Source organism: Eublepharis macularius, chromosome 5, assembly GCF_028583425.1.
Source record: "Eublepharis macularius isolate TG4126 chromosome 5, MPM_Emac_v1.0, whole genome shotgun sequence".
Taxonomy (NCBI): domain Eukaryota; kingdom Metazoa; phylum Chordata; class Lepidosauria; order Squamata; family Eublepharidae; genus Eublepharis; species Eublepharis macularius.
The window spans coordinates 109,453,801-109,597,979 of record NC_072794.1 but is presented as its reverse complement, the minus strand read 5'-3'; the positions used below and the strand labels follow the sequence as shown (position 1 = coordinate 109,597,979).

The 144,179-nt window shown below is 43.5% G+C and overlaps 3 protein-coding genes across 7 annotated transcripts; all 3 read right to left on the bottom strand.

Moving 5' to 3' along the window:
• Positions 1–13,401: 13,401 nt before the first annotated feature.
• On the bottom strand, positions 13,402–35,149 carry FANCE (FA complementation group E). Of its 2 annotated transcripts, none has more exons than XM_054981757.1 (11): positions 35,055–35,149; positions 32,285–32,518; positions 28,006–28,678; positions 25,235–25,279; positions 24,915–24,974; positions 24,570–24,713; positions 18,025–18,148; positions 17,322–17,397; positions 16,656–16,722; positions 16,143–16,268; positions 13,402–13,695 (listed from the first exon to the last, which is right to left on the bottom strand). In XM_054981757.1, exons 2-11 carry the CDS (start codon positions 32,506–32,508, stop codon positions 13,591–13,593), a joined length of 1,644 nt encoding a protein of 547 aa, XP_054837732.1. In that variant the 5' UTR covers positions 32,509–32,518; positions 35,055–35,149; the 3' UTR covers positions 13,402–13,590. The 2 variants fall into 2 exon arrangements, with proteins under 2 accessions (XP_054837732.1, XP_054837733.1); XM_054981758.1 differs by lacking the exon at positions 35,055–35,149 and adding an exon at positions 34,367–34,441.
• A 4,268-nt stretch (positions 35,150–39,417) lies between these two features.
• Positions 39,418–51,753, bottom strand: LOC129331008 (probable E3 ubiquitin-protein ligase makorin-1). The gene is made up of 8 exons (XM_054981325.1): positions 51,443–51,753; positions 48,211–48,330; positions 46,525–46,847; positions 45,879–45,982; positions 43,387–43,589; positions 41,088–41,198; positions 40,765–40,909; positions 39,418–40,320 (listed from the first exon to the last, which is right to left on the bottom strand). Exons 1-8 carry the CDS (start codon positions 51,517–51,519, stop codon positions 40,177–40,179), a joined length of 1,227 nt encoding a protein of 408 aa, XP_054837300.1. The 5' UTR covers positions 51,520–51,753; the 3' UTR covers positions 39,418–40,176.
• Positions 51,754–63,712: 11,959 nt separating this feature from the next.
• On the bottom strand, positions 63,713–142,530 carry PPARD (peroxisome proliferator activated receptor delta). 4 transcript variants are annotated; one of them, XM_054980723.1, is made up of 8 exons: positions 142,472–142,500; positions 141,757–141,793; positions 92,956–93,192; positions 90,356–90,507; positions 88,668–88,806; positions 77,257–77,459; positions 71,536–71,986; positions 63,713–68,109 (listed from the first exon to the last, which is right to left on the bottom strand). In XM_054980723.1, the coding sequence occupies exons 3-8, from the start codon at positions 93,086–93,088 to the stop codon at positions 67,862–67,864; spliced, it is 1,326 nt and encodes a 441-aa protein (XP_054836698.1). In that variant the 5' UTR covers positions 93,089–93,192; positions 141,757–141,793; positions 142,472–142,500; the 3' UTR covers positions 63,713–67,861. The 4 variants fall into 4 exon arrangements, with proteins under 4 accessions (XP_054836698.1, XP_054836697.1, XP_054836700.1 ...); XM_054980722.1 differs by lacking the exon at positions 141,757–141,793 and having other exon boundaries at positions 142,472–142,530; XM_054980725.1 differs by lacking the exon at positions 141,757–141,793 and having other exon boundaries at positions 71,674–71,986; positions 142,472–142,530.
• Positions 142,531–144,179: the final 1,649 nt, after the last annotated feature.

The following is a 144,179-nucleotide window of genomic DNA, read 5'->3' as shown; positions in this document are numbered from 1 at the left end:
CATGACCTAGAATCCCAATAGCTGAAAAACCCCAGCACTCACTATAGGCTCACTGTCGTCTTCAGCACCAATTATATTTACCTAATCAGCGCTTTCTCTGCATCATGCCACGGGGATGGCTCAAGCTTGAGGTTTTTCAGTTGCCCAAATTTATAGAATAATTTGCCCGAAGAAGTATAGAGGGCTCTTTCTTTTTTTAACTTTCATAAGGTATAAAAGACAACTTTTTACAGGACTTTCTTATAACTGATTAGCATAGCTTGAGCTGTGTCTGGATTCTATGGTGTTATATTATGATGTATTGTATGCTGTTTTTACCAACATATAGTCAGTCCTTTTTAATAAATACCAGGGTGAAAGCTGGTTTCTCCTTTGCATACTTTATTTAGTTCGGTATTGGAAATGTATGCCTGTGAGAGCTGTCCTCTCCTCCCCTGTTGGGGTTTTGGCCTGCTCATCATCATTTCTTATATTGGCAGGAGGGTTGTATGTATGAGGAGCAGAATGGTTTGGGGAGAATGGGTGCAATAATTCTGAACATATGCAATACTGGAAAAAAGGGCAATGACATTAGAACATGCCACTACAGGGAAGGGCAGTAGAAAAGCTCAGGGCTATCCCTCATCCTGTCTCCTCCCAGCCAAGGATATCCTTGCTGTCATGAGTTCAGCATTCCTCTGGGTCCTACAATGCTGCTTCTGGATGCTAGGGCAGCAAATGATAAGATTTCTACCATCTGACACTTATCCTTAGATAAAGATGCCAACCTGGCTGTACCGTTGTTCAGAATGGGCAGCCATTCGCATTTGCATGACACCACAATATGCCAACATTTTCTTGGCTGACTTGCAACAGCACTTTCTCAGCTCCCACCAACTAACACCTCTCCTATACTTGATATTTATTGATGACATTTTTATCATCTGGACACATGGGGGGAAAGCACTGGAGGAATTCCACCAGGCCTTGAGTAACTTCCACCCCACCTTCAAGCAGAACATGAATCAATCTACACAGGAAGTACATTTTCTAAATGCCACTGTACAAATACATGTCAGAAGCTTAAGAAACACTTTATACAAGAAACCTATTAATCAGCAAATATATCCACACACCTCGTCATCATCCTAAACACACCAAACAATCCATTGTCTACAGCCCAGCTCTACCTTACAGCAGCATCTGTTCTAATCCTTCCAACAGAGATTATCACCAGATTCTCACCTGATGTAGTAAGGAAACAGATCAACAAAGCCAGAATCATAGAATCATAGAGTTGGAAGGGGCCATACAGACCATCTAGTCCAACCCCATACAGGGGCCATACAGACCATCTAGTCCAATAATGCAAAGGGATAACCTGCTACAAAATAGGCCCAAATGTAACAACACCAAAGTGTCACTTGTGTTACGTTAGGGATCCCAGGTCCCCCAGTAGGGGTGGGAGATTCCACATTCCCAGCCCCCCCACTCATCTGTCCAGCAGGGGTGGAGGGAGTGTGGGAACAGGCCTCCAGGTGTGTAACCAGGGCAGTGTGATGAAGTAATATCCTGGGAGTGATGTCATCACACCTCCCCGAGGACGCTTCTGCACTTTGCAGTGGGCCAGTTTAGGCCGTTTGAGGCCCAAATTGGCCCAGTGCAAAACATGCATGCTCTTGCACCTGCGCAATGATGCCACTTCCCGGAGCATAGACAAGGTGAGTACCGCACCTCCCTCCTGCCTGGCAACCTTGCTGTTTTACTGCAATAAGAAAAAGAGCAACATGGTAGGCCCATTGCAGGGACAAGAAAGCAAAATTGTAACAGGTGATGAAGAGAGGGCAGAACTGCTCAATTCCTACTTTTCCTCAGTCTTCTCATGCGAGGGAAATGGTGCTCAACATGGCAATAACAGAACACATGATGAGGGAGGGGAGTTACAGCATAGGGGTAGTACATAAACACCTAGTTTCCTTAAATTAAACTAAGTCCTCAGGGCCAGATTAATTTCATCCAAGGGTACTAAAAGAACTCATGGATGTAATTTCTGAGCCTCTGTCCATTATTTTTGAGAATTGTTAGAGAACAGTTGAGGTGCTGGAAGACTGGAGGTGGGAAAAAGTTATCTCCATCTTCAAGAAGGGGAAAAACAAGGATCTGAGTAACTACTGACCCGTCTACACTTGGAAAAGTTTTAGAACAAATCATTAAATAGTCCTTGGGCATTTAGAAAGGATGGCTGTGATTATTAAGAGCCGGCATGGCTCTTCAAGAACAAAGTCGTATCAGACTAACCTTACCTCTTTTTTAGAAAGATTCTACCTTGTTGGATCAGGTGAATGCTGGATCAGGGCAATGTTGTAGACTGCTGATTCCGCACACGTTGGATAATGCACTTTCAATGCACTTTATCAATCATTTGAGGTGGATTTTTTGTTCCACACACAAAAAAATCCGTTCCAAATGATATATAAAGAGGATTGGAAGTGCATTATCCAATGTGTGCAGAATCACCCATAGTTTATCTCAATAAGGTTCCACATAATATCCTTGTTGACTGTTTCGGCTGTCTCATACAACTTTGTGTCAGGTTCAGTGTGTATATGAGCTGTACTGACTCCATTTTCTAATGCTTCTAGTGTTTAAGTGCTTTCTCCACAGGTGCACCAGTTCCCAAGCAGACTTCTCACCAAAAGAGATTGTTTTGTCTAACAACGTTCCACCCAAGATCGGCCTTGAGAGAGTCCCGCTTCCCATGTCTGAAAGATGTTGTTTTGAGAACTGTGGGGGGAGGCTGGTTCAGCTGGGAACTGTTACTTTGTACCTCATGCTTTGCCCTTCATTGGTAACAATGCTCTTGTACCATCCTGAATCTCCTATTCAGGACAGTGGACTATAATGAACCATTTCTGCAGTAAAGTTTCCTTATTCAAACAATGGACTCTTGTTTGCTTGTAAAGGAGAACCTGTAGGAAGGACATTATCTAGCCACAGTCTGACATTTTGTTACCAATCATGTCTAAGCCGGGCCCATCGGAATCCAAAGCAGTCCCGGACAGGGATCCTTTGTTTGATCCGTATGCTTCTCCCGGCGATCAACAGTTACGACCTCAAGGCCCTGCACTGGCAGGGAACGGAGCTTCAACTACCACCCCTCCTCTCATCGATCTCGGCAGTGAGGGTGAAAAGCCGACGGCCATCACCATCCCGTTGTTCTCGGTACCCACGCCTTCGGAGTGGGGAGCCCGACCCCGAGAAACGAGAGAGCGCAGGGCCAGTGGGGTGCCCCATCCGTTACCCATGGACGGGCGCCGAAGCCTAGAAACAGTACCTGAACTGGACAGCAGCCAACCATGGCTATTTTGGAACAGGACGACCGAACAGATTGAATGGGAAACGTCCCGCCGCGGCGTCCTAAGTTGGGACTATTCGGAACTCACTCCGTGGACGGAGCAACCAGAGATTTCCGAGCAAAGTTGGGTACAGATGCAAAATCGTACCCTGGCTGTGGATTCCGGCATTTCGGCAGTTACAGGACTGGCCAAAGGAATTCTAGCAGCGAGATCGCAAGGCGATCAGGGAGACCCTCCACCTTGGAGGCCGAATACCCCGGTGGCCGCCGCCGCTGGGGACTCTACGACGGACCAACCGGGTCCAAGTAGAATTCAATTGCTAGAAGCTAGGTTAGTCGATATGGAAGAAAGCCTAGCTCATGCCATACATCTACTCTCATTAATGGTGGCGGGAGAGAGACCATCACCCGAAGAAATGGCTGTACAAATAGCTACCCTACAAAGCGTTATTTCTAACCCGAGGGAGCCCGCCCCGTTGCAGCCGCCGCCCACGATCAACCCAGGGACAGGAGGTGAAGGGGATTCCTGCTCTGATAGCCTGTGCCCTGACGATACATCAGAATCGGAGGAAGAGGGGGATCCCTGCCCTGGAGAGATGCCAACGGAGATCCCTAAAACGGACGAAGATCCAGATCCTGGGGATGCTCCAGTAGAGGTCCCAGGAGGGAACGGAGATGAACCGAGCCGCCCGACGGAGTCTCCGGTGATACCCCCTCCAACTTCTCCGATAGCCGTCCAACCGGATCAGCTCGAAGAGCCTCCAGCTCCTCCAAGGGGGGAGACACCACACCAAACGCCTGCAACTACCCCTGTACAACAACCCCCAGGGGGGGGTCAACCATTGCAGATCGTACCCCGAGGACTACTTCCGAGTCCGAGATTGACGACGCCGGGAGGGGCAAGCCCGCGCGGCCCAGCACCTACCAGGCCCTCGCCGCAGCGGCCCCTTCCGCTCCGACCTCAACAAATACCACTACAACAGCCGGTAAGGTTACCTCCAACTCAACCGGTGTTGCCGCCTCCTGATCAACCAGTAAGGCCTCCCCCACTTCGACCACATCGACCCGCACCCCAGCGACCAATTCCGGCCCAACCTGTTCGGCCACCCCCAACCCAACCGGTACGGCCGCCGCCAGCTCAACCGGTGATACCGCCACCAACCCAACCGATAAGACCACCACCAATACAACCGGCCCCGCATCTGCCGCCGCAGCCGGGGGCTCCCGGGCAGCCGTTACCACAGCCACAACCCTGGCCGCAACTACCCCCGCCTCCCCAGCAGCCTCCTATCACACCGCAAACCCAACTAACCATTCCGACGGACTATTACCCCACACCAGCCCCAAGACAGGATCTTCCCATGGGCTGGGTAAAACTGGAAGACACTTTTGACGGAGACCCCTCCAAGTTAGGATTTTTCCTGGTACAAGTGGTGCAGTTCTTCAATCGGTGGGGACACCTATTCGGAAGTGAGGCCAGCCAGATCGAACATCTTGGTTCACGGCTTCAAGGCAGAGCGGCAGACTGGTATGTAGGACTATACAATGTTGGGGCCCCAGAACTCAATACCTTACAAGGGTTGGTGGATGCTATAAGAGCGCAGTATGAGGACCCCTTAGAGGAAACCAGAGCCAGAACAGAGTTGCAAGCTATCAGACAAGGCAGCATGTCGGCCAGGGACTATGTTACAAAATTCCGACAGCTGGCCGCTAAATGCCCTAGGTGTAAGGAGTCCACCAAAATAATACTATTCAAGCAAGGGCTAAACCCGAAACTCCTGGACCGGGCTCTCATGCAAGACAATCCTCCTACGCTGTTAGGATGGATTCAACTAACCTGTGAAGTTGAAAATCGCATATTAGAAGTCCGGTTAGTTGAACAACAACAACAATCGGGGCAAAGACGGCCCCTAACTTTGCAGAGGGGAGGACGAGGCACGGGATATGCTACCCGAGGAGCGAGAGATGCTAGATGGCAACAAGGTTTGTGCTTGCAATGTGGACAAGCTGGTCACTTTGCAGCACAATGTCCATACCGACCTGTGCAAAGACCCCCGCTCCAACTACGGCGTCCAACCCCTGCTCCATTTCCCACATCACAACGCCCAACACCAGCTCCCAGGTCGGGTAGGGGTCGCGGTACTTCCCAACGAAATGCCCCAGACAGAGGATTAGAGGCTGAAGAACTCATGGAATACGACCCTACTGCCTTAAGTGGAGAGGAGAATCCAGAAAGCCCCCAGTCGGGAAACGAAATGGATCTGTCGTGAAGGGGCCCAAGCGGCAGATCCACTCTCGGTCCGTCCCAACAAGGGACCGGCCACAAGGGTCCATATTATTCATACCAGTGACTTTATTAAACCCTGAGAGGAAGATGCATATCCGTGTACAAGCTCTAATTGACTCAGGCTGCTCTCGAGACATTATTGCCCCAGCCCTGGTCAATGGATTAGTATTACCAGTGCAGGAATTACAAAACCCAGTCATTTTCGAACAAATGGATGGCACCAATATGAACCCCGTCACCACAGAAACAATCCCGGTGGTGACGGGCATGGGCCAACACTGGGAAAAAAGATCCTTTGTCATTAGCACCACAGCCAAATACCCATTAATTCTGGGCAGTAAATGGCTATGTGATCACAACCCCTACATAAATTGGGCAGAGGGGAGCATCACCTTCAGCCACACCAACTGCGAAAATCATCGGTGGAATCAAAATTGGGGTACCAATCCGACCCACACCGAAACAGCTCTCCTTACACAGGAGGAAATAAGTCAAATACCCGAACATTATTGGTCTTACTTACTGGCTTTCTCCGAAGAGGAAGCCGATACCCTACCCCCGCACAGACGGACCGATTGTGCAGTGGAGATTTTACCGGGAGCCTCGCTACCAAAAGGCCGACTCTACCCTATGAATTTCAATGAAAGGGAAGAACTCAGAAAATTCATTGACACCAATCTCCAGAGGGGGTTCATCCGTCCAGCCAATAGTCCCCATGCGGCACCAGTAATTTTCGTAAAGAAAAAAGATGGAGGACTCCGGCTATGCACGGACTTTAGGGGGCTGAATGCTGTATCAACCAACAACGCTTACCCCATCCCACTCGTCCGAGATCTTCTCAACGTCGTGGCTCAAGGTAAGATCTTCACGAAATTAGATTTGAAAGATGCTTACTTCCATGTTCGTATCAAAGCTGGGGACGAGTGGAAAACCGTGTTTAATACGCCCCTCGGACAATATGAATACTTAGTTATGCCTTTTGGATTAACTGGAGCCCCATCTGTATTCATGTCCATGATAAATGAAGTACTAGATGAATTTCTGTACAAAGGAGTGGTGGTATATCTAGATGATGTGTTGATTTATTCAGAATCGGAGGAGGACCATGTTCAACTGGTCAAAAAAGTCCTGGCAACTCTAATGAATAACAAATTGCCTATTAAATTATCCAAATGCGAATTCCATAAAACTGAACTCACTTACCTGGGTTATTGTATATCCCAAGATGGCTTAAAAATGGACCCAGCCAAAATACAGGCGATCCAAGAATGGCAAACTCCTACTACCCGTAAAGAACTGCAATCTTTCTTGGGATTTGCCAACTTTTACCGAGAATTCATTGCAAATTTCGCACAGATCACCCTTCCCCTGACGGAACTGTTAAAAACCAAAGATAAAGGGGACCAAGAAAAAAAGCCCTCCTCCAAATTACTGTGGACATCTGATTGCCAAACAGCCTTTGAACGCTTAAAAATGCAGTTCGTAACAGAACCCATTCTCCGCCACCCCGATGAGAATTACCCCTTCATAGTGCAGGTCGACGCCAGCGATACTGCGATTGGAGGAGTGTTATTGCAGAAGGGGGAGGAAGGGAAGCTTCGACCTTGTGCATACCTATCGAGAAAGTTTTCTGAGGCGGAAAGGAATTGGAATGTATGGGAGAAGGAAGCCTTTGCAGTAAAAGCAGCCCTTACGAACTGGCGGCATTGGTTAGAGGGGGCACGCCACCCATTTGAAGTTTGGACAGATCACAAAAATTTGGAGGCCCTCCGAAGTCCCCGTCGCTTAAATGCCAAGCAATTACGGTGGGCAGAATTTTTCTCCAAATTCAATTTCACTTTGAACTACCTCCCGGGCAAAACTAACTTTCTTGCAGACGCCCTATCGCGCATGCCCCAACATAAGAGCAAACAGGAGGAGACTATAGATACAGTCTTCTCACCTACGCAATTGGGAGGCGTGGTAACCACACGCAGCTGCGCAATCCAACCCCTTTCGCACGGCCAAGAATGGAAATCGAAACTTAAGGCTGAGGTGGAAAAGGAGGGGGATAAAGTGCCCAAATCCAAGCTGAATCAGTCTCCGCAGGGGGATTGGTTATCGGGAAATAAATTTTATGTACCCGACAGTCTACGGAGGGAGGTTTTACAGCGGTGTCATGATGCCCCCACCGCAGGACACTATGGGTACTTGAAAACGCTACATTTAATACAACGGCAATTCTGGTGGCTGGGCATGCGCAAGGACATCTCCCAATACGTAGCCTCCTGTCCCATTTGCCTCAGCGCCAAGACCCGCAAGGGAAAACCTCCGGGTCTGCTACAACCCTTGGAAACTCCCAGTAAACCCTGGGAAATGATATCTATGGACTTTATCACTGATTTACCAGTATCCAAGGGACATAATTGCATTTTAGTGGTTGTGGATCTGTTTTCCAAGCAAGCCCATTTCATTCCATGTACCACTATACCCACCGCTCGAAAACTGGCAGATCTATTTTTAAAACACATTGTAAAATTACATTCTTTTCCGTCCAAGGTAATTTCGGATCGCGGCGGACAGTTCGTTGCCAACTTCTGGCGGGAGCTTTTACAGATGTTAAATATTGAGCAAGGAATCAGTTCAAGCCACCACCCACAAACCGACGGGCAGTCGGAAAAAACTAATCAAATCTTAGAACAATTCCTTCGTTGCTACATCAACTTCCAACAAGATAACTGGGTAGACCTCCTCCCTCTAGCAGAGTTCTCATACAACAACAGTGTACATGCCTCTACAGGAGAAGCCCCTTTCAAAGTGGTGTATGGGACCCATTTCAACCCTTTTCCGTTGGACGCTCCCCCTTCCTTTTCCCCGACTTCGCCAGACGTGTCTTCATGGTGGGGGGAGGCAGCCCAACAATGGACTCTCATTAAGAACCATCTAGAGAAAGCCAAACAGGATTACAAAAAATACGCAGATTGCCATCGTGCGGCCGAATGGGATTTACAACCTGGAGACCATGTTTATATATCCACCAAGAATCTAAAACTAGCACAAGTCAGCCGCAAACTGGCCTTAAAATTCCTCGGACCTTTTACAGTGCGCAAAGTAATTAACAAAGTGACTGTTGCTGTAAATTTACCCAAAAATCTACGCCATGTCCATGACACCTTCCATGTCAGCCTGTTGAAGAAGGCTCCAACAGATGATAAATGGCACATCAAAGCTCCACCCATTCCAACCTTGATAGATGACCAAATCCACTACGAGGTACAACAAATATTGGACTCTAAAATCAAACGCAATCAGTTGTTTTACCTCATCAGATGGAAGGACTTTGACTCTGGGTTCGATGAGTGGGTGAATTCTGTACATGTTCATGCTCCTAAATTAACCAAAGCTTTCCATACTCACTATCCATATAAACCTGGGGGGGATTTATTTTAAGGGGGGCAGAATGTCAGGTTCAGTGTGTATATGAGCTGTACTGACTCCATTTTCTAATGCTTCTAGTGTTTAAGTGCTTTCTCCACAGGTGCACCAGTTCCCAAGCAGACTTCTCACCAAAAGAGATTGTTTTGTCTAACAACGTTCCACCCAAGATCGGCCTTGAGAGAGTCCCGCTTCCCATGTCTGAAAGATGTTGTTTTGAGAACTGTGGGGGGAGGCTGGTTCAGCTGGGAACTGTTACTTTGTACCTCATGCTTTGCCCTTCATTGGTAACAATGCTCTTGTACCATCCTGAATCTCCTATTCAGGACAGCGGACTATAATGAACCATTTCTGCAGTAAAGTTTCCTTATTCAAACAATGGACTCTTGTTTGCTTGTAAAGGAGAACCTGTAGGAAGGACATTATCTAGCCACAGTCTGACACTTTGCTCATTTAGACAGGGCCTTCTACAAGAGGCCACCCTACAAATGGGCAAAATCAATAGCTGCCTGTACACACGCATTCTCTGTGGTGATCCCAACCTTACGGAATGACCTGCCTGAAAATATCAGGAAAGGTCCCACTCTTCTGACTTTCCACACTCTATGCAGAACTGAATTATTCAAGAAGGCTTTTTTACACAATAGGACTATACTATAAGGAAATGGTTAAGAGAAATGCATAGGTAAAGGGATAAGTTTGTAGACTGTATTACTGCGTACTCTCTATTGCTGTAAGTATGTTTGTTTAACATTCACCTTTCTCACTGAGACCCAAGGCAGATTACACAATTCAAGTAAAAATGATCAACAGCTAGAACATTCAATGAACAAATACAATAGGGTATGGGTGTGCTCCTATTGGATAGTTCCACATTGTTTAATACGCTGTATCGATTTGCTTGCTTGTTTCAGCATTGTTTTTCAACTCTGTTTTCAGATTCCTGCAATCCTTCTTATTATATGTCCCAGCCATTAATCATATTGACTAATTCTATGTAATCTGTATAGAATCTCAGTGAGAAAGGCAGACTATAAATAAATAAACAAATAAATATTGCAAGTCAGTCCTCCTTTCTTGGTGTCCTATCCAGTCATCATGATTTCAAAGCTATGCCCTGGATGATGGGTCTATGAGACTAGATAGGGATTCTTTTGGTGTACCACCCATCCTGTTGCTTGCTTTACTGTCTGAGCAGATTGAGGTTGTCTTGGGGTGGGAGGGGGGTGAGATTTTGAAAATCCCAAACCTGATGGTTTTAGATTACTTCATTTATGCTGAAGCCCTCCTTGACTAGTACAGCTGTATATAAGCTCAGTTGTTGTTGTTGTTGTTAGTAGTAGTAGTAGTCGTAGTAAAGTTCATGGTCTTTACAGTCATTGGTATTTAATCCCACAAGTTTGGCAGGTAATACCCTATTTTATGAGTCAGGAAAGCATAGATACATAAGTAGTGGGACTTGATAGAGTTCCTTTGTCATGAACAGGTCGTTACATGGGTCACTTGGAACAATCCACTACAGTGGTATGGAAATAATTAAGATATCTACCACCCAGAAATGAATGGATTCAAATGGATTTCTGATACCTTAGGGGAAAGGTTCTAAATACTATGGCCGATTTTGTTGAATCTTGGACAGTCTTTGGAACACTGGACACAATTCTGCTTGTAGGGGCTCAATCAGCTCTTATGGAAACTGGAGCAATGAATGGCAAGGACCACAGCAATGGAGGAAAAACTTGTGAAGACTGTCCGGGTGTCTGAGGTGCAGCCCCTGGACTTGCTGGGAGGAGGAGACAGGAGACAGCCGAGAGACAGCCGCCGAGTCACCCCAGGAGGCTCCCAGGGCCAGAACCCACCTACACAGGAGGGAGGGAAAGAAGCACTCAAGCCTCAGAGGATTAGAAGGTGCAGGTGAAGGCCAGCTAGTCCCACCCTCCAGTGGGAGTCTAGGAGGCCAGGCAGAGAGAATGGGATCAACCCAGAGGGGGCCAGAGCAGAGGGAGAGGGAAAAGGCAGTGGGGACAGCCAGCAGCTATCCAAACAAGAACCATACCAGCCAGGGAGGAGAAGCAGCCACAGCAGCTCAGAGTCAGGCCCCAGCCTGCAGCCCAGCTAGAAGGCTGGCCCAGGGGATGCCAGGAACAAAGCAACTCCAGGTGGAGCTGCCTGAGGCACTCTGTTGGAAAAGCTGGGCAGCCAGCCAAGGAGACACAGCTGGGTCTGCCTTCAGCAATCAGCTTAGCCAGAGAGGCTTGACAGCCAGCCAATGAGACACAGCTGTAGCTGGCCAATGCAGCCACAGTAGCTATCCCAGCTGCAACTGCTTGAGGCAGCCCAGGACAATGCTGGATGGCAAAAGAGGGGTGTGGCCTGGCAGGTGGAGCCTGGGATGAGGGGTAGGATATAAGGAAAGTCCACCCACAGGGCAGGGTGGGTTGATTGAGTAGGAGTGATGGAGGGGGAGGGGATCGGGATCAAGGGGGAGGACTGGATCAGGTTGAGCAGGCCAGCGAGTGGACTGAGAGGGAGTCTGGGCGAAGTATACCACCCCTCTTTCCATAGAACAGGGTCCTGTAGTATCCCTGACACCCCTTTGACATCAGGGCCAGGCATGCCGGCGCCCCGCCCAGTGACAAGAGATATAGTATGAATATATGTCTGATGAGCTGTTGGTTTAAAAAGGCTCAAGACCAGTTCTTCATAACCAGGAAACTGGCTTCCACTGATAGATGCTATTTCAGTATACAAGCCTGTGCTAATTTCCCTGTCTATTTACTGCTCCTAATAAAGGTCTGTATTTATCTCTAAAGAGCAGTATGTCTGTTTAAAGGAGGCAACTGAAGTGGCACTTATTTAAGTTATGTAAAAGCAAAAAGTTCATAATTCTAATTCTGCTAGTTCCAAATTCCAACATATATATTTAAAGTAAACTCTGAATACTGTAGCCAAACTATATCTTTGCTCTTGAATGTATTTTGGCATAAATTAGATAGGACAGGGACTCTCTGCTTCAAGAGACAGAATCAGGCTCCTGTTCTTTCAAAGGGTGGGATGGTTGTACAGTAACTGCTGCTGTCTGCAGCCACAAAGCTTTCAGATCTCCTCAGAGCTCTAGCCTGGTTGCCAGGATCTAATAGCAAAGCTATAGAAACTCTAATTGGTTGAGTAGCACCAAAAAGGTACTATGTTAATACAATCATTGTTACTTCAGATATAAAACTAAGCAGCTTTTCACTATTTTCCAATGCAAAGCTTATTTCATTATTCCACTCTGCATCCATAGGCAGTAAGTCAGTTGCACGTTTCAGTTGAATACCAGAAGTGCAAGTTTGGTGCGATGCTGATTTATTCCTGTGAGCAGTTCTGAACATTTCAGAACATTCCATGGGGCATGTGTGACTTTGAAGGGGGCTGTCCAGCATGTGGTGGACACCACTGTTGGAGGAAGGATTTGAAGAGTCGTAAAAAATTTAAAATCAAAATGGGGTCCTTGGGTTGCTAGTATTCTATGCAGTAAGATGATACTGATAATTCTCTCAAGAAACATCTATAGTCTTGGCTTCTATATCTTATGCAAGTACCATCTTCAGAATCTTTATCAAGTTTGTTTACCTTTTTCATTTGAAACTTGATAGTGGACTTGACCTCATCAACTTTGGCCACCATTAACTCTTATGTTACATCTTGTAAGTAAAGTTACTCTCTTTTTTTGTTTAACCCCAGCCAGCTTGAAGTTGTTGGCTTAGGGAAAATATCTCTCACACAGATCTCAAATGCTCTGGTCACATTAAATGGCCATAGTTTAAGTAAATGGTGGCAGTGTATATAGGGAAAATAAACTCCTATGTATCCCTTTTCCCTATAGCCCTGGGCAGTAGCTGGGTCAGGAGAGGTAAATACTGGGAATGGGCTGCCTGTCTGGTGGAGCCTCTGGAAGAGGAGAGGGGGAACCCAGTGAGGATTTGGGGCAGGGTTCTCTCCCTGCTAAACTGAAGGCCAGACAGGTGTGTGGTGACCAACCCTTACCTGCCTAGGAAGCCCTAATCTTGTAAAGGGAGATTTAGGGTGGTTGGCAGGGTGTGTGAAAGGTTGTGTCTTACCATAAAGGGGGCAGGCAGCTATCTGCTACTTCTCTTCTACACATTTCATCAAGGAAAAAGCATCATCTGACCTATGCTCACCCCCTTCTCACAATCAGTGGATACCAGCACAGTCCTCCTCTGAATACAAATCCATCATTTCAGCACAAGCTGGAGGAAGGCGAACTCAAAATAAAACCATGTTTTTAAAAAACCTAGATTATAGCAATCCAAGAAAATACTGACATCTGATCTGAGCCATAAAAATACCAAAAATCCTCTAGGCAGCACTTTTATTAGGGCACACGGGTCCATGTGGCAAGAGGCTAGGCCCAAAGAATATTGGTCGCTGTTGATTTTTCAGCCACCGAAAGTTTCTTTAGTTGTTTCTGTGTCATGGTTACCAACATTGAAGAAGATTGCTGTCTTCTTTCTTCTTTTTCTCACACAGAAAAATCATTCAAGTCTGGTTTTCATCTGGAAGTCACTCGTTTTAGTGCAATTTGAAGAGATTTCTTTAAGATGGTTTCATTGAGGTCCAGAACACCAGATAAGCGATACTGGTGTGCCGATGTAATCTAAAAAGGAAAATAAATACATTGTAACTCCTGCTTGTACAACTACAATCCTTTTGCCTAATCTGGTTCTGCTACCCTCTCCCATTTTCAGGGCTACAACAGACCTGCATAAAACTTAAAAGACAAAACCTGTTATTGCTTTCCCTATTTGCACATTAAGTGCTCTATTAAATTTTGTCTTCCAGTGCATGGTGCTATTTTGTCAATTCTCATATACTCTTGAGACAGTGGGTTGTTATTGAGAAGTATATTAAAATATTGTTTCCTGAATTTTCAAATTTAAAAAAGTATCTATCAAGCACCACCCCTGGCTACTGAAGATTCATCATGCACTCACATCTGATAAAATTAGCATCATATTCCCTGGAATCCTGGCCAAAAAAAAAAAATCACTAAATTTTATATCACCAACCTAACCTAATTTTTTTTTAAATTACTTTATTTGTAGTCTGACTTTCTGACTGAGGCCCTTAAGCAGATTAAGAGATGGTAGAAGACATGACAGGACACCTGAGTGGCTAGTTGACATTGACAGAGAGGTTGTGGAGAGGCATCTGGCTGCACTGGATGAATACAAATCCCCTGGGCTGGATGGGGTGCACCCAAGAGTGCTCAAAGAACTTTCTAAAGAACTTGCAGAGTCTCTGTCCATCATCTTCAAGGCCTCCTAGAGGACTAGGGATGTGCCACAAGATTAGAGAAGAATGAATGTTATCCCAATCTTTAAGAAAGGGAAGAAGGATGACTGGGGAAACTACAGGCCGGTCAGTCTGACTTCTGTTGCTGGGAAGATATTAGAGCAGATTTTAAAGGGATCAATCTGTAAGCATCTGAAGGACCGCTTAGTGATCCAGGGAAGTCAACATGGTTTTGTCCCCAACAGATCTTGTCAGACCAACCTGGTTTCCTTCTTTGATCGAGTGACGAGCTGGATTGTGGGAACTCTGTCGACGTGATTTACCTGGATTTCAGCAAAGCTTTTGATAAGGTTCCCCATAACATTCTAATGAGCAAACTGAAAGACTGTGGACTGGACTATAGGACAGTTCAGTGGATAGGGAACTGGTTAGAGGACCGCACTCAAAAAGTGGTGGTCAGTGGCGTTTCATCAGATTGGAGGGAGGTGTCCAGTGGGGTGCCGCAGGGCTCGGTTTTGAGCCCAGTACTTTTCAATATTTTTATCAATGATCTGGGTGAAGAGGTAAACGGGCTACTCATTAAATTTGTTGATGATAGCAAATTGGAAAAAGTGGCAGACACCCAAGAAGATAGAGTTAAAATTCAACAAGACCTGAATACTCTGGAGAAGTGAGCGGTTGTGAACAGGATGCAATTCAACATAGATAAGTGCACAGTATTACATCTGGGCCACAAAAATGTGAAGCACAAATACAGGATGGGGGATACACTTCTGGGAAGTAGTGTATGCAAAAGAGATCTTGGGTTAAGAGTGGACTGTAAACTAAATATGAGCAGTCAGTGTGATGCGGTGGCAAAAAAGGCAAACTCAAGTCTTGGGTTGTATCAAAAGGGCCATTGCATCAAAATCACAGGAGGTCATAGTCCCTCTCTATACTGCCTTGGTCAGGCTGCACCTGGAGTACTGTGTGCAGTTCTAGAGGCCTCACTTCAAAAAGGATGTGGACAAAATCGAGAGGGTGCAGAAGAGAGTGAAGAGGATGATCAGGGGTCTGGAGACTGAGCCCTACAAGGAAAGGCTGAGGGCCTTGAGAACATTTAGTTTGGAGATTGAGGGGGGACATGATTGCTCTCTATAAATATTTGAAAGGCTGTCATTTGGAGGAGGGCAAGGAGCTGTTCCAGTTGGCAGCAGAGGATAGGACCTGAAGCAACGGGCTTAAATTACATGCAGAAAGGTACTGGCCAGATATTAGGAAAAACATTTTCACGGTCAGAGTAGTTCAAAGGTGGAACCAGCTGCCTAGGGAGGGGGTGAGCTCCCCTTCACTGGCAGTTTTCAAGAAGAGGCTGGATGAATATTGGTCAGAGATGCTTTAGGCTGATCCTGCACTGGGGGTTGGACTAGATGGTCTGTATGGCCCCTTCCAACTCTGTGATTCTGTAAAGTGGGATAGGGATACTACACAAATACATACACAGCAATATGATAATGTTGTGAAACCAATCGTTGGATAGTGAATGTCCAGGTTTCATATTCAGAGCTGAGAAGCACCTATATCATGCCACAGATATCAGCAGGAACTGAGAATGCTCAGCACTTCCAATGAAAATTAAAGCCTCATGGATATAAAGGGGTTCAGTTTTAAAGATAAATTCTACTTAAGTGTGACAAATGAAGGGAACACCACAGCAGGTTTAAGTGTTTAAACAGCTCAACGAAATAGAATAGATCCATAGAGGTATACAAGGGATTGTTACCAGCTCCCCCCCCACCCCCCATCAGAGGCCCTGTTACAATTACTCACACTGCTTTGGTATTTGGTCAGCAGAGTGAGAACCAGCTTCGCATAATGCATTGATCTGGAAAACTCTTGAGCCATTTGGCAAACATTTGAAACTAACAAGTTGAAGAGCTCAGCAGACAACTCGACCTGAAAAGAGTGAACAAAACAACTTAGGAAGAAAGAATTACCTTAAACACGGATTGCCCCAGTGTTCGTTCCAGTTCAAGCTACACTGGCAAATAGTCAAATTAGCAACAGGTCAAGAAAATGGTACCCAGCCATAGGCATCACTGCACACAACAGAATTATAATTAGTTTTGTACTGTTTTATAAAGATACTGGCCTTGACACATTATACCTTCAGCAAGGGTCCCATCATGCTGTCAGGGGAAGAGACAAAAAAGTGCTGCTTCCAGATGGGATGACCCACAAGTTTTGGGAGAACAAGTTTTAGGGTAGAAGGCTGTCCATCCAACCAATATATTTCATCGATTACTAAAGCAAAGGACTTACGTGCATACATACACTACCCACCTGTCTTTCTAGCAATGAATGCACAACTGCGAGGAGCTCTTCTGACCATGACATCTCTACAGTTTGGCTGTGGAGCACGATAGCAGAAAAGATAACAAAATGACAGAAAGAGGATGAAAACTATGGTACGGACAAACTTCATGCCAGTCACCCAGATGCCACCATAAGTCATAAATACCAATACTGAAAGAACTTCAAGGCCCTTTACTATGGAGGAACGGCTACAGAAGATGCAAAAAACATTATTAACATAGCAATTCAAAGTAAGATGAAATACAGAGCAAGACACCTTTTCAATAAGTATCAACTTTTTAGTACGTTGTCTTGGAACAAAAATTAGAGCAGAAAGGATATGAAAATTATGTGGGTTTTTTTGTAGAGTTCTGATAAAGGTATGATAGCATAAAGTTGACAATAAAAATAAAATATAACTAAACTGGATTATGTGACATTGAGCAGATTAAGGAGATTATTTTATAACTTACATTTATAAAATAGCACAAAAAGCTTCTTACTGTAGTTCAGAATGTCAGAAGGAAGCTACTGAGATTCCAGAAAAGACTGACAATAATTAGGCTATAAGCCTTTCAAAAGTGTTCAGGTTTGTTGGCCAAATGTTTTTAATGCAGTTCTTATATTACACTTAATTTTATACATCAGTATTACCTGAATACTAGTCTCACATATTCAGGCTCTAAGCACTCCTCTATTATCTTACACACTAGTTTCATTTGCTCAAGGCCTGGAGGAGGAAAAAGAAAACATCAAATCTGTATTCAATAAAAGGGCATTACTGCTATAAAAAATAATTTAGAGAAATTCTTAGTTGGTTGAATGACATTCCCTTTAGTGTCTTAATTACTTTCTTTTTAAAAAGAGGTGCTGTAGTTCCAGTTCCCAGAAGCCATACACCCCTGGATCCAGAAACCCTGCCTGCTAGTCCCAAGGTCAAACTAGATGTGACAGCATCCTTCTGGCTGCCACAAGCACACTGCCTCTATTTTAAAGTCATTTAAAGATGTCATTAGGGCCCAATCCTGACCTTGTCCCATCCCCCCACCCCCGGTGCCTTTTCAAGTGTTAAAGCAGCTGTGGAACTTAAGGTGCAGAGGGAGGGGGAACAGGAGTGTCTCAATCTGCCATGCTGTGGGCTGTTCCTCTTGGCATTTTAAAATTACTTTAAAATGACAGTAGTGTCCTCATTGCAGGTATGAGGACACATCATGTCAAGTTTGGCCCACTGATGTAAGCCAATTCTTCTTATTTGGAAAAGGAAAGTTTTCTGCACATCCTCCAAAGCCCTCTATTATTAAAAGAGAGAGAGAGACTACAAGAAGTTGAAGTATATTAGCAGAACTAATGAACTTGCCTTTCCCTGGAGCCTGAACAATTGAAGGAATTAAGGTGCAACAGACTGGGCGAGCATATTTCGAACAGAACATCATCAGGGCCATTGTGAGTGGCCACGAGGCCGGCTCAGACAGTGCAAGAACCTATAGGCCAGGAACAGCAGAAAGAGAAAACTGTGTGATCTGTTCTCAGGTATCTTACATACCAAGTTCTGTGACCCAAGCAAAATCTCTTAAAAATGAACTTTTGACCCTTTTAAGAATATATGAAAGCTGTTTTTTCTTTATCAAGATAGAACTGTGTGAAAAACATCAAACATCAGAAGGCACAACACAGTTATATTACAGCAAGAAGGGTAGGGACTGGCAATCACCACAAGCATTCATCGATTGATCTGAGAGACCATTTATACTGGTTTTATGGCCAATAACAGCCTATTTTCTGCTACTGGCTTCATAATATAATTGTACTTTTCAGTCATGGATATTTAGGCAGCTATCCTACCATACTTTTGAAGGCAGCTATCCTACCAACATTTGAAGCCTTTCTCCAACTTAAGCGGCTCTTCTACCAACAGAAGGAAGGCTTCCAAATTCTGCACAGCAAAGTGGGTAAGACACATGCCACGGTTTTCCATCCCATAGAAAAATATGATGATCCCATTAACAACCACCAGCATTCTGCTGGAGATTTACTTGTCTTATTTACTTGAGATAATGTACTTATCTTTGGGGGAAGGAAGTTTTATGATGACAGGTGAAGAGGCAAAGCACAGAATAAAGGAAAACAGGGTTGCATTTACTTGTAATTGTTGTTCATCTGGTCTCTTCTGTGCAGGCACACATGGGACTGTGCATGCACAGGCTGGGCATGATGAAGAGGTTTCTAGCTGTAGAAAGTTCACCTCCCCTTCCGGTACTTGTGCAGTATGCTTGCCACCCAAACACCACGTGCCTAGAGTGAAGACGCCCACCCATTCCCTCAGTTCTCCTGCACCTCTGGAATCCACCATGGAATTGGTGGCACTCTACCTGATCAAGTGGAGCGCAAGTGAACAGGGAAGAATACACATGAGTCTGTTCACTTGCCAGGCAAGTGTCATTCGTCACTTGTAGCTTGGCCCTTAGTGGGGAAGGAGGGAGGGAATGTGTACCTGCACAGAAGAGACTGGATGAACAACAGTGACAGGTAAGTGCAATCTTGTTTTCATCATCGTCTCTTGCTGTGCAGTCCCACATGGGAGAGTAAAAAGCTACTCACCATTGGTGGCGGGGGTTCTGTCAATTAAACAGAGCATTCAGGACCACTATGCTAACAGCTGACTCTCATCCAGAATCTGTATCCACTAAGTAGTATTTCACAAAGTTGTCCATGGACAAGCAGGCTGATGCTTGACAAATATTATGTAGGGGAACCCCTCTCAGGAAAGCTGCTGATGAGGCTTGGGCCCTAGTGGAATGTGCCACAGCACACATCATGCCTGCCTGCATGTACGCCGGTTTGATGGTAGATATTATCCACCTGGGGAGCATTTGAGTGGATACTAAGTGTGCCTTTCAGGGGCCAGACTAACCAACAAAAAGCCCCTTGGGTTTGCGAAAGTCTTTTGTTCTGTCCAAATGAAATGATACGGCTCTACAAATTTCCAGCTTAGGTAGAGTCCTTTCAGAATCTGAGACTAGTGTAGGAAAAAATACTGGTAGTGTAATAAGACTGAGATAAGTGGAATCTGGAAACAATTTTAGGTAAGAATTCCATATTGGTGTGAAGTACTACCTTTTCTGGGAGGAACTGGATGAATGGAGGGTCCATTCTCAGGGCGGTTAGTTGCCTGACCCTCCTGATGGATGTGATCACCACCAAACCCCCCACTTTCCATGACAGCAGTGCTAAAGAGCATGAGGACATGCATTCAAAAGGTAACAACATTAGTTGTGCTAGCACTAAGGACAGGCTCCATTGAGGTACTGGTATACACCTTGGGGGAAAGGTGTGTATCAACCCTTTAAGGAATTGCTTAGCTATACAGTGGGGAAAAATGTTTTATTCACTACAGGTTCATGGAAAGCTGAGATGGCTACAAGATGGATCTTTATGGAGGAAACCGCCAAACCCTTTTTTGCGAGGGACAAAAGGTGATCAAGAATCGTAGTCAGTTGGCATGAGAAGGGTAATTCTCCCTTATTCTTATCCATGAGGAGAATTTCTCCCACTTGTAACTATAGAAAGTGCTGGTAGAGCCCTTATGTCCATTTAGTATTATTTGGTGCACTTCAGTAGAAAAAGAGGACTTCATGGGTTGATTAACTATGCCATGAGTGTCAGCTTTGTCGCATCATGGTGAAAAAACTGATCTCTGTGGAAATCTGGTTCAGGCAGGGGAGGGGGAGATAAATCTAACGGTCACCCGCCATCCTTAGCAAGGGAAACCACTCCTGAGGGGGCCAAAAGGATGTGATTAGTATACACTGAGTTCCATACTGATGAACTCTGCCTAGTACCTTAGTAATCAGAGGGACAGGAGAGAATGCATGAAACAGGCCACTCATCTGCGGAATCTGAAAGGCATTCCCTCAAGAAGTTGGGGCAATTCCTTGTCAAAGAACAAAACATCTCAGCTTTGATATTCACTGGGGTGGCAAAAGGGTCCACCTCGGGGAAACCCCATTGTTGAAGAATGGGAAGGTTGTATTTCTCTGTAAGAACCCATTCATGATGTAGTAAGAGAATTCCGCTGCGTGTGTCTGCTCTGAGGTTCTCTGTGCTCACCATATGGACAGCCAGGAGGGAAATGTTGTTGTGTATGGCCCAATCCCAAAATGCCATGGCTTCGAAGCAGAGGATAAGAGAGGCATATCCCCCTTGTTTGTTTAAATAATGGAGGACAGTAGTGTTGTTTGTGAGAACCTGAACCCTCCTGTTGCACACAGTATCTGCAAAAGAAGCAAGGGCATGATGAATGGGTCTCAGTTCCAACATACTTATATGTAACTGTGCCTTGTGCAAAGACCACATAACCTATGCTGAAAGATTCCCACAGTGGGCACCCTAACTTTGCAGGGAGGCATCAATTGTGACTGAGATTTCAGGCAAATGTGTTTCAAAAGGGGCACCCTGAATTAGGTTGTCACTATTCTCCCACCAGACCAGGGACCTGATAACTCTTCTAGGTTAGGAAAACTTAAGTTTCTGTGAAGGCAAAGTGAGGTCGTACCTCCTACCAAACCACAGCTGCAACAGTCTTATACAGAGACATGCAAAGTGGAGCACAGTGATCATTGAGGCCATTAATCCAAGAAATTTTTTTATCATAACCACTGGTTGGTAGCATACTCTGGTCAACTGGCGTATCATAGAGCATAAGGCTTCTTTACTTTCCCCCGGGAGAAAAGCCCTATCTATCAAGGAATCTAATTCAGCCCCAATGAAGGAGATGTACTGAGTAGTAACCAAATTGGACTTTTCCCAGTTGATTAAGAGTCCTAGCTGGGAGACCATGTTAATGGTGAACTCTAATTGAGCCAGCAGCTAGGAATGGTCCTGAGCTATTAAAAACCAGTCATCCAGGTAAGGATAGATGGCACAACCCTGAGCAATTACCGTGGCAATACACTTGCTGAAAACCCTTGGGGCCAACGCTAGGCCAAAGGGTAGAGCCATGTACTGGTAACACTCTTCACCACATCTGAAGCATAGATATTTTCTAAATTCTGGATGAATGGATACGTGAAAGTAAGTGTCTTTTAAATCAAAGACAGTAAACCAAACATTTAATTCTAACAATCACAACACCTTAGATGAAGTTAACATTTTGAACTTTTCCATCTTTAAGAACCTACTCAGGTGTTAGAGGTCCAGATGGGCCAGACCCCACCATCCCTCTTGGGGACTAGGAAGTACCTAGAGTAAAACCCCTTTTATGGGTAATCCTCCAGCACCCTCTCCATGGCACCCTTGGCAAGGAATTCATTGATAGCTCCTTTCCGCATGCTTTTCTGCTGATAGCTGCTGCTTAGGTAAAAAGCTTTACCCTGAAGGACTTTGGCCAAAGTTTGGTAATCCTTTGGAAGATGCTGAATGTAAGCAGTGAAACACTCCCATAAGATTGTCTAGTAATTGGCAATGCAGAAACAAATAAACCTTCATTCCTAGGACATTGAGTTTGCAGCCCTCCCTGTCAGCTGGTGCTGACTGGGAGCAGTGTCAATATTTGGCTTGCAACTCCTTAGTCACCCAGGAAAATGGGGGTGGGTGCGTGAATAAGAAGTGACAGTCCTACTACTTCAGTTTATAGAGGTGATTGATCTTCTTTGAAGTGGCCAGGATGGATGTGGGCTTCTCCCACATATATCTGGCTATGTCAAGCAAATCCTCTACTGGAGGAAATACTACAGTGGCTGGGATGTCAGAATACAGGGCCCGTAAGACTTTGCTCTTAGGCTTTGTGTTGAGAATGAAAGCTCTAGCATTCTAGCCATTCTGGTCACTCTAGCCATTCTGGTCATTTGTTCCACAAAGAGGTGAGTCATATGTAGGAGAAGTAGATGTTAGTTCTCCCACTGATTCCTCCAGCGATGGATCGGAGGCTAAGTCAGTCAGATAAGAACAGAAGGTGACATCATCATCCTCAGAATCTGGGAAAACAGCTAGGGCAGGTTGGTTCCAAGGAGTCAGAACTGAAATTGGAACCATAGATGCAGCTCATAGTGTAGGAAAAGCAGTCAACATCGATTATAGCCAACACATGAAATCCTGCCATGAGATCATTTGGTTGGCAGATGGGAGTCATAAAGAGGGGCCATTGAACTAGGGTGGTTGGACCTGGCTTGGTTTGGTCATGCTGCAGGTAAAGGTATCAGCTGGTGTGATTGAGCAGCCAAAGCAAACTAACTCCTGGAACCAGGAGTGGGGCAAACATTGAATTGGGGGGGAACACCCTCAGACGAAATGGGAGCCCAAATGTGGTGAGGGTGTCCAAGGTGGAGAAGGGGTGGTGAGCTCTACAACCTCCTCTCTCCTGCTGCGTAGCCCAAGATCCGAGCTCAGCTCCAAGCTGGAGTGACACTTCTTGTGGTAGGCAAAGGACGATGTCAAGCTAACCAATGTTTGGACTTATCCTTGAACTTCTCAGCAGGAGGTTCTGACGATAAATGGTTGGGAACAGATGGAGCCGGGGATCGGTTCTGAGGTGAGTCCGATGGTGGTGTTGATGGAACCAATCTTGGAGCGGTCTGGTGTAACCAAGGGCGGTCGACCTCCAATCCTGGTTGGGGGTCTCTTGCAGCGGGTGACTCAGCTGCTGAGGTATTGGAGCAAGCTAGGGTATCGGAGCGAGAACTTAGGGATCGGGCAGCCATCTCCCCTCTAGGCATGCAGCATTTTGGCTGGAAGGGGAGGGAACCTTTCTACAGGGTCCTAAAGCTAGAAACCTCTTTGCCATGGCCAGCCTGCGCGTGCGCAGTCTCATGTGGGACTGCACAGCAAGAGACGATGAACAATGGAAAAAATAAAACCTTCTAATGTTAATTCCAACCAGCACCTGTCTACAAAAATCTATCATGGCCACAGGTTTTTAAGAAATACCCTACCTGGGGTCATAAATGTTATTTAAATATATGCAATGTATTACATATCATTTTTAAAAAATAGTAAAGACATGTTACTTTAAAAATAACTTATAGTATACCCTCTGACGTTGCATAAAGGCTTTATTCAGTTATCAATCAATATGTTTTTATAGATATGGTAACCAATTTGTATAACTCCTTTAGGAATTAATTTAAATAATAAATTGAAATTTTTATTAGATTCAGTGATTTAATTAGCCTTTTTCATAGTGATTTAAATCAAGGTGATCTATCCTGCCCAAAGTCACTTAGAGGGTTCATGGCACAGTAGGGATTTGAACCCCAGTCCTACACCAATACTACACCATACCAACTCTTACTGTTTCCTGTCATATGAAAGATACGTGTAACATGTAACACAACAGCTGTTTTAAAAATGAAAACTAGTTATGGAAGGCTGTGACCAGGAGTAGAACAGGTGTAGGGTGAGGAGAGGGCTCCTTATTCTTGTTCCCTCTGACCATTTTCATTAAAAATTACTCCCTCCCTAATACAAGTACTTATATCTTTCCCCCATGAGTATAAAAAGCAAGAGAAGATGGAGAGAGAGGAAAACTGGAAAACATTCAGAAGGGGAAAAGGTTAAGGGGAATATTACATACATCTCCCACTTTATGTCCATTTTGGTTTTCACATCTACAAATAAAAGTTGTCATTCTCTTTCAGTGATATGATTTAATATAAAACAAAATATGTAAACTGCCTATAACAGTAGCTTGAGGAAGTTCGTAGTCCCTGTTAAACCAGGAGATCAAACTGGAAGATTTTTTTTTAAAAAAAAAAACTCTTTCAGGGTAGTAAGCCTGAAAGTCTTCACCACAGAAACAACTGGAGAAAGTTCTGCCATCCATACGGTAACAAAATCATAGGGATTTCAGCCCCAAACAAGGATGTTTGTTTGCTTTTTCCTGGTAAAGTGCAAATGCTCCATACATACCCGAGGTAGAAAAAGCTTTCCAACCAGTATCGTTGCATAACTATAGCTAAGATCGGGTGACAGCGCCACCAGCCAAGTACAGAACTGCAGAAGCTCATTCTCTGGGCATTCTGAGAGCTGAAGTAATGAGCAGAGACCTTCTAGCTAAAGGAAAGAAAATACAACATGTGCCTTATCACCATTATCAAACCAGTTAAAAACAGAAATCCAGATAAGCTGAAGTTGGTTCAATTACGGGCCCAATGACCTTATTTAGGAGTAAGCCCCACAGAATTCAGTGACACTTTCACTTAAACATGGGCTGTAAATTTTCTATATGTAAATAAATGCTTTTCATTTACTAACCTGCCCTGGGGTACATTCATTCAAGACCTGTAGCTCAGGAGGGGCAGTCCCATCAGAATGCTAAAGGAAGAAATCAGAAAAGTTCAGTGACTTTATACAGTGAAAGAGGTGATCACAAAACTGACCAAAGAGTACAGACACTTTAATGGGAATTTCATGCCATTTAAAATGGTGACTATTTTGAATGCTTCTAATAGTAGGGTACAACTATTATTCACTAAAAAGACCCTCCCTGACTAAACAGAATTTCCTTCAAAGTTTTGACACGTACGAGTACAAGGGCATCTGTCCAAAGAACAAAAGCAATAATGAATACTTACATCACACTGCATCGCCAAAAGTTCCTTAAGTTTTGGGACATGTTTCTTAAAAACAAGGGGGGAGGGGAGAACAGTTATATGAGGCTATAAATCTGCAAACCACTTTGAAACAAAAAGTCTGAAGAAAAGCAGTCTGTAAAAAATAAAGTAGTATTTCTCCATCTCAAAATGATACTGAGATAACCTACTCTTAAAATTTGTAGAACAGGAAGAGGGCAGAGGCAGATTTAAAACTTAGCAGAAAAGACTCTGGGTACTTGGAGAATTCACCTGCAAAAATGTATCCACTCTTGGCAAGCTACACAAATTCCAACCAAAGCTAGTGATGGTTCTTCCCCACCAAGGATAGAAGTTGTACCAGTGTGGACTGAACTGCCAGTTTGACTCAATACACTATTGGTTAAGGGCTTGCCCATGCCACATCATGATATTGTATATCTGCCATGTCTGCATACCATTCATCCATGCCGTTCATATATTCTCTGCTCTCTGTATTGATCTGATCAATGTATTGATATCCTGTGTGCTTTCAAGTCATGCTCATATACTGAAACCATTATAATCATGCCATCCTTGGCCTGCCTAAAAACAAAAGTACTAATGTTATTATTATTTATTAAATTTATAGTCCGCCCTCCCCGTGGACGGGTTCAGGGAGGATTACAACATACAGATAAAAACACATTGATTAAACAGTACATTAAATAATGATAAAAGCCAGATTTAACAGCATAAAAACAAACTCTGCACTATGTTCTGACTCTGCACTATGTCCCAGGTTCACTTCACCCTTCCCTGCCAACCACAAGGGAAGAGAGGGATGGGGACGTGAGTTGGTGCGAGATTAGCCACCGTTCCTACATGGGGCAGATGACTCAATATAGCCCCCCACTAATAGGAGACAGGCAGGGAGGCCAATCGGTGGATCTGAGTACTGGCCTCAACCAAATGCCTGGCGGAACTTCTCTGTCTTACAGGCCCGCCGGAAGGACACAAGGTCTTGGCAGGTCCAAGTATCCTCCGACAGAGAGTTCCAGCAGGTTGGGGCCAGGACTGAAAACGCCCTGGCCCTGACTGAGGCCAGTCGAGCCTCCCTAGGGCCAGGGACCACCAGTAGATGCTTTCCTGCTGATCTAAGCGCTCTCTGGGGTACATATGGGGAAAGGCGGTCCCTCAGGTATGCCGGTCCCAGTCCATTTAGGGCTTTATAAGTTAAGATCAAAACCTTGAACCTGATCCGGAACTCCACGGGAAGTCAGTGCAGCTGCTGCAAGGCTGGAGTCACGTGTCCCATACAGTGTACCTGCCAGGACATGTGCAGCAGTATTCTGGACCCGCTGCAACTTCCAGGTCAGATCCAAGGGAAGCCCTGCGTAGAATGAGTTGCAGTAGTCTAATCTGGAGGTGACTATTGCATGGATCACTGTAGTTAGGTCATGGGTTGAAAGATAGGGGGGCAAGTTGCCTGGCCTGCCGAAGGTGAAAAAAGGCAGACTGGGCAACTGCTGTGACCTGGGCCTCCATTGATAAGGAGAAGTCCAGTGTCACACCAAGACTCTTGACTGCCGGTATGGGCACAAGTGGCACCCCACCGAACGCTGGGAGTTGGATCCCCCTATCCACTGCACCATGGCCCAAGTACAGGACCTCCATCTTCGTAGGGTTTAACTTCAGTCTACTCTGGTGCACCCACCCAGACACGGCCTCCAGGGCTCTATTTGGGGCACTAGAGGCGGAGCCAGGCCAGCCAGCCATCAGCAGATACAACTGGGTGGCATCCGCATATTGATGGCAACCCAGTCCGAAACTCCGTACCAGCTGGGCGAGGGGGCACATATAAAGATTGAATAACAGGGGGGAGAGTATCGCCCCGAGGGACACCGCACACCAAAGGTTGGTGTACTGATAGCCTCCCCACAAGCGCCACCCTCTGTCCCCGACTGTGGAAGAAAGAGACGAGCCACTGCAAGGGTCCCTCGAATCCCCACATCGGCGAGGCAGTGGGTCAACAATTCATAGCCGACCTGTTATCTCTGGAGTCTGCTTGTTGACCTTGCAGCTGTACTGTAACTTTTCACAGGAGACAGAGGAAGTTGGATTCCTTGTAATCTTCTACCTTTCTCTGCCCAGACAAAGCTATTGTGTTCTCATGAGACTTTGGGATTTTCGCGCCTAGTTGCTAACTGCTCAAGGGGAGGGGGCAATCATGCTCCTTATATCAAAGTGCATATGCTTGTATCCCTATTCTTGCCAACTTACCCATCTATGGATGTACCCATGAACTTACAGGATCTCTAAAATAAAACCTTTTCATCCAATGCAGTGGAGTGCTTGCTGTGAGTGGTTTGGGGGTCTATCTGCCATGGACTGCAGTCCCTAGAACTGACAATATCTTCTCCCTGAGCTTTCCACATTTTGGACATCTTATTCTGCATAATAAAATAAATGTGTGACCCTAGCTAGAAAGATCTAGGGTGTCTCATCTAAAATGTGAAACCCTTTTTCAACCCTACTACTTATTTCAAGTCAAATTAAAGGTCTCTTTTGATTTCATAATCTGCTCTTCTTACTGCATTGCTAAAATCTATATCCTGCAGATACTTCAGAAGATTTTTTACATCCAAGGGCTCCAATATTGTCTAGTGGCCATTAACAGAGAAGAAATGAAACATGCTGGACTCCACTGGCAAGAAAGACTATATTCCATGTACTTACACTGCCAATTCAGTAAGAAATGAAGGAACTAGGAGAATTCAGAAGTTTGTTAATACCTTGACGTGATCAGGGACCTCTGCTGTAGTGTCCATTTGTGAACCCTGAGTAGTCCCTCTCATTTCTACTCTTTCCTCCTTTTGAGAATTTTGATATATGTTGTTGGTTTCACTGTGAACATCTTCATTTCCAGAAGTCTTCATCATAAGCTCATTTCCTGTTCTAATTGCACCAGATCTCTGCTGCACAACATGTGGTTTGAAAAGTTCTGAATCCGATTCATCTACTTCCAGTCGGGCCCTTTTTCTCTGCCTCTCCTCTTCAGGGCTTATGGGGTCCTCGCTTACTTTCTTGCTTTTCTTAATCTGAGATGTAGAGGCAGGGGCAATTTCATCCATTCCTAAGCAGGGATCTGTCTGTTTAATATACCAGCTTAATTTTCTTTCTAAACCAGGATTGTTGCTACTGGGGGCCATAACCTTCTGACATAGATCTTTCAGTTGCTTCTGGCAAGCATCTGTTAGTAGGACTGGAGTCAAAGAGCTCTTCTCCTGCAGCTCTACCTGTAGTAAATCCTTCAATCGCTGTACCCACAGGTCTGAGCTAGGTTCCTGCTTGGAGGTCTCAAGCAGACGGACAAGTAAGTGTTTTGGCACTACAGACTTTACCATAAGCAGCAGGGAAAAGAGATTTCTTTGGCACAATACTGGAAGAAGCAGCAATAATGGTTTTCTGAAAGGAAAGAACACAGGAATAAGTCTACTCAATACTACCAAAGCAGGGGGCTGACTCTATAACATGATGAACAATGCTTGATATAACTTGTAGGAGAACTACTTATACAAGACTACTGCCCAAAACATTTTTACATCAAGTAGTCACCTTGCTATGACATATAGCAATTTACCCTAGAGTCTGATGGCATGGTCCACCCGCACACTCACATCATTATCTATTATTGAAAGGTAGAGAGTGGTGAGTAAAACATTCACATCATTATGATATCACAATACTAGATTTTATATGACTGCATGGAACTGAGGACTGAACATAAAGCCTTCTGTGTGCAGATGTGTCCTCTAGCACTAACCTATGCCCCTTTTCCCTAATGTTACTATACATTGCAATGGAAAACTCAACATGGTGCTACTATTTCAGCAGCCATCCTGTGTTTTCTATTATGTCTTTGTTCTGTAAGGTCTAGACATGGACACAACCCCCCCCCCCCCCCAAAAATGAACCGGGCAGCAGGAAAAGAGGCTGTCAGTTTCCCAGACCCCGTGCTGGATTCAGCCCATCGGAGGGAGGGACAAGCAGTATTGTGTTTGGGGTCTGTTACTGATCACCTGACCAAGGATGAGAGGTGAATTCTGCCCTCCGTGAGCAGCGTAATACGGTATCCAAGAAACACAATGTTCTACTTACGGGAGATTTCAAATTCCCTGATGTGTGCTGGGAGTCCAATTCTGCTACATGTCCAGTGTCACGCAACTTCCTGACCTGCATGGTTGACAACTTCCTTTCTCAAATGGTGGATGAAGTGATGAGGGGCTTGGCCATTTGGGACTTGATATTAACTAAGAAGAAGGAGTTGGTTGACGGGGTAAAGGTAGTGGGAACCTTAGGGAGAAGTGATCACATCCTCCTAGAATTTTTTTTGCTGCGGGGTAGCGAGGAAGTTTGTAGCCAAACATGCAAGTTAGATCTTACTAGGGCAAACTTTAATAAACTTAAGAGATATTATGAGAGTTATTCCATGGACAAGAATGCTGGAGGGAAAGGAGTGAGTGAAGGGTGGGCTCTTCTAAAAGAGGAGCTGTTGTGGGCTTAAGCTATCATCATTCCAGCAGGACAGAAATATAGATGAGGATCTAAGATGCCAATATGGATGAACAGAGAGCTCTGTGATGAGTTGAGGAAAAAGGAGATGTTCAAGAAATGGAGAGAAGGAAATACATCCAAAGAAGAGTATCTTGGGATAGCTAGGCACTGTAGGGCAGCCATCAGAGAGACCAAAGCTCAGAATGAGCTGAGACTGGTCAGGGAACTCGTCATAACAAAAAGACATTCTTCAGAAATGTGAGGAGCAAATGGAAGGTGAAGGGGGGCAATACCCTAATTGCTGGGTTAAAATGGAGGAACTCTGACAGAGGACAGAGAGAAGGCAGAAGGGCTCAGTAACTACTTTGCCTTAAGTTTTCTCCTTGAAGGGGGGAACAGGCCCACTTAGAGATGGTAGTAGGCAAAACAGGGCTTCAGGGCTGCTGGCTGACATGGACAGAGACATTGTGGAGAAGCACCTTGATGTACTAGATGTGTATAAATTCCCTGGGACAAATGGGGTGCACCAGAAAGTGCTTAATGAACTCTCAAAAGAGCTTGCAGACCCTTTGTCAATCATCTTCTAGGCCTCTGACAGGTGATGTGCCAGAAGACTGGAGGAGGGCAAATGTCATCCCAATTTTCAAGAAAGGGGAAAAGGATGATCAGCCTGACCTCTGTTCCAGGGAAGATACTGGAACAGATATTAAAGGCGTCAGTCTGCAAGCATCCATCACACAACATGGTGACATGGGGAAGTCAACATAGATTTGTCCCCAACAGGTCCTACCAGACCAATCTCCTCATCTTCTGTGATCAAGTGACAAGCTTGCTGGATTGCAGAAATACTGTTGATGTAGTTTATCTGTTTTTCAGTAAAGCTTTTGACAAGATTCTTCATGATGTTCTTATGGGTAAACTGGTAGACTGTGGACTGGACTCAAGGATGGTTGGATGGATAGGGAACTGGCTGGATAACCGCACCCAAACAGTAGTTGTCAATGGCATCACATATGATTGGAGGGAGGTGCCCAGAGGAGTGCCACAGGGCTTGGTCCTGGGCCCAGTGCTTTTCAATATTTTTATAAATGATCTGGATGAGGGTGTGAAGGAATTACTCATTAAATTTGCAGATGACACCAAACTGGGAGGAGTATCAAACACCCTTGAAGACAGGGATAGAATTCAACGAGATCTGAATGCACTGGAAAAGTAGGCAGATTTGAATTAGATGTAATTTAATATGGATATGTGCCAGGTCCTCTGCCTAGGTAACAGAAATGCAAAGCATGCATACTGGATCAGGGATACACTTCCGGGCAGCAGTGTTTAGTTTATTCGGCTCAGGACGGGGTACAACAGTCATAAAATACAATTACATGGCAGATTCTACAATAAAATTCAGCAATTAAAATTATATATATACAAAAACCTGATATAGTGTGCACAAGATCTTGGAATATGGGAGGCTGGGAAGAATATGAGCAGTCAGTGTGATATAGCAGTGTAAAGGCAAATACAATCTTGGGGGTGTATTAACAAAGGCATAACATCCAAATCAGAGGATGTCATTATCCCACTATACTGTGTGGGTATTGTGCGTACTTCTGGAGGCCTCACTTCAAAAAGGATGTGAACAAATTGGAACAGTTGCAGAGGAGAGCAACCAGGATGGTCAGGAGCTTGGAGACCAAGCCCTATGAGGAAAGACAGGGAATGTTCAGTTTGGAGAAGAGGAGGTTGAGGGGAGACAGGATTACTCTCTTTAAGTATTTAAAAGGCTGTTGCTTAGAGGAGGGAAAGAAGCTGTTCATGTTGGCAACAGAGGACAGAACTAAAAACAATGGGTTTAAGCTACAGGAGGGAAGGTACCGGCTGGGCGTTAAGAAAAACTTCTTAACAGCAAGAGTAATCCAGCAGTGGAATCAGCTGCTTGGGGATGTGGTGGATTCCCCTTCATCTAGGAGCACCTGGACGAATACTTGTTGGGGATGCTTTAGGCTGTTCCGGCATTGGGCAGAGGGTTGGGTTAGATGGTCTGTAAGGCCGCTTCCAACTCTATGAGCCTATGAAAATCTTTTACTATCCATTTCCGCACATTAAGCCTCTATTAAAAGGTCAGGACATTTTTCTTCAGGCCAGCCAGCAAGCCTAGTTCAAGCCTAAAAGAGTTTTTTCAGACCAAGTAACAGAAACAAAATTTATGAAAGTGTATTCAGATTACAACTTCCCAATATCCAAAAAGGACACACCTTCTCTGACATGGTTAATATTTTTGTAACAAGACAATTAATACACAAAAACTGCCATCTTGCACAATACCTATTGTCTACTCCAACAAATAGGGAAGGAACACATACCTCGTGGTATTCCTTTGCCAAGTATTCCCTACAGCCCCCTATAATTTCAGCGGTACATGAGTTGCACTGCAGAACCAGGTTCTTAATAACCAAATAGCACCAGCATGTGAAGGAAACGGTGTTCAAAGCTTTTTAAATGGGGATTAGAGCAACTCACAAGAAGAGGGTCTGCTCAGGTCCTTGGAGCACAGGCTCTGGAGCACACAGCTTCTCTGTGAAGTCCTGCCAATCAAAGCCCTGCCTTGGATCTTCCTTAGACTGGGACCGTTGAAGGGTTCGGAAGGCAGCCAGGGCAGCCTCAGGCCCAGTCATCAATGTGCAGAGGAGGAGGCGGGAAGACTTATCAAATCGCTGCAGCCAAGGAATTGAAGGACTATCCATGTTGCTAGCACTGTTGGTCAAGTTCAAATGAAAACATGAATACAAAATAAAGATTGCCAAATAAATTGACTATATAGGTGAAATATACCTGAAAAAGAACATAGACTAACACTATGCTGTAAGAAAAGCATCTCTGTTTCTTGCCCAATATTCCAAAGACAATCCCTGCTCCTATTTCCAGATAGTAATCATGTTTACTTAGTAATGCAGAAATGCACTTTGTACATGCTCAAAATCACTTTGTTCTTATGTATTACACAGTTGAATGCAGATACTGAAATCAACTTCCAACACCAAATCCCATCTCCAGCAAAGCCACAATGTCTCTTCACATGTACTTGCTCTTTGTTAAATGTTCAGCAATAGCTGTTTTTTCTCTAAAAGAAAAATTCATACTGGAGATTTGAGTGTTGACTGAAATATTAAGGTCACAGATCCAGAGGAGTTAGCTGTGTTAGTTGTAGTTGCAAAATAGTAAAGAGTCCAGTGGCACCTTTAAGACCAACCAACTTTATTGTAGCATAAGCTTTCTAGAACCACAGCTCTTGATGAAGAGCATCTGATGAAGAGAGCTGCAGTTCTCGAAAGCTTATGCTACATTAAAGTAGGCTAGTCTTAAAGCTGCTAGTGGACTCTTTACTATTTTGAAATATTATGGAACCTAACAACTTTTTCAAAAGCTATGCTTTACCTATAAAGAATGCATGGGCAATAACAAACAAATCAGAAATTGTTTCCCTCTGCATGTATTTTAATTGTAGGGATATCACTGTAGCAACACTCAAGTCTTTCCAAGTATCATAGCTGTTGTACTGTGGAGATGACAACCATGCTAGCATCACAAGCTCCTATTGGATGGTGCCTGTGGAGAAACACCCTCCAACCAAGAATTCACCCCAAAGTTTCAGTTATTATTGTGGCTCATTTCCATCCACAGACAGGAGCCCTGTTACAGAATGATAGCTGGCAGAAGGGAAGGGGGTTGGAGATAGTAGCCATTAAGCTCCCAGCATAGAGAATTCAAGTTCTTAGTTATATTAACAGTTTACTACCTCATCTCCTGCTAACAGATTACAACAGTCATAAGCTGGGAAGTCTAAAATGACAGAAGGAAAATTCACTCTCTCAGCACTAGCGTACAATAAGAAAATATGTTGCTGGGCTCTCATGTGCTAATATCTCAGCTGTAACTCCTGAGTCCTAAACCTTTAACGCAGGGATAACAAGTATGGATTGTAAGATTCGGGTCAAGCAGAACCAACTAGATTTCCAGGTATGTGCTCTCAAGAGGGAACTTTTACTCTTGAAAGCTCATACCCTGGGAATCTAGTTGGTCTTTAAGGTGCTAGTGGACCTGAATCTTGCTCTTCTACTACAGGAAGACATGGCTACTCACCTTAAACTAAGTATGGATTTTGTTGACATTTGCAGTTAATGTTTTAAATATTAAACAGTATTTTAAAAAAATCTACACCCTTCAGAAGATATAAGACCTGAGTAAGAAAAGGTCTTTATTTCCACTTGGCAGCTAGTGGTATGGAACAAATGCTTGAGTATTTCTCTGTTGTTTTGTACAAGGAGCTATTGCTTTTACCTCACAAGCAGGGGAAAAGACACCAAAAGCAACCAGAAACTTAGATGTTCATACAGTTTATTTTATTTATGATTTTATTTATTTATGTCATTTATAGTCTGCCTTTCTCAGTGAGACTCAAGGTATGTTACACAGTGTGAGATTAGTATAGTCAATATCAGGAACATTTCCATAAACAATGCCATATGGTAAATAAATACAAATTCACAAAGACATAGCATTAGTAAGAATCCAATAGAACATAGTGAAGATTTGTCAACTTACGATTTTTTTTTTACCTCAGTGGGTCAACAGCAACTTCCAACTTTTACCAGAAGTTAGTAATACATGCCATTCTAGAGTTGATTTGTTTTTGCTGTTGTTCTTTCTATTTCTGTGTCATAGTGGTAGTATTGTGAAGAGGCGTGCCTAACCGTGAAATTTAAGAACGCTACAGGTAACAAGAGAGACTAGAGTATTCAGACCAGTTAAGCTACCTACAGGAGAAAAGGTTTGTCAAGCAAACCCTGAGAGGAAGGACAGGAAAAATAAAGACACTAGGCAGCGCAGTAATTGTTCCACAACAGTCACACTGCTGCTTTGTGGTGTCAGGCCTGGATCCGGTCCCGCGGAATCGTCAGTTCGGATGCAAGACTCAGCAGAGGGTTTTCCCCCGGTTGGCGCCTAGCTGGTTTAGGCATTCAATGGAAGGACGAGTACAATGACAATGCCGCAACCGGAAGACACAAAGATCCCTGCACACCTGGGAGTCAGTCCCCTTAAATGCATTGGATTTCTAAGTAAACATGAGTACACAATGCACAATTAAACGGGGGAGGGGGGCGCAGAGAGCATAAGCCCGAATGGGTCTTACTTTTGAGCAAACATGCGGTGGTCGGCTGCAACCCTATGCTGATCGACCTGAATGGGGTTTACTTCTGAAACGGCGGGCTAAAGGTACACAGCCATTTACCTTCTGGGCAAGCGAAGGCCTGTTTCGGAGCCCTCCTCACCCGAGCCGAGCTAACTCGGTAGCATTCTGCAGCAACCCGCGCCAGCCAGCTTCCTCCCTCGCTTAGCTTCCCTTCGGACAACTATCCAATCCGGTAGAAGGGAGGCGGAGCAGCCGACGCCGCACGCCGACCAACGGGCAACGTCCTTTTGGAAAAGTGAAGAATTTGCGTAGCTTCAGCGGGGAAACTGCGGAGAAGCTGGGCTGCCTGGTTTGGGGCGAGGAAAAAGAACAAAAGAAATTCTGGTTCGTGGGTTCGTGCAGCCCAATACTATACATGCGTACTCGGAAGTCTTATCCAGCACTTACTTCCCAGTAAGTGTGTTTAGGATTGCGGCCGTTTTTGAAGAATTGTCTGATCCCTGAAGTATACTTCCCAAGACTGACAGCGGTAAATTATAATTGGTCAAAAGCAGATGGGAGCGAAGCCAGTAAACTTATAGCAATATATCCGGAACGCGTTTACTTAAGAAGAAAACGCTACTTCCAATAAAGTCGCTCAGAATCAGTCCACGTGTCTAACGATGCGACCGTAAGATGTAGGACTGAGCCCACAGCCAGGCTGTAAAGAACAGCGGAAACAGAATGCAACACCAAAAACACTGCAGGGCAGTTTTTCAACGGACAGCATCAAGGTCCGAGGTCCGGACGGCTCGCCCCTTAAGAATGAGGGATTTTTCTTATCCTGAGGGAGTGTAGTACTTGAGAGGCGCTTAAAAATACAAAAGGGTCGAGGCACTCTATGTGTGTTTGTATGCTTACCGACGCTAGAAGCTCTCTCACTAAGATGGAGCTGAAAACAGCGATGTTTTTCTATTTCTATTTTTAAAATGTATATCCTATCTTAGAAATGATATTGACTCAAAGATAGTTTACAATAATTAAAACCTAACAGATTAAGCAACCTTAAGCAAGTCCACTCAGAATCCTACTCAGATCTATTCAGTGGGGATTACGGAATAGCTTGCTGTACCAGTCAGTTTTTCAGCTCAGCCTACCCTCATAGGTTGTTTTAAGGTTAAATAGGAACAGGGAGAGAACTGTCTTGCTTGTGATAAAGCACTACTACTGTACTGCATGCAAGAGAAATTGTTTCACTTGCCAGTCTTTAAATTTTTAAAAAATTGGTACTCTCAGACAATATATAGAAAACCTGCTGGTGCTGCTAAAGTAGTTGAGAGAACTGGCTGTTTTGTGTAGTGGTTAGGAATTACAGGGCTCTAATCTGGAGAACCCAGTCTGATTCCCCACTCCTCCGCTTGAAGCCAGCTGGGTGACCTTGGGTCAGTCAGAGATTCTCAGAGCACCTCTCAGCCCCGCCCCACCTCACAAAGAGATGGTCATGAGTATAATAGCACTTTGTAAACCACTCTGAATGTGGCATTAAGTGGTCCTGAAGGGCAGTATATAAATCAAATGTTGTTGTTTAGACAATGTATTTAGATAACTTTTGTTTAACCTAAAAGGTTTGCCAGAGATTTCGGGCACTTAACCGGCAAATGTTTTTCTCCTCTCACATATTTGTAAATCTTTGATCTAGATGTTTTATTAGAATATACAAATGTATGAGAGGGACACACAAGGACTACCAGGAGGCATCTCATTTTCCTCTCCCCTGCTGTTTTCTATTGCTCTTCCCTGAAATCTACCCTTTCACTTTTTCCAGCCCCTTTCCATCCCATCCACCAACCAATCTACCTGTATCTTCATGGCTTGAGACACAAGCAACTTAAGTTCCCCCTCCATTGGCTGAATCCTGGAGGTAGAAGACTTATCAGTGCCTAGCTACATACTCATTAGTTTTACTTCAATTTATATAATTAAAGTTCATGCACTGCTTTAGAAGAATGCTTTGACTGTGAGGCAGCATCAAAAAAGTAGCATAGCATCTTTTGGGACCCCCAACAACAGTAATAATAACAATCTGTGCTTATATACCACTCTTCTAGACAGGTGAGTGCTCCACTCAGAGCAGTAAACAAGTCAATTTTATTATCCCCACAATATAGCTGGGGAGCTAGGGCTGAGGAGTGGCTTACCCAAGGCCACCTACTAAGCCCGTGGCAGTAGTGGGATTCGAACCAGCAGAGTGCTGATTTGCAAACAACCACTTAACCACGGTCCTACAGCAGCTCTTGTGCCAATATAGCATGAATCAGATCTACAAAAGGGTACTAAGAGTGGATACAGATTAATCTACTAGTATAAAGAAAGGGCTTTGCTATCCTATTCTCCTCCCCCATCCCACACACAAACAGCACATACAGTTTCTGGTCTAAATTCTCAGAACCTTCCAAGAGGGAGTCTGACCCCTGCACTTTTGTTTTTTTACATTCTTTGCATACTTACCTGCTCACCTGGGTAGTTGGTTTTGTAATTCACTGTCACTCATAACTAGGTAGCTTCTCTGAAAACCATTAAGAGGTTGCTACTAAAGAGGTTCTGGGGGAAAGGTTATACATCTACTCACAAGAGATAGCTGGGTACACTGTATAGTGGGTATATACTATAATTACCTATAGATATACTATAATAAGGGAAGTAAAGGGATTGGTTGGTATGTTGACCTTTTATTTAACTGAACAGAGAAACATACAAAGCAGTGAGCTGCAATACTGGAATATAAGCAAAGGAGCTTTTGCAACTTCTACAGGAAGGCAAACCAGGTGTGTTGGAACAACAAAATGCTTTTAAACTGCATAGGCAGTCGTAGATACAACCTAGCCTTGATATTACAAGACCAAGTTGTATCTAAAGCTGCCTCAAGTGATCAAATATAAGCAGACTTCTGAACAGTTGACACTGCCAATGTAGTTCTCTGGCCTGATACAAGCTAATGGTCAAGGTGCAGCAATGTGTCTAAGGTAGGAAAAAACAGAACTACATCCATTATGGACATTTCTGGTATGTACTCTTTTGCAAGCGGACAGGAGCTCTTCGGTTCATTCTTATGCAAATTGTGTTTCAGTGTGTTCCACCCACTGATTAAACTTTGAACAAGAGAATTGCAGGATGATGAAAATGTAGTGGACTGTTGTGAGCTCATCCTATACCCATGTATATATTGCTCAGCAGTGCCATATGAGCAGAACTATTCAGCTTTAAAATCAGTCAAAATGACAGCTTCCCTTACACATCAGCAGGGATGAGTATCAAGTGTTCATCAGTAAAGGAAGCTTCCTTGTCAATAGAAGACTGTAAAGGTTAGGTCCTTTGCCATATTATCCCCATCCACTCTCCTCCACAAAAAATGTTAGCATGAACTAGGGAACCAGTGCCAAAAGCCAGCAAATAGATTTAAGCAATCTGCTCTCTGGAAGAGGAGAATAACCACTTCACCCAGATGATTCTACCAACTAGGACAGGCCTTCCACAATCCTTTCAAACCTATTTGCAGCAATTAATGCAAATTGAAGTTCACACTTTCTGGCTAACATTCAATCTAATTAGAGGACGTTTAATATGGTTACAAAAGGCAGGCATTAGTAGGCTGCATACCAAGGAAAGAAAAGGCCTACATGACTTAGCTGCATGCAGTTAATAACCATGCCAGCCAAACTGGCAAGCAGTGCCTCAGTATTGAAGCATTCTCCTTGGGAGCAGTTTCTGTTAAACCATGGACCAACTAAAGATATTTTACAACTAGTTACACCAGATGTTTATGAGCATAATACAACTGAAAACAACAAGATTTATACTTTGGGTGTCAACATTACACGTTTTATTTATATGTAAATCGTGGGTGAAAGGGGCTTTTCAGCATTTAAAGGAAGTGATTATGTTTAATAACCTGCTATATAAGGTTTTTCAAGTATTCAAAGTATCGATATAAGGACATGTATATTTTCGAAGTTATTACTTATCTTGGTTCATGACCATCCTTAGAGAGGATAGGTTGTGTCAGAACAAGGAGCATAGTTGCATAGGAACATATGAGTATAGATACCCAGCAGACCTAAGTAAGAGCTCCATTAGAGGAAATAAGTGTTTATTCCTTCCCACACACACACAGCTCAAATGCTTTAGAATTATAAATACCTCCTTAGAAGCACTTCAAAAATGCCTCAATATTTTTGTGTTCTACTTTAGAACTCTCCTTACAGCCTTATCCCAAACCACATTTACACTGAAGCAAATGCGTAGCTAGAACTGTCATCAAAGCAGAACTGCCCTGTGGCAGAAGGACAGGCATAAGAATTTCAACACTAGAAAGATACTGCAGAACACAGAGGAAAATGCTCAATACACTTGTGTCCCTGCAGTTACTTAAACAAAACTATTGCATTGCATCACAAGTCATTAGCAAGAAAAGACTTGGCATGGCTACATTTTTAAAGCTCATTTTATTTCATGTTCTCCAGATACTTCTAGAGTTAAAAAATACATATAAGGGTTTGCATATCCCAGGTCCTAAGGATCAGGGATTAATGAGAATTGGAAGTCTCTAATACTAATCACTGCATCAATAAAAAGATCAGATATTACATTTAAACCACCCCATACTACACCCTGGCTTAAGCCTACTATAGACACCTGACAGCACTGCTAATACAACAGCCAGATGTGCTGCCTGCTGTAGACAATAGCACTGCTCAACAAATATGCCTTCCTGAGGAAACAAATAGCAGCAGCATGAACAAAGCTGAACACTTGGCCTCTGAAGAGTACTTCAAGACTGAGTACAGTAACCTGGCAACTTTTCTAGAAGACACAACTGGGAGGCTCTTGATGAATCCCATGATGGGAAATCCAGGATGTGAAATTGTGTAGACAGAGATGTGAAGATCATGACAAGTAAGGGATAGAAAAATGGCAGTGATGTGTAGAAAATCATGTGCCAACAGTGGTAATATTTTTCCCTGTGAATCAGGATGCCTCCCCCTGCATGAAATGGGTCTATGCACTATATGCTCTCAACTTCTGGTTCCCAGCCAAATATTACAAGACCCACCATAAGTTAAGCCTATTAAAAGTCAAAACATCTTCAATCTCTATATACTTCCTCCCCAAGCACCGTTTCTTAGGTCATGGAGATTGTTCCCAGAATCAGCTATGCAGCCTCCAATGATTTGGTTGTCATCACCTAGTCAGAATCACTGGAATCCCAAAACAGAAAGTCTGAAAAATCTGAGTCTCTCTCTAACAGCGCAATGGTAAGAGCCCACTGGACAAGGTATATGTCGTTATCATCCTCATCAGAGCTTTCAGATGGAGATGGGTTGTAGATCTGGAATATGACACAAACACACGAGTTGTAATCACAGTGCAGATTTTCTGTTAAGCAGTTTCATGTCTAAAGTACAGGCGGGTTTTTCAAGACAAGCAAAGGGAACAGTGCATACCAGATGAGAAGAAATAGCTCAGTTGCCACCCACAATTTAAAGAGGGAAATATAGCCTAGGGATCCAGCTGTTGGTAAAGCAATGTTTGTGCATGGGAATGTGAAGTCCAGTCCCACAACCAGATGAGTGGTTTAAGGTGACAATGCCTATTAGCTATTGTGACATTTTTATGTCACACTACAGGACTGCACTGAATCCTAATGTGCAGAACCTTTAAATAATAGAAGGTCTTGAACCATCCCTGAGAATGGGATCTTTGTGGCCAGCTTATATGGTTCATTGGGATACTTGTTGCATCAGGAATTGCAGAAAGAGGTAGTTTTACTTACAACAGGTTGCCGCCTCCGCCGGTCAGGTCTCTGTCGTGGCCGTGGCACAGGGACTTGGCCTCCAGGAAGCTCATGAAGATAAATGCACTCTGATTTAAAGGGGCAGTGACCATTGCCTCTGACAAAGAATTTGCATCTTATTTTGCTAGGGGAATGAACAAAATTATTAGACTATCAAGGAAGCTGGTAGCTGAGTTATTTCTGCAAGATCTATGGAGGCAATTTGAAACTAGTTACAAATGCTTAATGGCAGAGAATTAAGATATATAAATTTTAACAGAAAGAGTGCTTTCAGGTGATTAGCTGAAGTATTGGCTACTTACCCAGTCCGTGCCTTGAATGTCTCAATCAGTTTTTCCTTCTCATCTGTATCAGAGACCCAGTACTTATTAGGAATAAAGTAACTTGAAGTGACTCTGCATTCTGGACAGCCCCTAGGAATAGATACTGGGAATTAGTAAGTCTCATGGCAGAATATGAACAATTTATATGACCCTTGGGGTCACTATGGTCCTTAGCTACCAGCAACCTTCCACCTTCAAGGCTTTAAATCAAGATCATCTGTCTCCAAAGTTGCAAGTTGAAACTAGCTGCCTTATCATATCATGTCAAGAGACTTACAACTTGCAACTCCTGTCACTCATGGCATAGCAAATCAAGGATGTGCATGAATCACTTGTACACAAAGTTGCAAAAGGCCTCTAGAATTTTGTATGCACATATGCAGGACCCGTGAGACCTTGCAAGGGAGTGGAAATCCCATCACCCCCAACCCTCTTTTCCTCCCCCACTTGCTCATCCCCCACCCTTGGATTGCTGCCTCTTCTATGTCACTGCCTCTTTCTCGCCAGATAGAGTCTTGGGACAAGAGCATGCAGGATATGGAGAGAAAAGTATGCGTACTCTGTGCTTCAAGCTGCTCCAGAAATGCGGTGCTAATAGGAATGGGTGATAAGGGTACCTTCTTCCCCAACTTGCTGCCACCTCCCCGCTTGCAGAGTCTCTCACCCTCTCCTCCTTACCCCTTGTTTTGCTACAATGGTCTTATCCCTTCTCTCTTGCTTCTCCCCTGTCTGTTTCCCTCCTCATTTGTCCTGGTACATCCTTGTAGTGTAATGGTGGTTGAGATCTCACAACATTATGTCACAAGATCTCTTATTTAACTTTTATAACCCTTGACTTTGGTTTTAGATTTTTCAGCAAGACTTGGTGTTCTCCTGGATTTGTTAGGAAAATCCCCCTCTGCTGTACCTGGCCCTATTCCATGGATTTTTTGATCCACATGCTATGACCACATTCAGAATCAGATTTACTGATAATGGCAAGCTCTTAAGGTCCCATTATGCTAATGTTATTATGTATTGCATTGCACTTCTTTGGCTTTTTTGACTACCAGTGACAGGGCAAGTTGTCCCAGCAAGCCTGGCAAGAGAAGTCCATTATACCAATCTGTTTATCCTCCATGATTTTGCAAAACTCTTTATAAAATGTTAACTTAGATTAGTTCTTTAGCAGTAATGATCTCATGCATTTGTTTTGGTCAAGTTGCTATAAGTCCATTTAATCCTCATGACAGTATAGTCTATAAACACAAAACAAACGGGGGAACTAAATTTTAAAATACTTCCTTTAGTAATAGCTTTTTTCACATGGAATGTTTATTTCCAGTGTGATCCCATGCAGCTGTGATATGTTCTGGTTTCACAATTATGCCAGCTGAGCTGATCAGTGCTGTCTAAGCATTCTTGCTACCAGTAGGGGGACAGAAGACCATACAATGAACCCTATGACAATGGCATATGTACATGCCAATATGGAATTGCAATACAGAGATGCTGCTCCCATGCAGCTGCAGGTAAAGGAAGAGCTGTGCAAGCTTGTGTACAGGGTACTGTGACTACCAGTGGATTAGATCCTACAGATCCATTTTGCTAACTGTGGTATTCTTCCCTGGTGCAAGGAGCCTTTCACTGCTGATGAAAGAGAGTCACTCTATCATCAGCAGGAAAGCACTGTTGTTAGTGGGATAGATCTGTAGGATCCAACCTATCACGATCGTTCAAGCTTTCTTCCTTTTCACCATCATTTTGCCAACAGCCTTAGCTCCAGCCTTAGGGTGCTTATCTTTGTTGGGTAGGAGGGCTCTTATTCAGAATTAGATGGAAAGGTTCATGGGAAAATTAGAAACATTTAGACAAATACATCCCTCCCCTCTCCATCCCCAAACTTTTTCAATTTTCCCAATGGAAAAAATGAGAAATTTTAGAAAGTGTTAATTAACTCCTAAAAAATATTAACTCTTTTTGAGCAAAAGAAGCCTTGCTTAAAGCATTTCATTCATTGCAATTGTATTCCATGATAAAGGCCAATAAGTTTCTCAAAATTTCCAGTGGAAAAACTGGGAAATTTTAGGGAGTACTGAAAAAAACCTCTTTAATGCGTGAAATGAAGACAAGGTTTTACTCAAAATGTGTAGGATGAAAATGTAAGACAATCTACAGCACCATATGATAATTCCTATATATACACACTGTGTAGGCATTACATTTTCAAGAATATTTTTGTTTAAACAAATAAATGTTGGCAACAATATGCTATAATGTGTTATCATGCCATGCTTACTTTATCACTGCATTTTGAAAGTCCCGGCTTTTCCGCCACTTCCGGATGCAGCCCACACAATAGGCATGGCTGCAGTTAGGAAGAATACCAAATAAACGCTCCTCAGGTAAGGTCTTCTCATAAACTTTGTCCATGCAGATACCACATACCACATCCCCACTCTTCTCTATTGCTGCAGCAACAGCTCCCAAGTCACCAGCTGCCTAAAAACAAAACATTACAGCCATTTAGTCCTTCCCCCAAAGCAGTTCCTTGTCATTGTGTCTATTACTAAAAACCTTGAAAAAAAACTGGAGTCTGGCAGCCATGCAGCAGGATCTATAGCTTGGCACAGAATCATTTTTTAACAAATGTTCAAAAATATATGTGGGCACTCAATTGCCCTTCGACCTGTTCACACACAAGGATCTATTTGGAAAAATTCTAAGAGACTGTGAACAAAGGTGTTTAGTTGTCTAATGTTCCTATCTCCGTTGATTCGATAAAAGACCATTTCAAACCCTTCAAAACACCGTGCACAGAATTTAATCTGTCAGCGATAGCTGGTTGGCAACACATCCAGTTGTCCGACGTCCACTTTAGGTCCCCAGGCTTTTTCAGCTTCAGACCCACCCCCACATACTGCTTTCGCTGTTCCAATCCTCAGAAATTCTCCATAGACGAGAGGAGTTAGCCATAACTGACTTCCTTAACTGACTTCCTTAACAGAAGCAAACTGATCTCCATATCAGAAGCTACTGTTTGCATCTACTCCTCCCTCCCCTCTCCATCTATATATCTGACCAGTTTCTTCTTGCCCTCCATGCATCTGACGAAGAGAACTGTGATTCTCGAAAGCTTATGCTACAATAAAGTTGGTTAGTCTTAAAGGTGCTACTGGACTCTTTTTGATTTTCCATAGACGAGGGATCTCCAGTGTGGTGTCTCTGGGCACTGATGTTTATTTACTCATTCCAACTCTATAACATGAAAACACTTGGAAGTTTCTCTTTTTCCAGAAGAAAAACTGAGAAATTTTAACAAGCACTGAAAAAAAGGCATGATTTTTTTCTTAGTGAATGAAATGAAAGACAAGGTTTTACTCAAAATGTATATAAAAATTTAAGACAATCTATAGCAGGGGTCCCCAACATGGTGCTTGTGAGTGCCATGGCGCATGCCAACACCTTTCCTGGTGCCTTCCAAGTGTAATTAGAAAGTGAGTGGGACCAGGTAGGGTTTTTGCCAGCAAGGCTTCTAACTGGCCATTAGAGATTTGATTGGCTGAACAGATTTTTAAAACATTTTTTGGCATTAGATGCCACCATGCCATAAGAACCTTCACTGTGTGACTGAAGGTAAGCTGCAGCAGCCATTCTGTAGCTGGCTCCACCTCTGCAGCAGCCGTTTTGTGGCTGTGCCCATCATAGTGTGTCAGAATTCTAAAGGAAAAGAGCAAGAGTCCAGTAGCACCTATAAACTAACAAAATTAGTGTTAGAGTATGAGCTTTCAGGAGCCACAGCTCGCTTCTTCAGATACAGCTAGAATGCGAGTCCATCTGTCATATAATGGTCTTGTGTTCATTACCGATGCTAATTTCTCCACACCCACTACCCTTCTGCATACCCCACTCTTCAATCACACCTGTCTTTATCATTCACTAGCTATTATCATTCAGCTTCTGTAATCACTCCACTCTCCAAGATATAAGGACAGATGGACTCATATTCTACCTGTATCTGAAGAAGTGAACTGTGGCTCCTGAAAGCTCATACCCTAACACTAATTTTGTTAAGTCTTATAGGTGCTACTGGATTCTTGCTCTTTTCCACTGCTACAGACAGACAGACAAACAAACACAGCTACCCATCTTGATCTATCTCCACAGAATTCCAAAGGTTGGTGACCCCTACCCAAGACATACTAACATTATATACAATTATTAAAGAAACAAAACAATCTAGATTCTACCCATTCTCAGTGGAAATTGAAAATGAATGCCCCATTCCATTTGTCCCGATAGCAAAATGCACTTAACTCCATTAAATCTACTACCTTGGATTTGATTATTCATCAAAATGCTCTTCTGCAAGTACATCAGTATTCCACTAAATTTAGTTTGAATGATGGTTGTTGGCACTGCCAAACACCTGCAACCAATCTGGTCCATATAGTCTTGGGGTGTCCCAAAGTTGCACATTTCTGGCAAGATGCTACATCTTGGATTAATCTTGCATTATCTACCAAATTATGCCTCAGAGCTAATCTGACCCTAGGCAATATATACCATCTCTATAGACAGTTCCCAAATATCACATGTTATGGACTCAGCCTTGGATGTCAGTCAAATTGTCTTACAGCACCCTCTTTGGACGACTGGGTCAATGATATGTTAGATCTCTGTATAAGGGAGAGAATTACATTAAACAGATGAGAAGCTCCTGAGACCTTCACAATGAAACGAGGATTGTATCAATTCAGCACATATGTATGCTCCAAATGTCGTGCTTACCTTTGACTCCTGTATGACCACAGAAGCAGGAGGTGGCTCCTTAGCAGATGCATCTTCTGTCTGTAGGGATGTGGTATCCGCTTTATGTTCATTGGAATGAGAGCCTCAGCAGAAGAGAGATAGCAGTTATCTAAACCTACAAGCCTATCCAACATAGCACAAAAAAAATAACCCTTATTCTAGACACGCAGAAGCTTCTAACAGAAAAATAGTTCCCATACGACTAGAGGGCTGTCAAATGTGCTTAGGATGGATGGGAGGAAAACTGAATTGACTTCTTAGCTCTATTAGAATACTCTGACAAGTTAAAATCCTATTGTTTTAGCACACCAAGATACTTTCATATGGGGATCGTGTATCAGGATTCAGTCACAGATGAAGCAGAAAAAGTGGGTAGAGGGAGAAAAATCAAAACAAGTCTTTAGGAGAACCAGAATATGGCAGGAGAACCAAAATATATGAACTCAAATAACTACAACTCTAATGTTCCCAAACTAAACGGTAATAGACAGTTTCCATCACACATGATTGGTAAATGCTACCAATCCCCAGCTTTCTTCCACCTCTGAGGGCTAGCACTGGAACTGCAAAAAGAGTGCAACCATCACATACCAGTTTCTCAGCATTAGCACAGCCAAAAACTTACCAGAAGGGGTCTGCTTAGGGACAAATTCTTTGCTGAGAGCCCAGTTAGGTGGATGACAGGTAGTGATAAGTTTTTCCTTGTCTTCATCTTCCTCATCAAGCAACATACTCATATTTCCAAAGTTCCGCTGTAGCTGTGCCACATTCGAGACAGCTGGTTCAGAACCACGCCGGGCTCCCCCCCAGCTCCTTACAGAAGCCTCTGGCAAGACGGATGGCTCTGAGCCTCGGCGGTTCAGTGAAATCACACCTCCCTGTAATCCATGGAAGGCAGACTCTGAACTACATCGGCTCAAGGTTGGTGCATCCAAGATATGCTGGTAGCTGAGAGATTGAATATTGATAAGAGTTTCATTCAAAGCATAGCAAGCAACTATCTCCTCTGCCCTGCAAAAATCTAACTCCATTACCTCACTGCTCCAGATCATCATTGACTAGCTAGTTTTTTGTCTACTGCAGCATTCCCAAGTGAACTTGATAGCCCCAAGCCAATCAGTAGGGCAATGAAATGGATCATCTACACACAAAGAAGGTCCTTGTACTCTAGGAAATTTAAAAGACAAAAACCCCAAACAAGTCAGAGATATTTGTAGTGTAGTGGTTAAAGTGTTGGAATAATGTCTAGAAAAACTAGGTTTGATCCCCTACTCTAGCCTGGAAGCTTGCTGGACAACTGAGAGTCAGTCACACATTCATCCTAACCTACTTCACAGAGTTATTGTGAGGATAAAAATGGAGGAGAAAAAAGTAGAATGCAAACTGTGAGGCAAGCATCCCCTAACCGCAACACACCTGCTAAAAATCATACATAACACAGGGTATAAATCCATGTCCTACACAGCACAACTCAGGTTCAGAGAGAGGTTTCCTACCCGAACCTGAGATCGGTGCTATTGCATAAGACTGTTGATATTCAGAAGCAGATGAGTAAGACATCCTTGATTAAGCCTTGGAGCACAGCAGCCCCATGAACTGCATTATGGGTATTATATTTCCCAATGGCTCCTCTCCTACCTTCTCACTACTTCCCGACCCCACCCAATTATTATAGTCAATAATGTTTTTAAAAATTACTTTGGAGAGGATTAGACCATCTTAGAAACCTAATACTACAGAAGAGGAACCAGAAGAAAGTTTAGCATTTAAGCCTCCAGCACTGTGATTTAAGGGTGGGAAGTCCCTCATTCTCCTCACAAAGCCACTAGGTGTTCTTTATCAAGCCAGTGTTATCACACCCATCATAAGTAATGTGAGGATAATATAGATGTAACACACAGGGCTGTTTCACACGTGTAGGTCTGCAGCCACCACAGCATTGCTGCAGAAGGAATTCCAACAACCGATTCCTACTTCCTTGCCTCTGCCTCACCCCCTGCCACAAAATCCCTCCCCAAACCATATCTCAGGCTGCAGAGGGAAGGGAAAGGTAACAAAATTGCATCCCATAATCAGAAATCCATCCACAGAAATGTTCTGCTGCATCCAAATCAAAGGCATGGTCTATACATTCAGTATAGTGAAAAGATTTGAAGCCAGGCAAAACAGCAATCTAAGAATTACATTCTTATTAAGATTCCTGGAAAGAAAGGAAAACAGGACGAACGACTGATCATATTGTCCAGCTTCCAATTGTGTACCTAGCAAATGAGTGGGTGGAGGAGAAAATGAAAGATCTTTTTTTTTTTACCTGCAGCGGTCTCCATAGCCACAGAACCCATTCTGGAAATACCTACAGATCTGAGTCGTCTTCCTATCATGGGAAAATCGGCAGTTCTGACCCCATCTGCAGGCTCCACGGGCAAAGTTTCTGAACACAAAGCAAAAGCTGGATTTTACTATCCAGTCACCATCATCTCAGAACCGAAATACCATGCTAGTACAGAGACCACTATGATGAATGCAATTAATTGGAACTGAATAATTGGTATTCTAGGCAGGATATAGATGTGTCATTTCCCATAAGAATGAAAGACATTAACATGAGGATCACTTATGGACTACCTGTGTTGTTTCCTACCACTATTATACCACCTTCAGATGAGATTTAACAGCCTATGCTTCATTCCTTACATGGCCAGAAATCATTCAGAGAAATACATTTAGAGCAAGTATCCAGATAAGCCCTTGAAAATATTCCTGGATCACTCCTTGGTTGTTTTCTTCTATAAGCAACTTCAACTTTTAAGGCAAGCGTTGACCTACACCCTAATCCCACATAAGATATAGAAGTAGCACATTTGCAGGTTGTAGTATACATCCTTAACAAGCAATGTCAGCATCACGCTTAGTCCAATTTCACAAAAGTCACTAAAAACCAGAGAGCCAATGTGGTGTAGTGGTTAATGGGACTAGGATCTGGGAGATCCAGGTTCAAATCCTCACTGTGCCATGGAAGCTAGCTTGGCGATAGGAAGCGATAGGATTTTAAGTGACAGAAAGGTGGATTTACTGAAAATCAACCTTCCTGCGGTTTTAGTAATACCTCTGATTAGAGGTATTCTAGCTTTTATTTAGTGCATAGTTCCTCATTTATCACCATTACACAGCATGTTGATGCTCCTTCATCCAATTCCCCTCCCTCCATTGGGGCCTGGTCCCTTCCTTCATCAGTCTTCCTTGACCTCTGGTGAAATTGACAAGACTGAGGGAGATTTGTTTTAACTTTCACTAGAGAGATTCCCCTAAAAGGGCTTGTGTGAACATCCAACTCTCACTGCCACAGTGGATTTTAAAGAGAAGGAACTGGGGAGGTTAATTCTTGTCACTCCCTAAAACATACAAGTGTTGTCAGAGAAGATGGAAAGAAATCGTAAGGAACTCACAGGTAAACAGGAAGTGCAGAAAAGGCTATATGAATGTAATAACCAGGCAGCAATACGACAGCTACCAAGGCAGCATCACTTCATCGCCACAATGCGCAACAGTGATGAGGGGTGACGGAGGATTCTCCGAATCCTACCTCAAAAGGAAAATTAGGAGAAAAGTCTCTGAAAGACTCCAAAAAGTAGGGGGAGGGATGTCTAGGTATGTTTTCATCATCCATTATTATACTATTTAATGTGCAGGTTGAACACAAGAGTTTGTAGACCTGGGTCAGAAGCTTGGAGAGTAAAATTTGCCACTCTGCTTCAGAGCATATGCCAGGGGAGTGGGGACAGAAGCCAAACCAGTTCAATTAAAGAGAAAAATAAGTTTATTCAGGTCCTAAAAGAGAAATAAAGAAAATATATTGGAATGGGCACTTCAGAATACAGTAGGGTTATGCCAATCTTACCCAAAAGGGAAAGAAACTTTAAACCATCTGCCTAGTTAAGTTTCATAGCTCTATACATACCTGCCTCTTTGGAATTTCTCTCCAGGGTCCTACATTCAGCTTGGATCTGCATCATGTGCCTGAACTGACTACACCCTCCAGACACAGGATGTGTCTTGGCGGCAGGGCTTGAAGTAATCTCCTGCACCCCAACTGAGCCCTGCATCTTGAGATTTTATAACCCTGCTTGACCTGGTTTTATACCCCAAGAAACCGTTTTGGGAGGTTTGGCTGGAATATCTTTAGATGGGGATGTGGGCCTCCTCCCACATTAGCTGGAGGGAGGGCTACTACGTGAACATTGGTCATCGCTAACTAAAGAGTCCGAAGAGATTGTTACAGATCTTGAAAATGTTCTTGTGCTTCCAGTCAAATAAGCCTTCCCTAAGATCAGGTCATAACAGCTTGGCCTGAAAAACCTGCTTCCCACACCTCTATCTTTTTTTAAAAAAAAAAATCTGTAACATCCTGTTTGATGTAGGGTTTTAGTGGCAGTTTCGTTAGTCCTCTTAAAACATAATACACAGAATTTGTTCTTGTTCTGGGGATTTCGCATGGGCCCACATGGTCGTTTACAACTTCTTATCAGTTACTGTCATGTATACAGTAAGGACACATTAGCAGCACTGGAGATAATTTACATTTCTTGGAAACATTTGCTTATTTTCCTTGGCTAATGTTACCAGTTAGGCCTACCGTGATAAAACCCAATAGAACTGTGGCCAACATGTTTGTTACACTAGCCTCCCCATCCTCCCTGTTCCCGGCCCAAGCCCAGTCTAAAGGAGTAGCATTTTTTCAGCCGGAGACACTACTAGAAATGCTGTCTCTTTCTGAAGAAAATGCCACAGTGGGAGTTACTTGGGAAGTGGCCCAAAAGTTTGGCCAGGTTCAAGACACTTGTCATTCTGGCTTCATTTAAAAGTGAAGGCACCATTGTTAGCAGCTTTTCCTTGTCGTTTCGCACGCACTGCAAGATGGATGTGGGGGAGGAGAGAAAGACGGCGATCTGGAAGCGCTTGCCTGGAGCTCAACAACTAATCGCCCCGCCCTGCAACGCATCCGAACTCCCGCGTTTCTCGTAAATATACGTGACAAGCTGGGTGAGGAAGCCCCCCTCCCGTCCTCAGCCGCTCACTCCGCGCACAAGGAGCCGTGAGGGTCACGCAGCCGGACTTCGTCCTCTTCACACTTTTGCTCGGGGCTTTCCAGAACTTTTAGCATAACAAAGCAGCTGCTGGCGTGCTCTTAAGTTTTGGGACGAATGAGCCAGCCCAAGAGAACCCGCACAACTTCGCCTGCCACTGGGAAGCCACACGAGGAGCCGAACACGGCCGTTGCTAAATCACCCGCCCCCCCCACCCCCCCCTTTCTAACTCCCAGCCCCAGCGAGTCATTTGGTAGCGCGCAAGTGGGCGGCGGCGGCGGCGGCGGCCGGGGGGGGGGGCGGGTGTGGAGAAGAAAGCAAGCCTCTGCTCCTCTCGAGTTGCGCTGTTATCAGAGCGCACATGGGCCCGACGCAGAGAACGCCTCCGAGCAGGCACAGCCACGGCCCGGCACAAAAACCACGGCCCCTACGACCCTTCCTGGGCTCCAAGCCCCCTACCTGCACGGGATCCTGCTGGAGCCGGACCCCCGGGCTGCCTGGCGGCCGGTTTCTCCTACAAACACTCCGGACTCCATCTCACTCACAGCCAGCCTCGGACCCGAACAAACGTAGTTGGACTTCCCTCCCTCCGGAGATATTTATGGCAAGGGAGTGGTTTGGGACAGGCGAGCCTATTGGCGAGAGGAAGGCGGACACACCCAGCTCGCCATCGGCCTGTCGAATGGAAAGGTCCGAATTTGAACGGAACGGGGCTGTCCTCCCACCCGCTCGCCTCACGGAACCACACGGGGGCGGGGAGGGAAGAGAGAGGCTGCCGAGCAGCGCGACGTTAATGCCTCGGCTTCCGGCGGCCCTCGGCTGGTCACATGGAAGGCCGAATACCCACGGAGGAGGAGCGGAATCGCAGGCCCACGTGCAGCTCCCAACCAACTTCCCAAGTGCGTTGATGCCCAAGGAAGACCAACGAAGGGTTTACGGACTTGTTCCCTCAGAAACATGTTCAGGACAACAACATGAAACAGAGGTCCGTCCAGTGACGCCTTAAAGGCCAGCAAGCTTTCCGCTGTGCTCTTTCGTGAGTTAGAACTCACGCCTTCGGATGCTTGCAAGACGAAATCATGCTGCACATTTTTGCAAGGAAAATGACTGAGGAGCAAAGGGGAGGAGCTGGGGGCAGAGAGAGGCTTGAATCCCTTCATAAATCTTGCAGGTGTCAATCTGTGTTTAAGGGAATGGACTTTAGGGTGTTACAAATAATGAATGATGAGAGATCAGAGATTCCAGCCTCTTTGTCAAAGAGAAAGAGCCAGTTTGGTGTAGTGGTTAAGAGCAGCAGGACACTAATCTGGAGACCTGGGTTTGAATCCTCACTCCTCCACTTGAAGCCAGCTGGGTCAGTCATAGCTTTTCCAGAGCGCTCTCAGTCCCACCCACCTCACAGGGTGATTGTTGTGGGGATAATAACAACATACTTTGTAAACCACTCTGTACTCTCTCAGTCCCACCCACCTCACAGGGTGATTGTTGTGGGAATAATAACAACATACTTTGTAAACCACTCTGAGTGGGTGTTAAATTGTCCTGAAGGGCGGTATATAAATCGGATGTTATTACAGTTATTATGTGGTGCAGATAAAAGTCATTGTGTAAACACTAAACAAGTGAGGATGAAGCCCTCTGGGTAGCAAACTTGATTCAAAAACTGAAATTACAATCAGCCGCTTTGGCTTCTGAAGTGTAAAAAAAAATGTTCTGTGGTAGCTTTTTCTTGGGACCAACCAAACTACCACAAAATAATGTACCATTTCAGAACTTTTTTGCACTCTTCATCTTTCGGCCAGATTAAAAGAACTCAAAAGCTTCACTGGGACTTCCTATGCAAAACTGGCCCTGGAGGAGGAAGGGCAATGACAATCCAGAACAATAATCTCAATTTGCAGAACAATAAAACTGGCCCCTGTGGTTCTCGAAAGCTTATACTACAGTAAAGTTGGTTAGTCTTAAAGGTGCTACTGGACTGTTTACTATTTTGGCCCCTGGTTAGTACCTGATAATTGGACAATGGGCTGAAAGCATCACTGCCTGTCTCTTGGAATCTCATTAGTCCAAATAGGTCAAGGAAGGTGAGAAATGGAAATTCATGTAAGAATACCCAGGCTGCCTCTTTATTTTCTCTTTAAATGAATATCTACATTCTTTAGCAATAAACAGAAAAGGAGATTTGTTGTACCTGAAAGACTAACATATTTATTTAAATTCTTGAGCCCAATGAATTGCTTAGTCTTTAAAATGCCACAAGGCTTTTCCTACAATGGGTACCCCATGGCAATTTAGCAATATAGAAAGCAAGAAATTCTCTCCTGAATATGAGCAGTCCTGTGTGACAGCAGGAGACAGAGCATGGCAGGTTCCTGTGATTGCTGCTGTGATCCTCAGGACAGAACCAAATTAAATTTGTAATCCCCAATCAATGGGTTGCAGATTGCATTCCCTAGGAATAAAAGCCTGTTTCAGCTCTAAAGCTGCAGCCAGGGTGGGGTGGGTGCACTACCATTGCATAAATGCCAATGCTTAATGTTATTTTTCAACAGGCTTCTTAACTAGTGACATGACAGCTTTCTCATTAAAAAAGATTTTACAATAGGAAAACTTAATATAAAAAAACATAGCAGCTGATGGTGCTCCCTAAATGCACAGTGCTCCAAATTCCTCCCACCTGACCCTGCCAGGTCCGCCTATCCACCAGTCCTCTAGTTAGATTTTATCCAGGACCAATGTCACCCTTGTCATGCTTAAAATTTCTTTTATCTGCTAGGTTGCTTAAAGTGAGTAGGTATAACTTTAAGGATCTCCTAATTTAAGATATTCATTCTAAGTAGGTTAATGTTAAAATGACTATTTTTATTCAGCTTGTATGTTTCTACCACTAACCATTCATGGATATTAACATACATACAGATATTTGGGCTTCACCAAAAGATTGTAAATATTTTTGTTGATTCCGAGACAGTCTCTGTTTTTCCAGTCATGTTTTGACATCCACTTTAACATGTGACATCCCTACCTAGCAAGGAAAGCTGATTCGGCCTGTTTTACATCTGTATGTCCTACCCTGAAAACAAAATCAGGCTGAAGTCAACTCATCTCGATTTATCTCTCACCCACAACTGGTGAAATAGAGTTGTGTCTAGCCCTTGGAGAAGGCAAAGAAGTGGACAGATAAACTAGAGTCTGTAGTGCTGGATGTATAACAGAGGCTAATCTAGTGGAAAGCTTATTTCCAGAACTGTAGTCAGAGCAAAAGAACAATGCAATGAAGTAAGAATGAGAGAGGGGCAGGGTTTAGCACCCTACGCCCACACACTTTGGGTTAAATACAGACCCTCACCCTTTTTGGGGTAGCGGTTAAGAGTGTGGAACTCTCATCTGGAGAAGCGGGTTTGATTCCCCACTGCTCCACCTGAAGCCAGCTGGGTGACCTGGGGTTAGTCACAGCTTCTAGGAGCTCTCTTACCTCCACCCACCTCATACCTCATAGGGTGATTGTTGTGAAGATAACATACTCTGTAAACTGCTCTGAGTGGGCGTTAAGTTGTCCTGAAGGGCGGTATATAAATAGAATATTATTATTAATAATGATGCTGTTAATCCTCCTAGTATAGCTAGTGTGGACCTAGTATCCAAACATTTAAATTGCAGGTGCTTTGGGCAGTTTTCCCATGTTGCTTTTTAAAGTCACTGGAGAAAGCCCTTGAAGTGGCACCTCTGTCTGCTTAATTTTTAAACTATGCAACTTTAGAAATACAATATGTATCCTTTTCTCAAAGAGAATGGAAACATTTCGGAAGCAGTTCTGTCTACATTTCAATGCAGAAACAGGTATCACACTACACTTTCAAGCATATCTGGAAGCTGGCATAATTTCCAAGAGAGGATATAAACTTTTCAAAAGCAACATAAGGAGAATCGTCCTAGGAAACAGCTGACACCACTGAGTCTGGTATATTTATGGGAAGAAATCCCTAAGGCTTTTCATTTATGAAACTCTGACGGAGCACTATATATACTGCAACAGTATTTCAGTGTTTTGTTACTGTCCAGTATGGCTCATATCATAGTCTGGAGCAGGTGAAGAGGAGTGGATGGCAGCAGGAGAGGCTGAAAGAAACATGCTCTTGGGAGACGAGCACAAGCTCCATCCTAAAAGAAGGAAGCAGTGATTAAAATTTAATTTTAATCAATCTATCAGTGTTTTCATTTCTGGTTGTGGGATTCATTTGGTGAGGCTTGGCGTGTTGCTTCCATGGCATAGCTGTATGTGGAGGTTCAGGCTACACACCCAGCAGATGCACAACTGGTGCTTATTGATGGAAATGATGCTTGCAGGTGAGAGAAGGTGTTAAGGCCTGGATTACCTGTGTTTTGAAGGCTGCATTGAATGCACTGCTCTTGCTTCTCTACAGAGAACAGTGCAGTGCTCCTTTTCACACCTGGTTGAGGACTACAGAGGCTTCTATCAGTTTGCTTGATTGCTTCGGAAAATGAGTCATCACATATGTTTAAAGTGGTGACTGTTGAGGACACCACAGTGAGGAAGACCTCGCTGGTCCAGCAATATGCTAACAATAGTTTCAACAAGCAATATAAATCTACTGTTGGAGTGCTTTGAAGGTGATGCAATGGTCAGAGTCCAAGACTATGAGGCTACAGTTTTGGGACATCACAGGTCAAGAACAGTTCACACCCATGACTTGGCTGTACAAGCTGGAAGGATGAGAAATTTTACTTTAGATCAATTGATAGGTAATGGTGATGAGTTCTTGTCATTTTTCCAACTGTGGCCTAAATATGATTTTCCAGCTGCTGCTGATTGGCAATATTTGCAATTGCAACGTTTGTTGGTGTCCAAATATTGTCTGGCATCTTTTAGTGCTTCAGAATCTCACACACTTTTGGAGATTCTTATTGAATCAATACAGAAAGTGAAATCTACAATATTTGTATATAAATATTAGAAGTTGGTTAATAACGATCTGGAGTGTCCAATTTTGCTAAAATAATGGGATAAGGCTTTAAGTTATATACCTGTTGCTACTATGGTTCTTAAGTTGCAACGTATTTAAAAAATTATGTCTTGGGTATATTGAATGCCACTGTTTTTACGAAAGGATTAAGAACAGTGTCTAACTTGGCGGTGTAATTCACAAAATGCATCTCTTAAGCATATGCTTTGGACATGTTTAATCATTCAGCCCTCTTGTGAGGAAGTTATTAATCATATTAATTTTATGTTGGAAAACTCATTTATTTTTGAGGCTGTTAATGTACTGCTAAACTATTTGCCTGTATCTTGGAATCTAACCAACGGTCAATGGAAATTGACCCTCCATTGCCCTTACAGGTGCTAAAAGACTTATACTTCAGCACTGGAAAGACAAAAGTGCACTTCTAGGAAATCACTGGATCGAAGACCTTATAAACTTATCAACATTTGAACACATTGCATATAGGTAATTGCACATGGACTTATTAACATCTGACAAACCAAAAATATAAATGAATCTATGAGAGTCCTTATTAAGAAGATGGTGGCAATGTCATTGAGTGAGAGAGACTGTTCTGTTCCAGGCCGTGGAGACTACATCAACCTGAAGGATGCACCCACACCCAATTGGCGATGCTGCTGCAAGCTCAACGGCAACAGATCAAGGAGCAACAATGCCTTTCAAACAAGTATTGGCTTTTTAAGAGAGGTAGTGAATAATCTCCTGGCATGGCTGTGAGCAGCGGCAGGGAAGGAGTTGTTCCACTCAGTAGGGGTGACTGAAACCACTGACTTTGAAGAGGACTTTTACCATTCCATTCATCATTGGCTCTGGAATGAAGACTCTTCCGATGATTACTTTCCACTGCATTGCTTGATTGGCCCCATTACATGAGAAAATAAAGCAACTTTAAGAGTTTAGCTGTCCTACGAAATTATAGAAGCAATTGATGCGGCTAAGATTGGGAAAGCACCAGGACCTGATGGGATCACAGCTAAATTTTATAAAGTAATGAAGGAGGACCTAGTACCGATTTTAAAAAATATAATGAATGAAATGCTTCAAGGAAAAGGCCTCCCAGATACGTGGAATGAAGCAACTATTGCTCTGATCCCGAAAGAAAATCAAGATTTGACAGATGTTAAAAATTACAGACCCATATAGCTTATAAACAATGATTACAAAATAATGGCAAGAATATTAGCAGAAAGACTTAAAATATGGTTAATGGATTTTATAGAAGATGATCAGGCTGGATTCTTACCAAATAGACAATTAAAAGACAACTTGTGGTAATAAATGCCATTGAATATTACGATAAGCGACCTGATAAAGAAGTTGGCCTATTCTTTGCGGATGCAGAGAAGGCCTTTGACAATTTGAACTGGGACTTTATGTTTGCGACTATGGAGAAGATGGACTTAGGCAATGAATTTATAGAAGCAATCAAAACAATTTACAAATTACAAAGAGCAACAATTTGTGTCAATGACGACCTAACAGAGAAATTTGAAATAAGGAAAGGAACTAGATAAGGATGTCCACTATCGCCGCTTTTGTTTGTGATGGTCTTGGAGGTATTATTGAGGAAGATCAGGGAGGATGATATAATAAAAGGGATAAAAATAAAGGGGTCTTCCTACAAACTGAGAGCATTTGCAGACCATGTGATGTTTATAGTGGAAGACCCTCTACAAATCCTGCCAAGATTGTTATATAAAATAAAAGAGTTTGGAGATTTGGCTGGCTTCTACATTAACAAAAAGAAATCAAAAATAATAACAAAAATATGACCAAGAAGCAGCAACAGGAACTGAATGATTTAACAAATTGCGAAGTGGTACATAGAACTAAGTATTTGGGGATAGAGCTGACAGCTAAGAATATAGATTTATTCAAGAATAATTATGAAAAGCTCTGGACTCAAATTGAAAGAGACATGATAAAATGGAATAAATTAAATTTGTCGTGGTTAGGTCGAATTGCCACAATCAAAATGAATGTGCTGCCCAGAATGATGTTTTTAATGCAAAGAATACCAATAGTGAAAGATAAAAAGCAATTTGAAAAATGGCAGAGAAAAATTTCGGAATTTGTCTGGGCACGAAAGAAGCCAAGAGTGAAAATGAAAGTTCTTTGTGATGCGAAGGAAAGAGGAGGTATGCAACTACCTGATCTAAGACTTTATCATGAAGCGATATGTTTGGTGTGGATTAGAGAATGGGTAACCTTGACCAATCATAAGTTACTAATATTGGAAGGACATAATAAAATATTTGGATGGCATGGATATATGTGGTGTGAAAAATATAAAATGGATGCAGTGTTTCAGCACCACTACTTAAGAAGAAATTTACTGTTAACCTGGCTCAAATACAAGAAATATATAGAAGAAAAGAAACCACTTTTGATTGTGCCGGCTGAAGTAGTTAATCCAAATTTGGAATATCAGGGGAAAGAATGGCTTACCCTCAAAGAACTGACAGTACTAGAAGATGATCAATTGAAGCTTAAAAGAAATGAGGATTTGCCATTTAGATATGGTTGGCTACAATACAGACAAATCAAAGACTTATTTGATTCAGAGCAAAGAAAAGTAGGTTTTAGAACTAAAAACTCAGACTTGGAAGAGATACTATTGGGAAATAATATTAAAGTAATATCTAAAATGTACAAGTTGTTATTGAAGTGGTTCACAGAAGATGAGACAGTAAAAGTTCAAATGGTAAAGTGGGCTATAAACTGTAATAAAGAAATAACTATGGAAGCATGGGAACAGTTATGGAAAAATACCTTAAAAATATCAACTTGCACCAGTATTAAAGAGAATGGGTATAAAATGTTGTATAGGTGGTACTTAACACCGAAAAAGCTAGCCATTGCTAACAAACAGTTGTCAAACAAATGTTGGAAGTGTAAAGAGCATGAAGGTTCTTTGTTTCATATGTGGTGGACTTGTCAAAAGGCTAGGGACTTCTGGTCTAAAATATGTGCTGAAATGTCTTTGATATTACAATATAACGTTGCAAAAAATCCAGAAATGTTGTTATTATCTTTACATTTAGAAGAGGTTAATAGAAATGATAAGATAGTGCTATATTAGATGATAGTAGCAGCAAGAACTCTATATGCTCAGTATTGGAAAAAAGAAGAAATACCGAATATTGAAGAATGGACAAGGAAGCTGTTGTACATGGCCGAAATGGACAAACTAACTAGAAATCTGAAAGAGCAAGATCCAGACATTTTCTTGGAAGATTGGAAGAAGTTCAAGAAATATTTGGAAAAGAAATGCGATGTTAAAGGGCAATTGTGGTCTTTTGAGGGACTTTAAATTTTATACAAAGGACTTTAACGAAAGAAAATATATTAAGATCTATACCATGGTATAAATATTAGCAATATAGTGTAACAATAATAATATCTATGAATAAACGGGGGGCTCAAGTGTTGTTGGAAGTCAACAAAGAAAAGGGGGAGGGGTGGGGTATATAGACATGTAGAAGAGTTAAATTGGATAAATATATTGTATTAAGTAATGATTGTATATTACCTCATCCAATAAAAATTTTATTTAAAAAAAAAGTTTAGCTGTCCTGATTATTATCGTGATGGGGACTATTGTTAATAGCTTGGTCTGACAGCATAATCCTAAAGTTTGCCTCCCTTGCCAGTCCCTGCAGATCTGTGGTGCTGCTTGTCCCCTCCCTAAGCATCTCGTAGGTAAGTTACGCCAGTGGCCGAGCCCAGCAGGCATGCTGAGGCCACAGCAGGGAGTGCACCCCCCACCCCGCCGCTGTTCCCTGACAACCCTGCCAGAATTCTCCAATAGCCACGCCACCCCTCTTGACAGTCCTGCAAGTGGCAAGTAAAGGTGCAGCCAATGCCCTCATTCCTCTTCCAGAGTGCAGGTGGCTGGGGAGGCAACTGGCTCTGGGTAGCCCTCCATAGTGGGGGAGCCTAGGGACTGGCTTGGCTGACCTGTGGAGGCTCCAGCTCCTTGCGGATGCCCCACCCCCAGCACTGCCCTCCACTTTACTACTGCCCACGCTACTCCCCCTGAAACTAAGCTCTAAGTTCATTTCTAATAAGCTGCAGAAAGAAAAAGAAAGTAAACAAAGTTGGATCCTCTTCATCTCCTTGACAACAGCGATAACTGTCCTAGTAACATTGATAACTGCCTTCTCTGCATTCCAGACCTTCTCCCAAAATATGTCAAAGATCCTAATAACACTCCCAAAGAAGCCCAAAGAGGATCAGGCTGGCAGCACACCAGTGAACCCAAACCCCCAGAATATGGCATGGGCCATGACCCTGAAAAAGGAGCTGGAGGGAGGGTTCCAGCAAGAGCTCCTTAGAGCATGCCGCAGGAGCTACCAGCGCATGCAAACTCTGTGGAAGAGAAGGGAGCTCTAGCCTGCTTCACCAGGGACCACCATGAAGCAGGGAGATGGGAGGAGGGGCTGCTGGTGGGCCATGAGACACAGCCATAAGATGCCTAAGCAGCCACTCAATGTGTGCCTGGCCCTCATGCGTGACAGCCAGCAAATCCTTCAGGTGATCCATAGACATCTCTGTCTTGGTGGCATGCTCCAGGACAGACACCCGCTCTGTCGCCATGTGCCAGCAGTGAGCGGTGGCTGAGGTGCCTTGGCAGTGGCGAGGGTGATGCTGGTGTGCTTCACCACTAGGCCATACAGGATCACCTTCTCAGTGCCAGTTCAGTTCGGCTGCTGCTAGCCGTTTCCTTCTCCGGATGTCTCTGTGAGTGAGGCAACCTTCCCTCTGCCCCAACCCAGCAGCACACAGAATGTGGGGCAGCTGCAACCCACTTGTGGTATCCAGGTTGCAGGCCTGGGTGAAGGGGATAGGTGATGGTGGCTGCACAAAGCGGGATGTGGGGAGCCCTTCCTTTCCTCGTGCCCCCCCAACACGGCTCCCTGCCCTGCAGGCATGTCAGTACTGGAGGAGGCACTGGGCCAGGTGATTCATGGAGCATGTCACCACTGTCCTGGAAGCACCTACCTGGACCATTCCCACCTGGGCCGTTTCCACATGGCTTACCTTATTCTGAAAAATAGCAATGGCCATACAGAACCTCTGTAAGGAGCTCCAGGGCCAAACTCCCATCCCCAGGGCCATCTTAATCCTGCAGAAGTTGCTACTCTTCCTTCTGTTCCAAGGCCACAAGATCTTTCCAAGGCTCCTGGACATGTCTCATCTTCTGCGAGCCACTGCCTCCACAGCTTCCTAGATACCATGCTGGGCCACCTTCAGGAGCATGTGCAGCCCATGGTAGTCACCAAGCTCATGGGTGTCTCTGTCATGCTTCATAACATGGCCATTCGACAGCATCTTCTGCTGTCCCCAGTGGAGGAGCCGGTGGAGAACCCCTGGGATGGGGACCCAGCCAGCAGCTCTCCCATGCCAGCATCAGACCAGAGTAATGGGCACATCTCAGCATGAACTGAAGCACGTTTGGCATGACAGCCACAGTGCTGGTACACAGTGGGAGCTCCATCGCAAGTGGCCCCAGCTGCATCCTCACACCACCCTTGCTGGCTCAGCATGTTGGGGTGACTTCCGAAACTGTGTGGACAAGTCACAGGCCCACAGGTCACCCCAGTGATGCTAGTGGCACTGACTGGGTTGCCAGTCTCTCCCTGCGCGGTGGGAGAGGGAGACATGGGTACCTTGGCCACAGCGGCTGCAAGGTCATGATGCTCTCCTGGGCTAGTATTGCATGATCCGCTTATGAGGGCTGGCCTCCCCTGCCTGAGCGTGCACACATGGGTGCAACGGGGGTGGGCTGCACCCTGCCCCGACTGCCCAGCTACTGCAGAGGATCTCTTTACACAGATGAGGGGAACGTCCAGCCAAAAACCTGCTGGTGAGGTGGTCATGGGCATCTTGGATTGGTGGTTGCTGCAGCCAGACTGGGACCTCCTGCTGCTGCTGGCCAGCTTCTCTGTGTTAGGGCAGAAGGGATGCTCACCACAACTGAGAAGATCCTTCAGAGATGGTGGGGGTGGGTGGGAGTGGGAGCTTCATCCAGCCTGGGTAGCTGTTGGGCTATCTGGGTCGTCCCATTACAATGGTTAACCCACCAAGTACTGACAAAGATCATACATGTGCTTACACTACTACACACATGTGCTCCAGATCAGAATTCCACATGGAAGTCCATCCAGGGGGACTGCTGGCCCCTCCCACCACCTTTTCTTTTTCTTCAATACTCTCTGGATTAACTATCTGAGTCAGACCAGGGGGCTGGCAGCCAGCCACCTGTCCAGCCCCCCCGCCCCCGCTTCCACTAGTGAAGAGAAGAATCCAATGGGGGATATCCCCCAGTGCGCCCTCCTAGGAACCGGGATCTGTACTGCCGTGTGTGCACACGCATGGTGTGAGGATTGGCTGCCGCAGCTGCCCCGTCATCCTCGTCTTCTGCAAGTGGCATGCCAGAGATCAGAGAGCCCCCCTCCCAAGCACATAAGACACACTCCAGGGTCAACCCTGCTTGGAGGGGAGGCTGCACGGGGACACGACCTCCAAGGTGTCTCTGGGCCCCTCCTCGTTTGGGCAGCAGAGCCCTGCAAAGGTGCAGATACGCCTGGAGCATTCCTGGAGCCACCCAGTCCATTCCAGCCTGGAGCCAGGGATCATCTACCAGGTTATGCAAGAGGGCAAACCTACGGGGGAGTGGAGAAGAGGGGCCTTGTTCAGCCATTGGCAAGAAAACAGGCATGCTTATACTCTGCCACCAGTTTCTAGAAAATGAACAATACTTGCAAATGTTTGTTGGTGGGTCGGTATTATGCCTCTTAAGGCAACTGTTCTGCCGGGCTTTAGACTAAGAAGGCTGCAGTGTTGGTGACAGCATGAAAGAGAAAAGAAGGGCCCAAGAGATTCCACCTGAAGCAGTCACTGTCTAATTGTATCGTGTTCTGTAAGGATTAGGATTCAACAGTTGTGCACAAAAGTCTCCAGTTCTACTCAGAAACATTTTCTGTTCAGATTCACAGTAGTTCATAAGGACTTTTGTCACAGAATGTCAAATCGGTCAAGTTTTACAGTCTCTTAGGTTAATTTCTCTCAGAGGGCTTTTTCACAGCATACTCTAAGACATTTGGAATTTGTGAATATTTGTGTCCTGCAGAGGTGGTCTAAAGTGGCCTTGACAAAGCCCATAACAAAAAGAATGTTGATAGTATTTTAATGACCACAGATGTCTCCTCCTCAATGGTTTTGTTCAAGTACCATCAAGGTTTAGTAGAGATGTGCTTCCCACCAAGACAGAGGGGGCAGATATGTGTCTGTGTGTCACTTGGATGTGGCAGAGTCAGACCAAGGAGCAGTCACTGCAGGATTAGGCTGAAGCACCTTGGAGGTGCAAGGACACTTGTTCTGGGACTCTGGCATGGGATAGTATATCTGCTGCTCTGTAGGAGTGCCTCCACCTGTATAGTGAGAGAGAGAGAGAGAGCGAGAGAGAGAGAGAGAGACATACACACACACACTAATGTGCCTCAAAGAGTTGTGAGACCAAAACGGAGGAACGATGTAAGCCGCACTGGATTCTCATTGGAGACAAAGATAGGTAATGTAAATAAATAAAATGTATTTTTATTTAAATCATTTCTATTGCTGCTTTCCCACCAAATTCAAGGTCCCAAAGGTGACCCAGTAAGAGTCTGAAGTGGGTAAAAGAAATGCTACATTGTAATTGTTTCTTAAATATTTATTTAAAGTTGTCAGTCACTATTTATATTATTAAAAACACTAGGGAGTTTGTATTTCTAGCAAAAAATATACATTTGGGTTTGAAGGTGGTTACAATCCCCCCTCCCCCCCCAGCACACATTTCTCAAGGGCTGGAAATATACATCCAGCATCTTTTGAGGGATAGCCAGGTGCCGGGTGAAGAAGCTTTCAAGGGCACAGGGTGAAGGTCCAGGGTAGGTACTCAGAAGTTAAAAAAATTGCAAAATCAGTCTTGTCATTGATATATACCCATCTGTGGTTCCTGCTACATGAAGACTTCAAAGCAGTTTATTAACAGACATTCCGCCTGATTCTTATCATTCCCATGTGATAGAGGTGGAACATCACAATCCCCATTATTCCAATCTGGAAACAGAGGCACATGAAAGTCAAGTACCAGCTAGTACATCAGTGCAGAGCTGGAAGAAGACTGCAAGGATTGCTTTCCCTGCACTAGCAAAAGACAACACCATAACCAATTACACCTATTAGCCATTGTGTCTAGGTAGTGAATGAATGGAACTATCCCCTATGGTTTAAAGACTATAAAGGATACCATGTCCTTTATGGAGCTTGGAGTAGTGAAAATAGCAATAAGGAATGGGATTTGCATTGAGAACTTTCCAGAATGGAACTGGCAGGGAAATAGTTTGCCATACTTTCTACTAACAATAAACTCAGGGACTACATGAAGTTTGCCAGGAGAAAGTTAAAAATTTCCAAGCATTGTTCTACTTTGTTTTGTGTTTGAGACAGACACGATATAAAATGGTTCAGACTTCTTGCTGCATCAAAAATTCTTGTATAAAGGGTCAAACTAGACATAACAGGAGATCCATTGAGGCATCTGATGCTGTAAAAAAAACTGTAGACAGAAATTCAGATTTGATGTGGTATGGGGAGGCAACAGCTGTGTTGTTTTGATCTCAATCACTCTACCCGCCCCCCAGACATTTACTCTGGGGAGTGGAAGACACAGGGCAAATATCAGTGGAGAATCCGATACTAAAATAATGCAAGAGATGTAGAAGGAAACACTCCTGTCCTCAGCCCCCACACTGTGCCCCCACTCTACCCCAGTGTGCTCACAAGTTTTATTATCTCTGTTTCCCCATCCACGGCAGATATACTTTTTCATCTGGTCTCCAAAAATGTCCCCTTCTCACACCGGCATCCTGAAGCTCTACCTTAGGTGGGACTCTGACCACTCATTGATTTCCTCTGGTTAGGACATCTGCAATTCTATGGCAGTGAGTAGCCATATGCTTGGGAGGTAAAGGTAAAGGTTGTCCCCTGTGCAAGCACCGAGTCATTACTGACCCATGGGGGGATGTCGCATCACAACATTTTCTTGGCAGACTTTTTCCGGGGTGGTTTGCCATTGCCTTCCCCAGGAAACTGGGTACTCATTTTACCGACCTCGGAAGGATGGAAGGCTGAGTCAACCTTGAGCCGGCTACCTGAACCCAGCTTCCGCCGGGATCTAACTCAGGTCGTGAGCAGAGCTTGGACTACAGTACTGCAGCTTACCACTCTGCACCACAGGGCAAAAGTAGCTTGGGAGGTAAATCATACTTATTCATTTCTCCTCTTCCCCCTCCCTGCCCACCAGCCAGCAAAAAGCACTTTATAAACTCTGGTCCTGTGAAGAGTGCAAACCCATAAATTATCCTGGTGTGTAAGGCATTTCACCCAAATCAGAAAGCAATTAAAATTGCTTACAATTAAAAAACTATTCTTTGTTTGATGCTAAGAAAAGTAGCTTGAAAGGAGACCAACCAAGGATATGCAATCATGTAAAGCAACTGAGTGGAGTAAGGAATCTTCCTTGCATAATTCTGTCTCACCTCATCAAGAAGATGTGCAAATCGGTTTCACCTTTGCAGTTTTGTCTGCACTGCTGAAAGGTCATCTTATGTCACAAGAGACGGGCCAGAAGAGAAATCTGGAGATAGCACATAAATGCTGTAAGATTGTGATCAAGCCCTAGATACTGATGAGTATAACTCAAATCTCCAAGATGCATGCTTTAAATATGCATTCCTACCTGCTAAAGTCATCAGTTAATAGGCTGAAAATTCACTATTATTCCCCCACCCACACTAAACCATAAAATGTATGCTAAAATTGTTGTCTGGAAAACAGAGCAGGGGGAGACAAAAAACCCTCCATGATTTGGTCAGAAGTGGTGAAACAATTTGAGTTCAACTTATGTTTTCACACTGCAAAGTTTGCCACTATGTACATGTGATGTCATTACATTCTGCTTATTCTTTTAAAGTTCTTTTAGACACTGATTTCTCTTCCCCTCCAATGGTGTGCAATCAATTTGAGAAAGTATTGAAATAAACCAGATTAGGGCCACAGATCAGAACGAAAACCCCAGAACTAATACTCTTGAACTATTTTCCAGCACCATGCTGTCTAATATGGTGGTATTAATTCTGGGAACAGACTACAGGTCACACATGGAAGAAACCAAGCAGGCCACAGATGGTCCAAGTCACTCATTAAAAAGTCCATGTGACGGACACATGGTCACCAAGAAGACTTGGGATCAAATGTGTGTCTGGAGTTCTGCCCTGTAAACTCAATGCCCAGGTGCTTGGGGACCCAAATTCAGATCGAGACTGTGGTACACAGGGAAAATGGGTGTTACCTCCTCCCCCCACCCCCCGCCCATGGCAAATAAATTCATTTTGAGCATAAGTCTTAACAATGGTAAAAGGTATCAGAGTGAGATTCCAAAGACTGAAGCAGGACCAACCTGGAAAAGTAAGAGAGAATAAAAATATACTGTCATTTGCTCTTGGACTTTGGGAAATAATAACATTCAAGGCAATTTTGGGAGGAAATGTTGAGTGGGAGATACTGAAATGCTGTTTGCTTATGCGATGGTTGTTGTCAGCACTGGAAGTCAGAAATGGGTGAAGCCAGCACATGATGCAGTATGGGAAAGGCACAGCTGCAATTCACATGATCAAGAATTCTTTTTCAGGAACAGCTTGGAGAGTATCAGGAGGGAGCATCAAAACAGAAAAACACACCACGGTCTTCTCCAACATCCTTTTGTCACTTTGATTTCAAAGTGGCCAGTCTGCTGCCCCTCTTAGGAGTGGAATCCACATTATAATCCCTGTTTCAGGGTGGGGGAGGGGATGGAAAGACACTCAAGTGCTTTCAAGGATTCTTATTTCCAGGCTGCTGGGAGTGTTAAATCTACTTTGGCTCAGATTAGTGAAGCAAATGGACTTTTATCAGCTACCATCAGAGAGCAAAATCCCCTCCCCATTTTATTTCAAGCCCAGTTCCATTATCTGATAAACTTCGGAGTATAGTATAAGGAACGGGGGGGGGGTCCTTTTTGAGTAAATTTAAATGGATCAAGGATCACTGATGCCCATGAAGAGCTTCAACAAAATGCCATTGTAAAAACCTAAAAGAAGAAAAAGTGTTTGCAGTGTGGAAGACATGAGGTATGGCCTTCCATGAAGAAAGCACATCTGCTTTTGTGCACTGAAGGAGATGAGCAAATGCCTCCCCCTTCAAAGCTGTCCTCAAAAGGAGTGTTCGTACCTTTAAACACTTGGAAGTTTCTTTGGGAAAATTTGTATACAAACAAGCACACTTGCACCCTTTCTTTGCACATCCTAGAATTTGTGGCTTATGGCCAAATAACAGTTCAGAGTGCAATACAAAAATATACAGCTGATATCTGATGCAAGTTCTGTTGATGTACCTGCCAGGCAGTTGCCTGGACATAATCCACGTCGTCCACAAGAACAATCCAACCCACAGTTCAAGCATATTTGCAAGGTGTGTGTAAACACAGTAGCTGCTCCAGGACAATGTAACAGCCAAGCTGTTGCAACATATATTTAGCTTATGATGTGCCTTAAGTTTCACTTAGTGTACATTAACGGAAGCCCTGACCTACCATGATGTAGTAGATACCAAATCTGATGCCATACACCCCTATGTACAGTATTTGCAGCAATCATAAAAAAGCATTTCCAGTAGAAGAAACGGAAGACACAGGGGATTTGTTGGCCAATGTACAAAAGCATTTTGCTGGACTCCATGGCTTTAACCTTTCATAAATATAGGCTCCTCAGTACATGTCTTTATAGATTTCCTGCAAGAGAGGATGCAGGGAAGTCTCTGTTTCTGTCTTTTTGATCTTCTGCACCAGCTGTGCATGCTCAGTCACCAGCTGCCGCAAGTCAGCCATCTTCTGCAGCAGCTTAGGGAAGAGGTATTGAGTGTCTGGGTGATTGGCCTGCAGGTGGAACTCAAGGGCCTGAAGGATATTGTCTTGAATCTCCTCTACTTGCTTAACGTTCATCAAGCCAGGACGGTCTGAGAGAGAGAGAAAAAGACAGACCAATGGGACTTAAATTATTTTCCAGACATTTGTCCCTCTGAACACAAAGTGTTCATGATAATTCTTCATTTTTCCAGTTTTTATCCTCAGCATGCTATCCTGCAGAGAGCTTTTCATACAGAGGAGTATTCTTTTTACACCCACACTCAGCCTGGGCTGATATGGTCTATGGAAAAAAATTACCCTTGAATATTACTAATTGTATGAACAGGCTCTGAGGATGGAAATCAGCAACTAACTAGCAGGCTATGATAAAGACTTGTGCTGCATTAAGCTCATTTGGGTGTTTCCCACACTGTTGGTTTAAAGAGTCAGAAAGGCAGTTTTAAAAAGCTTGTGTCATGGCTTTGAGTAGTAAAATTGATTTATGGCTATACAGGAAGCCAGATTTACAGCTGCATTTCAAACTCTGCATGTTGTTTGTGTCACCTGAAATGCATTTTTAGAGCTAAACCTACTGTTACTGTGGTACAGAGAAACTAATTGAGGGAAGGGCTTCTTCCACATTTTAGCTTCTTCTCTTGTATGGAAGAATCTCTTTGATCACTATTAAAAAATGTGGAATAGCATCCTATATCAATGCCTCCTCCCTTTCCATGATTGTGAGCATTTGTGGCATGGCTACTCCTTTTCTACTACTACAGTTATCCAGGTATTTAATTTCTTTTGAAAAGCGCAAATAGGTTTTTTCCCCTTACTGTAGAGGACGGGGAAATTGCTCAAAGTTTCATTTATACACACCCCAAAAGTCAAACTTCACACTAAAAGGGAAATAAAGGACTCCCACACCCCATGTTTTCTTCATAATGCTAATGCTAGGGAGGAGTAGGTAGGCAGGAGGAGAATGAGAAGCTCTTTCCATGCTTACCAAGGTGGTTTCACAACGTTTCCCTACCCATGGTAGTCATCCTGCCTTTACTGCAGTCATTCCCAAATTTGGCAGAAGAGAAGGTTTGAGAACAACTGGAGAAAAGCCTAGGAATCCTTAGGAAGTGCATGAATTCATCACAATGCTGTGGGAAAGCATGTAAAAAACTCCTCAACAGCATTGAACCTGGGGTAAATAAACGGTGTGAAAATGGCGCAATTTTCCTCTGCAAATTCCCAGCACAGCAAATTATTCCCAACTCACAGCCAGATCTGAGCCTGGTTAAGTGAAAAGGGAATGAGGTGGTTATTACCTGCGCCTTTTGAACTTTAATTGGAATGATGGACTATACAAGCCACAATTAAAATACATTTTTGGGTGGGAATGAGCAAGCATGGGGAGGAATTAAATGTTCTCCTAGACGTTTTCCCCTACAAGTGCCACCCAATTATCATAAGAAAAAATAGGGGTGGGATCATATATTTGAGGGGGGGGGAGTGATTCTGAAGTACAGAATCTGTCATTTACTGAGAACCAAAAAAAGTTGTAGGAAGCCAGAGCGGCAGGAGACAAAAATGGGAAAACAAGAATGAGCTTAACAGGAAAAAGCAAGCATATTGAGCAAAGTATGCTTTCAGATATAGATGCCTGGAACTCTAAAGGATAGGGGCAGCAGTCCAATGGGAGCTCTAGGGAGCACAGGCGGATTGGAAAGTTAGAATAGCAGTGGGGGGGGGGGAAGCATGCTCCTAATCAGGTTGATAGACAAAGACTACCAAAATAAAAGGGCATAGGACTATCCAGGTAATGGTAATTTCTTAAGGCAAGTTACAAAATGATAGGCAACATAATGATACCAATACTTTAGCTATTCTTTCTGGTGTGAATGCTGCACGCTTTGTTTCCCTCACAGCATCTTAATAACCACAGGTATTGAATGTTGTTACTTGTTCTATTTGGGATTGCCTCTGAATACTGCTTGGAAGCACTAGATGGCTTGACATTGCATGCACCATCAAGAGTATATTCCAACAGAGTCCCAAGGCTGCTTCCCCATCCCAGCTTGGGGCATCAAACTGAAGAGGAAGGGGTGACATGGGAGGAGGTTGCAAGTGTGGCTTGGGCTTGCACCAGTGTTGCGACTGCCTGGGAATCCAAGAGGGTACAGAGCAAGTGCCTCTGCAGGCCACACCTTGAATCCTGGCAGGGTGGCCCAAAAGGAGATGTGAACCCCCCTCTCATCATGTTGCTGACATCTTAGATCCCTTCAGTGAGTGTTGCAGAGGAGGCGCATCTCACAATCCACCTGGATTCTGCTCAGGCTGGTTTACATGACCAGGGCCGTTTCCAGATGGCTTACCGGCCCCCGGAACGTCGCGCCACGGTGCGGGGAAAACGCGAAATATTGCGTTTTCTCACACGAGTTTTGCATGACGTCGCGCGACATCGCGAACGCAATATTTTGCGTTTTCCCTGCACCGTGGCGCGATGTTCCGGGGGGCGGTAAGCCGTCTGGAAACGGCCCAGGCCCTGCAGAACCATTTGTCTAGTCTTCCAGGTCACTAAGGCTTGATCTCTAGTGCCTAGCCTCAGCATAGCTTATTAATCCATTAAACAGATATACGGCTACATATATATTATATATGTATATATTAGAGTGTGATCTTATGCACTGTTACTTAGAAGTAACTCCTGCTGCACTTAATGGGGCTTTCTCCCCAACAAAAGTATGAATAGGATACAGCTGAATCCTGTGCATGCTTACTTTAAAACAAGCCTCAATCTTTACTGGCAAGGGACCTGCTTCCAAGTAAATATGCAACAGGACCTCACTGAATAGGGCGGAATGAGTCTTACTCCCAAGTAAGTATGCACCGGATTGGGTAAATACTTTGGAGATCACTTCTCCTCTCCCTTTCCCATATTTGGGTTTACTGCTTCCTAGCCACAGTAAACACCCTCTTTTTCCACCTACTTTCAGCAGGCTTACCAGTCTCTGCCCCGCCCCTTGATCTTTAACCACCAAGCATGCAGTACAAAACAGTAAGCATGTTTCTCTCACATAGTCAAAAAGTCTGTATCTCCTATGGGTTCTCAAGTCTCTGGTCCCTAACTGGGGGTTGGAGGAGCCAGCTGGTCACACTGATTATGCTTTTTGCAAGCAGTGGAAGCAAGAACAGCTCTCCAGTAATCCACCTGCTAACATACAGGCCCAGTCCACCGCTTCATAGGAATGGTAGGGAAGACAAGCATGTCTGAATTTGAGATGCTGCATCCAGGAGCAGGGTAAAAGGAGGAACACTTCCAGGGAGCACTTAGCAGCATGCTTACTAATAAGTACGAAGTACTAGATGTTTAATAAGTTTGTAAAAATGTTAATCCTGTTGGAATAGCTAACGTAACCATCTCTGTCCAAGAACACTAACTGTGCTTTATCATGGCCCTGTCCTCATCAGCAAGTTTTTATAATGCCTGCAATTTTGCCAGCAACCACCTCCCATATCCCACCAGCTCAATGACTCCCCAGTCTCACCTCCACACAGGATAATAGCTGCTACAAACAGAGAGAGGTCACTATCATCCAATTCCAGGGCATTGAACTTCACAGCAAACTCAAATTTGGGTTCCATTATTTCATTGAAGGGTTTGCGCAAGCTGCGAAGGAACTCACGTGTCACAAAGCCATTCCCATTGGCCACCAGGAGTCCATCCTTGTTCATGATGGAGGCAAGCATGGCAAAGATGGCCTCATGCACTCCATATTTCAGCAGAGTCACTTGGTCATTAAGATAAAGGCTGATGAAGCCAGGGATGCTCTTGGCAAATTCTGTGAGCTCCCGCACAGTTTCAACTGTTGTACACTGGCAGCGGTAGAACACATGGACACCAATCTCCTTGTACGGTGGTATTCCATTTACCAGCTGTTTCCACACCAGACCCTTTTCTGCTTGCCACAAGGTATCCATGTCATGAATCACAAATGGCTATACAAAGAAGAGAAAGCACAAATGTATGAACCTGAAGTGAAGAAGCAAGCTAAAGCTGCGAAGTGACAGTATCATCTGTCTCTGGAGCTGCTAGTCAATCAACAGCTTCTGGCCTTTCTACTGATATAATGCTATGAAATGAAAATTTCAGCTACAGGAATTTTATGAATACAAGACACACCCTTCTGCCATTCCAAAAACAAAGATAACCTAGTTATCACTGATTAATCTTGAAGTTCTTCTCTATCAATCCTATCTACAAGCCTATGAATAGTTAAACCCAGACACAAACTTGTTACTGTTTGATATAAGGTGTTTGCACACAGTAGGTTGTTATGTTGTTGGATATGTTGATACAGCACACTTTTAAAATTTATGTTATTTATAGTCCAGTTTCTCAGTAAGACTCAAGATGAATTACATAGTGTAAGTCAATATGAACTATAGCTGAACATCCCATAAACAATGGAAAAGGTTACAACAGTCAGTACACAGTACTCTAGCCTGCAGTCCCTATCCCTTTTCCAAAGTTTCTCTCTGAATCATTTTGATACAGTACAGCCCTCCTACCTGTGTAAAAAAAAACACTCATGAATAATTCAGTTTTGCATAGTTTACAGAAAGCTAGGAGAGCAGGAGCCTTCCTAACCTCATCAGGCAGGCCATTTCACAAGGTGTGTGTGTGTGTGGGGTCAGAACAGAGAATGCATGTGTGCAGACAGTTGTTGATTTTGCCCATATGCTGGGAAATACCTGCCAATGGCTCTGTTCAGATGAGCAAAGCTGACATGGCAAAGCATAGGGAAAGAGGTGGTCCCATAGATATGAGGCACCCAGGCCGTGAAGGGCTTTGTAATGTGATAGCCAATACCTTGAACTGAGCCTGGTAAGCCACTGGAGTGACTGTAGAATGGGAGTAATATGCATGCTCCACCTAGCTCCTGATAATAACTGAGCTGCAACATTTTACACTAACTGGAGTCTCTGAGTTGACCCTATGACGAGTGCATCATCATCATCATCATCATCATCATCATCATCATCATCATCATATTCAATTTATATACTGCCCTTCAGGATGACTGAACACCCACTCAGAGCAGTTTACAAAGTATGTTATCATTATCCCCACAACAACAATCACCCTGTGAGGTGAGTGGGGCTGAGAGAGCTCCTAGAAGCTGTGACTGACCCAAGGTCACCCAATTGGCTACAAGTGGAGGAGTGGGGTTCATCCCGCACTCTTAACCACTACACCAAACCGGCACTCTCCCAGTTTGGTGAAGTAGTCTACTGTCAATTTCACCACGGCATGGTTCCAGGTGACCAGATCGTCTGTGTCAAGGTTGAGGGCCTTCTGGGTTAGACTGAGTTGGAAGAAGGCCTTTTTTGCAGCTACATTAACTTGCTTCTCTAGCAGCAGTGCTGGATCCAGTACTGGATCCCTAGGCTGTCATAAAGGATCAATTGAACCCCATTGAACGTGGGGAGAACAATACCCTTCAGGATCTCTGCTTTCCTGACTAGCATCTTCTGTCTTGTCTGAATTCAGTTCCAGTTTATTCACTTTCAGTCATTTAACCACAACAGCCATGCAGTGATCTAAAACCTCTACCCCATCACCTGGGAACTTGCATAGCAAGATATAGAGCTGGGTGTCATCCGTGTATTGATGACATCCACTTCCCAAGATATGAATGATTTCACCAAAAGGTTTTACACAGAGGTTGAATAACATGGGGGATAAGATTGCTCCACGGAGCCCTAGTTCCCACACCAAAGATAGCCAGTCTCCCTTGGAGTCTGTTCCATGAGGAATGATTTAAATGAGTCCAAGGTACATCTCCTGATAGCCACTTCTGCCTCAACAGAGCCATCTCCATCCCATAACCCAGCCTGAAACCAGCCTGAAAAGGACCAAGATCACAAAAGTTATCTAAGGAATCCTGGAGCTGGTCTGCTACTGCTTTCTCAATCATTTTGTATTGAAAAGGCAGATTGGAGACTGGACAATATTCGGCCATGTCATTTTTGTCCAGGGATTTTTTTTATTAGGTAGTAGACAAATAACTACTTTCTTGAGTGGTCATGGGAAGATGCCTTGAATTAGTGACTGATTGTGATGAACAACAAGGGCTCACTTATGTGATCCTTACATGACTTTAGCAGCCAAGATGGGCAAGGATCCAGTGCACAAGTAGTGCCTTTACAGATGCCAGGAGCTTGTCAATGTCCGTAACTAACTTGACACATGGAATCCACATGTAGGTGGTGAAAATATCTGTACCATTTGTTCCTTTTCCAAATAGTCAGCAAGCAGTCTAAATCCAGAGGAGTTAGCCGTGTTAGTCTGTAGTAGCAAAATCAAAAAGAGTCCAGTAGCACCTTTAAGACTAACCAATTTTATTATAGCATAAGCTTTCGAGAATCAAGTTCTCTTCATCAGATGCCTGATCAAAACTGGGCAGATACAGAAGAGGAGGGGGAAAGAGAGAGAAAAGGGAGGGGTCATAAATCACAAGAAGGCAGAATGCAATTAGCATAGAGGCAATCAAAACATTCCTTTGCTTGGAAATGTAAACATCTCCTTTTGGTGTGCAGTCAGTTTGTAGCAGTGAAGGTGTCCAATTCCTATGTAGTATAAGCCTTCGGTAACCACAGCTCTCCCTGCCAGTTGCATCTGACAAAGAGAACTGTGGTCCCCGAAAGCCCACGCCAGGCGTCACTGGGCTCCCCCAGATCACGCCTCTGTAAAGAGAATCTGTTACCTGTGATAATGTGATAACCATTCATAGTCTCTATTCAGTCCCCGCTTGACAGAGTCAAATTCATATGCAAATTTGACTCTGTCAAGCGGGGACTGAATAGAGACTATGAATGGTTATCACATTACCACAGGTAACAGATTCTCTTTACAGAGGCGTGATCTGGGGGAGCCCAGTGACGCCTGGCGTGGGCTTTCGGGGACCACAGTTCTCTTTGTCAGATGCAACTGGCAGGGAGAGCTGTGGTTACCGAAGGCTTATACTACATAGGAATTGGACACCTTCACTGCTACAAACTGACTGCACACCAAAAGGAGATGTTTACATTTCCAAGCAAAGGAATGTTTTGATTGCCTCTATGCTAATTGCATTCTGCCTTCTTGTGATTTATGACCCCTCCCTTTTCTCTCTCTTTCCCCCTCCTCTTCTGTATCTGCCCAGTTTTGATCAGGCATCTGATGAAGAGAACTTGATTCTCGAAAGCTTATGCTATAATAAAATTGGTTAGTCTTAAAGGTGCTACTGGACTCTTTTTGATTAAGCAGTCTAAATGTTATTCTCTAGCTCCAAACCCCACTGCTGTTTGTTATCTTTTTGTCTGAAGTGTCTTCTTCCCCTTCCAATAGGGAGGTTCCATTATGGATTCTGCCCCAATGAATCCAGCTATTGAGGCAACAGTGTCCAACTAGTACAGTCTAAAATGCAGAGGAAAAACAATGCTGGCAATTCTGCTGGGTATTTTGGTGCCTCGACATATCAGAAATACTACCTGTGGCAGATAATGCACAACTTGGAGAACAGAGAAAGAAAAAAATAGAGAAATTAACACAAAGGCTGTTTGGCAACACAGATGAAAGAAAGTGTTAAGGAAGTGCCAATCATCAAAGTGGAAAGGCAATTCATTATTTTTAAATCTGGAGACTAGAGGGGGGAAATGCCCTTCTTCCCCACAAGACCTGAAATTGGGAAAACAAAAAAAAACCCCTCATTAAATATTTTCTCATTCTTTGTGATGAGAAAAAACAAACAGAGAATATGTTCCCTACTCTAGCCCCACCTCTAAGAATACAATGAACATGTAGGGTCTTAAGCAGACAAATTCCCCCTTCCTCTGCTTTCTCTTTTTAAAAAATTTTTTGGCATTTGTGAAATTGACACTCTGCTGGGCAAAAAGTATGCTTAGTGTTCATCCAGTAGCCTGGGGGTTGGCCTTTAAAAAATAATTTAGAAAGTAATATTCTGCATATTTGAGGAGTCTTTCAAGTGTACAGAAACCTCTACTTTTCCTGTGCATGACCAAACCAAATGTGTTCTTTGAGAAGAAAAATTCAGGTTGAATTAACAACAACAAACTTCATTTACAGCCTGTCTTTCTCGTGGAAACTCAGGGCAAATTACAAAATATGATAAGTGAACACAGCAAACATTTAAATATCCTCCCCAATAGAATGGTTTTCAAAAAAGAATGGATTCAAAAATTCAGTCAGATCAGATTTCTGATCACACCCAAGCTTGGATCATAAAAACTACAGAGTTCACCAAAGGATCTTTAGCATCTCCTCTTTCAGACTAGAGCCCCTGGAACACACCCCACCAAGTTACTTCTGAAGATGACGAGACCAACGGAAATGGCATGGAATGTAGCATGCAGAGGCTGAAGCTGGAAGGGGAAATCTCCCTCCTCCCTGCAACCACGTGAGGCCTTGAACTTCTACACCGCAGTGCAGGGAAGGAGGAGTCCTGCCCACCACACCCTCTACCTGCAGCTCTACTGCCACATGCCAAGCCATTTTCAAAGGTCTCCTGACCAATCAGAACAGCTTTTCAGGGGCCTCAAGAACAAGCAGCAAACACCATGATCGGAAAGTACAGGTTCATAAGCATACTTTTATCCCCCCCCCCACCCGAACATTCTGGTGTGTTCCGTTCTTTTAAGAAACCAGATAGAACTTTTGAAGGCAAGAGTAACATCTGATCATGAGAAACACTCTTGCGCTAGTATTAAAACTGTTTCGGCATTCAGGATTGAACCTTGTGAAGGGCAAGCAAAGTATTTTGACCATATACATTGTGCAATCTTTTCACACTTGCTGATGATGCCTGAACCCACCAACAGCCGGAACCACCATCACTATCAAATGTCAAGCTGCTGGTATGAGTGACATCAAATGACTAGTTAAGGTACCTTGGATATGGTGGTGGAAAGCGCCATCAAGCTGCAGCCAATTTATGGTAATCCCATACAGTTTTCAAGGCAAGATACATTCAGAGGTGGTTTGCCATCGCCTGCTCTAAGTAAGGGGCTGCAGGCTTCCTTGGTGGTCTCTCACCCAAGTACTAAGCCGGAGTGACTCTTCATAGCTTCCGCGATCTGATGAGTTTGGGCTAGCTGAGCTTTTTTCTAGCTGCCTCTGCACAGCAGTAACTCTCTTGTATGACATTAAACAAGAGAGATCTGACCTGGCAAGATCGCCTTCATTTTCAGCCCTCAGAAACACTCACCGGTGTGCTGCTGGCTTTCCCAGTCAGGATACCTCGTGCTTTCTTTTTGGTCATGTTGAAATTTTTAAGGTAGGCATTGTAGATGTGCTTCGAAAAGAGTTTCAGGTCAGCCACCTGCTGGTTCTGGCAACTGATTTCATTTGCTGTCAGTCCTGCCACCAGCTTCCTTTTCTCAGCTTCTGGCATGCGGCCAAAACGAATGGCTGCAGCATAATAAAGTAGGCAATGTTAGAGGTTAGTGGACCAGCAAGACTGGATGTGATTATGTTTACAATATCATCATCATACTTTTACTATCTTTCATAACATATACATACAACAGGTGGAGAAAGGAAAAATGGAGGATAAAAATGAATTCAGCTCAAGCCTTGGGTGTGCTGGGTTGGGTCTGCTTCCCAGTAGTCTTCTGAAGTCCTGGATAGCTCACCTCCTTGATGAGCCAGTCATTGTCTCAGGAGTTCACATTTAATCACGCTGAGTGGTTACTCCCAGCCTCATATTCCTTTTACCCACCCGCCTCAATTTTTGCTGAGAGATTCTATAAAACCTGGCAGACCATTCCAGATCTGGCAAAGGCAGTCAGGCCAGGTGCTAACTAAAATGGTAGGGAGTAATGCTACAAAATGGAGATGCATCAGTCTTAGCAACATTTCTTCTTTAACAGCAACATCGCCTGCCTTCTCAGTGTACCTTCCCTTCTTTTCAACCCTGGTCCCACTTAAACAATGTTTTTGTCCTCTTTCTTCTCTCTCTTGACTGTTTAATCCAAAGCCACTGATCTTCTGGACAGGTAGCTATGAGTCACTTGGGGAAAAAAGGATTTGCTTAGTTTTTTTAACTAGATGGGCTGGAGGAAATTAGGGAGGCAGGATATTGTAGGGGTGGAACTACATCTTACTGCCATGTAATCATTTGATATTTATTGTTATGATTTTTCCCACTGTCTATGTACTCATGTATTTTTTAAATATCTCTCTTATTTGCTTAGTAATTTCATTCATCTATTATTGAGGCTGCCTTAATAAAACATTGAATTCATTTCAATCAAACTATTCAGCCTGTTTTCTATTTGTGGTTAAGCATGGCCCACTGGGGTTATATTTTCCAGCCCCTATCAACAGCATTTGGAATTTGTGTGCTAGGCTGTATCCTAAAGTCGCAAAGTCTAAAAAGGAGAGATTACCTCACATCTTTCATAAAGTTAATGAACTCATCTACCAAGTAGTAAAGTTAAACAGGACCTTTTAACAGAAAAACAGGGTTGCACCTACCTGTAACTGTTGTTCATTGAGCATTCTTCTGTGCAGGCAGACATGGGAACTGCACATATGCAGGCCAGCCACAGATGTAACAAAGCTCCAAAAGGCGCAAGATGCCCGCCCAGCCTTTTCATGTGCTTTTTGAGTAGGCATGGCTGTAAAAGGTGGGGCGAGCAGATCCCTCCCTCAGTTCACTAAGCCGCTGGTGAAGAAGGAAAATTAGCACACTAAAGAGCACATGGCGGGGAAAGGAGGGAGGGATGCATGCCTGCACAGAAGAACACTCAATGAACAACAGTTACAGGTAAGTGCAACCTTGTTTTCATCGTCATGTCTTTTGTGCAGTCCCACATGGGAGAGTAGTGAGCTACCTTACCCAGGAGGTAGGCACGTTGCTCTTCATCAAAACAGACTCTTTAGGACTGCTTTGCTGACTGCAGCATCCCTTCTGGAGTCTACGTCAATTGCATAATGTCTAATAAAGGCAGATGGCGTCAACCAGGTGGCTGCTTTGCATAAGTCCATGAGTGGAATGCCCAAGCTAAACACTGATGAGGTAGATTGGGCCCTTGTAGAACGCGCCCTGATGTTCAAAGGGCAAGGTTGTTTGGATTGCTTATAATACTCCTTTAATGAGCCACACCCACCAGTTGGAGATTGTTTGAGCAGTAACCTTCTGTCCTTTTTTTAAATCCCTTGAAGGAAACAAATAGGTTAGGGTCCTTTCTGAAGGCAACAGTCCTGTCCAGGTGAAAACACAGTGCACTGTTGACATCTAGTGTGTGCAGGAGTCTGTTGGCCTCTGTAGAGGGTGAAGGAAAAAATACTGGCAGAGTAATGTCTTGGTTGAGGCGGAAAGCAGAGACTACCTTGGGAAGGGACTGGAGGCTGGAATGGAGAACCACTTTGTCTGCAAACATTCTGAGGAAAGGTGGATCGTTCCTCAGGGCTTGCAGTTCACTCCTCCTCCAAGCTGATGTTATGGGCGCTAAGAAGGCTGTTCTAGCTGTTAGAAATTTGAGAGGACAGGTAGCTAGAGGCTCAAAAGGCTTATGCATGTGAGTGCTAAACCCAAAGACAGGCTCCACTGAGGAGTAGGTTTGGACACTGGAAGGTAAACATTAGCCAACCCTTTAAGGAAGGATTTGCATTCAGGTTGAGAGAAGAGGGACCTACCCTTCACCCCCTTATGATAGGCCAAGATGGCCACCAGATAGGCCTTCACAGAGGAGTTATAGAGTCCTTGGTTCTTTTACAGGACCAGATAGTCTATGATAGATGGCAAGGGTGCTGAAGAAGGGGCTAAGCCCTGTTCAAAAGCCCAAAGGGAGAATGTTTCCATTTACCAGAGTATGACTTTCAGGTGGAAGGTTTTTTGGCCTGTGAAAGTATGTTCCTGACCGGGAAAGAGAATTCTACTTCAGAGGGGATACAAACCAAGCTGTCAGCTTCAGTGTTTCTAAATTGTGGTGAAGAACCACGTTGTCCTGAAGAAGGGTTGGTGACAGTGGAAACCGGCATGTTCTTCCCTGTGACACTCTGGACAAGGTGGAGAACCAAGCCTGTCTTGACCAGTAAGGGATTATTACAATCGCTAATATCCTCTCCCTCATCATTTTGCTGAGTGTCAAAGTCATGAGAGGGAGAAGAGGGAAGGCATAAAGTAGACTGCCTGACTAAGATATTTGAAAAGTGTCTCCTAGGGACAACTTTCCCTTGCCTGCTTGAGAGCAGTATTGGTGACACCTCTTGTTGAGTGAAGTAGCAAAGAGGTTTATGGTGGGAAACGCCCACTGTAGGAATAAGGGTTGAAGGAAATCCATATGGATGGTCCATTCGTAATTGAGGTCCTTAGACCGACTCAGGCCATCTGCCAGTGTTGTCTTCCCCAGCAATATGGATGGCTGTGATAGAAACCCAATTCTGGACAGCCCATTCTCAAATCAGGAAGGACTCTTGGGAGAGGGACAGAGAGACTGTGCTCCCCTGCTTAAACTGTATAGCCCTTAGCTCTAGAAGACTGATGTGTAACTTGGACTCGTATTGGGACCAGAGGCCCTTCACCTGATTGTCTCTGGAGTAAGCCCCCCAATCCAACAGGGAGGCGTATGTAAAGATGGAGAGGTGGATGGGACTGAAACTGAACAGGGTCCCTACCATTAGGTTCTGTTCATCGTTCCACCATGACAGGGATCTGTGGATAATCCTCGGACACAAGAACTAGTGAGGTTCTTGTAGTGAGGATGAAATACCCTGACAAACCAATTTTGCAACAGCCGGAGCCAAAGTCTGGCAAATGGTATGATCAGTGTTAGAGAGGCCATAAAACCTACCCATTTTTGTATTTCTCTTGTGCTCTGGTGCCTGAAAGAGTGCACCTTGTTCAGAGTGACTCAGAACCAAGTTATTCTTTCTTTGGTGGGAAAAACTCGAGCTAGTGTGGAATCCAACGCTGCTCCCACAAATGTTACCCTCTGTTATGGAATCAGGGAAGACTTCTCCAAATTAACCCTCAGACCCAATTGCTAGAGGGTTGACAGTACTAACAAGGTGTGATGAGAGTCTGACTCTCTGGACTGACCCACGATAAGCCAGTCGTCCAGATAAGGAAATACGGTGCAATCCTTCTCCCTAAGGTGGCCGACCACTACTGCCTGAGGGGCAGAGAAAAAGCCGAAAGGAAGGACTTTGTATTGGTATCTTTTGAAACCACATTGGAAATGGAGAAATTTTCTGTAACAAGCGCCCTTCAAATCTACAGTAACAAACCAACAATGGTTGTCTAATAGGGGTAAAACATATTTCAATGACAACATTCTGAATTTTCTGGGAATGATAAACTTGTTTACAAACGGAGATCTAAAATGGTGTGTGAGCTCCCTGACTTCTTGTCCACCATGAAATAGTGGGACTAAACTCCCTAGGAACCGGAACATGGAACCAGTTCTATTGCTTATTTCAGAACAGGCTCTGTATTTCCTTCACCAGAAGTGCTTGAGGCTGGGAAAGGTTCGTTTGGGGAGGAACGTTTGGAGGAACTGATTTGAACTCTAAGGAGTAATCTTCCCAAACTATTGACAGTACCCATGCAGGTAGGGGCAGGTATTGACTGACAGGGAGGGGGAAAGATGTCTTGGTGTCAAAAAATCTGGTGGAGCCCGACTGCTCTCTGGGGGAACTGGAACTGTCCTTTGTCTTATGACAGTAATAGCTCCATCAAAGTTGGTTGGATGGAACCGTGGAAGCAGCATGTTTCTGGTCCCGAGGGAAATGTTGGGTGGGTTGAGATGGAAACCAATTGTATCTGGGGTTGTAATGAGGATAAGGTTTAGGAGGGAACTAGTATTTGTAAGGTATGACCAGGGTAATGCCAAGGGATCTAGCAGTCACCTTATCATCTTTTATTTTCTTGAGGGCATCGTCAGTGGTTGACGAGAAAAGATCATTTCCCTCAAAGGGTAGATCCTCAACACTTAGTTTATGGTGTGAAGCTAATGCAGTGGTTCTAAGCCATGCATGCCTCTGAATTACAATGGCTGAAGCCATAACTTGTGCAGAGCAATCCCCAATGTGCCGCACAGTAAGAATGTGTTGTTTAGAGAGCTGATGGGCTTCTCCCTAGAATATCTTTGTGAGACGCTGTTTCTCATAAGGGATGAGACTTAAGTAAGAACCGATCTTGTCCCAAACAAACAACTGGTACCTGGCCATAATGGCCTCATAATTGCCAATATGGAAATTTAGGGCTGATAAGGCATAAACCTTTCTCCCTAAAATATCAAGCTTCCTGCTCTCTTTATCTGTGGGGGCAGAATGACCAGCACCCCGTGGAAGACCTCTGCTTTGCAGGGGATGGAATTTGCAGGAGAGTGATTGAATAGGAACCCAGCCCTGTCTTGCTTGGTCTTAATAGATGTTATCTTATTTTTTTGAGGTCGCTGGCGTGGATGACGGAATTGACCAAACCTCCTTTGTAAAATGTAACATCCCCTGCATGGTGGCCACCTGGCCCGTTGCCTGGGAGTAGAGAACCTTGAAGACTGGATCTGACAACGTTGGAGCCAAACAAGTCACTTCAATTTCCAATGACCTTGCCATTCTGAGCAACTGCTCAGAGTAGAGGCAAAGGTCTTCAGTGGGAGACACAGCAGAGTCCTCTGTAATATAGTCGGGAGGGGATGGCTCAGATGCCATGTCAGAACCGGAACTGGAGTCATCGTCAGGATGCGTTGGTGAATCAAGTGTTGGTTCCACATACCTGGTGTCTTCAGGAACCACTGGAGGAATCGAGGGTGGCCTTGTCTTCTTGACTGAAGGGCAAGGTTCTGTAGGGTAGTAGTCATCATGCAGGTAGTAGTGAGGCAGAGGGTAGAGACCTGGAGACCTTTCCATGCCACAGGCGTAGTAATGGTAAGAAGACTCATAAGGCTATGGAACCCATGGGCATCTTTGACTTCTAATGACCTCAAGACAACTCTCTATGTTGGTTGGAGCGGAGGAAGCCACTTCCTTCTGTGCAGGTCGCGCTGGAAATGGTGGTAGCAGATAAAGCTGCTCCTACATCTAAGAGATATGGAATCTCGCCATCTAAAACAGCAGGAATCGAAGCCCATTGGTGCCTAGCAGTTGACAAGGGAGTTCTCAGAACCACAAATGGGCTAGATGCCACCAAAGCGGATGGAAACAAAGCTGAGAACCGCTTTTTCTTTTGTGGTTTAGGAGTCAGACACTTTTCAATATGTCTCAATTTCAGCTTGGCTCAGATGAAGACTGAGATGGGCCAGAATCTTTAGGAACTGACTGGTTCGTATTGTCAGTGCTTGGAGCCGAAATCGGAGGTACCAAAGAGGCCCATTTTGGGCGCTGTGGTCCTTTATTAGCAGCCCCTAAGGGACTACACAGAAGACACGATTATGAACAGACAGTTTCTCTCTTAAAATGAGATGCTGAGGGCAAGCAATGATGGAGGGATGATTTCATGCCCTGAGTTTGAGTTTTTCAGAAGCACCCAGCAAGCTACTGTTGGAAAAAGAATGTTTTTGTCCAATAGGGTTTTTCTTAAAGGGTTTAAAATGGTAAAGATAGGGCAACCTAGCTGCACATAACAACTCTGCTTCGTGCACCTCTGTTATCTGAAATAAGATGGATGGCTATGCAAGACAAGGCCTTTACTGTAGTGGCACCTTGGTTATGGAACATCTTTTTCACATGTGTTCAGATAGCACTGACCTATTACATTGTCATCTACATTGACAGCACAAACAGAAAGGCTGATTTCATCCCTTTCTCATACCCACTGCAACATCCTGATCTGCACGGCTATTAGACCATATGGGTTCTACAATCCTACAAATAAACTTTCTCAGGCTTGGAAAGGACTGCTGTGGGGAAAGAAAGGCAGAAAATATCTGTGACAATCAGGGTCTTTTGATGATGGATCATGGGATCCAACCTAGGCCGTTTCCAGATGGCTTACCTTCTGCCGTTCCATGCCGCAACATCGCAGCTCGTCCTGGGGCGAACGCAAAATATCGTGCGAGTTTTGTGTGACATTGCGCAAAACTCGCGCGAGAAAGCACGATATTTCACGTTTTCCCCGGCACGAGCCGCAACGTTGCGGCATGGAGCAGCAGAAGGTAAGCCATCTAGAAACGGCCCTAATGTTTCCTACCAAACATGCCTTTACAGCGCTCATCACTGGCAAGAGAAAATGAAGAAATAATTGGAGGGAGGGGACTCTAGTCAAGTGGGAAGACCAAATATTACAATAATTTAATATCTCCCAGTTGATTTCCCAAAAGCTAACAACAACAACAACAACAACAACAACAACAACAACAACAACAAGAGGCTATAAGGCCTTGCTACAGAAAATTTTCACCTCACCCAAGCAGCTATAGAATGATCAGAGATATGAATTTTTGTCCTTCCACTTCAGATATTGGACCTTTGATAATAAAACAAGTGCTTGGCAGCTGTTTCATACTAATTCAGCTCGTCCTGGGGCGAACGCAAAATATCGCGCGAGTTTTGTGTGACGTTGCGCAAAACTCGCGCGAGAAAACACGATATTTCACGTTTTCCCTGGCACGAGCCGCGACATTGCGGCATGGAGCGGCAGAAGGTAAGCCATCTAGAAACGGCCCTAATGTTTCCTACCAAACACGCCTTTACAGCGCTCATCACTGGCAAGAGAAAATGAAGAAATAATTGGAGGGAGGGGACTCTAGTCAAGTGGGAAGACCAAATATTACAATAATTTAATATCTCCCAGTTGATTTCCCAAAAGCTAACAACAACAACAACAACAACAACAAGAGGCTATAAGGCCTTGCTACAGAAAATTTTCACCTCACTCAAGCAGCTATAGAATGATCAGAGCTATGAATTTTTGTCCTTCCACTTCAGATATTGGTCCTTTGATAATAAAACAAGTGCTTGGCAGCTGTTTCATACTAATTCTAGGCTGTCACCTCCAATAAAAGTATAGAGGTAAAGTATGTTTCAACAGGACAGACCCTGCTGACAACATCAAGACTTAGAAACTGTGATTTGATTAACATGGAACTTCCAATACAAAAGATCTATAGTACACAAAACAGTAATCAGTGACAGTAACAATTCCTAAGAATTCCCCATTCCCTCCAAGCAACGTGTCTCTTCTTTCCTTTTAAATTTTTTATTTTTCAATATCTAACATACAACTACTACATACATACATACCCTACAAAACAGTAACTACAAAAGACTACAATAACACAAGGGATGGGAAAAAAGAGAGGAAAAAAAAAGGGAGGGAGGGGTGGAAAAAAGGGGAAGGTGCCCTACAAACACTAAACACTACATTTCTGTTTTTCCTTCATACTGCCATTATTCAAAAGTTAAAGCTTTATATTATATTGATGGAGTGGTTGACCTTACTAAATGCAAGTTACAATTTAATTTCAAGTTAAATTTTTCTTCCCCTCCTGGGTCCCGGACGCAATTCTCTCTGAGCAACTGCAGCCGCAGTGCTCGTTTCTTCCCCCTCCCCCTCAGACTTCTCCTTTTCGTCTTGTTTGGTGCACTGGAATTCTGGGTTCCTGTCCTCAAAATCCCTTAGTTGATCTTCTGATAATATCTTAAAGGCTTGATCTTTATGGCTGAACCAGATTCCTTCCGGGAATAACCATTTGTACTTTATTCCCCGTTCTCTCAGAAGAGCTGCGAACTTTTTATACTTAAAACGTCTTTTCCGAACTAGAAATGGGACGTCTTTCAATATCTTAATTTTGTTGCCCAAGAAGTCCAAATCCGCATTGTATGAATTGTATAGGATAGTGTCCCGGATCCTCTTAGATGAAAAATTGATGATGATCTCGCGCGGCAACTGACGCTTCATTGCATATTTTGAGGTAGCCCGACGGGCTTCCAAAATGGCGCTTTTTACTTCTTCTTTAGTTGCCCTCGCGGGTGTCGCCAATAGTTCCGAGACAAGACCCCATAAATCCTCGTTTTCCTCCTCTTTCACATTCTGGAGGCGCAAAATTGTCTGTGTTCGTTCCACTTGTAGCCCGATCAACTGATTCTCCACCAGTTTAAGCTCTTTATTCGTAGCCTTCACGAGTGACGCACTTTCCCGAGCAGACTTCTCTGCCCCCCCCGCTGCTTCCTTGATGGTTTTCACTTCGCTCTCAATTAAGCCCACCCTTTGATCTGTTTCATTCAGCTTGTCAACAAAGGGTTTTATAGCTTCACCAACCGCCCTCCGTATTATTTCCTCCAGCGATTCTCCCTTTAAGGCAGCCGAAACTGACTTGCCAAGGGCAGGACTTTGTTTTTTTGTTGCCATTTTGGGGGGGGGGGCCGCCAACCAAATTTTGGAACTCAGCAAAGGGGAAGAGTGAGCCTTCTTAGCTTCAGATCTCACCTCTCCTTCACGTGCGCTTGTAATAACAGAAGGAATTCGCTTGCTTGTAGGCTCTCGCCTAGTTCTGCTCTTTGCCGTTTCTCATGGCCCGGCAGCACTCGAGGCGCCGCGCACGTCCGCCGGCCTCCGTAGGGACAAACGGGCAATTAACCCCCCGCATTGATTCCGGGGGGCTCTTCCCGCAGCGTCCCGGACCCAGCCTCCCTCACTGGGAGTTTTGGGGGCTAATCTTCGCAGATCAGCCGCCCGGACAGGGTGCTCGGCCGCTTCCTCTCGAGCCAGCGAGAGGAGCGTCCGACATGGCTGAGAAAACGAAACCGAATCCAAAGTGTCTCTTCTTTCCAACAACAAAACAAGCTACATTTCCTAGACATACTAGGGAACTGTTAGCAAGGCAAAGTACATACATCAGTGCAGACCCAACTACTTAAAACTTGCAGAAGACATAACACACATAACATATCATGGCTCTCTTAATTCTGTTGATATTTTTCTCAAACCAACATTAATACAGTCTGCCTCATACAGTGAAAAACAACCAATATTAAACCCACACAAGGATCTACAGGCAAAGGAGCATGCAAGATTATCATCTCAGTACACACTTCAACTGAATGTGATAGAATGAGTGCTTTGTTTGGCATGAGTTACCTGACAGCTTTGACATCTCTGCAAATCTGAAATGTTAAGTACTTTGTGTGTATATTTGCAGTGCATTGCTTGGAAGATTGTCAATGGCAACATTCCTGTTATGACAAGTCTGGATTTGGACAAGGATGAATGGAGAACTCCAGCCAGTAACTGATCGGAGTCCTGTGCCAGAAACCTTACTGAACACGGTCTGCTGCACCTGGCAAATGAATGCTGAACTGCAGCATCAGGTACACATGTTGGTATTATCAGCTAGAATATATGTTGCTTTGCAAAAAGCTGCCGTGGAAAAGACTGTAGAAATACAATACTGATTTGTAGTAAATTGGGGCTTAATTATGAAGTGTAATATAATTTAGTTCAAAATAAAGAGTCAGACATTTGAAATGTTGTTTCAGTGCAATTCATTTCTAATAATTCAGCAAAGTTACTGTAGCTAAACAGATCTGGGGTCTGCTCAATGCGTGAATGGGAGATTTCCTGGGAATTCTATATAAGCTGCCTTGAGTTCTGCAATGGAAGTTAGGATATAATAATAGTTCCTACAAGAGTCTGGCTATCTTTTTGTATGTATACATGTGTATTACTGATATTTTGTACTTCTCTGTATCCAGAAGCTGAAAAACCCTGAACGAAATAATTCCATATTCAGATAACCTTTTAAAAAATCTCCTGTACTACAAAATACCCATGCCATAAGAAATTTAGTAAAACCAACAAGTACCCCTTAGCTGTTCTGGGATCCAGTACAATGTACAGGAAATGTGGCAGAATGTCATTTACATCTTCAGATTCAAAGAATCAGTCAGTCTTAAACTCAGTCTTAAACTCTAGTCTTATGTATATGATTCATAAAAGAAAAAGGTTTGCAACAGCATCTGTGGACAAGATTTAGAACACCTCTTTTACTCCTTCACATAATATGTTTAGGGTGCAACTACCACTCACCACATTAGAAAAGAAGACCCTAGGTGCCATAGGTGACTATTCAAGTTTCATGAAAAGAAGGCAATACAAAAAAGTGATGTATCCAACACCTTCATTCTGTGTTTAATGGAGTTTTATACAGTTAATAATGTTTGTCTTTGCTTGAAAGTAGGCTGTCTTGAACCTATACTATACAAGCAGGTGCTTGTAACTGCAATTAAATTTTTATTTTTTTTGTGGAAAAACTATCACAGTATTAGCATGCCAAAACAAAACTGATATTTTGGCAAGCCCAAGACATTGTTATATAGGTTGCTTTTTCAGGAATTGCTCAGGAATCAGAATGGTGATGGTCAAGTACTTTTACAACACCCCAGAGACCCACAAGATTTTGAGGCTATGAGCTTTTGAGAGTCAGAGCTCCCTTCAGAAGGGATCTAAAGAGAGCTCTGACTCTCAAAAGCCCATTATGCAGAAAATCTTGTTGGTCTCTAAGGTGCCACTGAATTCAGACCAACACATCTAAAAATTTATGACATCCCCAAATCAGACATTTAATAAAATCCCCAGCTGCTGTTGAGCATGTTGCCTATAGTGCGTATATAGTTCCATTTGTCCCTTTCCAGCTCCATCCTTCACCCAGAGGTACACGACAGGGGCCTCACCATTATGCGACATGCCCAGCGAAAGGCATTTCTGAAAGCGGCAGTACTGGCACTTGTTCCGGTTCTTCTTCTGAATCTTGCAGCTTCGTTCACATTTCTCATACTCCAGCTTCATGCGGATTGTTCGACGAAAGAAGCCCTGTGGGTGAGCAAGCAGAATGATGAAACCGAGGAAAAAAGCAAACACGCAAGATGGCTCAGTGGAGCCATAACAGGAGATTCTGTGTTTCACAAGAGACTGAGAGAAGATGTCAGAGGGAGAAGGGAAACTCAAAAATGTTTGTCCTATATCAGGAAACAAAATAAGAAACTGAGGTCTTGTAATGTCACAAGTGGCCAGCAGAGGGACGTGAACTTAAAGACTCTAGCTTCCATTCCTTCTGCCCCTCTTCAGCAGTGTATTTATTTGGCCCTGAAGCATTTTGGCATCACTTCAACACCAAGTAATGCTGTTCCTTCAGCATTTGTGGTGGAGGATGGAATTTTGTGACCACATCCAGCTACAACCATCCAAACAACTGGGGGCAGAATATGTTCTTTGATACCCTGTGGCATATGCCAGCCAAGGATGTCCACTCAAACTAATCTCATATTTCACTGAGAACTCAAGAGATTTACAGCAGAACTATGACAGTGTACAGGAGTTGTGCAGTTGGAAAATGTATTTGCGGCACAAAATTCCTGTGCTGCTTACTCGAGAGGAGTAGTTGTGTTAGTATGCTAACACATTGCTAACGTAAGAGCAAGATTAGGATCTAATAGCACCTTAAAGACTAACTAGATTTCTGGAGTATGAGCTTTTGAGAGTCAAAGCTCATCGTTACTACCTGTACGCTTCATGCGAGAGCCAGTTTGGTGTAGTGGTTAAGAGTGTGGGACTCTAATCTGAAGAGCTGGGTTTGATTCCCCACTCCTCCACTTGAAGCCAGATGGGTGACCTTGGGCTAGTCATGGCTCTCTGGAGCTCTCTCAGCCCCACCCACCTCACAGGGTGTTTTGTTGTGGGGATAATGATAACATACTTTGTAAACCACTCTGAGTGGGCATTAAGTTGTCCTGAAGGGCGGTATATAAATGGAATGTTGTTGTTGTTGTTATATAACTCATGTCCCCTGAATACCTTAAAAATAGTGACTTAGAGAGTTGCCAGAATACAGATCCCTCTTAGGCCTTTATTCCAGTTGTAACAGACACAACCTCTAATCTTTACCCTAAAAGCCAAACTACATGATACACCAGGAAGCCCACAATTGATCTCCTGATCAGTTTTTACTGAAGGCAGCTTCAGAGGGGGGTGGGGTGGGGCCTGCCAGTTTAACCAGATAAGCAGCACAACAATTCCTATCCTCCGAGCATGTACAACTTGCCTAAATTAAGTTTCTTCCTCTCTTGCAGCTGCTGTTTGTTCCACAGGGGAAGTCACCTATATACCATGACTGTCTCCTTTCCAAAAACAGCAACTGGGAGGAAGATAGTTTAGATTGAGAAAATAGCATTTGGGAAGGTGGAGAATACTAAGGATTGGAATAGTAAGTCAGGAAAATAAACCGTGGCTCTAACAATATTGGGTGTAGTTTGGCCTAAAGATAAAAGAATTCTGCTCTCCCCTGCCCCAACCATTTATTCACTAAAGCCCTAAGACCTACTATCTGGCTTTACAGAACGTGTATGTTTTATGCTGCCCATACCTTGCAACCCTCGCATGCATGCACTCCGTAGTGAAACCCTGATGCTTTGTCACCACAGACCCTGCACTCCACGTTTAGACTTCCTGACGTTGCTTCATCACAGCCCATCTGGAGTTGGTCTGACAGAGACGGAGAAGAACTCTGAGAAAGATCTACAGGGAAACAAAATGGAATTCCATTACAGTTCTGTGTTGCAATAGTAAGCAGACAGGCACACGGGAATTCAAGAGCAGAACCTCTTCTTTCTTTTTGCACACAAATACAACCAGCTTGCACTTGCTGGTTTTTGTTTTTGTTTTTAGAAATGTTGGTTTCAGTCCACAACTTGCATCACTGATTATAATATTGCTATTAAAAATGGATCAGATAATTCAATTGGTCTGATGTATGTTGTTCCCTTGTTCTGGCATTTATAACCAATTCAGGCAAGGAACAAGGACTAGTTAGTTTCACCTCCCCAGTTCAGGGAATCTGTTGTTTCAATGGGACTGTTTCAGATTTTCCAAACTGCATAGGAAGTTTAAGTGACTAACCCCAAGGCTATGGCATAAGGCACGAAAGTGACAAACCTGATACTTCAGAGGAAGACTAATTTCCCCACTGGGCTAAAAATGAATTGGAACAACAATTTATAGCAAGGCATTCTGCAGCTAAAAAATGATTAAAACTTTAGGTTCAGAAGTATGGCTTGAATCATTTTTCCTTATCATATTGGTTTTTTCATTTTTTTATCATTTGTTGAAATCCTGATGCTAAATTTCTTCTTTATTTACTTACATGATTTATCAACTGCTTTTCAAAATTTCAAAGTGGCACAAGGCAAAATTTTAAAAGCCATAAAAGTAATTATACATTGGAAAATAACATACATGATACATGGGGAAACGCAACTAAAATACAACAAAAAGACAGCATATAAAAGCTTGGTCAACAGCATGATTTATAATCATTTCAGGTTTTTTGATTGGTTGGTTTTTTAATGCTTTGTATCAGTCCTAGTCCTTGACAGTGGGATCAGCTGTTTCAGATATAAGGAAGTATATGAAAGGTGGGAATGATAATACAGGGAAAGGGGGGCTCAGGAAGCAAAAATATATTCAACTGATAGAGGAACATGAGTAGAGTAGAGAGCAAAAGAAAGAGCATGTAAGAAGTAGAAAAAGACAGCTAAAGCACTGGTTTGAGATGTGAGCAGCAATATGCACAGACATAAGAGGTCAGATGAAAGCCATACTTTACATCAACTTTAGTGAAGGTTCTTTTCTAAGTAGGTGACATGGCTAGTTTCAACTATTTTGGTAGGAATGTGTTAGCTGCTCAAGGCTTTTACAGGAAACTCTGCAATCAAAATTGTTTTTGATAATGGCTACCTGATAAACATTGATATAAAAAGGTTAAATCATTTAAATACCCTAACATACAGCTCCATGAGAAACACTGTTGGAAAACCTATTAAGAGTTAGCAGGTCAGCAGACTCTTAAAACTACAAATGTTATTATAAACTTTGCAAGATCTAAAGAAAGTACCATAGCATTTTCAGTTGAAAAGATTTTTCAAGCCAAAAGTACTTGGACTAATAATTCATGCTGTTGAATCATGGAGATTGCCAGATGTCAATAGACAAAATTTTTAGATCTGTTTATCTTACTCCATCCCTACTTCTGTGTTGAGAACTGAGGTTGGCTCCCTTTGCCTTAAGTTTCAAATGGGTGCTATTTATTGGCTAAATGACAACAACAATGCATGTTACCTAAATACTCTTTTTTGGAGTAGTTGACCAATAATATTTATATCTTAGCCAAACACAAAATTACTGCACTAGTAGTTGCACGTGGGTTAACCCTGGTGGAGTTGAAGGACAACAGTTTTACTGCTGCAAAGACTCCAGATTAAAGAACTTAGTTGTTCAGAAAGATCACGACTATGTCAATATAAGATTCTGCGGCATTGTATTCTAAAAATCAGGTGATGAGATTGCAACATACTGATCTGAACCATCTGACTTCCCTTTGAAGAAGGCTCTGCACTCCCAATTCATGTCATCTGCATGATCTGCTTATCTGTAGGGAAGGTATGTAAAGTCCCCTGTAAATAGTTGTATTTGTGGCCTTCAGGGGATAGACGTCCTTGTCCATTATCTATTGTATCGTCCACCATATGTCTCTTCCAGACAAAGATGACGGGGGCTGTGAAACTTTGCTATCTTCTTGCAGAGAGGGACAAATATGCAGCTAACAAGGTAGTTGCATTAAATGTGATTAGGTGTTACAGAGTGTAACAGGTCATCCATTTATTTGGTGATTTCATTGTTAGTTTGTTCATTTTACATTATAAAATTGTATAAGTGGTTTTAAGTTTAATCTGTTGTACGGAATTGTATGTTATATGGAATTTAAGGAAAAGTCAGTATTACTGACTTTTCCTTAAATTCTAGTACAGAAAACAATCAAAAAGATATAGTACATCTTGTAGTTGCTCAGTACCATGACACTGAACAGCATCAGTGAACATGAATTATGAAGATGCAGAAACTTTTTATTGCTTTCCCTAATTGCCATTTGGTCAAGTTGAGGAGCTTCTCTCTCTCTTTCTGACCTACCTGTGTAGCTAATAGAAGGTGCTGAATCTGGTCCACCATTTGGGTCTGTGGCTCCACTTACTGCTGTCAGAACCTCTTCCTCTTCCTCCTCCTCTTCCCTGACCTCAGGTATTTCCTCCTTTGGCTGTTCCATAACTGATCACCACCCTTCAGTGCCAAGGTTGCAGCCCCTGTCATAGCTCTGGCATCATCCACGTCTGTCTGGAAATGGGCCTCTATCAGGCTGTTCCTGCTAGCCTTTAAGGAAAGAGAAGGAAATGTTAAAAGGTGTTGACAATAACAACAGAACCAGATTGTGCTATAGAGTTTCTTTTACAAGGTCAGTTAAACTATTATGTACACAGGACTTGATACATCCTGTGCCAGGGAAATCCCAAGCTCTGTATTCAGTGTAAATGTATTCCAATTGTGATATTTAGCTTTTCACAGTTAAGAGAAGAAGCAAGATCAGCTAAGGCTGCGTCCACATGACAAAGATTTTCTGCTTCCATATCATTGCCACCATAAATGCAGAGCCATTTGCAGTGGCAACTGAGCAGCCACACAGGAGTTTTCACACACCTTCCAGCCACCATTTTCCCTGCCACATCACCAAAGGGAATTTTCAAGTTTTAAAAAATCCCAAGTAATTGCTATTGAACTCTAGTGCAAGAATGTTATAACAATCTATTGCCAAGATCTACTAATTCTCAGAATGCTTTAAATGAAAACTGCAAATTCAGAGAAATTCAAGGATAGGGTTAATAAACGGTCAGTGTAACGTTAGGCCCTCAGATGGGGAGTATTTATTTGTTTATAGTCCGCCTTTCTCACTGAGACTCAAGGTGGATTACAGTGTATGTTAATATAATGGCAAGGACATTTCAATAAACAATGTATAGAGTATATAAATACAAATTAGCAAATACTTAAAATCCATAGAAATCCAATACATCATTTGCATCATTTGCAGAAAGCCAGGAGAGCAAAAGCTTTCCTGACCTCTGCAGGTAGGCCGTTCCTTAAGGTGGATGCCATCACAGAGAATGTACATGCACAAGCAGCTGTTGATTTTGCTCATGTGTAAGGTGGCTCCCCCAGAACAGCCTGTTCAGATGAGTGAAACTGCTGTGATGGAACACAGGGAGAGAGGCATTCCTGTAGATATGCTGGACCAATGCAGTGAAGAGCTTTGTATGTGATAGCCAATACCTTGAACTCAGCCTGGTAGCTGATAGGTAGCCAGTGGAGTGACTGCAGATTGGGAGTAATATTCATTCTTCTTCTAGATTCCAATAATAACCAAGCTGCAGCGTGAACCAACTGGAGTCTCCAAATTAACTTAGGGGAGGACTTATGTACAGTGCATTACAGTCAAGTCTTGATGCTACCGTATCGGCTGCGTTGAGGTAGGGGGCATCTCCCAGGCTAGACTGAGGTTATAGAAAGAACTTTTTGCAGCTGTCTTAACTTACTTTTCTAGCAGTAGTGATGGATCCAGTATAACCCAAGGCTCTTAACTGAGTCAGCAAGGGTCAATCGAACCCCATAAATAGTTAGAAGTACAATGCCTTTCAAGATATCTGCCTTCCCAATGAGCATCACTTCTATCTTGTCTAGGTTCAGTTTCATTTTTTTAACTTTCAAACTTTGGATAGCTGTTAGGCAGAATGCTACTGCATCCTTCAGTGATTTGGATAAAGAGAAACAGAGTTGTTGTCACCCGCATATTGATAGCAACCAGTTCTATAGCTGCAAACGAGCTCTCCTAAATGCTTTACATAGAAGTTGAATAACATGACATATAAGACTGTGCCCTGCGAAACCCCATAGAATAATTCCCACTGGCTGTTAAGGGGCAGGCTTAGGCAAAGAAAATCGTGGTGACATGGACAGCGCCTTCTAAAATGCACATCTTCCCACCCAGACAGTTTGCAAACATACTTGAACAGCATTCTTTCCACAAAGGTCATACCATACTCAGCTTAAGGAAGAATGTATTGAAGAGGGGGAAAGGCTGGAAACTGGATGACTAGAGGATGTTGTCCCATGGATGTTTCACAAACTTGCTGTAGTTTGGAAACCAAGTGGAGATAAACCTCAATGTGGAAACAGCCTGAGAGAGAGTAGCAGAAAGCTATGTGGGTAATGTGCTGTCATCTGACTATTGGAAACTTTGAACTGCCTGACATCAACTTGTTATCTTCAAACATTACTCTGCATAAATGTAAAATTAGCTGGCCAATTAATGATGGCCTGGCCATACCAGGCAGGGGGAGGGTCCCTGTCCAGTGGACCTGGCAAAGGCAGGCTTCGCTCAGGTCTGCAGGTGGGGTTTAAACATGGAGTTGGCCAAGCCTGCAGGTGCAATTGCCTTTGATCGGCGTCCTTGGCAGCGGCTCCCTGGCAGCGGCCCCCCTTTTCTTGGCACAGCATCATTGTAAGGGAATCCTGGCCCTGTAGGATTTGCTGCTTTGCAGTGGTGGTGGTCCCAGCAGCCAGGTGCCATCTTGAAGGTGCTCCTGGCCCTGCAGGCTTTGCCACTTTGTGGTGGCGGCTCACTTTCGCAGTCCTAGGGGCACTGCCAACCCTGCAAGCTTTGTCATTTTGCAGCAGCACCCCCCTCTTTTTCTCCCCAAAAGGGGCCAAAGCCTTGGTGCAGCCAGCCAATAAGGTAGCAGAGGCCCCTATAATGGGCAGGGGCACTCCTCATCCTCTCCATGGCTCCAGCTCAGGGCAAGATTGGAGGGTGGTGCAGCGGGCTCAGCCTGCCCAGGGATGCATGGGTATGGAGTGGGGCAGCTGCACACTGCAAGGGATGTTCAAGGCCCTTGAATAGCTCAATAAATGTGTTGAACAGCTGGGTGCCTCTAGGTTTATTGCCATAGTGGAGGCTGTGGTCCAGGAACCTGTTAAGGCCCCCTCCTATGTGGCAAGCAAGGCCGCCAGGGGGCCAGGCATGACGAGGCACTAACATGCCCAGTCCCCCTTCAGCAGTGGCTCCAGGAGCCTGGAGCAGACTGCAAGACCTGCAAAGACAGTGTCACAGATCCCACAACCCCAAAGATCCTCATGCCACAATGACAGCGCTGGATCCTCTGGTGAGTCCTAGTCCAAGGAGGGGGAGCAGGGAGACTGCTGGGGCATGGCTGCATGTGCTCCCAGCTTGTCACCCTGGGCTATCTGGTGGTAGTTGGCCAGGGGTACGGGTGGCACCAGTCCTGGGGCGGTTGGGGCAGCTGAGGAGGGAGAGGTACTCAGTCGACCCCCTGCTGTGTATACCAATGATGAGGAACCCCCCTCGAGGGATCCACCAGGCCCATAAGGTCCACAATAGGATCCTGGATGAATACTATGTGTTCATCTTCTCCCTGCTTCACCTAGAGGCTGAGATTGGAGGGAGTGCCCTCCCATTCAAAAGGGACAGGAAAAAGGGCAAAGTGCAGAAGACAGAACACACATTCACCAATTGGATGGAGAGATGCACATATTCATGGGGGTGGTGCAAGCGGCATACCTGGAGCAGGGCTGGCATTTGTCTCACCAACTATCCAATGTGCTCTGTGCCCAGGCCCTCACTGGTGACATTGTAGCAATTGACTATGATGAGACCTTCCATAAATGGGTGTTTCATAATGCGAGAACACGTTGGGACCTCATCAATCATAAACTTTGGTTGAGGCTAGTGGGTCCACAGCAAGGGTAAGGCTGACCCTCCCCCTTGGGGGAGAAGGCTGGAAGGCAGGAGCAGAGCAACCGTGTATGTTGGGAGTATAACCAGGGGAGGTGCTGTTGGCCCAGGTGCCAATTTGACCACAGCTGTGACAGCTGCTTCAGCCCCTGCCCTTGCCATGCACTGTTTGATCAGGCAGTCTGCCTCATCAGATCCTGAGGCATTGGGGCCCTTTTGGCAAAATGCAACATGCAGTTGGCCCTTCAATTGCTCCCAGTGCACCCAGAGTATCTCTACTTTCTGAGCTTTAAATGTGGGAGCTGCTGGTACATGGACAAGGCAATGCCCATGGTCTGCACCATGGCCTGTGCAACTTTCAAAGCCTTTAGCACATTTATTGAATGGGTAACAAAGGACCATGTGAGGTGTCTGCACATAACCCATTACCTGGACAATTTTCTCATAGTTGTCCCAGTAGACAGAGCTGCCTGTGTCAACCGTCTGGCTGCCTTTCAGGTGCTGGCCAGCAAGCTGGGGATCCCCTTGGCCCAGGAGATGAAAGACCCATATTCTCACCTGACCTATCTGGGAATCAAGTTGGACTCGGTGGCTGGGTGTTCATGCCTCCCCTCCAACAAGCTCCAGTATGTCTGTGCGCTGATCCACCACACCCTGTCCCACTGTAAGTGCATACTGAGGGAGCTGCAGGTCCTACTTGGGCACCTTAATTTTGCTTGAAGAGTGGTTGCCCGGGGCCAGGCTTTCTTCATGAAAGTTTGCCAGGGTGACAGCTAGGACCTTCGCCCTCCCACTATCACATCAGGTAGGAGTAGCTCAAAGACAACCAGTTACTTGAGCTACTCTGGCAGGAGTAGCTCAAGGACAACCAGGTGGTCGTCCGGGTCCTGAACAAGCTGTCCTCATGCTCTGAGTGGGTCATGCACCTCATCCGCTGGTGAGCTGAGGGGATATGGGGTCAGCGGCTGGCAGGCAGGTCAGCCGATGCTTGGATCCAAGCCCCATGAGGTGCCAATGCTCTTTAAAGCTGTATTCAGTAAAGTTGTGGCCTTTTTTATTCCACCTGATGTCTTTTATTTTCTGTTGCCTTACCCTCCACATCTTGAGCTGGCTCCGGAAAGTGTACAGTGTACTTGATGCAAGGCAAAGAAATCAAACTAAAGCATACAGTGGGCTGGGCAAGAAGCAGTCTGACTCACTATTCGCTAAATGACAACTTCTCCAGGATCAGCAGAGATCACGCCACTATAAAAATGTTGTATGTCTCCAGGCATAATTTAAAGTTGTGTGTCTATTTTTATTCAACATGTTGTAACCAATTTCCCCTTTTTCTGCCAAGATAATTTATTCTGAATATTTTCCAATCACTCTAAACTGATGTTGAGCTTCACCCAGCCACAAGGAACAATAGGAATAAGATAGAGAGTGCATTCCTGTTACTGTCTTCACTTTTTCAAGACTCACCCTGCCCATTTGGGGCTTTTGCATTCCTTGTACAAAACACACAGCAATAAATTATATAGTCAAACACAAATAGGGAACAAATATCAAGAAATATAGTACAATATACAGATCTTGATGCTTCATCCTAGCACACATTTGATATACATTTTTTAACTATCATTTGGAGCTTTGTACTTTGATCAAGAAACAAGAAGGCTGAAATCTGAAAACTGTGCCAAAGAAGACAAAGGGGTAGGGGGAGAGAACAACCCCATAGAAGAAGGGTAACCAAAGAGGTTGCTCAGAAGAGCTTTGTATGTGATAACCAATACTTTGAATTGAGCCTGGTAACTGATAGGTAGCCAGTGGAATGACTGCAGAACAGTAGTGCTATCCATTCTTCACCTAGCTACCAAAAACAATACACCTTCAGATATACTTTAGTATATCATACATTAATCAATGCAGCTAAAAGGCTATTTTGTCCCCTGAGAACCTGACAGATTTGCAAATTGTCACTTTCCCCCCAACACAGGACCTTTTCTGCACAGGATTTTTTCATTGGGTCTGGTCCATACTGCACTGATTTTTCTCCAGAGTTCTGCATGCATGATTCAATCTCCAAATTGCTTCCCAGATTTTTTTGCATTCTTCAGGGGAGAAAGGCTACATTGGCCGCAGAATCGATCTTTTCCTGGCGTTTCTCTGGCTTTTCTCCCTGCGCACATACCTCGATGTTTATTTTCTAGCAAAGTCAAACTGGGGCTTTTTTTGAAGTGCAGAATGCGTTCTTCAGTGTGATGCCTTGCCCTGGCCCTGCCTTTCACTCTCCCCTTCATCCCCCTGCATCCTGACTGGATGAACAGCAACCAATACAGTTTTTCCCCAGAAAATTTTTAAACAGCAACATAGTAGGGTTAGTTCCTTAATAATAATAATAAAAAACTGGCAACGTCTGGGGGAAAAACCTCAGCAATATAGCTAACACAAAAACTCAGCAGAGAGCCCTGAATCCCACATGATATTTTTAAGTTTACCCCTTGAGTTTCCGGTACTTTTCAGTCCATTCTTTTTTTGGTGTTTTTTTAAATTAAACAGTGTTGCAACCTTGGTCCTTTAGGCAAAAAAAAAAAAAAAAACAGGCAAATTTCTTCAGCCCATCAACTGACAAAACAGGTATGTCCGCAGCCAATTGACCGACTAAACCGATGTATTCCCCTGAAAGCCTGCAGCAGAAATGGGACATTTTTATTGCGCAGAAAAGACACCCCTTCAGTTTGACTCCCTCAAGTGTGGAATTGTAGTGGCCCAAAGTAGACCTGATCCTCATGGATCAAATATCCAGAAAACCCAGTGTAAGTGTGCATGTAGAAAACACCTCTGTTGACTCACTGAAAAATACAATATGCATATCAAACTTAACTGCAATAAGATTAAATGGTTCGGGTAGTATCTACATTTTAAGACAAAACACTCATGTGCAGGAATTTATCAAGCCTAGTATGGAGGCCACAGAAGAAGCAAAAAAAAAAAGAAGAAGAAGAAGGGGGGGGAGAGAGAGTAAAGTTGTCAAATGAAAATGGAACAATGGAGTAATCAACCCCAAGTTATCTGGCAATATCAAGTTGATGAAAATTTATTAAAACTTACACTTCAGTCACTATTAGTTTCCCTGTCAAAGAATTGTACCTTCTTTCTAGTCTAAACTTGCAGAGTATCAGCTTCCAGTAACAGATCCTATTATCCTTTTGTCCACTGTTTTAAAGAGCCCTGCATAATTTCTGCCTCCTAAGAACATTTACATTAGTGCTGCTACGTTCAAAGACTTGAAATGGAGAACACCCAAACAGCTAGTTGCTGTTATTCTGGACATACAAAATGACTTGGTAGCACTGAACCCAGGTAATAGGATAAAAGTGTCTGTACCAAAGTATGCCATCTTTTGCACCTGATAATAACTGAATTCCTTCCTAGAAACCTCCTAACTGAGAAACTAAGTTACAAAAACAGGATTTCTCAAAGATGACAACCAATACCAAACATGTCACCATATTGTCAGATGAGGAAAAAGAAAACCTCTCTTCACATAATATGCCCTAGAGAAACTCAGCTTACCACAGAGCACAAGACCTTTTACTTTGCATCATACTCTTATGTTCCAACTCCTTCGATATCTCAGCGGCAAGCTATCCATTGCATAAGAATTCAGCCAATGCCCTTCATGCACTGAACAGTGTGTGACAGGGCTTCAATCTGCAGAGTCAGTCTGGGCTGTTTTTAACAGCAGGGCTAAACTGGCTTTTCCATCACTTCCTGCTCCTATGATATAGTGTTAAAACAGCAAGGAAGTTGGGAAAGAGAAAACAGAGTTTCGCTTACCGTAACTGCTGTTCATTGACATCTTCTGTGCAGGCACACATGGGACTGCGCATGCGCAGGCCTGCCGACCGGATCTTTTTTCTTTAGCTAAACATCCACTAGGGGGCGCCCAACCGGATAGTGCGCCTGCGTGGCCCTTCCCGCCAATATCGCATCCGGTGGGCGCCCCCCCACCCTCCAGTTTCTCCTGTGCCGCTGACCCCCAGAAAAAATTTTGACAACTGGAGGAAGCATAGCGAGGCAGGAGGGAGGGTATGTGTGCCTGCACAGAAGACGTCAATGAACAGCAGTTACGGTAAGCGAAACTCTGTTTTCATTGTCCGTCTTCTGTGCAGTCCCACATGGGAGACTAGCAAGCTGCTTACCTTGGAGGAGGGTCTGCTTCTTATGCAAAAAGCGATTGCAGGACAGCTTGACCAACAGCCGCTTCCTTACGCTCCAACGTATCCAAGGCGTAGTGCTTGGCGAAGGTCTCCGAAGAGGACCACGTAGCCGCTCTGCAAATGTCCCGGATAGGGATACCTCTCAAGAAGGCCGCAGACGATGCTTGAGCTCTGGTGGAATGCACTCGAACCTCTAGAGGACAGTCAACATTAGAGTGTGCATAACAAGTCTTCACAGCCATCGTAACCCACTTCGAAATAGACTGAGGAGTGGCTGACTTCCCTTTGCGAGAGCCCGAGTAACAAACAAAAAGACTATCAACTTTCCTAAACGATCTAGTTCTCTGGAGGTAGAAAAGGATTGCCCTACGCACATCCAATGAGTACAAGGCCCTTTCCGAGCTATCCGAAGGAGAGGGATAGAACACAGGTAAAATTATGTCCTGAGATGTGTGAAACTGCGAAGCAACCTTAGGCCGGAATCTAAGATCCGGCCGAAGAACCACCTTATTAGAGTGCACCTTAAGAAAAGGGGGGTCCTGTCTCAGGGCCGCCAGTTCACTGACCCTACGGGCCGAAGTAATGGCCCCCAAAAAAGAAACCTTGAACGATAAGAACTTCAAGGCACAAGAGGCCAGAGGTTCAAAAGGCGCCCTCATCAGAGCAACCAACACCAATTTAAGTGACCATTGAGGCACAATCTCCCTAACTGGGGGGGAACATATTCTGTAAACCTTTAAGGAAGGACCTGGACAAACTATGGGAGAAAACAGTCCGACCATCAACCTTTGCGTGAAAGGCGGAGATGGCAGCCAAATAAACTTTTACTGAAGAATTAGAAAGACCTCCATCCTTAAGAGTCAAAAGAAAATCAAAAATAGTCCCCAACTGGCAATTCCAAATATCTACTCCCGTCTCAGCAGCCCAACATTCGAAACGTTTCCATTTTGCTGCATAGGACTTACGGGTGCTATCCCGCCTAGCATTAACTAAAATTTCCGCAACTCTGTCAGACAATCCCGGGAACCCCGAACTAACCAAGCCGTCAGCTTCAGTTTGGGTAAATCGTGATACAGTACTCCCCTGTAGGAAAGGAGACTGGGAACCAGATTGAAATGATAATATACACCCTGAGATAGCTGCATCACTAGTTGAAACCATGGCTGACGAGGCCAAAAGGGAGTGACTAGAATTACACGTGAACCCTCCCGGAGGATCTTGCTGACTGTCCTGGCAATCAGCGGAAAAGGAGGGAAGGCATAGAAGAGAACTCCTGTCCAAGCTATCTGGAAAGCGTCCCCCAAGGAGTTCAGACCCAGACCTCCCCGGGAACAAAACTGCGAGGCCTTTCTGTTGCTCTCCGATGCAAACAGATCCACCTCGGGGAAACCCCAAGTCTCGAACAAGCCTCTCAACTCGGAGTCCACTATCGTCCACTCGTGGTTGTCGGACATGAGACGGCTTAACTTGTCTGCGATCACGTTTGAGGTCCCTGGAATGTGAACTGCTTGTAACGAAATGCCCCTGTCTAACGCCCATTCCCAAATCCATATTGTTTCTTCGCAGAGGAGTCGGGAAGTGGTGCCCCCTTGCTTGTTCAGATAGAACATGGCCGTGCAATTGTCTGTGAGAATTTGCACTGTCTTGTTTCGGAGCGTATCTGAAAATGCGATAAGGGCAAAGCGGACAGCCAGCAATTCTAACATGTTAATGTGGAAACACCTCTCTTGGTCAGACCAAGTCCCATGTGCCCTGAGATGTCCACACTGAGCGCCCCAACCAATAGTGCTGGCATCCGTAGAAATGGTGACCTGACACTGAACTGTTCCAAAGGCAACTCCCTTAAGGAGATTATCCTCAGAGAGCCACCACCTCAGGGAGCGAAGGACTCCATGAGGAATGGAGTACTTCCTGGACTGAGGGGCCAAAAGGAAGTCATGGACTGAAAGAAACCACAATTGAAGTGGTCGCATGTTCAACCTGGCCATAGGAGTCACAGCCGTGGCAGACGCCATAAGGCCCAACAACGTCTGAATAGCTGAGGCCGATTGGAAACGGCACCTGGAGAAAAATGCTATTGAGCGCTTAATACGGGAGACACGTTCTATGGGTAGGAACCCTTTATTTAGCGTCCCATCCAATACCATGCCTATAAAGGACACCCTCTGGGAGGGAACTAAAACTGATTTCTGAAAGTTAACTAAGAGGCCCAGGTGCGCACAAGTGCGCACCACGAGGTTCACATGTTCGTAAAGAAGGTCCGAGGACGGGGCAGCCAGGAGCCAGTCGTCCAAGTACGGGAAAATAGAACATCTCTGACGTCTCAGGAAAGCTACCACTGGGACCATGCACTTAGTGAAGACTCTAGGTGCAGAGGACAGCCCAAAAGGCAGGACCTGATACTGAAAAACCTTACCATTGCAAAGAAATCTCAGGAACTTCCTATGTTCCGGATGAATGGAAACATGGAAGTACGCATCCTTGAGGTCCAGTACAGCAAACCACATATTATCAGGCATCACCTGCAGGACCATATGCAAGGTTAGCATTCTAAACTTTCTAGGTCTCACCGATCTATTGAGCCCCCTAAGATCCAAAATAGGGCGTACTCCCCCATCTTTCTTGTCAACTACGAACATCCTGGAGTAGAACCCAAGGAGAGATTCACCCTGAGGAACCTCCATAATTGCCCCTTTCTGACGTAGGGCCTGAACAGCCGTCTGGAGCTTCTGTGAGTCGGAATCAAACGAGAAATCAGGGAGAGACAACTCCGGATAAACTTCAAATTCAATTTTATAACCAAACTTTATAACATCAAGAACCCAACTGTCAGACTGGATCTCCACCCAGGACACACTAAACTCAGCCAAACGGTCTCCAAAGACCACAGCCTGATTCACGGCTAGTCAGAACTGCTTAGGTTGGGGAGCCAGCTCCTTTTCAGCCGGACTCCGACGACTCTGTCGCGGACGGTAAGTGGATCTGCGCCGCTGGAAGGATCCCGACTGTTGATGGGGCTGTCTGAAGGAGCCATAAGGAGGATACAGCTGGTACCTCTGGTTTCGGTTCCAGTAGTAGTACGAGGAACGATATGGGGGACGGTTGAACTGGGATGGTCTAGTGTGGGCGATGCCATAGGACCGAGCTGTTAAACAGTCCTTTCGCTTCTGGGACAGATATTCATCTTTCTTGCTCGCGAAGAGAGTTTTCCCTTCAAAAGGCATATCCTCGATTTTGCTCCTAGTCTGTGGAGGTAATGCAGTCGTACGCAGCCAGGCATGCCTCCTGAGAACGACAGCCGAAGCCAAAGCTCTTGATGAGGTCTCCAGGGTGTTGCAACCAGCGCTAATCTGCTGCTTTGAGAGGCGTAGTGCCTCATCCATAATGACCTTGGCCAAAACTTTCTGGTCGTCAGGGAGCTTATCAAGGAACACCGCGACACGGTTCCACAGGAATATCTGATAGGCTCCCATTATGGAGGAGTAATTCGCAATCTTCACCGACAGGGACGCCGAGGAGTAGATCTTATTCCCTAGAGAATCTAACTTCCTACTCTCCTTGTCAGCAGGTACAGCATGAGCACTTTGTCTCTGATTGGACTGCATCTCCTCGGCGATCAGCGAAGATGGAGGAGGATGGGTGAAGAGGTATGTACAGACATCATCCTGAGTCTTGTATAAAGCCTCCAGACGCTGAGAGGTGGGGTGAATGGAAGCAGGCTTCTCACATACCGAAGTAATGACCTCCTCTAGACCTTCCACAATGGGAAAGGCAATTGAGGCCGGGTTGCCAGAATATATATGGCGCAAGATCTTATCCTTGGGCTTTGGATTAACGGCAGACATCTCCAGCTCCAACGAGCGAGCCATTCTCATCATCTGCTCTGCATATAGACGGAAGTCCTCTGTAGGGGAGAGCCTGCCGGAACCGATAATAACCTCGTCAGGAGACGGATCCGACGGAGGGCTCGGGCTCTGGTCACGGCCGATTTCAGAATGATGGTAGCCTTGATCCCGTCGAGGCGAGTCAAGCCGGGAATATTCACTAAGAGGCAGCTCCCAGTCATCCCAGACCGATGAGATGGAATAGGCCCGACGGGGCCGGAGGAGATCGGAGCAAAAAGTCTCCGAACGGCTACAGTGATGTTGAGGGGAGCCCTGTTCAGAATGCCAACGGCGTCCCTCCCGGGAAGGAGAGCCAGACCAAAGATCTTCACGGGGATTCCAATCGCCATCCGACGAATGGTACGATGGAGATCGGATTCGAGAGGGGATTACAGGTGTCTCCCACTCGGTCTCTGTCTGAACCGACGCAGTGTGCCTCTGTCTGCTCTTCTTCTTAGCTTTCTTGGGGGCCAGTCCAGTCTGGTCTTCAACCCTGGAACATTTCCTCTGAGTCAGATCGGTTGACTCAGGATCGGAGTGTCTCAGAACCGATAAACTTGGTGGCTTTGACGGATCCAAACCCCTCGACTCCGACCGCGCGGTCTCGCTAGGAAGTCGCTCGAATCGCGCCGGTTCCGAACTCCTAGACTCCGACGGCTTCGGTTCCAATTTCCTCGGCTCCGATCTCGCCGCCATCGGATCCGAAGCGCTTCTTGGACTTGGGGTTAGAGTCCTGGGAGACTTGGGCGGCTGGTGGATCTGACCCGATGCCCCGCTCGGATCCGAGGGGGGGGTTGCTCTAGGGCGTCCCAGGGAAAGAGATTTCGCCGTAGACGAGGCGCTCCAGGACGACTTTCCACTCACCAAGGGAGGTTTGGGGGGCATCTCCGCGCCATTAGTAGCCCGCATTGCCCTCTTCCATAACATTGCCTCTAGCCTGGCTTTTCTTTCGGCCCTGGCTTTGGGCGTAAATTTCTGGCAATGAACACATTTAGCCACAATATGCGTCTCCCCCAGGCATTCCAGGCAGACAGAATGGCCATCCGTCCTGGTCATCTTAGTGGAGCACGTCGTACATTTCTTGAATAAAGCTTTCTCAGACATCGCGGCTGAGAAAAGCAAGCTCTCACTGATACATTTATCAGATCTTCTAACACTTTTACTTTCTTCTTCAGGTCAGCGGACGAGCTACGTCTTCACCGGTCGGCGGCAAAGAAGAAACTGGAGGGTGGGGGGGCGCCCACCGGATGCGATATTGGCGGGAAGGGCCACGCAGGCGCACTATCCGGTTGGGCGCCCCCTAGTGGTTGTTTAGCTAAAGAAAAAAGATCCGGTCGGCAGGCCTGCGCATGCGCAGTCCCATGTGGGACTGCACAGAAGACGGACAATGAAGGAAAACAGTTTCATAGTACCCGATCATGCAACATACGGCACAGTTTTCATGGTTTTGCCTCTATTTTCTTCAGAGGAATCATACCACAAGTACTCTCTTGTTCTTTTAAATTTAGGTAAAGGTAATTCCCTGTGCAAGCACCAAGTCATTACTAACCTATGGGGGGACGTCGCATCACGATGTTTTCTTGGGAGACTTTTTACAGGGTAGTTTGCCATTGCCTTCCCCAGTCATCTACACTTTACCTCCAGGAAATTGGGTACTCATTTTACCGACCTCGGAAGGATGGAAGGCTGAGTCAACCTTGAGGCGGCTACCTGAACCTGACTTCCGCCAGGATCGAACTCAGGTCGTGAGCAGAGCTTGGGCTGCAGTATTGCACTTGTTTTAAATTTATCTCCTATATAAAAAGATTTGCCCTGACCTGGATAGCCCAGATAAGCCAGATCTCAGAAACTAAGCAGGGTTCGCCTTGGTTAGTAATTGGATAAGAGACCTCCAACAAAGACTAGAGATGCAGAAAAATACAGAATTGCCTTCAATGGATGACTGGATTGTGAAAACGATGGAGTTGGCAGAGATGGCTAAACTACAGCCCTGATTAGAGATAAAACACTGTCTACGTTAATGGTTAATTGGAACCCCCTTATTGACTTTCTGCATGATATGAGAAAAAAGTGAATTGATGATTTGTGGATTTGATTTCTAAGAAGATAAACTTGAAAAAAATAAATAGAAGGGGGCGGTATTAAAAAGGTATATTTTAGGGGTATTAAAACTACAAGTAGTTAGATACTACTGTATATGCTGATGCAAATTCTGATCCTGGATCGTAATAACAAGAAACTAACTAACTACAAGTACAATGTATGTAAAGATATAATAGGCGTTGTAGAGGAAAATGGAAAATGAAATGTGTATTATTTTTCTTTGTTTTTCCTTTCTTTAATTTTTTTCTTTTTCTCTTTTTTCCTCTCTCTTTCTATTCCTTTTTCTTTATTTTTCCCCTTTCTCTGCCCCTTATTGGGCTTTTAATCTTATTAATAAAATAAAAATTATTACACTTGAAGCCAGCTGGGTGACCTTGGGTCATTCACAGCTTCTAGCTCTCTCAGCCCCACCTACCTCACAGGGTGTTTTGTTGTGGGGATAATAATGACATACTTTGTAAAGTGCTTTGAGAGGGTGTTAAGTCATCCTGAAGGGCGGTATATAAATCGAATGTTATAAAAAAGAAACTAAGCAGGGTTGGTCTTGGTTAGTAATTGGATGGGAAACCTCCAACAAAGACCAGGGTTGCAGAGGCAGGCAACAGCAAACCACCTCTGTTAGTCTCTTGCCATGAAAACCCCACCAGGGATTGCCATAAGTCAACTCTGACTTGAGGGCACTCTCCACCACCATGAAGAGATTTATTATATAAATAAAACCCATGGCTTTCACTGATTTACACTACATATTTTACAAGACATGGTAGTTCTGCCCCTTGTAGACTTATACCTGTCCTCATGCCTAGCCTAACAGGGATATTTATTTTTACTTTATTTATACCCCACCTTTCTCCCTAATGGGGATCCAAGGTGGCTAGCACAATTCTCCTGTCCTTCATTTTTCCTCACAAAAAAACCCTGTGAGGTAGGTTAGGCTGAGAGTGTATGACTGGCTCAAAGTCACCCAGCAAACTTCCATGGCACAATGGGGACCCTAACCTGGTTCTCCCAGATCCTTGCCCAACACTGACCACTACACCATACTGGCTCTTCAATTTAATGCCCAAGTTTGTTCCTTCAAGAATAATTTAAAAGGTGGAGTATGGGTACCTGGAGCAGATTAAGGAGAAAGACATCTCCAATTTTTTTTTCTTAAAAGAAAAGTTATTTCCTAAAGAAAAAAGGAGAGTAATTACTACGCTCTTTTTATAGTTAGTGAAATAAGATGCAGAGGGGAAAACTTGTATGCCTTAGCACTGACTTTCTAGGAACAAAAGCTTATGCTATGCCCTCACACAACACTACAGTAATGGAGACAGTTCTTTGTGTGAAACTAGAATACAGTCTTCATAAAGAGATTCACAGAACGAGAAAGAGAAATTAAGATATTCACTAAACGGCTGGATGAAAAAGATTCTTGGGCGCCAATGCCTTTGTCTTATGACTGGGCCTTGCTCATCTTTCCCCTTCAACTGTTTCAATATTTCTTGTCCATGCAAACTTGAGGAAAGTATAGATTTTGAAAACCACACTAAGTGTCTATGAAGAAAAAATGCACAACATTCTGTGTAAGACAGCTGGACAAAACATCACATTATTGAGTGAGACAGTTCAAGGAAGGAAGAGGTTGGCAATAAACCACATGCAGGTACAGAAAAGACTGCACATACAGGCACAAAGCCTTTTCAAGAAGACCTGTATGTGACCAAAACGTGGAGATCCTTCTGTCAGCTTTCTTAGAAGGATGAATTTTAGGTCCCTAAGGTCAAGAACAATCTGTACATGTATACTCACTTTTCTCCTTACTTATAGCTATCGTTCTATGTATGCACTACGACTGTGGTTCAGAGGTCCACAGAAGGTGTCTCCCTAGCTTCTGGCTCAAACAACTACCTTAGTTTTCATTTACAGTGGGTTTACTTTTTTTAAAAAACCAAGAAAATAATATAGTATACTTTTTAAAAAAACCGGAAAGCTCCCCTTTAGTGCCTCAAAAAGGACACTGACCCCATTCACATGCAGTGTTTTCCTTGGCTGTTTCCCACACACTTGCACCGTAGGAAATGGCACACACAGAGCAAAAACTATCCACAGTAGTTTTTGGAGTAATGACCTGAATCTTTTTTTTAAAAAATACCTACATATAAATAAATGCAAGACCTTCAGCAAGAGCATCTGGAGAAGATTTAGAAAGGCTGAGATGTAAATAGGCATGCAAAAATGTATGAAGACACACTAAGATATATATACACACTCCCATTACTTAAACTTCAATTAGTCTTCTTTCATCTCGAAAACGCAAAACAATGATGCCTAGATTTTAAACAAAGAATCTATACATATGTTTCCTTTCTTAAGAGTTCACTGGCACTTTAATAGCACTGACACATTATTCAAAATTCCAGGTAGGTAGCTGTGTTGGTCTGCAGAAGAACAACAAGATTTGAATCCAGTGGCACCTTAGAGACAAAAAAGGTTTGCAGAGTATAAGCTTTGGAAAGTCAAAGCTCCTTTCTTTGGATACAGGGAGGACTGGAGATTCCTGAGCTAGGGATATAAAGGCTAAAGGATCTCCATTCCTTCCTGTATCTAAAGAAGGGAGCTTTGACTCTCGAAAGCTTATACCCCTGAAAATCTTGTTGATCTCTAAAGTGCTACTGGATTCAAATCACATTAATCAAAATGGTTTTTGAGAGTGCAGTGATTTGTAACTTAGGGCAATCTCCAAACAATATTAAAGGTTGCCACTTGCTACCTTCTTAACTAACCACTTTGAGGCAAAAAAAAAAAAAGCATCACATCTATGTGCACAGATTTAAGTGGTTTAATTTTAACTATACAACGCAACAGAAACCAAACCTTCTACTAGCAATTGGTGTGAATTTCGGGGATGAAAACAACAAGATGCCTTAATGATACCTTGAGAGGTTTGGAAAAAAATGCATCTGCCACTAAAGTTCTCATTCAACATAAGAAGGGCCAGTTTAAGCTCAAAGAATCTATCTATCATTTAGCTGTATTCAATTGAAGGCAACTTTGACACTCAAAGATGCTGCAAGACAGAGTAACAAGGACATTATCTGTAAAGACAACGAAACAGACAGAAATTACTAGAACAGGCAAGATAGAAATGGGCAACTTAACCTATACGTTCATCTTGTGGTTTTCAAAGAAAAAACATTTTTGAAAATTACCAGGATTGTTCTCTCAGTTATGCTCCCCACAACAACTTGTAGCTATACCATCTGACAAGGTAGGTAGAATGGTTTTCAATCCATTCATGAACTTTTTTTAGCCATAGCCTAAACTTTATAGAACTGTCTTTTTTTCAATGTCAGGAATTTATCTTTGTTGCCAGGCTTCAGAAAAGAGTGCAAATTTGTTTTAAAAGAGCTTTTACGGATGATAACAGATGGATATGGACTTTGGTGCTTTTCCTTGTAGTAAAGATATACACCAAAAACATTTTAATAGATTTAAACAAGTTGTTCATGGACACAGTCCAGACCACCTTCAATAAATTTTGTGACAGTCCGTACTACCATTTCAATCACTTTTGTAACAGCCCATACCACCATTTCAACCACTTTTGTGACAGCCCATACCACCATTTCAACCACTTTTGCCACTTTGCACCCTTAGTTTTCCTCTATGAACTGAATTTTTATTTATATCCCACTTCTCTCCCTGACTGGGACCCAAAGTAGCTTTTCATATTGCTTTCCCTTTCTCCACTTATAAGGGTTGGTTAGGCTGAGAGTCGGTGACAGGACCATGGTCACCTGCAAACTTCCATGGCAGAATGAGGATTCAAACCTGGTTGTCTCAAGTCCTAGCCCAATTTCTAACTACTATATCATACCAGCCCTCATTATAAAAGCACGGTTGCAGAAAATAGCGTCAATAAGTACGCCCCACTGGATTAATGTCCTACAACCTTCTACTATAATCAGTGCAATATGCTTCTAAGATGTTTTAGATCAGGGAACAAATGCTCCATCATTGCTGTATCTTAAATTAAGAGAGCATTTTATCCAAACGAGTGGAAATTCCATATTCCTACAACTCTGTTTTTACTGCAACACCCCTGCATTCCGAAGATGGCAGGGGGATTTGTTTCCTGTGGAATTAGTACTCATTTAAATGCCGCACCCAATTCAGTGGATGAAAGCAAGACTAGCCATCATCCTAAGCAAAGCTAACACAGCAAGCAGGAAAGCAGCTGTTAACAGTAGTAAGTAACAAAAACAGAGTGAAGGAAGCACAGAGGAGCACAAACACAAAGGAACATTGTGCTGTGAGACGCTTTTGGTGGTTGGCTCCAAGGGCACAACATGAAAGAGGTTTTTTAATTGACTATAAAAAGAGTGGGGAAGGAAAGCTTTCTGCTTCGGTCAGCTAGCAGTACTGAGACGACAGTTGCTTAAATGCAACAGAACAGCTCACTCAAGTTCCCAGCAGACTGTACCTACACCAACATCGTCATGATTGGAACAAGATCTAATTTAAGAGCATTAGCACTGAAAACATTCTCCTCTTTCATTCTAAAATATTATCTGCCTGATGCCCTTCTCCTCCCCTCTCCCTGCCAAGATTTAGCAGACAGTAAACAGGAATCTTGTGGCAGTTTAAATACTAACCATTTTTTTAATTTCAGAATAAGATTTCATAAGTTAGATCTCACTGCATCAGATGCATCATCATGTGAGACGACAAAAAGAACTCAAATTCACAAAAGTTTATGCTGAAATAAAATTTTTGCTTATTTTTAAGATGCTACAATACTCCAATTACTACAGCAGACCAACACAGCTGATTCCTTTGGAGTTATTGGGTATACATGAAGCTGAAGCAGCAAAATAGATTTCTAATGTCAAAAGAAGAGGGGAAGTTCATCTGCATAAGCCAAAAATGAAAATAAAATGAGCTGGAGGTGCACAAGTCATGCTAGTTGGCTGCTCCCTTAATATGTGTCTAAGGCCTAACATTTCTCCAGCATCTGAACTAGCCAAGCTCTATTGCTGACACTTAAGCACTGGATTTTGAGTGATTACTTCACTAACATTCCACAAAAACTAGTCCACAAGTAGAAAGTGCAAGCATTCATGGCTCATGTTTGCTGTTACTTCCCAGATCTCTTTTACTGGTTACTGAACATAACTCTCCTATCTTTCTGAAAACTATGCAAAACTGGAGTATTCAGGAAGGCTTTTTACTCAGGCAATAGCATTGTGCTGTAAGGAAACAGTTCAGAGAGATGCTTTCATAAGGGACAGGGACTGGAGACTATACTTCTAGTTACTATAGATATGATCTTACAGGGTAGTTGTCATGTTGCTTAATAAGTCGCATCAAATTACTTATGTTTTGTTTCAGCAATGTTTCATCTCTGTATTCCTGTATTTGAACTGCATGCTTTTCAAATTTCTGCCATGCATACCCTATTGTATTGCTCACTGAATGTCCCAGCTGTTGAGCACATGGACTTAACACTGTGTAATCCACCTTGAGTCTCAGTGAGAAAAGTAGACTATAAATAACATAAAAATAAAATGGTAAACTTTTTCCAGTCAAAACCCAGTCCTGGTTAAGACCCTGGAAACTACAGGATTACTAGCCACTAGAGGAGGGCATGGTCCAGGAAAAAACCACAGGCCGTCTGGTCACAGTCCGTTGCATTTCACAGACCATAAACTTTTCAGACCTGACCTGGTTTGCAGACCGGTTTGTCGGTCTGTCACTTTTGGAGGTTGGTTCCATGGGGGAGCACTCGTTGCAAGCGAGGGGCACGAAAACGGGCACTTTAAACCCCGCACTTTGCTTCAACTGGCAGGCAGGGAAGTCCCCGTCGGTCAGCTGGAGGAAGCTGAGGGGTTTTACAAGTTAAAGTGCCCCTTTCCCCACAGCTTTCAAGCCACAGGGGAAGAGGCCCTTTGCAACCTCGCTCGGCTTGTTCCAGTTGACCTGCGGGTGAGTCCCTGTGGATCAGCTGGAGCAAGCCAAGGGGGTTTAAATGTTAAAGACACGCAGAATGGGGTGCTTTGCAACCCAGCGCAACTTGCTTCAACTGGACGGCCGGGGAGGAAACTCCCCCCGTTAGCTGAAGCCAGCCCCAGGGGGGAGCAGTGTTTCTGTGCCACTTGCACACGAGGGGCATGGAAACAGGCACTTTAAACCGCACACCTTGCTTCAGCTGGCAGGCAGGGAAGTCCCGGGGAAGGCACGGACCAACAGAACAACCTAAAAGTTGTCTTGTCCTTGGAAAACGCACGCCCCACAACTCTCCAGTTCGCGAATGTTAAACCAGGCCTGTCCGTGTCAAATTTTGGTATGTTTTCCAGTCCGTGCCCACCTCTACTAGCCACCTTTCTTGCCATTACATCACAGAATTATGTTAAGTATCATTCAGCTTTTGTCTGAGCAAACAGATTACAGTATATTCATAGCTTCTGGCTCTTGGCTTACTCGAACTCTACTTACTTTATGTTCTCTGTTCACTCACTTCCTTGAGCCATTCCAGCTTACCCTCTTACTTCCTTGTACAATGAACAGGACTGGATGGACTGTTAGCATCTGTCAACCAACTTACATTTTGTCATTAGACCTACCTTGGATTTCAAATCTAGATTACCTTCATAGGAAACCTTCTAGATCATGCCTGAAATACCATCTTGGCGTGATTTCACTCCCATTCACCATATATACTGCAATCTATAGGCCAGTACATTCCAGATTTCCATTTGGATGAAACCTATTCCTATTTCTCTTTATTATACTCTATAAATACTGAGAGACAAGATTCCTAACAGCATACAAATACTCTAGATAAAGAAACTTCAATCAGACCACAAGTCCATGAAAATCAGCACTGTCTTCTCTGACTGGCAGTGGCTTGGCAGGTAGAGGTATTTCATATCACCTATTACCTGCTCCAAAGGTATTGGGGATTGAGCCTAGGACCTTTACCTGGGACCTTTACCATTCAAATCAGATGCTCTACCACTGAGCCACAGCCCATAAATGCTGGCAACTGCCTGCTCCTTCCCTAGAGTAGAGCTTTGCCCCTACTCCAAGTCAAAAAAGAAAAAAAGCCTGGAAGTTTGATTGATTAATATGCATCTTTAGCATAAACATATATATGACCTGTCTAAGAGATCTCATTTCAATTAGTTTATAGCATTATTTAGCTCAAGAAAATTAATGCTGCCTGTGCTTTTTGTGTATCTGAGGATAGTCATCAGGAAAACACCTAAGTTGCAGAAGAAAGATGGGAGACTGATAACCCAAAACAACTGATCATATTCAAAGTTGCTATTGTGGATACGGTGGTCAATAATTTAAGGATCTCCTATCGGTGGTTTTTGCATTACATTATATACTTTATTCGCCTGTATCTGGTTTGGCAAACACAGAATATACAGGCAACTGGGTATCCGAACTCCTGTATTATATTCTTCCAGTTTGCAGTTTTTAATCACCGTTACCACAAGAATGACGGTCATTTCTCCAGGGACTCATCTATGATTTAAACTACTTAATATGCCATTTCTATCCAGCTAGTACATCTTTATCTGCTCCTCTTCCAAGGAGCTAAAGGCAGCATATCTGGTAATTAAAATGAGTGTGTAAGTGGCCTAAAGTCATCTAGTGATCTTCAAATCTATATGGAGATTTGAATCTAGGTCTCTCAAATCCTAGTCCAAAACTGTTTTCTGTTATCTGCCTCGGATAAAACACTCTCTTAAAAAAAAAAAGGTTAGCATGTGCACTTGCGTCTTGTTCACCCCCCTCCCTCAATAACTGCCTATTTAGGCAGTAACTGTGCTGAATGGGTTAAGTTTCAGTACTTCTGTAAGAAGGCCAGCTTGATCTATAACGAGACTAAGCAGGCTATTAAACATCATAGACTGGATCCAAACGGTTCCAGGAAAAAAGCCCACAGGAAAAAAGCTCATAGGAAAAAAACCCACGGTCCTAAATGCTCACAAGAAAAAAGCCCACATGGAAAAATGCCCACAAGGAAAAAAGCCCACGCAGAATGATACCATTTTTCTTTAATTACAATTACAAATACCATTTTTATTAATTACAGCTATGTTTATTGATTTCTTCCTTCCAAATACTTCCCAAGTCAGCCCCACGTAGCTTCATAGATCTATGAGGCCTTAACTACTTCTAGTATTCAAGAAAGACATATATTGAGGGTGAAGTAGGCAAAGATCCTCAGTTTCCTATAAGAATATGGAATCATCATGACGCAGCCCTGGAACGGTCACCAAAACCTACAAACTGCTATGAGAGACTTCACAATGCTCTTAGTTCCCTATTCCACTGCAGTCATCCCAGTGTGTGGTCTCTGTTTGATGGATTGCAGAGGGACCTGGCTTGCCACAAATTAACACTGGCTAATGCACAGGCAGGTCGCTTAGAGGTGAAAAAGAGAAAATATGAGGCACTCCATGAAACAGTTGCCACTTCTGTGCAGCAATATGAGCAGGTGGAAGATAAACTTAATTACTTAAGAAGATTGGCTAATTTGCAATGAAAAACTATATCTGAGTTATTATTATTGCTGTTATTGTTGTTAAATAGTTGTTGCTTTTATTATTAGGGTTAGGTAGTCTTTTGTCATGGTCACTAGGTGTACTACAATGTATTTGTTAAAATGCAAGTAAAGGGAAATCGAGATAGGAAATATCTTATTTTAATGTTACCTTATGGTTTTGTTATCTTATGGTTTTAATTTTTACTAAAAAATTTTACTACTAATTATTTGAAGATTTTAAAGCCATATAGTTCTTAAAAAGCTGTGTATACTAGACAGTAGAGATGGGCACAAAACAGAACACGAACCAAAAAGAACCACAAACTGGCCCGGTTCGTGGTTCTCGAACCAGCGGTTCATGGAAGCTCCTTTCCACGAACTTCCAAACTGGTATGCTGGTTCATTTTGTTCGTTTTAAAAAGCAATGCCCGTTTTCGTGCCGCTGCAAAGCGGCACGGAATACCAACATGGCGGTGTGATATTGATTAAAGCATTTGCTATATGAAAGATATGCCTGTGAAGAAGTGATATCACAAAACGGGATGGGATAACATATGCCGGCAAACCCCATAGGTGTGGCACCTTTGCATCTTTGTCATCCTTCAAGCAACTTTACAGCTTTACATTACTGTTTCAGCAACTGTTAGACTCATTATGTCTGAGTGCCTGAGCACACCTGTATGAATGAATTGTCCTTATAGTATTCTTGTATACTGCTCCCACCATTTTGGATACAATTGTATTGAATGACTATATGATATTGACTGGTATACTTATTACTCATATATATTTATTGTTATGAAATTGAGCACCTTTTGCACTTCTTGCACTTTATATAAAGTTTATTTTGTCAAAATATTTTGTAATGTCTTTGTCTGGAAACTCCGGGAAGATTGCTGTTTGCCCCTGAAAACATGGCAGCTGCCATGTTCTTCCTCTCCCCCCCCCCCCCGTAGCCTGCAACCAGCTCCCCCAGGTAAGTCGGAGAGGTTATTTCTGAGAATTTATTTGTGTATCAGGAAATCCAAAAAACAGATCTCCAAATAAGCGATCAAAGGGTTGGATCCACCGGAGCGCCTCTATGGTCAGAAGGATTTCCAGCCAGAGCAATTACCCCTCCTGGTGTAGCCCAAAATGCTGTTCTAGGAACAGCAATTTGAAGAGGGTGGGTAGGCTGCAGTGGAAGGGGGAGGTGAGAAAATCATGCTGCAGAGATGGAAATCTGTCTGTTTATGGAAACATTCCAGTAGATCAAAGTCAGAGGCAGTGTAGTATATTTAGCTCTTAGGTCTAGAGGGAAAAGATCAAGTATTTAGTTACATTTTATGTATTTTATCAAAACCAACTTGTTCATCATACTATATAATGACAGCATGGTGTGTAATGATGACAGCCTTGCAACTTTTTACATTTTTTGTAATTACAATTACTTGGATCTTATAGTTCATAGTTGAATCTTTCCTGAATCCCCTGTCCCCCTCCCAGCAGCTCCCTATAACTCTTGGATGATTAATACTAATAATGGCATAAGAGACAGCTGTATGAAGAGGGGCATCAGGTAAAACTGTACCTCTTTTTTATTAATAGAAAGCTGTTTCTGCCATGCTTCCACCATGCTGCTTAAGTCAGAAGAATAGGAAGGTGGGAACAACTTCACCTGGTTCCCTTTCTGCATTTCAGCACCACTTGCTGTCTGGAATTTTGTCCATGAGGCTTCTCCCAACCCCAGCACCAGATTTGAGGTTTCTCAATAACAACATGGTAGTGTGATATTGATTAAAGCATTTGCTATATGAAAGATATGCCTGTGAAGAAGTGATATCACAAAACGGGATGGGATAACATATGCCGGCAAACCATGTAGGTGTGGCACCTTTGCATCTTTGCCATCCTTCAAGCAACTTTACAGCTTTACATTACTGTTTCAGCAACAGCTGGACTCATGTCTGAGTGCCTGAGAATACCTGTATAAATGAATTGTCCTTATAGTATTCTTGTATGCTGCTCCCATCATTTTGGATACAACTGTATTGAATGACTATACGGTATTGACTGGTATAATTATTACTCATGATATGTATTTATTGTTATAAAATTGAGTACCTTTTGCACTTGTTGCAACTTTATATAAAGTTTATTTTGTCATAATATTTCATAATACCTGTGACTGGAAACTCTGGGAAGATTGTGGTTTGTCTCTTGTTCTAAGTTTCTGGAGGAGCCCTCTTAGTGTTTCAGTTCATGTTTTCAGGGGCAGCAAGGCTCTTTGGAGGCTCACTGGGTGATTCCGCATGAGTGGTTTTCCGTGCTTTAGCTTCCAAATGACCTCGATTTTTCTTTGCCTTTCCACATGTGGGAAGGCGATCCTAGCAGCAGCTTCGAAGTCACTGCAAGTTTTGTCCGGTTTTTCTTCAACCTGCTTTGTCCATTCGCTGCAGATTAGGGCTCTTAATCGTGCAAAATTCTTTATCTGACAGTTCTCTCCACCCTTGCTCTTTTCTCTCACCCTTCAAATCAACTAAATTTGATTGGTCAATCACATTTTCTAAGCCACACCCACTACCATTTCCCTTCCCCTCTTGTTTCCTTCCTTTAAATTTTTTTTTAAAAAGTGTTGCAACGTTTCTACATGTCCATGCAGAAACATATCTGCAGAAACAGAATGCAGAACAAAATCTAAAGCACGCTGTAATGATTCCAAGTAAATGTGTGCATGTGTCTTTAAATGCTTGGTTTGAGCTAGGTGAAGAGTGGGGGTGAGAGAGGGAAGAGTGAGTGATGTGATTGGTTGATGACTGAGAGTGTGGGCGGAGTGAATGCAGTTTAGACTGACAGAGCAGAGAGAAAAGGTTTCAGTCAGAAGAAAGCAGGCTAGTTGTGTGCTGCCTGAGTATACTGAAGTGTTTATGAGAGAAATATAACCTGTGTGGAACCTGAACTGAGCATGTTTGTGAAAGGACACTCAGTCAGGGAAAGAGAGGCCAGCTGTGTGCTGCCTATATTTGAAGTATTTGTGAGAGAACTATTGAGTCTAGTGAAGGAGGCTAACTGTGTGTGAAGCCTTAAGAGAGATCTGTGTGAATGAGTTTATAGGAAGTAACTTTAAGAACTAAGAACTACTTTTATGAAACCAATACGCTTGTTGAAAAATAAACATTTATTTTGTTTTGTTATATCCCAGTGTAGCTGTCATTGCTATATCCCATTCATATCCTCAGGGCCACATAGAACCACGAAGGAGCCTGACACTTAAACACGTTACCAAAGGGGAAATTTGAATAAAATATTTTGGAATAATATATTCCTGGTGGCAGCAAACTACCCAGAGGGTGTAAGGGGAAGATTAAAAGAAAAATCTACCCCAAAGAAAGTACAGGTCATAACACACTCTGTCAGGAGTACAAGTGTGAGGTAGCTCATGACAGTTGTTCTGGCAATGCTCCTGCTTCCTGCCCTTTCTACCACCAGCTGGACTGAATATTTAGGGGCGATGCAAGCATCAAACCTCGGCACGTGGCCCAGAGTCTGTCATTTAGAACTGTTGAGGTGGCTAGGGAAACGAGTGTGGCCATCATGGAAGAATGTCAATAACCAACTCATTCCACGATAGTGGCGAGAAATGCTCTGACCTATCCTATGTGTTTGTTTGATGCAACATTTATGTAGCAACGTTTTTTTAAAAAATAAAAATAAAAATAAAATGGAGAAGACATGTCTGTCGATGTCCCCCACAAAACCCGACGAGGAATTGATTTTTATGTGAGCAAATGACGCACGATGGACTTGGAGCATGGGGAAATGGAATGTCAATGCGAAGCAACAGCATTAATGTGGAATCAGGGAGTGGTGGATTCGTAAGACTCCACTGCAGCACGACTGCTGAGAAAGTCCGATCAAACACGATCATGCAGAATAGCTCCATGATTCATCCTGCATTGCTGCAGTTCAAATCCCAGACCAGCCAGGGTGGGCTGGTCTGGGCTGTTGGAGGCAGAGAAAGGGCGACGGACCTGAGAGTTCCCTCTCAGATCTGCCACCAGCACTTATTAGAAGGTGCTGGCCTTGCCCCTCAGCACTTAGCTCATGGCTGGCTTTCCATCCAACCTTCCCTTGAGCCTTATCAATGGGACAATGTTTGCAATGTGCAGCTGTGGATGCATGTGTGGATGGTTGTACTTGCTTTCCTTTCATCACAACTTTGATGTAGGTGGTTTGGGCATTGGGCACAGATCTGTTTGAGGTAAACTGAAACTGAAGGTAAGTTTCTCTATTATGGGAATCCCCTTAAGGGATCTGGGAAATGAGGCATGGCACGTGCATGCCTAGCTCAGAGGCTGTCAAGGCAGCCTAAGTGGCAGGGGATCCACATATGTGGTATCCCATTAACTGTCATCCCATGCCCCCCCCCAAGCAGGGATCTGAGGGGCAGGGAGTCATCAGCTGGCAGGTGAGTCAGCTGATGCTGGGATCTGTGCCCTATGCAGCGCCAATGTTCTGTGAGCTGTAAATCAATAAGGTTGTGGCCTCTGTCAACTCCATTATGGTTGTCTGATGTGTTCTGTTGCCTTGCTCCCTTGCCACTCCTCCCCCATTGATGCTGGCCTGCAACACAGTGTTTCACATGTTCTGTGCAACGAAATTAAGTTAATCAAGTTACTATAATTTTTTATCTTTTAATTCTGTACTGTCTTTAGCTATTTATTCAGCTCTTTTACTGTTTTTGTATGATGTGACACACCTGCGTTTTCCCCCACTGCTTAAAATTAAACACACAGATATACACTTGTCACAATGCTGTAGAATAAGCTTTGTGCCTATCCATTTAAAACTTTAATTTGCTTTACTGGATTTGGCAGGAGTATAGCAATTATTGCACATTTTACTGTTGTGCCAGTGGAATATTCTAATTCTTTTCTTCTTCCTTCTAGAGATTTCTACCTTTTTTGTTACCACTCTCAAGTCAGATGATGGAACTTCATTACTACTGTTCATCATAAATATAGTACATTTCAAGCACTCAAAGCATCTCACATGTATGATCTCAGGATTCCTTTAAAGAGCCTCCTTATAAGGTAGTCTAGTATTATCCTTCTACAGCAGACAGAGAGACTGCAGATGGAGCTCATACAGCTCAAGAAAGAGATTAAGTTTAACTAGGGATTTCTCAATTCACTGCCACTATACAACAGTAAGACTTTCCTTACTCCAAAAATTTTATGACATATTCAAGAAGTTTAGTGCAGCCACAACAAAATTATAAGACTATGGAGATAATATGATGTGTAAAGCCGGAAGAGCTTCTGTCAAGCAGAATTTCTGTGCATAAGAAATCCAAGAACTGAATTAGATTTTCAAAGACATTATAGCAGTAAGCACAATTCAAGCAGGACATTTCTAATCCATCTCACTGCCACCAAAAATGAGATCACATGTTAAATTTATTTTCAGGTGTGTAGCTGTGTTGGTTTGTAGTACAAGATCAAGATTTGGAACAAGAAGCAACTCAAAGACCAACTAGATTTCCAGATTATAAGATTTTGATGAAGGGACTTTAGTATATCTTTGTGTACCCAGACATATGAATCCATGATCTATTTCTAACACTGAATTTATTACAATAAAGTAGTCACAGATCATGACTATAACTTTTTCCCTGAAAAGAAACTAAAGAATGAAGCAAAGTTCTCATTTTTGTATTTCCAAGTGTATTCTTTTCAAGTTAATACATGAACATTAGCTGCCACTATGCTCTTTAGTTATTGTTCCTTCCCAGGTGACAAAGTATACCTCTTGGCAGGCAGCCCATCAGAGTGACTGAAAACAGACTGTAAAACAGGGGTCACTGCCAAGTTAATGCTTCTGCAAGAGATAGAAAATCTGGACAGCTTCCCATGAACTTCTCTAGAGAAAGAACAAATTACCAATTGGTGAAAACAATGAAGTCTATAGAACACAGGGTCCATGTTACAGAGTTTCAACTTGCACACGATAAATCTTTATTCAAGGAATATATTTTGTACAGCACCAACCAAATAGGAAGGAACTGATTACACTAAAAGATCAACTTATTTTAGTTTTAAAAGCCCCCAGGGAAATCGTAAACTGATGCTATTATTAGTTTGTGCAAATGTGTGCAGCTATAATGTGCTAAAACAGAAACCAAGTGACCCAAAACAGATACATTCATAAAGTTTAAAACTGAAGGCTGATTAACTTGCCCAGCATCTTAGGAGACCTATTGTCTTGCTCGCATTGTGCAGGCTTAGATCATCTCAAATTAAACGGATGCATTGTTTTCAAAATGAAGCTACCACTTAGCACAAGGCCATATTCACAGGTTCAAGTTCATGGTTTGCACCCCAAACCAAATAGCCAAATAGTTCACTTGCATTGTATATCTGAAAAATTGAAAGAGTGCTAGTATGTAAAATTAATTTAAAATCCCCGAAAGCCTTAATTTCTCAAGACAGCTTAATGGGATGGCTCAATACCAAAACAACATATTACAAAAAAAAAAATAAAGCACAAAATCCAATAGCCAACAACCAATATAATCACCAATACAAACCAATATAAACCACCAACATAAATACCAATACAAAAACAGAACCAATCAAAAATCACAGCTAAATCCTAGCATATGAACCATGAAGAGAACCACAATCAGCAGGTACCCATAGATAAAATCGGAGATCATGGCTTTGTTTTCTAAATACTCATTTTGGATATCCATTCTCTACAGTAATATTACAGCAGCAGAAGTAACACAACTTCCCCTTGGACCGGCATCTTTAAGATCATCAGCCTAGAGTGAATGGGAACAGAGAAAGATGGGGAAGAATACAAACATGAAAGAAGGCTGCTATGAATGTCTAACATCCATCATAAAGAAGGTTCTAAACTACATTCCTATGCATTGCTAAAAAATGGATTGCCATCAATAATAACAACAACGATGCAATCATTGTGCCAAATCATTAAAAAAGCATCTCACATTTGCTAAGTGGGTTTTATGTTTCTCTTAAAGAAAAGGTTTTCTAGAAAAGGCTGTCCTTTACCTGGATGGTCCATCAGATCTTGGAAGCTAAGCAGGGTTGGCCCTGGTCAGTACATGGAGAGGAGACCACCAAGGAAGGCCAGGGTTGCTATGGAGAGGCAAACAATGGCAAACCACCCCAGAACATCTGTTGCATTGAAAACTGTATGAGGTAGCCTATGGAACTGGTACTCGTCGTAAATACACATGGAAAAAGCTAGATCCACGTTTCATGAGAAAGTAGCTCTGCACTGGAGAGCTATTAAGGATGAAGTTCATACCAATAAGAGGCTCAGCATCACATAGAGCTCTTTTTCAGCATATGCAGATAAGGCACTTCAGCAAACTGAATGAAAATATGACACAGCCACACTTCATCACTAGTTGGCCATTCTATGGCTGCCTCATCCCTCTGGGAAATGAAGTGCCCCACAGCCATTTGCCTGAGATTGACTAAGTTACCGAGTGCTTTCTTTCCCAGCAGTCAGGAAAGCAGTGATGAACCAAAGCAACTGTCATCTTCAACTCATTTCACTAGTTATCTTTATGTTTTCCTGATCTGGGAGCCCACAAGTCAATCCACTTCTAGTAGTCTAAATTTTTAAAAAAATACTTGGCTTTCCTGGTGAAGAAGAAAGAGAAAGACCTTTTTGTCTAACCCAACATAAAAAATTTGGCTATAAGGCTTAACATTCCAAAAACAGCAAAATAATTTGTTTAATTATGATTTTTAAAAACGTTTTGTCCTTTAACATTGGAAACTTCAACTCTGTATATCATGAGATCAGCAATGACAAACAACACAGTCTTAAAAGAAAAATATTACTTAAATGGCAGGTCAGTCAGTATAAAATAAGAAAAAAGTGGCTTAATTTAAACTTTGGGGACAGAACCGCTGATAGCTGTCACCAACAGAACAAACGACTTGCTGATAGCTACCAATATGCAAATACCTTGCAGCAGAATAGAGGACAAACAGACCTGCAAAGACTTGTGGGGGAGCATCTAATTTCCCCTTCCCCCAAATTTCTTCTTTCCCTTCCCTGAAAGTCTCCATCGCCTCTCCTTTTCCTGCTTCCTTCTTTCCTTCCCACTTATCAGCCATCCTACCTTTATCTAACCCTGTCTTCAGCCTGCCCTGGCAGCCTCTACCCAGCAAAACTATGTCCCAGTAGCATGATGCTAGCCACTGGATCGGGCTCAGCTGCATGGTGACAACCTCACGAGAGTTGTAAAAGGCACTTTCCCCCACATTTCTCCCCCCCTCTTCTTGGCAACCCCCATATCCTTCCCTTTTGCAGCTTCTTTCTCTTCTTTCCACCCACTAATCTACCTTTTAACTGCTCCCCCGTCTTCAGCTACAACCCCAGGGTGTTTGTTGTTGTGGGGATAACAATAGCATACTTTTAACCCATTCTGAGTGGGTGTTAAATCATCCTGAAGGGCAGTATATAAATCGAATGTTATTGTTGTTATTATTAATGTGAGCTGCTTTGGATTCTCATTCTCTAAAATAAAATGAGAACCCCCGCAATCACTCTGCTCACCCTCTCATATAGCAGCAGCAACAACTTCCATGACAGTGAATCAGTAGCAGAGGAGGGACATTCAAGAGATGTGGCAGAGGCTCCAACACAGCGGTCTCAGCATAGGGCTGCCAGGTCTCCTTTCCCTCCCGATGCGAGGGGGGTCTGGCCGTTACCATGCTGGTCTCCTCACGCAATTTTTGGTCCTGTGAAGTACAGGAGCATACTTGCTGCGAGAAGTGACATCATTGCTCTGTGGGGAGCGTGCCTGATGTGACCTGGCACAGGAGGTTTCTTGCCTCCGAGGCCCATTCCCTGGGGGCTTTCCCCCCTACCGGCTGGGTGAGTGGTGGTGAGGGACAGAGAGTCTGGGAACAGCAGATCCGCTGCCCACAATGGGGGACTGGAAGCCCTACCTCAGCGGCTGGCAAGGGAACAATAGGATCCTGTTCCTCCGTACCCACTCACTCACAGCACAGGTTCCAATGCAGTTGTCTGCACAAGCAGACATGTTAGAACCATTTATGTTTGGCCTGAAACAAGCAAGTCACGTGCAGGAAAATATTAGCAAGATCAAGTGCTTTGGGCTGGATCCCAACTTGCCAACATCAGAATCATGAATCTTTCTTGTGTGTGGGGACTGGATAGTTTATCCCAAGGCTCACAGGAGCCTGAGTTGGGAGGCTGCAATACGGACAGGGAAGAAGGTAAAATTTCTACCTTCTTCTGTAAATGAGGATGAGCTCATGTAAGAGTCAAGAAGGTTGATTTTTTGTCCCTGCTTCATTGCAGCCTCACAATCTGCATAGTGTTCCCCAATCCCAGAAACAACTTTTTCCAAGGTCAGAAAGCACTGCTGGGGTGGGAAAGAAATGCAGGGATGATCTCAGCCTCTTTTGCTGATGGGCTGCAGGATCTAACCCTTTATAAGGAAATCTAAAATGTTTATAATGGAAAGCTAAGTGCAAAATTCTTTGGATTCAATCAGTGCTGACAAAAGTAAAAGCAAGTTTAGGGGGGATAATTTTGGTAGCAACTGTTTTAAATTAAGAAAAAATTGCACATTCAAGTTAGGCACAACCTATCAATTCAAGCACAATGCTGTGCCTTTTATCAAGAGGGGTTGCCATGTTTGTCTGTAGCAGTAGAAAAGAGCAAGATACCTCAAGAAGTGAGCTCTGGTTCATGAAAGCTCATACCCTACAACAAATTTTGTTAGTCTTATAGGTACAACTGGACTATTGCTTTTTTCTACTGCTGTGCCTTTTGTTAACACCAATTTTGGGAGCACCTGTTTGAAGCACAACAAGATGACAAAAGGCCACACAGATCTGTGCCTAACAGAGCAGGGCCGTTTCCACACGGCTTACCTTATTCTGCAAAATAGCGAAATCTCGCGTGAAATCTCGTGAGAAGACGCTGTTATCGCGTCTTCTTGCGAGATTTCGCTATTTTGCAGAATAAGGTAAGCCGTGTGGAAACAGCCCAGTTTGTAAATCTTCCTTCAGAAGGGCATTCAGTGGACAACTTTGGGCCAAAATATCTGCTATGAGCTCCTTGGAGGAAAGGTGGGATAAAAAAGTGAGATTTTAAATAGCATTATGAAAAACTGTCTGATAAAGGAGACTAAAAACTGAGCAAGCAATTACATCAGTTCTATTGATGATGTTCAGCTTCTTACGTTTCTCATGGGAATGTCAATTTGTTCCTGCCACAGAAACACAGTCCTCAAGCACTGTGTTACCAGATTTTGCTTTCCAAATAAGAAATATGCTAGAGCAGCTGAAGTGCCAAAGCAGGTTCTGAAATGTGTGACTGAAATATAAGCAAACAGTAAAAAGGGCCAACACTGGTCTTCAGGTGAGACTTACACAGCCATAGTTTATGTAGATAAAACATTTATTCTTAATTACTCATGCATATCTTATTCCTAATTCTAAAAATATATCCAGGATGTAACCATATCAGACCATCTGAAAAGCAGCACAATTACTCCCCACCACCTTTTTCATCCCACCCTCAAGTGAGCTCTCTGGCCAACATGAAGGTCACATGGGGACAAAAAAATCCCTGAGCGGATACATCAGTAAGTGCCAACAATACAGAGGTCATGCAGTTACAATATAGTCATCTGTTTAGACTGATTTACAAGTGAATACAGCCCAAATATTAATTTCCATGTTACAATTCTATCATACTTTTCTCCTGAGTAACACATATCAAAGAGAAAGAAGAAACAACAAGAAGTAGATCCTATGAAACCATTCTGGTGGCTGCTAAAATTATTCTTCAGTTTTTAATCTGAATGTATGGACAGCTGAATACACTGCCGAAACAAGCCTTTGGCAGGCCTCCATGTTATGATCCTTAGGCAGAGTGGATGAAGACAGTGATCACCTGACATTCTGATTGGCCACTTTGTCCCCATGGTCCACGAGCTTTGTGGAGACTCTATACTATGCCACAAAGTTTTTTTTTTTAATCAAGAAAACTGATCCCTCCCCCCAAAAGATGAAGCATTGGAAGAAAATAGCTCTCTCACACACACTTTTTTCTGTTCCACAGGCAAAAATTCTAGCTCTGAAGAGAGAAGCTGAAGCTCTCCTCACTCCCTAGCAGGAAAAAGGAACTGAATCTTGAATCTTTTGTTTCTGGATAAGGTAATTGAGAGGGCAGTGGCTGAACAGCTCCATGTGCTCTTGGAGGATTCCTCTACCCTGGATCCATTTCCCCTTTGGGAAGCATGCCACCCTTTGGTGTGCGGCATCCTTTAGGGGGCGATTTTCTTCCTGATGTTAACATCTATATATGCCCCCTTGCCCAGGTGATCTACAGTTTTGGGCTGGGTTGCCACCAGTATGCTGATGACACCCAGCTCCATTTGTTGATGGATGGCCAACTGGACATTGCACCAGATACCCTGATCTGGGGTTTGGACACCGTGGCAACATAACTAAGAGTTGCTGAAAGTCAAATCCTCTGAAGATGGAGGTTCTGCATCTGGGCCATGCAATGATGAGTTCAGGGATCTGGCTCCCAACCCTTGACGGAATGCAGTTAATGCCTATGTTGATGGTAAAGAGTCTGAGCGTGATCCTGGATGTCACGCTTTCTATGGAGGCCCAGATTGTCTACATTTTTTTGTCTTCAGCAGGTCAGGCAGCTTGCACCCTCTCTCTTCTCCCAGGATTTATCTTTGGTGATCCATGCAATGGCCACCTCCAGGTTGGACTATTGTGGGCTGCCCTTGGGCCTGACCCAGAAATTGCAGCTGGTCCAGAATGCAGTGGCATGTATCCCTTACAGGGACACCGTTTAGGATACATATCCATTCAATACTATGTCAGCTGCACTGGCTCCCAGTTGAGTTCTGGATCCAGTTCATGGTTTTGGTTTTGACATTTAAGGGCCTTAACAGACTGGGACCAACATACCTACAGGATCACCTCTCCCAATATGCCTGCCGGAGGGTCTTGTGCTCTGCAGATAAGCAGTTGCTGGTGGTCCCTGGCCCAAGGGATGTTCGTCTAGCCCAACCAGGGCCAGAGCTTTTTTGGCTCTGGTGCCAGCCTGGTGGAACGTTCTTCCACTGGAGATCCAGACCTTGCTGGATTTGTTACAGTTTTGCAGGGCCTGTAAGATAGTTTTCCACCAGGTCTATGGCTGAGGTGTCGCAAGGTCTTTTTTTAGCTGGAATGCCCAAACGGCATTCTGGCACTCTTTAAAAAACCCACGTGACTGGTGTCAGGTATCTTTAAAAGGGCCTATTTTGGTCATTTTGGGCCCAGATCGAGCTGTGGCCGGGCAGGGGAGGGTTCCCCTGCCCAGCAGCAACCCAGTCCAGGCTGTTTCTGTCCCAATCCAGGCCGTTTTGGCCATTTGGGGCCCATTTAGTGCCCAAAACAGCCCAGATCGGGGCTGAAACAGCCCAGATTGGGGGAGGGTTCCCCTGCCAGCAGCTTCCCATTCCAGGCCATTTCAGCCCCAATCTGGGCTGTTTGGGCCCCATTTAGGGCCCCAAACAGCCAGGATTGGGCCTCTGCCAGGCGGGGAAAGAGTATTCCCGCCAGGCGGCAGCCCAATTCTGGTCATTTTGGGCCCAATTCAGGCCAGCATCAGGCCCCTAACAGGCAGAGGAAGACGTCCCTGCCCGGCAGAGATCCAATTCTGGCCATTTTGGGCCCAAAATGGCCAGGATTGGGCCCAAAATGGCCAGGATCAGATCTCTGCTGGGCGGTGGAACACTCCCCCACTCAGCAGCAGTTCAATCTTGGTGGTTTTGAGCTCCTTTGGGCCATTTTGGGCCCCAAATGGCCTGGATTGGGCCTCTGCCGGATGAGGGAACACTCCCCTGCCCCCCCCAGCTGCCTGATCCTGGCCATTTTGGGCCCAGTTCAGGCCAGAATTGGGCTGCTGCCCATCGGGGGAGTGCTCTCCCATGAAGCAGCAGCCCGTTCCAGGCTGATTCGGGCCATTTCTGGCCCCTTTTTGTCCCAATTTGGGCCCAAAATGGCCCGGATCAGGCCTAAATGGCCAGGTTGGCTCTACAGAGGAGTGCTCTCCCGTGTGACTGCCATGTTCTATCCTTGTTCTACCTATGCTCCTCCATGTTATGCCAGCCCAGCAGTGACTACTAGATCTGTCTTACTGCTTGCACTTTATGGCTTGTTACGGCCTTTTGGATCTGATGTATATGCCTTTTTACTTACTGATTTTATGTGATTTATTGTTGTTTGATCTGTATTTTAATCCTGTGTGATTTATTATTGTTGTGACCCGCCCTGAGCCTGCTTGCAGGGCGGGCGGGCTATACATGGAATAAAATGAAAAATTGAATAAAATAAAAAATGAAATAAAGAAACTGTTACCAAAAATATCAGTTGAATGGAGGAAGATTAGCACCTTGCACTGTAGTACATTTTTGAAGACTTTGCTGTCGGAAATATTCCATATATGAAATTACACAGTAAGTCACTTGAATAACAGTAAATTACATGTAAATGCAATTCTGTTTTACATTTATCCCAGCCTCAGACCAGAATATATGTGGAATATAAAATCAAATCTATGAAAACAGTACTTTCATTCTTTAAATTTTAACTCTCTCCCACTCTTCCCTCCCAAGATATTAGTCCTGATAACTGCTTAGCATTTGTACTCTAATGAATGCTCAAGATATCTTTGGTGCATGAGCTATTAAACACAGCATCCACCATAACAATAATGCCTCCACGTATCAAAACTGATGTTTCATCAGCACTTTTTCCTGTTGGGCCTGCAAAACTGCATAATGAAAACAACGGATTTTCTACCAAGTCTGTTTTTAATTTCAGGTGGGTAGCCATATTGGTCTGCACTTGATGACCAAGTTTCAAGTCCACTAGCACCTTAAAGACCAATAAGATTTCTCTGGGTACAAGCTTTCAAGAGAGAAGCTCTCTTCAGCAGATACCATTATCTGACAAAAGGAGTTTGATTTGAAAGCTTATATTCTGGAGCATCTTGTTGGTCTTTAAACTGCTACTGGACTTGAATCTTGCTCATCTGTTTGCAATGTTTCACTGCTTTTCCATTTTAGACAGATTCTGAGGCTATAAAAAAAGAAGAAAATAGTGCAGGCTTCTGAAATCCTACATATGTTTCACACTAGGTGTCATATTATGCTACCATTGTAAAAGTCAAATGTTTTATCCTAAGAGCTAAGTAGCATCAAGTACTTATTCACCAAGAAACTAACAATAATGCTCTATGCTCCCTGCTTCAACACACAGTGAAACGTCCAGGTGCAGCACTACCTGGTCTCACTTTGTACTCAATTTATTTACAGGTGTAGAATCAGAGCCCAGAACCACCACTTCTTGCATCAGGTACCTAAGGAAAGTAACTCAGTATGCCTCATTTTCAGTCAACTCTGAAGGACCATGCCTTTCTGTATGAACCTATGCTCCCCTCAGTAGCTCTTGCTTTCCTCTGGGAGCCTCTTTGGCCCAGTCTCATACTTTAAAGTCATCATTGGGCCCTTTGGAAAGATATGCCAGGCAGATTAGCTCATTTTTTGATAGTCATCAGGAAACTGTCAAATTTATAGGATTGACTGCCTTTGTTGTTGATGTGCTAATTATTGCAGTGGGGAAGTGTAATTAAGATTCTGATTGGGGTGTCATTTTATATGTTGTTTTGACATTTCACTATAATTCATGGGAAAGACAGTAAAGAAACATTTTAAATAAATACATCTTGCTGCTCTTCAGCTCCATCTGTGACCCACTCCTTGCACTTCAAAACTAGCTGAGAAGTCATTTTTTCAAGGCATGAGATATTTCTAGCTACAGAAAACTAGCTTTTATTATACTCATGACAGCCTATTCACTGTAATCAAGACTAATTGTTTTTTAAAACTGTATCATATGTTTTGCTGTTGCAAAGTGGGGGGGGGGGATGAAAAAAGGATGCGCTGTGAAATATATACCTGAATTCTTAGACGATCCATGACACTAACATATTGAACTATTCTCCCTGAACACTTTTACAACCTTACCAATCAAATATATTTAAGAGAGGACTTACTCCAAGTCCCACAATTCCAACAAGAGAACTGGGATTAGATCAGGGCCGTTCCTGCCAGTCATTAGTGTAAATCATGGAAAGACAGCCAGAATTAGACCGTAGCACATAGCTTCCTGTACTGTACTGAGGAAAAACAGTTAAGGTTTTATTATTTCTAAGTAGTAGTTCTGTTTCACAGTACAGTGCTCTGGATACCCTCCTGTCCACATCCTCCAGGTACTATAGATAAAACCATGGAAAAGAGCAACTCACCCACAAAAAGAATCAACAGCCAAAGAAACAGCCACTGAGCTTTTTATCACCATACATATGCTGGTAACATCAGAAGAGAGCAGACGAGGTTGGGTTGTACACTACTCTATTGCTCCGCCTCTGCAAGTGTCATCTGCTCCGAATGTTTATTGAATTGCTGGCCAACAAAACAGCTCAGACAACTTACAACTGCACTCAAATTCTTTGCTCTTTCTCAGTACACTTTTAGAACAGCATTGCACATGAAGTGCTGCTCCAGCCAAGTGAACAGAGCACCAATGAAAAGCCAGTGATTGTGTTTACTGCCAATTATTCAGACACATGTGATGACGGGCTGCAAAAATCTTCCTCTTTTGATTGGAAGCAGCAGCCTTTCCAGCATGACTCAGAGCTTGTATACGTATTCGGGCTTTTTTTTTTCAGATTTACAGACTTCCCAAGAATAGCCTTTGAAGTAAAAATCAGAGAAGTAAAACTGTCTGAAGCTGCTTTCTCACCACGAAGTCACATAGGCATTGCACCACTCCCTGCTGATGCACCAAAACCTCAGCAAGGCCACAAGCATGATAAGCAGGCAAGTTTCAAAACAAGCCCTCCCGTTTCCTCTCATTCAGACGCACTATAAGGCTTGTAGACTTCTCACAACTACAAAAATGAACCAGCAGTAAGGGAATGCAACTCTGAATAAAACCAGTGATCACAGACAGGAACCAGACTGCATTGTATGAACGTAATTTGTTCTTGCCCCTTTCACCGGAAGAGTTTTTAAGTTTTACATGGTGGAAAGTGCTGTCAAGTTGCAACCGACTTATGGCAACCCTGTAGTGTTTTCTGGTCAAACATATTTAAACTATAACAGGATTGTGATTATTCCAGAGACTTTAGGATCCAACTATATGCTCTTTTCTAATGCTTCCTCTCCAGCAAGTCCTGGACAACAAACATGTATGGCATGGGGGTAGGGGGAGAGAAATCTTCTGAACTTTACAATCTTACTTTGAAGAGTCTTATCAAGCATCTTGTTGGCTATGAGCAAGTCAACTGACCTCTTCTCTGTGCCTCTGTTTCCATACCAGATTGATTCAGTCAGGATAAGAGGGATTATTATATTGTGACCCTTGCTACATCTGGGCAAATGCTACAATGTTCTGGGCCCAACCCACCATTTACATGAGAAGGCTGAGGTGAACAACAACCCTGAACACATGGAGAAAAGGATCCTGATAAACCTTACCCATACCCTTTGACTTACCATATCGAGGACAGATGGCAGCAGCCAGCTAGACTGGCAAATCTTGGCCATTCTGTAACCAGCTATTTCAGAAGCAAACTATGCAGCTCAAGTCAGGTTTCTCCTCCTCCATCCAAGCCAAAATATGGTAAGGGGGGGGGAGAAGGAATCTCCCTGCAGACTCCGTTCCCACAGGTTTGCCCCAACCGAGCAGGGCAACTGGCCTGTATAGAACTTGCAAGGCTAGATGGTCTGATGGGGAGAAGCAGCTGGGAGGGGGGGGGGGCTCAAAAGCTTCTTATCGCCATGGGAGAAATCAACCTGAGTTAGGCATGGGGGAGCGTTATTTTTGGAGTAAAAACAGGTCTCAGTGGACTGGACATTGGTGCAGGCAGGGCAACATTTATACCTGTCCTTGTGCATTTTATATGGAAACTTCTCCAACTGGGAACTCTGATGTCCCACGATTTAGTCAACATGAGAATGAAGTCTAGTTTTATGTCCTCTCCACCTTACATTTGAAAAATATGCTCAAGATTTCTCATACAATTTTCAGCAAGAAAGTACTGCCCTAGAAACAAAAAAATTAATATTAGAGTCCTAGAGGAAGTATGCTAGGGGAGAAATGCATACCATTTTCTCCTTAGAAAAAGTGCCACAGGGTTGAGAGATCAAAAATAAACTTATCAGTTAATAGTCATGGAACTGTAATTTTTAAATGAAACCAATCTAGTTAGAGCATCTTCCAAAATAAAGCTAACAATACGTTCCCATCAGTATAAGAGAAGCTCTTCCCTACTTCAGGAAATGTGGCTGAAAGTTCTTTCCTAACAAGAAGCATTAGAAAACACAAGTAACCAAATGATCCAACTCACTGATTTATACAGATAAGGATACACATGTATCCTGATTGGAAGGGGGAGATACTTTGGTGAGAGTGACTTGGGGATGGAAATTGGCCAGTGGCAAAAAAGTAAAGCAACTACTTATCTATCTCTTCTCCATTCAAAAGCACAACACCGCAAGGCTGCTGTTCATTTAAAGGTACTGGACTTTTTTACATGACCTAACGTGCAATGTCTGGTTTGCCCCTAATTATTCTGTTACCAAACCGGAGACTACAGTATACAATATTCAATACTTATCTTGTAAAGTATATATTGTGCAAAAGTGCAAAGTGCAAAAACATACATCCAGTCAATAAATTAATAATAAATAAATACATGCAATGACTATTAACTGTCCCAAGTCTGTCTGTCCAATTTCCACAAATTAATTCAACTCTAATGAGTCGTCCAACGGGGAAGAAAGCAGAGTACTAGAAGGTGCATATCCTAGTGGGTGATCAACAGTCCAAGATGGAAATAAAGGTGCCAAGGGGCATGTTTGCCGACGGGCTTTAGCCTGCAATTTTCAATTCCCGTTTCATGATCTACTTCTTCCTGGGCAGCTTATAATGGACTGGAATAAAACATTTGATACAATAATTACAGTATAAAAATATATATAAGTACAATAATTACAGCATGAAGAGTTAAGATAAAGTTACAAAGTAAAAGTCGATGTTAACAATAATTTACTTACTCGCTAGTCACCAGTCACCAGCGTTCCTACTCCCACAACACTCCAATGGACAGTAAAATTAACAGACCGTGACGTGCTAAACAAAATCCTCTATATGAAAAGCCGAAAAGTCACATGCTTCTAAACTCGCCATTTCTAAAAGGGAACTCACCCTGTTACCTATTCATAAAACCTAATGTTATGTGGCCCTAGATAAAATATAGTGGAGAACATACACTAAATCACTCTACCCAACAAAGCAGGAAAGGTCCATTTCGTTGTTCAGACCTTGCGGGGCCAGAGATTTCAATTCAAAAATCCATTTCATCTCCAACTGCAACAATTTCTTGGAGCAGTCGGAGACGGACGCGTCAGCAACCACGTCTAGCCCCGAGATCTTAAATTCCTTTATCTCTTCTCCATTCTAAAGCACAACACTGCGAGGCTGCTGTTCATTTAAAGGTACTGGACTTTTTTACATGACCTAACGTGCAATGTCTGGTTTGCCCCTAATTATTCTGTGACTGCCCATTACAGACTTAGGCTAACTGACAAGAACAGTGCATCACAGACCCAGAAAAATAGAACTTCCAAAGAAAAGCATTGATTATTATGGTTTGCTGACCATTTTATACTGTACAACTAATATGAAGGTTTGGTTATCACAGACTGCAACTAAGGTGATCATAGCCTGTGCCTGGACTGTGTTCCTAAATGACAGCTGTCTTCCTAAATAACAGTCTGCTCCTCCATTAAAAACAACAAATTGTACAAAAAAATCATATGTCACGAAAAAGGAGACTAGCTTAGAAAAAGAGAGAAGGCCACATGCAAGTATTTTTGTGTGGAAACATTCCACCATGTGAGCCCCCCTGGCAACACAGAAATAACAGAGATCAGAGCAGACGACCCCTCCAAGTAGTAAAAGCATACAATCATTATTTATTTTAGTTATTTATGTCATTTATAGTCCGCCTTTCTCACTGAGACTCAAGGCAGATTATGTAGTGTGAGATTAGTACAATCAGTAGTAAGGACAAGGGTAGGCATTTCCATACAGTATCAAGGACATTTCCATAAACAATGTCATAGGGTAAATGAATACAAGTTTACAAAGACATAGCACTAGCAAGGATCCAATACGGGATTGAAGAACTGCTGAAACAGGACACAATTCTAGGACTCATGTTAGACAACATGAAGCACAAGTAGTATATAGGAGTACATATTTAATGCCAATAACTCTATAAATAGCACATTTCAAGTGAGAGCAAGTGTTCATTATATATCAAAACCTGAAATGACTTTCCACAGGGAAGAAGGATGACAAATAGATGCACAAGGGTATGTGGCTTCCAAACCTGTATTAAAGCATGCCTACCTAGCATAAGACAAAATAATAGCTACATCAGACACATAAGAACTTGTAAACTTCACTTTGCACTAATAGTGCTGGATATAATTTTTTTTAATACAGATACATATCAACATGCACCCAGTTAGTGAGCAAAACATAGCAGAAATTACTAAAGCCCATAGGAATAGTCTATTGATACTGGCATCCAGAGTTCCTAGAAATAACTACAATTAATATGTTTAAGGTAGTATGATAGGACTGATTTCATGCAGAAATATTATTTATTTCTGTAAGGTTCCTTGAACTCCATTCTGACAATAGGGAAATTAAAAATTAAAAAGAACAAATACTTTGGAGCATAAAATGAACAAATGAACTCTTAAGTTCCCTTGATTTCATCAGGACTTACTTCCAAGTAAGTATGACACAGATGTCCAAAAAAGAATTAGCCAAAAGCCAAGGGCAATTAAAAATAGGAACAAAGAGTTAGAAATCCAGTGTCCTTTTGTTCAGGTTGAATCCAGAAATAGTTATCTGCTAGTGCTAGGCATTTCTGCTAGCAGATCAGAGGAGTAATTTCGCTGATTCGTTCTCCCGCAGCAACACCCTGTTTTGTTTCCATACTGCCTCCCAAAAGCAGAATTTCAGGGCTCTCAAGAAACAACAGAAGTTCTAACACCAGTTCTTATTAATAAGTGGACTGATACAAAGATGATATAAAATGTGCTTTATGCATTACACTGTTTGGAAGGTAGACAAAAAAAGTATCCATGATTGGTTATATATATGATGTAGGTATATAAGAGAAACTTGTGCTGCCATTCAAACATTAGAAGACATACATTGTGGAAATTAATCTTCACACTGGAAAAATGTCCTAAAATAAACTGGTTACATTGATAGTATCTCATTTTCAAAAGCAGCACAAAATCCTTCTATACATTCCATAAGGATGTGGGGATTAAAAGCAAGCATATGATGAATTGAACAGTCAGCTGTGCCAATATTTAAGAAACCTGAATCCAATACAGCAAACATCTGTATTTAGATTTACGTTCTGAGTAAATAACTCACTTCCCCCCCCCCGCTACTAATCTAGGACTATGCAACTAATACTGTTAACAATAAATCCATATGGTACTGCAGAAGCAGGACTATTACAAAATTTACATTTACAAAAGATTTCAGTTCGATTTCACATGCACTGATTTATCCTACTCAATCTTAAATTACAGAACAGGGTTTTTAAAAGTGATTGACTGATGGACAGAGTTGTTGCCTAATTCTCCTATGCTGGATCCATATTTTTAAGATGTTTGTGCTTGTATATATTAACAGCTGCTGTCATTCCTGAGGCAGAAAGATGGAATGTATATTTTTGAAGGCAGAAAAATAAATGAACTGATGATACATGGTAGCATATATTGCAAATCAGGGGAAGCTCTAGGTTGACACAGATGAGACATACATAGCACAAGGCATCATGAACCATAGGACCTGCGTCCTTCATTCAGACATTATTTCACACAATGCTGGTTTAACATTGATGTCCTGAATAGACATGGGCACAAATCGAAATATGAAGCAAATTTTGTCATGAAAGGGGTCATTTCGTGTATCATGAAACAGTGTTTTGCGGGGCCGTGGTTATCATGGAATTCACGAATTTTTGGCCTGTTTCATTAGCTTCGTGAACGATTCACAATTACAGACAGGCTGGTGCCGATCCATTGATTCCCTAGGCAACAATGGGCCCAGACCTTTTGTTGCCCGACTTACCCTCGATCGGCAGCTCTCCTAGCAATCTGGAGCCCATTTAGAGTCCAAAATGGCCTGGATCGGGGTCAAAACAGCCAAGATCAGTCCAGTGCCAGACCCCCGCCCAGCAGCGGCCTGTTCTAGGCCAGTTAGGCCCTGATCCAGGCCATTACAGGGCCGTTCTTGCCATTTTAGGCTCATTTAGGGCCCCAAACAGCCAGGATCGGGGCCAAAAAGGCCAGGATGGGGCCACTGCCCTCCCCCACCCGGCAGCAGCCGGATCCTGGCTGTTTCAGGCCCGATTCTGGCCATTTGGGGCCTGAATTGGGGCCCAAAATGGCTTAAAGGGGCCCAAAACTTCAGTAAACTTCACTCAGTAAACTTTACTGAGCAGAGTATAATAATGAACAACAGCTTGGTCATTCAGTGAAAAAAAGATACAATATGTTATGGTAACAGAAAATCTGAAAAACAAGAATAAAGCCAAGCAGAGATGAAATCTTTCTGAAACAAAGCATAACTAATTTACATGGCATGTTTAGCAACATGGAAAACTCCCTAGTAGGCACATGTCTAGATCAGCAAAAAGTGCCCAATAGCACAGCATATAGTCCCTGTCCCTACCAATGCATCTTTTGAGCTACTTCTTACAACACAGCTCTATAGGGTAGAAAGCCCTCCTGAATAATTGTTTAGAATAGTTTGCGGGAAAGCTAGGAGAATGGGAGCTTTCCTGACTTTCTCGAGCACATCACTCCATAAGGTGGGGGCTACCAGAGAAAGTACATGTATGGGCAGCTGTAGATTTTGCCCAAATGCAGGACAGTATCTGCAGAAGGCCCTATCCAGATGAGGAAACTGAACATAAGGGGAAAAGCAGTTGCACAGATATGAGGAGCCAAGGCCATGAAGGGTTTTGAATGTGATAGTCATTACCTTGAGTTGAACCTGGTAACTGATGGGAAACCAAGGGAGCGACTGCAGAATGGGAGTGATATGCATGTTTTGTGTAGCTCCTGATAGTAAATGACCTTCAGTGTTCTGTATCAGCTGGAGTCTCCGAGTCAACTTTTAGGAGCAGTCTATGCAGAGTGCATTACAATAGTCTAGTCTCAATGTTCCTGTGCCATGAATCCAGGTGGCCAGCTGTGTCAAGGTAGGAGTTTATTTTCCAGGCTAGTCCGAGTTGGGAGAAGCCCATTTTTGCAGCTGCATTTAATTGCTTCTCGAGCAGCAGCACTGGATCTAGAACAAACCCTAGGCTTTTAACTGAACCCTATCAAAGGCTGGAAGCGCGATGTCCTTCAAGATCTCTGCTTTTCCATCCAACCAACATCATTTCCATGTTGTCTGGGTTCAATTTAAATTTGTTTGCTTTCAGCCACTTGACAACAGCTGTCAAGCAGTGACTCTAACTCTATTGCATCACCAGGGGATTTGGATAACAAGATATAGGGTGTCGTGCATATTGATGGCATCCAATTTCATAGCTACAAATGAGTTCTCCTAAAGGCTTTACACAGAGATTGAATAACACAGGAGATAAGACTGCGCCTTGTGGAAGCCACAAAATAACTCCCACACTGAGGATAGCTGGTCTTCAATAGCAACCTTTTGAGTTTGTCCCATGAGGAATTATTTAAACAAGTCCAAGTTGCATCCCCTGATACCTACTTCTGCCTCCAAACCCCTCAGTAGAATGGAGTGATCTACTGTGTCAAAGGCTGCAGACAGATCCAGGAGAAACAACAATGTAGCATGGCCTTTGTCTATATTCAGTTGGAGGTCATCAACTAGGGACACCAGAGCCATCACCGTCCCATGGCCTGGTCTAAAATTCTTTCTTTTCTATTACTGTTCATTTGACCCAGTGGTCCCGAACAGCCACTGAGAGTTTCTATTTAAGCAATTAATAGAAAACTACCCATCTAATGTTAAGGTTTATGCAGCTGCTTTGGAATGTTTCCATATTTCTACAATGGCAGCCAAAAATCTAGCAACCCTATATGTAACCCATCCATCTTTATTACTTTGGGATCAGTAGCCTAGAAGTCTCAGCAGATGGAGAAGCAAAATCCTTACTAATTGGGGAGAAAATCAGCTCCTGTCTGAGTTTTAAAAATTCAGGACAGCATAAGAGTACATGGTTAATAAATTCAATGCGATTAAAATTGCAATTGCATGTTCTTTCTATGGAATACCAGCATATCTTCCTGAGACGACTGCAGATAGTAAAGCATTATGATGTGCCGACAACATAAAGGCGCATCTATATTTAGGATATGTTAAATCACAAAAATTTGTTGGAATACGAACTAGTAGGGAAATATCAACTGTGAAGGCTGAGCAAACTCTTCTTGACCTTATTGATGTACTTTTAGTAATCCAGATGTTTCAAACGAATCTCAGTCAGATGTCTTAGCTCATCAAGATTTACTCTCTCCATCAGTTATGTTGAAATCTCTAGGCATATTAGCTTATAATGCACCGATTTATCCCAGTTGCTCTTATGATTGTCTAATTAAATATGACCAAGCAAACTTAACTCCAGATTTGACTGCAGGATCTTTAGCTTTAAATTAAATCCTCTCCTCCATGCCCTAGCTTCATAAGAGATTTCACCCACTTTAGCTCTTAGAACAACTCTGGCCACATGTTGGAACAGGCTTCCTCGAGAAGCAGTGGACTCTCTTTCACTGGAGGTCTTCAAGCAGAAATTGGATGTCAAGGATACGACAGCTGCTTTTTCCTGCATTGAGGAGGTTCAATTAGACAACCTTTGTAGTCCCTTCTAACTCTAATACTGTATATGACTCCAGGGCATGCCACTACAACTGAGCCAAGCCAGGTTGTGATTACTTACAGTCTATATATTTAAACAAAATTCAAACTTCAGTCATCTGAAATAAACTCACTTCAAATTAACATATATGTTGGAAAGTGACAAACATCTATAAGACATTACCAGACTGAGAAGTGAAAAAAGTCTACCCCTTCAGTTGCTGCATGTGGAATTAGGACAGACAATTCAGCTAATAAACACAAAGCAGTCAATACTGTCAAGAAGAGCTAGTTTTGTCCTGTGCTGATGAGATACTGTTTCACGGCAGACAACGGCTGGGCCAAGGTCTTCCCACTTGGCCCCAAACATGGTTATATATGTAATATTTTTATATCCTCTCTCTCTCTTACGCTCAGGCTGGCTCACAACAATACAAGAATTAGCCTCCAATCTGTTCAACTTAACTTCCTTCTCCAGAACAACTAGGGCCCTTGCATCCCACCAACTGCGAACAGCACTAGAAAGTCTACCAGAACTCTGCCCTTACACATTTCAGAGCTCATTACTATTTCCTTTGTCTTGGTATATGGACAAAGTGAGAGGCCAATGTACATAATAAAAGGAAAGGCTTTCCCAAAACTATTATTGCAGTTCATGTTGCGGAGTTAAAAAGTTAAAGAGCTCTTTGGCTCATCCCATTGGTTCACATTTTTGTGAGCTAAGTCATGGGCAACATTACTGGGACTTCCTCACTCAATCGAAAGCACAATTACTGTTAAAAATTAGTTGCTAAGCAGGATCAAAGAGAGTGAAAAGATCTTCTTTTCAGGCTTTTGCATAGTCTGATAGTAAAAGGACACTCACTTTGATGGCTGGTGGCTACTTCAAGCTACCTGAAACAAGTAGCATGAATAAAGCCAACAAAAGAGAAAGAGAGGGTGAGTTTTTGCAGTTGGCTAGCAAGAAACAGCATTGAGGCCCTTGTCCTTTGGTGATGCATTTGGACTTCATTGTTTAATAACCCCTCCCTCTGGCCAATTTATAAATAAACTAGTATCACCAAAACATTAAGTTTTCAATTTTCTTTCCTCACAATGGAACTCATTCTGTAAATGATCAAACTGAACACATAAAGTTGCCCCAATTAATTCTCCCCACGAAGACTCTCCAAGCACTCTCCAGACAGTTTAGTACATTTGAATCAGATGATCATTTTTCAAACTTGCATTCAGTCTCAGAATGAATTCACACTGAAGCAAAAACATCTGACTGTAGACAATATTTCTGAAGAATTTCTAACAGGCAAAAGTGATGAGAGCTACTGTACAAAACTATGTGGTGGAAGAACCAGGAACTGCTAAGACAAATACAATTCAATTTCAATTGGACAGAATTAAGCTACTTATTATTTAATTTTGTTGTTATATCAATAAAATTACTAGCATTGCAACTCTAAGTAGGTCTGTTAGTAGGTCTATTCAGAATCCTAATGAAGTCTACTCAACAGAGCTTATTTGAAGACAAGTGATCTTCAAATTGCATTGTTAAAGAGTAGACTGTAAGCTCTCTAGGAACCGAAAAGAACCAAGTGGGAACCACTATGGTACACTCAGTATGAACAGATGGCAATAAGATATGAATCCAGTAAAATAAAACATAATAAATCAGGTGCTAGTGGAGCATAAACTATCAAAAAATCCAACATTGACTGAACAGAATACCCAAAATACAATGTAAATCATCTCTTATTTTTCAAAACACAAAGCAATTTTTCAGAAGCAGAGAAGTCCATTGCACTTGGAAAACTGAAACAGCCTTTTGCACATGCTCAAGACATTTTCTTAATGAAAAGGGGGTTGCAATTCTTCTCCTGGCATGTTACTGAGAGATTACATATATCTTATTCAAAGTATTCCGGAGACTGTGGAAAGCTAAAAGGAAGCATTTCACAGAGTCAGGGAAGCCACCCCAAACCAACCAGCAACCCCAACGATTCCCACATCACTTAACACTTAATCCAACTCTAGGACAACACCCTCAATCACAGAAAGTCACTAGAAAGTTGTCAAACAACTCACGCCCCAACTACATTGAACTCCAGGAACCAGTTACTGTTAAAAAACCTTCTAAAACAGGCACTCTGGAAAATAAAAATATTTTGAATCCTGACATATTCTGAATTTTTTTTAAAAAAAAACCATACACTCCATACTTCCCAAGCAATAATGGCTTCACATTTTGAAATGTATCATGAATATCTGTCAAAAAAATGCTTCTATACCCAAAACTCCGTGGAAACAATTCCCCCCCCCCCCCATTTACCTTTGATTTTGCAGTGTACTCTGTCCTCAGGGTAACACTACAAACAAGCAAAAGTTCAGTGAGTACCATTAACGAGACTGGCAATACTGGAATTGGAATCTCTGGAGACATTCAGACTACAAGGAAATGAAGCTACTACCAGAGTCACCACAAAAAAGAAATACGAAATGGGTCACAGCAGCAAGATAGTATTCATGGTTTATTAACTTACAACAGAAATTTCCTCTTTGCATTATTTGTTTAAGCCGTTTTGAATCTTTACAAGAAAAGCGGTGATTAAACTTTCGAAGGGAATAAATACAGCATCTCTCTGTCTCTGGAAAGCTCATACCCTGAAAATCTTATTGGGTCTTTAAGGTGCCCCTCGACTCAAATCCTGCTGCCTCGCTCTTAAGGCGTCAGAACTCAGGACGAGAATGACGGCTGGAAAGACCTACAGCGCTCTTCTCCCATAACGCTTCATTGACAGCAGCTGCGCTTTGGTCGTTCTTCTACTGCTATTTATACGGTTGACTTTTTGCCTCCACACGGCCTCCTCCTGACACGGGACAGACCTTCCCGTTAGATCCTCCCCTCATGCGCCCCCCCCCCCCTTTCGGGAAGAGGAAGAGCGAATTCCCGTCTCAACCTCCCTTCACTGGGGACGCTGCGCTCCCCCAGCCAAGCGGGGTCTGTCACTCCTGGCAACGCCCCAAGCGCGCACCCCGCACCTCACCTGCCGTCGATGGAGCGCGCACGCTCCCCCGCCGCACTCGGCACAGAACTTTTATCATTGGAAAACCCCCAGCCGGCCCCAACTGCAGCAAGCACTACTCTCTCCCCACTGCGTCACGCGTGCTTACTTTAACGTCACCGCGCACTTCAGCGCTATTGGCCAACCCTCAGCTTGAGGCGGTCTTAGCATATTTTCCCGACGACTGCCCGAGGCCGCCCCAGTCCATGTATCGTCTTTCCGCGGCGAGAACGCCCTCTGGTGGTCGTCCAGCGAATGCGGATTGTTTGGCAGAAGGCCGAGCGCAGGGATCAGAGAGTGGGTTGGGGTGAGGTGGTTGTTCAGGCTGGGGGAAAGATACCGGGCTCTTCGCCTGAGCATAATCGGCTCCAAACCGTTTCGTTGACAGGTGAAAACAGGGAGAGACGTTGGGCTAGTGCGAAAAAGAGTAAGCCAGCCTCGGCCGAAGGACTGCATAGCCCAGGAATTTTCGTCCAAATTATGCATATGCCCCATATAGAAAGCATTGTTTGGGTAATATAAAGCAAAATCTAGAGCTTCGGAGAGATCGTGTACTAGGATCTATGCGGCGGAAACCATCTATATACAGTAGGAAGGATTTTGTATGAGAATATAAGACTAACCGTGCTGGATCAGACCAATAGTCCAGTATCCCATTTTCCAGAGTGACCAACTAGAAGCATCTAAAGCACAGAGGCCAAAACCTTTGTTGCTGTGCACTAATGCATAAAAAGGCATTCTGCCTCTAACGGGTTAATGGACCGACCCTCCACAGTTCTGACTCTTAAAGTTATGTCAGCTACAGGCCTCACAAACATCCGTTGGAATGTTAATTATGAGTTGTGTGAGGAACTAGTTTCTTTTGCCTGTCCCAAATTTACAACCCATTAAGTTCATTGGGCGTCCCCAAATTCTAAGGTTTTGGAAAGTGCAGAAGTTCTCTTTACCCAAGTGCTCCACACCATGCACCCTTATATCTAACAGCCAAGAGCTAGCTATAATCTATAAACAAATTCATACACTAGAGCCAGTGATCCTTTGCAATCTGGTTTCAAGTCTGAACACTGTAGGGAGGATAGCCTGCCCTAATGACTGTCTCCACTGCTTGGAAGAGGATTCAGTTCTATATAAGCCGTGGCTCCTGTTTGGTTGAGATACTTTTTTGATACTACTTGCTAGGCATACTGTTTTGCTTATACCCCTGGACCTCAAGCAGATGGCGGGGCAAGGTTATACTTGCTCTATCTCATATAACAAACAGCACTGCAAGTTGAGGAAAATGTAGGGGCAAAGGTTTTGCTGGCATGCCTTGAGAGCCAGAGTGGTATGGTGGGATAGAATACTGGACTAGGATCCTGAGAGACTGAGGTTTGAACCCCCATTCTACCACGGAAGCTCACTGGGTGACTTTGGGCCAGTCACACTAACCCTAACCGTTAATGGCTGGATTGTGTGCCAAGAAGTAGCTGAAAATCTTGGGACTGTGCGTTAAAAGGGGAAAGAAGCCTGTTCCCCTTCTTTCACCTTATCCTCTCTTATCCTGGTGGCTCCTTAAAAGGGGATTAGACAGATTCATGGAGGATAGGTTCATCAATGGCTACTCGAGGTAGGGATTATGCTTGACTGCTGTTGTTTCTGGGATTATGGGGGCAAGTGAAGGATTGAACAATCTCCTCACCTTAACCCCCCT

What these genes read in the sequence shown, in the direction of transcription:
- FANCE (XM_054981757.1), bottom strand. Translation starts at nt 32,508, where the DNA reads ATGGATAGTCCTTCAATTCCTTGGCTGCAGCGATTTGATAAGTCTTCC. An exon ending in CCTGAGCAGACCCTCTTCTT is followed by an intron (nt 28,679 to 32,284) that starts GTGAGTTGCTCT and finishes CTTTCCTTTCAG; the next exon opens with AAAACCATTATTGCTGCTTC. An exon ending in GAAAGCTTTTTCTACCTCGG is followed by an intron (nt 18,149 to 24,569) that starts GTATGTATGGAG and finishes CCTGGCCTATAG; the next exon opens with GTTCTTGCACTGTCTGAGCC.
- LOC129331008 (XM_054981325.1), bottom strand. Translation starts at nt 51,519, where the DNA reads ATGGAGTCCGGAGTGTTTGTAGGAGAAACCGGCCGCCAGGCAGCCCGG. An exon ending in TCCAGCAGGATCCCGTGCAG is followed by an intron (nt 48,331 to 51,442) that starts GTAGGGGGCTTG and finishes CTTTGTGTTCAG; the next exon opens with AAACTTTGCCCGTGGAGCCT. An exon ending in GGCGGAGGCGGCAACCTGTT is followed by an intron (nt 40,321 to 40,764) that starts GTAAGTAAAACT and finishes GTCATATTCCAG; the next exon opens with ATCTACAACCCATCTCCATC.
- PPARD (XM_054980722.1), bottom strand. Translation starts at nt 93,088, where the DNA reads ATGGAACAGCCAAAGGAGGAAATACCTGAGGTCAGGGAAGAGGAGGAG. An exon ending in ACCTTCTATTAGCTACACAG is followed by an intron (nt 90,508 to 92,955) that starts GTAGGTCAGAAA and finishes GTTTCCCTGTAG; the next exon opens with ATCTTTCTCAGAGTTCTTCT. An exon ending in AGCTATTATCCTGTGTGGAG is followed by an intron (nt 68,110 to 71,535) that starts GTGAGACTGGGG and finishes TCTCTCTCTCAG; the next exon opens with ACCGTCCTGGCTTGATGAAC.